The sequence below is a fragment of the Haliotis rufescens genome, unplaced genomic scaffold (genome assembly GCF_023055435.1).
Source record: "Haliotis rufescens isolate VD_foot unplaced genomic scaffold, xgHalRufe1.0.p SCAF_1, whole genome shotgun sequence".
Classification (NCBI taxonomy): domain Eukaryota; kingdom Metazoa; phylum Mollusca; class Gastropoda; order Lepetellida; family Haliotidae; genus Haliotis; species Haliotis rufescens.
The window spans coordinates 57427294-57549189 of record NW_025963779.1 but is presented as its reverse complement, the minus strand read 5'-3'; the positions used below and the strand labels follow the sequence as shown (position 1 = coordinate 57549189).

Genomic DNA, 121896 nt, shown 5'->3' with positions numbered 1-121896 from the left:
TGATTGTTGGTTCGAATTCGGTTCGCCCCGATAATGTTTCTAGGTTTGTCAGCACCATACCCGTGCTCGTGGGTTTCACCAAAGTGGTAAACATCTAAGACATGCATCACTTCGGGCTTTCTTCCCACATTAAGCTGACACGCCATGATATAACTGGAATGCTGTTAAAAGCAGCATTAAACCCAACTCACCCACTCACTCACTCCCGATTGAAGCACCATACAAAGACAGACAACCTTTTGATTTTCAAACTTGTTTTAATCAGTTGGTTTGTATCATTAAACAGACATTGTGGCTCCTCAGGCAATCATTAAATAAACAATATCCTCATTCACACCTACACAACAGAAACATGGGACATGAACACACCCACAGCCCAAGTGACACGGTCTCCAAGGGATACAGATTAACTGTTAGTGTAAGACATTAAGAGCACTATCATTGACTGAATGAGTATATTGTCTGCATTGTTAACAACAGGAGCCTGATTGTGATATTCGTGTCGCAAACATTTATCATGATGACAATATTTGTATATTTCAAAGTTGCAACATGTGTTAATAAATTCATCACTTTCATATTTATGCATCTCATGCAATTCTGTTGCACTATGGATGACTAGAATTGTGATTTGTGCAGCAGAAGCAGGTGGGAGAATAAGTTTGATGGTTGTTTCGAAGGTTACTCCATGTTAACAAGCTGGATGCACCATTCATGTTAAACTGGAGGAACCATCCATGTTAACAAGCTGGAGGTACCAAACCTGTTAACAAGCTGGAGGAACATCCATGTTAACAAGCTGGAGGAACCATCCATTCTAATAAACTGGAGGATCCATCCCTGTTAACAATCTGGAGGAACCAAACCTGTTAACAAGCTGGAGGAACATCAATGTTAACAATCTTGAGGAAGCATCCATGTTAACAAGCTGGAGGAACCATCCATACTAATAAACTGGAAGATACATCCCTGTTAACAAGCTGGAGGAACATCCATGTTAACAAGCTGGAGGAACATCCATGTTAACAAGCTGGAAGATCCATCCCTGTTAACAAGCTGGAGGATCCATCCCTGTTAACAAGCTGGAGGAACCAAACCTGTTAACAATCTGGAGGAACATCCATTTTAACAAGCTGGAGTAACCATCCCTGTTAACAAGCTGGAGGAACCATCCCTGTTAACAAGCTGGAGGAACCCAACCTGTTAACAATCTGGAGGAACATTCATGTTAACAAGCTGAAAGAACAAACAAAGTTAACATGGAAGCTTCAAAGTTAACATATATGTAGCCTGGATGTTTCTATGTTCTTAATGGCACTACGTAAGTATCAGTATCATCAATGTTATCTCTAACCAAGAATGTACACCATCAAAGTTAGGGTGAACTGTGGTCTTGTTACTTTCAGAAACCTTATCCACTGATACAAAGTACAAACATTTACAATGGTTCCCCACTAACAAAGTACACAGGGTGAACAAGTACCATGATATTATGCATATATTGTTAATATGTACTTAGACACAAAGTCCATTTTTTTACTATGTACCATGATACAGTATTATGATTACAAAGTCATTATGTATCAATACACATACTTTGCTTACAATGTCAATATGTATCAAGACACACATACTTTGCTTACAATGTCAATATGTATCAAGACACACATACTTTGCTTACAATGTCATATGTATCAAGACACACATACATTGCTTACAATGTCATATGTATCAAGACACACATACTTTGCTTACAATGTCAATATGTATCAAGACATATACTTTGCTTACAATGTCATATGTCTCAAGACACACATACTTTGCTTACAATGTCAATATGTATCAAGACACATATACTTTGCTTACAATGTCAATATGTATCAAGACACACATACTTTGCTTACAATGTCAATATGTATCAAGACATATAATTTGCTTACAATGTCATATGTATCAAGACACACATACTTTGCTTACAATGTCATATGTATCAAGACACACATACTTTGCTTACAATGTCATATGTATCAAGACACACATACTTTGCTTACAATGTCATGTCTCAAGACACACATACTTTGCTTACAATGTCAATATGTATCAAGACACACATACTTTGCTTACAATGTCAATATGTATCAAGACATATACTTTGCTTACAATGTCATATGTATCAAGACACACATACTTTGCTTACAATGTCATGTCTCAAGACACACATACTTTGCTTACAATGTCAATATGTATCAAGACACACATACTTTGCTTACAATGTCAATATGTATCAAGACATATACTTTGCTTACAATGTCATATGTATCAAGACACACATACTTTGCTTACAATGTCATATGTATCAAGACAAATACTTTGCTTACAATGTCATATGTATCAAGACACACATACTTTGCTTACAATGTCATTATGTATCAAGACACACATACTTTGCTTACAATGTCATATGTATCAAGACACACATACTTTGCTTACAATGTCAATATGTATCAAGACATATAATTTGCTTACAATGTCATATGTATCAAGACACACATACTTTGCTTACAATGTCATATGTATCAAGACACACATACTTTGCTTACAATGTCATATGTATCAAGACACATACTTTGCTTACAATGTCACATGTATCAAGACACACATACTTTGCTTACAATGTCATATGTATCAAGACACACATATTTTGCTTACAATGTCAATATGTATCAAGACACACATACTTTGCTTACAATGTCAATATGTATCAACTATCAAGACACACATACTTTGCTTACAATGTCAATATGTATCAAGACCCAAGTAGCTTTGCTTAGAGTGTCAATATGTATCAAGACACACATACTTTGCTTACAATGTCATATGTATCAAGACACACATACTTTGCTTACAATGTCATATGTATCAAGACACACATACTTTGCTTACAATGTGAATATGTATCATAACACACATGGTTTTTTTCATATAATGTCAATATGTACCATGACACAAGGACTAAGCTTACAATGGCACTACCAGTATGGACCATGACACACATACTTTGCTTACAATGTGAATATGTACCATGACACACATACTTTGCTTACAATGTCAATATGTACCATTACACACATACTTTGCTTACAATGTCAATATGTACCATGACACACATACTTTGCTTACAATGTGAATATGTACCATGACACACATACTTTGCTTACAATGTCAATATTACCATGACACACATACTTTGCTTACAATGTCAATATGTACCATGACACACATACTTTGCTTACAATGTCAATATGTACCATGACACATATGACTTGCTCAAGACATCCAGGTGTACAACCTAGGCAGATCCAGAGGGAGTCCAGGGGGTCCAGACCCACCATTTTGAAAACCAAAATTTAGTATGTTGTAGGCAGTAAAACTGACTGAGAGAGGATTTTGATATTTTGGATCCCTCCCATATTAAAATGCTGGATCCACCCTTGTACAATATACAGTGACAAATGTTATAGGATCTGGCACTTCAACACTACATGTGAAGTATGGCAAAAAGGTAATATGCATACAGCAGAAAAGTACAAAACATCACGACAGCCAGTGAATGTGACACACCATAGACATCTGCTATGAAGACAGGCATTTCTGCATTGGACAACTTCTACATTGTTTGAAAAGTATTTCAGGGTTACACATCCCATCATCAGGTCCAGTGCTGAAGTAACACATGTTATGTTTACATACAGACAGCTGCTCAAGATAGACACACTTTCCACACCGTCCGTGCAAGCACCTGCAGATGGCATGCCACTTCACTCGCGTGTCTCTGATGGCAGACGATGTGAACTTTATACAATGATATCATGAGTCGGCAAGAACAGCACGATGACAACAATGACAGTATGATGACAACAACGACAGTATGATGACAACAACGACAGTATGATCACATCAGCAGCTACATGACACAGTTTTCCAAGCCTTGCTTCTGACTAGATCACCTGACTCTGTTTCCGTTGTGAGTGAGTTTTGGTTTAATGCTGCTTTGAACAGAATTTAAGTTCCACAGACTGTGTGAGGGAAGTCCAGATTCCTTATATGTTTACCATTTTGATGAAACACACAAGCACAATTAAGTAACGTGCCAGAGATTAAAAGGATTTACAATTTTTAGTTGAAATGTAATTGACTAAATCTGCTGTGATTCAAAGAGCCATTATAAACTGTTGAGTCAAAAGAAAGTATAAACCCATGTTTGATGGTGGCTAAAATGAAACAAACAAAAAATGGTTATCTGAAGGTGATGTATTTGACACAGGCATCAGATCTTACGTTTGCAGTGATTTCTGTAACTGTTTTCTGCCTAGTAACGTTTTAATAATGTTATAATTGTTTGGTTATATTCAATTTTCAGGTGTATACAATCTTTTCCCTGGCGTTTTAGAAAGCCAACAACATGTTTTTATCTGCTTCTTTGGTAAGTAGGTGTTTCCTGGAGCAATATTCCCCTACAACTGATACAATATTGAGAGCCGTTGTATTGGCTGACAGAGCCAGGTGAGAATTGTCGCGTAAAGACTTCCGCTGTGCACCCAAATACAACACTTTTCTATTACTTGATTTACAGATAAGCCATTCCAAACTTCCACAAATGTGGAACAGTATTCGTCATCCAACCCACTGAATTTGTGAACATATTTCAGCAATAAATGAACTCCAAAAAGGTTGTTCTTTTATCTTTTAACAAACACTACAAGCAATATTTTCCTCATTTCAGTTTTTCTTCTTTACCCTATAAACCATCCAGGCTATCTTTCCGAAATCATAAAAAAGATATTTTGACTTTCAACATTTGACAACCTTTGGATTTGAAGAAAACACTAAAAATCAAGTAATAAACACCAAAATAGCTTTATACAGTCCAGCACTATTACATAATAGCAAAACCAGGATGGTTCAAGCAAAAACTGTTTTAGAGACTTGACATAAATCATAACATATCATGGAATACACTGTGATGTTGCCATTTATATGAGTACCACACATAACATGTCGACTAGTTTTGTAACATATCTACACATTTACATGCAATAATATATTGCGTGGTGGATGGAAATAATTGCATATCATTAATAAAGTATTTCAATGATAAGTATGATTTAATCAGCTGTATGCTAAGGTATGCTTCCCAAAGATGCCATCATGTCAAGGTCCAAAACAGTCAAAGAGGGGACTTTGTGAAGTCACAACCAAAACGATGAAATCTTTGTGAAGCAAATCCAGAGTGAACGGATCATGGTGGAACATCATGAACATCATGAACATCGTCTGATGAACATCACATGACAGACAACAGACTGGAAGAGCTACATAGATTTTGATTGGATGTGAGAAGTGTTTGTTGCCTTTGGTGTCTCCATAGCAACATCAGCCTTGAGCTCCCAACATCCTTACCACCATAAATAATACAAAATCTGCAGTAATAAAGTCATTCCTAACTAAAAATTTAATGAGACAATTTTAATTTTTTGCCTTTTGGGGAGCAGATGGTAGGTTTGTATTGCCCTTGTCATTTTGAGAGATTGTTAATAAGTAACTGGTGTCTACAGATTTACAATGAACAAATTCTTAAAAACTAGTTCTGAATTTATATAAGTAGACAATGTATTTTTAACTGTTTAATTTTTGGAGTAGACATAGGAATAGTGAGTGAGTATGATGTTACGTCGCTTTTCGCAATATTCCAGCAATATCTTGGCGGGGACCTGAAGTTTAATGGGCTTCACACATTGTACCCACATGGGAAGTAGACATAGAACTGGATTGGCCAGTTGAACATTGAGCTCTAGTGGATATGATTGATCAATGAAGACATCCAGTTCATGAATGAAAATCATTTAGTTGATCATTTTGTACCGGGGGACAAAAAACAATGTCCTAACAGAAAAATAATATCAGTATTCACAAAATAATGAAAGACATGGGAAAATCTATCATTACCATTTTTCTCCAGATCTACCCTTGTCAGATGCATCTTACAAATAGACACATTTTATAAAAAATTATAGAAAATATTAACATTAAAGAAAATTAATTTTCCAATTGTGTGATTAATATCAGAATTGGGTAAATGCCAAAGAATACAATATAACATGTTGAAAAAATTGTCTCTTTAAGTTAACAATAACTGTAAACAGTGGTATAATTAATTGTCAATTACCTTTTAATTTTTTTTCAGTGGCCTAAATATTTAAATTGAAAACATTTACCGTAGTAATTGCCCTATCATTAGTAAAACAAGACACACAAGGGTTGATGGTACAACCACAGAACTGACTCCTGGAGAATCTTTCTTGGCAGGTCCTGACCTGCTCTCATCAGAGCTGCCCGTCATGTACGGTGTTTCTACACGATTCTCATTCGTATCAATATCTACTTTATCATTGTCATCGACATTGCTCACATCCATATTGTTATCCACTTCATTCATCATTACATCCTTGTCTTCATTGTATCGTGGCTTCTCCTTCCTGTGTTTCTTGCCCTTCTTCTCTTTATGTTTCTTGTTCTTTTGTTTCCTTGAGCCGCCGTCGGAATGGCCGACTTCCTTGTCCTTCTTGGCCTTCTTCCTGTGTCCGCCGCCGCCACCGCCACCGGCACTGCTGCCGAAGCCGATTGTTGTTTCATCTACAGTGAAACCTGCTTCTGTCACTGTGTCCAAATCTGGCATCTCATCAACTCTACCTGGAATACAAATCAGATATTTTGGAGTAAGCGCTTAGTCATTTCTTAGTTATATCTGTGTTTAGGATCCAGTTTCTTCAAAATGGGAACAATTTTGTTTTTCCTGACTTGTAAGTTCTGTCTTACACCTTACATATTTTGGTCAGGAATGTTGATATTGAAAGGGAAGAAACACTTTGATATGTCATCCCATGAAGGTTGGATACAAAGGCCAACTACTACTACTACTACTACTACTACTACTACTACTACTACTACTACTACTACTACTACTACTAATCAGGATGTTGTTACATTTATTATATATTAGAATGTTGTAACTTATCTTTTGTATGTGTAAATATTATTGCAACTAACACCAAACACTAAATGAGAGCCACACTCTCAAAATATGAAAAATATCCCTTAATCTAGTCCATGGTGTGATCCTAATTAGGCAATGGGCCATTAGGCCTAATAAGGATTCTAATTAACAGGTTCTGCACTGCATCAATCCTCTTTTTAGTCCAAATTTTCGTATGTACCCATGTCGGGAATCAAACCTGGGTCTTCGGCTTGACGAGGGAACGTTTTAACCACTAGGCTACCCGACCGCCCCTGTTGTATTGTGTACTTTAGACATTCACGATCTTAATCTCACGAATATACATATTTATTTCCTCTTACCTTCCACCTTGACATCTTCCCGATCATCTCCATGAGGGTTAGTGGCAACGCAGGTGTAGTAATAGAATGGTTTGTTACCAAGCTTCATGATGTGGAGACGCAGTTCAATGGTGCTGTTGCCGACGTAGTTGACATCAATGTGGTGATTGTAATCGTTCTTTATCTCGATACCATTTTCCATCCACATTGCAATGCCTTGTGGGAAGGAAGTTATCTGACACTTCAGCACCTTGCCTTCATCTTCGTCCTCATCCTCTTCATCCATATCACCAACAAGAGTCACCCTCGGAGGGTCTAGTTGCAAAAATGTAACATTTTTTTAATGATAATCTCTATATATTGTCTATGTATATCTATCAGTACAGACCAAAACAGGAAGAAATTCCATACTTGGCATTATATTTCAGATGATTTTTGTGGTATCTGGATAATATCAGAAGAGTCAGGGATGCTTAAAGCTCTCAACGCTACTGTCGAACCAGTTCGACAGAGTGTGTCACTAGCCGTGTTGCTACTGTCGAACCAGTTCGACAGGCGAATAGCATAAGGACATCCATAAACAAAACATCAAGAAATCTTTACATAGTAATGTGTATATTTCTATCAGGAATAAATGTGCAAAGTATTTCTTCAATTGGACCCTGTATAATGAAGCACCAACTGTTTGAAATCACCCGCCCTCTTTACAGCGCCTTATGCTAAAATTAATCCAGCAGGCAGGGCTAAGAAGTGTGAAAACAATTCAGCAGGCTAAAGGTTAAACAAATCATAAACATGTTATGGGTGGATTTGACAAAAAATGACAGTTATTTCTACATTGAACTATTTGGGATTTAAAAGAATTGATTACTACTCTAAGGGAGGAGCATGAAAAAAGACAAGTACTTTTGGGGACACATGAGAGGACCTTTTGAGGGATCAACACTGTTAAACATTACCCAAAGTTGTATACTTACATTCAACTGTCACTGCGATGAGGTTGGAGTTCGGGCCGACCATGGACTCAAAGCCGTTGGTGGCCACACACTTGTAGACTCCCTTGTCCATCTTGGACACTGAAGGGAACACAAGCTCCTGGCCCTCCGACACTAACACAGAAACACATTAGAGCATCAGTGGAGGAAGCTCTATGCCACACTTTATGATTTTGTTTGTTTGTTTGTTGTTTAACGCCACACTCAGCAATGTTCCGGCTATATGACGGCGGTCTGTAAATAATCCAGTCTGGACCAGCCAATCCAGTGATTGATATCATGAGCATCAATCCACGCAATTGGGATACAATGACATGCATCAACCAAGTCGGCGAGCCTGACCACCTGATCCCGGTAGTCGCCTCTTACAACAAGCATAGTCACCTCTTACGGCAAGCATGGGTTGCTGAAGACCTATTCTACACTGGACCTTCATGGGTTCCACACTTTTTTAGGAGAATCTCACTCTTAGGAGCAACATGCGTGAACAAGGTTATAACAAACATGGACTGCTCTGATAAAACAGGAAATTCAATATATTCTTAAATATAAGATAGCTATGCGAAAAATCACAAAAAACCCAATGAAGACCGAAATGTTGTTTATTTCACGATAAAATATTTTTCTATTATGACGTCAAACATGCGCTCACAACTTGATGACGTCGTATATTGGACATTATTTTTGAGAGGTGAGTGTCAAGTGAGTTATTCCCCATGGATGTCTCCAGGCAACACAGACTAACGCGATGGCCGAATAATTGCATCCAAAAGCGGGAGAGATATGAACTGGGAGAAAAGGTACAGGTAATCGACGTGAGGATTGACTGCAACTGTGGACAATCTTATGTAGCTGAAACATCCCGCCCCATCGACACCAGAATCAAAGAGCACAAAACCTCAACCATCAAATCAGACAGTAAATCAGCCATTTCGGACCATATCCGCCGTCGCATCGCTGAAACTCCTCTTGAAACTAGCCTATCCACAGAATCTATCATCACCCTCACCACCGCCTGTATCTCCTCTACCTACTTCACCCAGGGGGATGAGTACTACCAAGTACACATACATACACGGCCTACCCATGGGATCCCCATGGGATCCCCACTCCCTCCCATCCCTACTGAAATCTACATGACCTTCTTCGAACAGCAAGCCCTCACCACATCACCCATCCAACCTATTTGCTGGTACAGGAAAGTTGACGACACCTTTGTCATCCTAAAACAAGACCAAAACCCAACCCTGCTACTACAACATCTTAACCAACAACACACAGCCCCCCACCCCCGAGTACAGTTTACCATTGAAATAGAAAAGAACAAGCAACTACCCTGCCTAGATGTCCTCGTCTCCAGAACCCCAACAAACAGAATCCAAACCAGTGTCTACCGAAAGCCCACCCACACCGACCAGTATATCCATTTCAACTCCAACCACCCCCTTAGAACCAAGACTGGTATCATCTCCACCCTCACTAAACGAGCCATCAACCTTTCTTCTGCTGACCCCAAACCCGAGATCGAACACCTCGGCCAAGTCTTCACCCAACTCAACAATTATCCACCCAATCTCGCTGACAAAGTCATCTCCTCTGTACTCCATCCCATACCCAGATCTGCGACCCCTAAACCTGAATCAACGCCCTTCCGCATCGCCCTCCCATACATAGGAAAAGCCTCCCACATCACCAGCCGCCTCATCGAACAGCTTGCCAATATTGACACCCACTTCACCAGCTCCAACTCCCTCAACACCCTGCTAAGAGCCAATGGCAGAAACACAACCAAACCTCAAGAGCCTGAAGGTGTAGTTTATAAAATAAACATCAACTGTGGACAATCTGACACAGGTGAAACATCCCGCTCCATCAACACAAGAATAAAAGAGCACAAATAATTTGTGTCTACTTTTACTTCTTAGGGCTTTGAAAACACAGTACGCGAGGATACTGTATTAATAAATTCATAAATGTTCTAAACTGGAGTGGAGTCGTCCCAAAGATTAGATACATCTTTAGCATCCCTTGTGGCCACAGGTGGCCCAATGGTTTCTCTGATGGTCAAAATCCCAGTTCAAATCCCAGATTCTACCCAGTTATCATCTTTATTCTGTCAGCAAAAATTACCAAAAACTCTGGCTTTCACAAATGTGGTAACAATTACCCGCATCATTTTGGGTTCACCTTCCACAAAAAAATGCCTTGCCTATATTGGACTGCATGAAGACATGCATTCACCCAACTCTCTCAGCACTCCCAGCTTGCACTCTTTGCCACACACACACAACTCACCCAGGACTTCCCTTGGCACTTCCAGTGACTGGACATCCATGTTTTCAGTCATCTTGTACCAGGAGACAGTTGGTGCTGGGACGCCCAATACATCACAGGTCAAGGTCAAGGACTTCCCTTCCAGCACTGATGTGTCAGGAGAAGACAACTCTGACCGAACTACAGCAGGACCTAACAACAGCAACAGTAGGATATATTGTCATACAACTTGACTTGGGGAGACAAATCCAGGTGTGAAAAGTCCCCATTTGAATAATAGTCCTGAAAGAAGGACTGACACTCTGTGTAAAGTGTCTGAAAACAGGTGAGATGGGCACACCCTGGACCCACCCCTGGAACTAACAGGTTCATGTACATTCTTATCTATTATCTTCATACAAGCTACAAAATAAAATAAAGGAAAAATTGGCATAGATTATGAAATGGGCACTTGCAAATAAGCCCACTATATCAGTGAGTGAGTGAGTAGGTTGGGTTTAATGCCGCTTTTAACAGTATTAGTTATATCACGGCGTGTCAGCTTAATGTGGGAGGAAAGCCCGAAGTGATGCTAGTCTCAGACATTTACCACTTCGGTGAAACCCACAAGTACGGGTATGGTGCTGATACACCTAAAAACAAAATTGGGGCGAACCGGGATTGGAACCCACAATCGTAGGTTTCTGGCATGCCCAAGGTATGCAACTCTGCACAGAGAATCACGGGGCCTTAGACGACTGGGCCAACCGTGGCGCCCCCCCCACTATATCAATTACTTAAACATATTATTCACACCCTGTATGAGGTGAAGAGAATGTTTTTTTGTTAGCTGTTAACAATTTAATTATTTTGTCTGATCTAAGACATAATGCAGGCAAAATACTCTCCAAAACACTTCCTATCCCTGTCCATTTCTGTCCAACCTTCAGTCTATCGTAGGGTTATACATGAATTTACAGGGCCATATAAAATAAGTTTGTTTAAGTCAGATAAAACAAAAAAGGGACAAATTAATTTTTTATCTTTTTTATCTTAATGAATATTTGAGTAGGCAGATCTATGATTCAAGTAATGAAAATGAATGAATGTATTTTCAATTATGAAGGCGTATTCCTGCTTTTTCACAGTGGCCTGAAAAATGTCAAGGCAAGCAAACAATTCATGCTGTCTTGGAATAGTGGCTAACAGCCAGGTACCCTAGCATGACCACCCCATCCTCAGATATTTACTCCTTAAGACAAGTGGGTATGGGTAGCCCAGTCATCTAAGGTGCCCCAATTCACCGTGCAGAGTTGCATCTTTTTGGCATGCCAGAAAGTAATGATTGTGGGTTCGAATGCCGGTTCACCCGATTATGTTTCTCAGTTTGTCAGCACCATACCCGTGCTCGTGGGTTTCACGAAAGCGGTAAACATCTAAGACCTGCATCACCTGCTTTCCTCCCACATCAAGCTGACACGCTAACTTGAATAGCGTTCAAAGCAGCGTTAGACTCAACTCACTCACTCTTTAAGACAAGCACAGAGTGCTGGGAAGCTAGTCCGACTCTGGATACTTGCACAGGAAAAGGATTTAAAAAATATTGTGGTGTTGCTATGCAATGGACAAGGGCTGGGACGGGTAACTCTGATACCTTGGTCAGGTGGTCCTGGGTAGGACCCGGGTACCCACAGGACTACACGGACCTGTGGTTAGTCACGTGATATATATTGTTTGATGACAAATATTATCTAAAACTCTATGGTTACACTACAAGTCACTAATAGCCCATTTCTTTCTGACAATGCACCCAGACTTTTATATGTTTGAATAAAGATAAAACTTCATGCATTAAACTTCAGTGTATGCATGAGCGGATCGTCTTACATGTGTATCTAAATACATTTTGCCAGGGCTACGGTCAAACTTTTCCTATCTCTAAATATCTACAGCGGGTACCCGGGTAGGGTCGGGTAATAGGGTGGTGGGTACCCGGGTAGTAAATTTCGACCCGTCCCAGCCCTACAATGGACTCACTGTTGAGTGTGACGGTCTCTTCATTAGATCCTCTATCATTGACAGCCCGACAGGTGTAATCCCCAAAGTCTTCAGTTCTCAGGTCATGGATGTCTAATGTCAAGGTGAACAACTTCTCCTCGTTGCGCATCTCTGCCTTGTACTTGGCGTTATACTCAACCTTTGTGTTGCCTCTGTACCACATGACATCCCCGAGGGGCTTGGTGACCACCTGACACTCCAGCCTTGTGTTCCGGCCCATCTCCTGGGTGATCATCTTGCCCTGTACAGACACTTCAGGGGAATCTGAGGGAAAAACAAAGGTTACATTTTTTTAATGTTCTTAAGGAAGAGGTCCACCTCCATGGTCTAGTGGATAGAGCTTCTGCCCCGAGAGCGGAAGGTTGGTGGTTGATCACCAGCCTTGTCATACCAAAAGTAATATTCTGTGTTGGAGTGGGTTATTAATGTTACATTGCATCTCAGTGGGCTAGCATTATCAAACTGGCATAAATCTGGATAACTACAAGCAGACTCACAGACACAGACACAAACACAGACACAGACACAGACACAAACACAGACACAGACAAACACAGATAAACACAGACAAACTCACCCGCGCACAGACAAACGCATGTTCACACAGACAAATGCACGCGCGCACAGACAAACGCACGCGCGCACAGACAAACGCAAGCACGCACAGACACATGCACGCGCACGCGCACACACACACACACACATGCATGCCCTTCGATATATAAGTGTGATATCACTATGTATGCCTTATTGCAATAATCTTGAACACAATGTTAAACCCCATTTCTCTTGACCACCTTGAGTAGAAAGTGGATGCTACAGAAAGTTTTGATTTTGGGGTGTTGAGGTACCTAGTGGTTAAAGCATTGGTCTGTCACACCAAAGATCCAGGTTTGATCCCTACATTGGTTTAATGTGTGAAACTCATGTTTGGTGTCCCAAATCTTAATATAGTTGAACATTGCAAATCTCTTACTATAAATTGTCTACTTGGTACTTTGTTGTTGGTGCACAGTGTTTGGAAGAAGGATTACATGTTAGAGGATCATGAGTCTTTCCATCTTCCGGAAGCAAGGGAGTTAACTGACCAGTAAAAGACCAGTTTCCACCTTTGCCAAGCTAGGCTGGATTTTCTGGGCTTGATTGTAGCACCACCAGTGGCTATTACAAAATGTCTTCCTTCTATGTCCCTCCTATTGACCAATCAGTTTCCACCTCTCATATAACTTGTATTTGCTTCAAACAACATGCCGGTGCCCAGTCAACACAATCTGATATTGTCATAAAATGTATCTTACTTTGTGAAGTACATCAAGTCATGTGAACACCATGAAAAGATGTGAAAAACATGAAAAGATTTGGCAAAAATCTGTTGACACCAAGTTGGCGATACACATGCTTTGCAAATCCAACAATCTACCGAAATCTGCATGCCAGTCTATGACCGGGATGTCAATTTCATTACACGATTTTGATTGGACTTTTCATAGACTTGTTAGTCCAGGCCAAATTATAACTCCATAATTCCAGCTTAGTTTGGCAAGGGTGGAAACTGGACTCAGTTAACTCCCTAGCCGTGGGAAGATGGAGCCTTTTATGATTTCCAGGTTTGATTTCTCTGCATGGTACAATATTTCAAGTCCACTCTGTGCCTTCCCTCTCTCATCCTCTCCTCACTCCCATCTCTGCTCTCTCTCACCTTTCTCTCACTCACTTACTCACATGGACATAAAATCAAGCGTCTGTTCGTGAAACTTACATTCAACAACAACAGCCATCTTCATCTTCAAGGTCTCCCCATATTCATTGCGTGCCTGACAGTAGAAGTCACCATCACAGTCCCGCCTCACCCCGGTCAGATTCAGGTACTGCCCCGTGTGATTCACACCTGTAACCAAACAACACCTGTGTCAGGACAAACCATGTTGTTAACAAACATTGTGATCTTGATAAAATAAGGGGGCATGGGTGGCCCAGTCTTCTAAAGCGCCTCGATTCTCTGTGCAGAAACTTATGATTGTGGGTTTGAATCCCAGTCGCCCCGATTATGTTTCTAGGTTTGTCAGCACCATACCCATGCTCGTATGTTTCACTGAAGTGGTACACGTCTGAGACCTGCATCACTTCAGGCTTTCCTCCAATGTTAAGCTGACACGCCATGATATAACTGGAATACTGTTAAAAGTGGCGTTAAACCCAACACACTCACTCACTCTTGATAAAATACTGGTTGCATCCCGCCTTGGAGGGGAATAAATTTCCTTTGCGGGAGAAGAAATCTCTTACACTCCGCCACAAGCAAGTCAGGCTGCGCGAGGATTTCTGAGAGGCAGAAGAAATCCTTTATACCCTGCTTCAAAGCAAAAAGCTGCACGCTTTTTCTGAGTCAATGGAAGTCACATGACATAACCCAAGCTAACCTCCGCTCAATCGAACAGCTGTTTTCTGTCAATTTTTAATTTGTTGGACTAAATTAAAAACCGCTGTAGCATGATCACTTTTTATTGGGTTACATACTCGTTTGAACAAGCAAAAAAACAAAACAAAAAAACACTGCCCGCCTGCACTATATTTTCAGAAGTCATTGCCTGAGAACCAGTTCTTTTATTTCTTTAAGCCTAAGATGATTTTCACCCCATATCCACAATTCCAACACAGGGAATCTCATATCTCTAATGCAATACACACAGATTATCACATTCATACATGCATCATCTTTCTTTATGTAATGTGAGTCAGAGTTTTTGTATTTCCCTCATAAAGTTATTTTTTTAATTATCCACACTCAGTGATCAGCAGTGAGGAAGATGTCTGCAGTGGATCGTGGTTATAACAAACTACTTCAAAAGCCCAGAATGCTTTACTTTATATCATCATTCAAAACGCATGCCAGTCACAAATTCTGTATAATAAACTAACAGCTGATGTTTCAGGCCTAATAACAATATTTTTGTTCGTGAGAAATGAGTATGGTGAAACTCAGTGTTGTATACTCCCCAGGGAGATGAGAATGAAAATCGAGTGCGCTCTGATCCATGACCAGTGTGACAAGTGTACAGTCGATGAAGTCATCTATATCCCCTGCCCATTTTACACGTTATGGTCCAAACTGGTAAGAAGTAACTGACCCAACATTTCTCTTAGCCCATGTCAAAATAGCTGCAATGGAAATTCTAAAATAAACATTTCTAAAACTCCTTAATATCAAATGGCACCAGTTCTGTTCAGTATGTGCTTTATATATAGACATGTAATTTTTGGCAAGGAAATATTTAACAGTTTATTTGTTATACTCCATAAGTGAACCCACCATATATTGAAATTTTAAATCCAACTTGTTGCCATGGAAATGTAAAAATAAAAATGTCTAAAAGTGCTAAATATGAAAAGGCACCAGTTCAGTATGTGCCTGGTAGACATGCAAAGTTTTGCTAGAAAATATTGAATGGGTTTTGAGTTATGCTCCGGAAATGAACTCTACCCTATAGAACCTAAGTCCAACTTGTTGCCATGGAAACGTAAAAAATTAAAATTTCTAAAATTCCGAAATAGCAAAACTATTAAACAGTTTCTGAGTTATGCTCCGGAAACTATTTTGGGACGCACACACGCACACACGCACACACGCACGGATGGACAGAACCCAATAATGTAGCTCTTTGAGAATGCTTTAGGGTGCAGATTTGGTGCATTATTAATCTGCACATAATTAATTTTATTATTAATCCTACAGATAATGACTACCTATGAGACTGCAGTTGTTGCTCTCTCCCACTGACCACATGACCTGGGGGGCAGGTGTTCCCCCAGCCACACACTCCAAGACAGCATTCTGACCCTCTTCAATATTGATGTTGTCTGAGGTGGAGACCATATAGGCTGGTACTGTAAAAAATAAACATAATCACACTTTTTAATATTTCGATCAACAAAAACCAAAAACCAAAAACAACAATCGTAAAGAAACATTTTGCTTACATATATTTCTGTTAGCTTGACTGCTCTATATAATATCAGTAAGGAATGGCTACAATTAGTTGTCATGGATTGAAGTTTGACTTTAACTGATAAAAAGATATAGATACAATTGATGAACATTATATTTTTCAGTTTTGTGGGTGTATTATCTTCAAATGTAACGCTTGTGCACTTAACACTGAGGGAACTTCATGATAAGTCCACCATTATCAGGAAGCGTTGTATGGACCATGCTGCCCTGACACCCAAAGGAGTGAGTGAGTATTTTTTTATGCCGCTTTTAGCAATATTCCAGGAATATCACGTCGGGGGACACCAGAAATGGGCTTCACACATTGTACCCATGTCGGGAATTGAACCCGGGTCTTCGGTGTGATGAGGGAACACTTTAACCACTAGGCTACCCGGCTGCCCCTGCAGTCAAAGGAGGCCATGAGGTAGCCATGAGGTAGCCATGAGGTATCTATGAGGTATCCACATGTGTACAATGTGAGAAACCACAGACCTAAATATATATATTATGTTCGTTTATAATATGAAACCCATTTCTGGTATCCCCACCTCGATATTGCTGGAATTTTACTAAAAGCGGCGTAAGACCGAACTCACACACTTACTCATGCTGGCAACTTACCCACTACTGACAGTATAACTTGTCTACTGATGTTGTGTGTATCTATGGCAACGTTGCAGGTGTACACCCCAGCATCCGACTCCATCACCTCCCCCAATATCAGGTCCCACTGATTGTCGGTAGAGTGCTCTATACTAATTTTGGTGTTATTTGCGTCCAAAACATTTGTTCCAACCGTCAGTATGCCCTCGCTGTTCGTCCAGCTTATCTGATTAAACAAACATTGTTCAAATATATTTGACAGACAGATATATTTTAATGAATTATAATTATAAAATGAATGGATATTATTATTTAGCAGATGGAATGGAATGTGTTTCATATTGACCTTTAAATGGGACACTAACGCCCCAAAATGCACATCAAAAGCACCAAAATCACAGTCAATGAATGGATTTAGATTTTCGGTTCATTGAAATATTTTATATATAATACAAATTAACTCAGATTTTTAATTTTTTAATTTTTTCAGATTTCCTCTTGGATAAGAATTCTACCTCATTTATCACTCAGATGTATGGATTATCTGTCAAGATGAATTGATTGTGTAAGTCCTCATAATTAAGGTATTGACAAGAAATAGCTGAAACAACCAAAAACAACCATCTCACCATCCTGGAACCAAGATTGTATGCGGTACAGGACAAGATGGCCGACTCGCCTTCCTCTACCACCACAGTAGAGACAGACTCGTTGAGATACGGCACCGCTGGCCTGAGCTCTGTAGGGAATTAAAGCACACCTGTAGCATACATCCATGCTCATATCTACCCATTGTCTTTTTCATACCTTTAAACTCAACAGTAAGCTTATTTCATGACTTTAACATACATGCCATTTATCTGTGTCATAACTTTATATTTTTAGCTCATATTATTCCTGATGTTATGATACATGAATTGTCTATTTCATATCTTGATCACACATAGCGTATATATTTATGACATTAGCATATAGACACTCATTGTCCATATCATAACTTTAGAATACACAATAAATTTACTTTATGACTTTCAGTACAAATAACCATTGTCTATTACATAACTAAAACACAAACCACACAAAATTGGAAATATGTGCTTGGTTAATTTAACAAAATATAAATTGTCAATGTATGAGAATAACACTGTAATTTATCCACTGAAACAGATTCCAATTGGCGTAAAGGGCAAAATAGCTGTGAAAATGAATATATGAATGGACCACTGAAAATCGGTGATGACATCAGGGATTCAGTTTCAGAGACCAATGAATGATATAAAACCGACATACATGAATATGTGAAGGACAAACCCCAATAATTGGGACGGTACATCCGAAAAAAAAATTTAAAAAAAATTCCTATTTATAAAATAATATCCATTTGTAAAATATTGACAATCCAGACAATGATCGTCCTGTAGGAGGTTTTGTGACAAAGTGGGTCTGCATAAAGGAGGTTAAACTGTGACAAGCAGCATAATACAAACCTAACAGCATCAAGGACTTTTCATCATATCCAAACGCATTTGATGCTGCACATGTGTAGTTGCCAAAGTCGTCGTCCTGAAGATTGTCAATACGCAGCAAGAGGGTGAATGTGTTGTCTTCTTCGTCATACAGATCCTGGCTGTACCGAGGCTCTGAGTCGACTTCTACCTTATAGCCATTCCTGTACCAGGCCGTTACCTCAAAGGGGTTCATGGTCACCAGACACTCCAAGATGGCCGACTTGCCAGCTTCCTGGATGATCTTCTCAACCGTCAGCTCCACATGAGGTCTCACTACAAACAATCCTTCAGTTTACAGACCCGTATTCTATTGTTTTAGATCAGGCGAAAAGGGCTTTAATGTTTCTTTCAAGATTATTTCACACATATAGTGACATGTATGCACATGCGTTTGAGGCTGCTTGTATTAGTTCTGACATATATATATAGTTTCCTAGTGCTACCCACTGAGATACCTGGCCTCAGTTTTAAGATGGATACTCTATTCGGACACATCCGAGCCGACCAGTACTTGTTTTATCCCCTTACTACTGAACACCAGGCAGGGTAACAACAAGTACCATCTTTTAACGTCATTGGCATGGCACAGCTAGGTCATCTGATCTTTCGCTCTTGGGAGTTTACAAAACAAGTGTTAGAAGTCATATTTAAAATGTTGTATAATCATTAGTCTGAACAGGCTTGTGACGTTTCAGCTTCATTGGTCCAATTGTTTGAGTCGATGCATTTTGAGAGACTTAAGAGCACGTTAAAAGTGCAAAGTCAAAGTCACAATTAAAAATATTTACGAAAACAGAACATATGTATCCCACTGTAAATACAGATATACAAAATTTAATTTCGGACCAATATGGTAGAGGTATGGCCACAAACAGTTTTTTTCAAAATGGCTGCCATGGCAGCCATTTTGAAAATCAGATCACAACCTCAGAACAAATTGTGATTTCACCCTTGGTGTGAATAAGAACGTTTCAGCTTCATCAATTTCAGAGCAGATGCTACACGACGGACGAAGGACAACACAAGTCAGACAAAGAGGCCAGGACATTAGCTCACTCAGGTGAGCTAAATAACTGGTCAACATGTAGTCTTCTGAGATGTTGGTTGTGAAATATGACCCTTACCACCGATAGTCAGCAACATGGTGAGACGAACTGCAGGGGGGATTTCGTTATAAGCAATGCACTCATAGCCTCCACTGCAGTTGACGGCAGCTTTGGGTACACGCAGAATCTCTCCAAACTCTCCAGAAACTAAAAATAGCAGAAACAAAGACATTGGTGTAAAAAGTGAAAGTGAGTCATTGCTGGCTACATTTCGGCAATATCACAGCAGCCTGATATTTATATATTGCTGCACTGTGAGTTTTGATTCAATGCCAGTTTATAATGTATTTCAGTTCTATCGTGACATGTTATATTAGTATCGGAAGAAAGGCAAAGAAACAAAGTTTCACAAATGTCTTGCATTCATTTCCATATCCTGTTTGATGCTGAATACAAGCAAATGATAATCCGGATAAATCAGGGATTTGAACCCATGACAAGCTGATTCGGGGTTCTAAGGGAGGCAACTCTTTAAGCGACCAATTGGAGTTGTGGTGCCTTCGACTTGGGTCCAGCTTCACAAAGGGATCATAGTGTTATGACTGTCGTAACTCCTACAGGTTAACAATGACTTACGATAATCGTAGCTTAAGAACTCCTTTGTGAAACGGGATCCACTGAGACCACATGGAGAAGGCAGTGAGGCAGTGAGGCAGTGACGGCAGGTGCAGTACTCACAGATTGTTCCTTTACAAAGTGCAGCTGACTCCTCCCTCCTCCATGTCACTTTGGGAAGGGGGTCACCAGTGACGTTACACACGAGCTCAGCATCCTCGCCTTCTTGTACGATGACATCGTTGTTTTCACTGTCGAGGATCCTTGCTGGGGCTGGGAAAGAAATGACATGTGTTAATGACAATGATTGTGCTCAACAACAGAATTCAATGAAATGAGAGATATTTACACTGAATTGTAAGATATTTACACTGAATTGTGGGATATTTACACTGAAATGTGAGATATTTACACTGACTTGTGAGATATTTACACTGAATTTAGGAATATTTACACTGAAATGTGAGATATTTACACTGCCTTGTGGGACATTTACACTGAGATATGAGATATTTACACTGAAATGTGAGATATTTACACTGAATTTAGGAATATTTACACTGAAATGTGAGATATTTACACTGCCTTGTGGGACATTTACACTGAAGTGTGAGATATTTACACTGCGTTGTGGGACATTTACACTGAAGTGTGAGATACTTACACTGAGTTGTGGAAATATCCACAGAAGAGTGAGATACTTACATTGAACTGTGAGAAAGACAAAGCGGGACAGACGGCGGTTGGTGTTGACTTGACATGTGTACAACCCCTCATCATCCACATTCACGTTTTCAATGTGCAGGTTCCAATCCTTGTGGTAGGGTTTATCAATCCTGAACCGTTTGTCTTCAGTGGTGCGTCGTGAGCGATACGTCAGCAGGCTCTGATTCTTGCCTCCAGTCCACACAACCTGGCAAATTAATACATGTCTGCTTCAGCTGAACGATCATACCTCCCAGGGATCACCTGTGTCTATATATTTAACAGTCCTCACAACCTGGCAAATTAATACATGTCTGCTTCACCTGAACGATCATACCTCCCAGGGATCACCTGGGTTTATATATTTAACAGTCCTCACAACCTGGCAAATTAATACATGTCTGCTTCAGCTGAACGATCATACCTCCCAGGGATCACCTGTGTCTATATATTTAACAGTCCTCACAACCTGGCAAATTAATACATGTCTGCTTCAGCTGAACGATCATACCTCCCAGGGATCACCTGTGTCTATATATTTCACAGTCCACACAACCTGGCAAATTAATACATGTCTGCTTCACCTGAATGATCATACCTCCCAGGGATCACCTGTGTCTATATATTTCACAGTCCTCACAACCTGGCAAATTAATACATGTCTGCTTCAGCTGAACGATCATACCTCCCAGGGATCACCTGGGTTTATATATTTCACAGTCCTCACAACCTGGCAAATTAATACATGTCTGCTTCAGCTGAACGACTATACCTCCCAGGGATCACCTGGGTCTATATATTTCAGTCCTCACATCCTGGCAAATTAATACACGTCTGCTTCACCTGAACGACTATACCTCCCAGGGATCACCTGGGTCTATATATTTCACAGTCCACACAACCGGGCAAATTAATACACGTCTGCTTCACCTGAACGACCATTTTTTGTGGTCCAAGGCATGAACACAGTGGTCCTAGATTGGCAACATGACGTACACTTAAAATGATTTCTAAGAATGTTTTATAAATCTTATTTGCACATGCTAAGAAGCCTTAAGCCAATTATAGAGGGGGGTTCAGGATTAGATTTCTGTGTATTTCATCCAGAATAAGTATGCTATATGTAACCTATATAATCTACAATTTTGAGAAATTTAATTATTCAAACATCAATGCTATTTTTGCCCCCCATATGACTCACAATGTAAATTGATTACAACCATTCTCAATTTGCATGCAAATAGGAAGCAATGCTTTGCCTCTGCGAAACCTGTATCCTACAAAATGGAGAAATGTGAAGACAGAATTTAAATAGAAAGCAAATTCTAACAACACAATTTTAGTGATCTCAATTCTTTTGATTTTGTGTGTGTGTTTTCAGAACCACACCCTGCAGTAGTCCAGCGGTATGGAATCGGGACCAGATAAACCTGTGATTAATATAGTGAACATCGTCTCATGTTGTCGGGGTATGATGCACGAAATCAACAAAGTCATCTAGCTTGAGATTTGGAACCATTTCGTCCCCTCGTACAACAAGCTGAGGTTGTTGGGGCTGATTCCCCACACCATCTGCCTTTGGTCATCTCTATTTGTCACAGGGGTGTTCTGGAGTATTCAGTTACCTGATACGAGCCGAGATTCTTCACCCCGCATGGAAGCACTGCAGTTGTTCCAGCTATAACAGTCAAGTTCTCGGACGGTTGGTCAAACATCGGTCCTGAAGATGGTGAATCGGCTGTAACAAGAGCAGAGTCCTGTGAAGCAGTCATAAAATCTTTCACACAAACCTCATCTTTGAATCCGCCTGCTGACTTCAACAAGTCTTAGCAGTTATATACAGTTGTTTGTTTGTTGTTTAACGCTGCACTCAGCGATATTCCAGCTATATGGCAGCGGTCTGTAAATAAACGCATCTGGACCAGACAATCCAGTGATGGTCATCATGAGCATCGATCCACGCAATTGGGATACGATGACATGCATCAAACAAGTCAGCAAACCTGATCACCCGATCCAGTCAGTCGCCACTTACGACAAGCATAGTCGCCTTTTACGACAAGCATGGGTTGCTGAAGACCTATTCTACCCTGGATCCTCAAAACTGAGATAGGCTTTTCATGGATGACAAAGACATGGTGGCTAGGTGTGTAGATATTTTCATAGAGTATTAGTACTTGTTCAGGCAGGATGACTATCTTATCACCAAATGTCCAGAACTAATTATTTCATAGCTACAGGCATCTGAATGAAAACTAGCATATTCATTTATTCGGACAAACTCAAATTCTCATTCATGAAATATATTTTTAGATTACCATTTTCTCGTTAGAATCCGAGATCAACGATATTCTGGGAGAATGCCTCGTAAATGTGTCACTTGTGCCTAATCCATTTGATTGTTTGCAATAAAATATGTTTAAGTCATATTTATAAATTTTAATATGAATCAGTCCTAGCAGATGTACAAGATCTAGTCACTAGTGATGCTAATGGGTAGATATTGCTTGAATTTGTTTGGGGCAAATGTCAGAGAAACACTAAAATGGGTAATAAATATTGGTTTTAAGGAAACATTTTCCAGTATTTGAACAAGAAAAGTCTTTGACGCAAGATAAATTTCTCAGGAAATGTAACACAAGAGAGTAAAAAATCTATGGTAAAATATAGAGCCACAATGCCCTGAAGCTCATCAATCATTGAGAAACTGAGGCCATGTTTTAAATAACATCAGAATTCTGCTAGCAAATTTGAGATACAATATCTCTTTTCACTCCACAACCTTGTAGGTTTTGAAATGTCAAATTTGAAGTAACATTGACAAAACTGGGTATATGAAGGTCAAAGGTTGTAGGTTGATAAAACATATAAATATGACAAACACACATAATATTCTGCATACTTGCTGCGTATAATATTTCAGAATGATGCATGGAAAAATAGCCGAGTAATATCCAAATATGACATTTTTAATAATGCTGTCATGGCAGTCATTTTGAATATGAGATAAGAAATCTGTGAGCATTTTTATTGGGATCGCTGAGATCATTCATACAAATACAGCTTTATTTGTCTGTTACTGACAAATGGATGGATGGGCCACACACTTCACCTCAGTATACAGATCAGGAACACTTACCCTTCACATTGAGGAACACGCTCCTGACAATAGGGTTTTTCCCATGCACCCGACATCGGTAAATTCCGGCATCCCGATATTTGACACTCTTTATCTCCAAGTTCCATGCTTTTCTGTCTCCTTTCTTCTGAATACTGAACCTATTGTCTCTGGCCACGATGCGTCTCGCCTGCGACAAGTACGTCTTCCCATAGATCCACATCACCTGAGATGATTAAAAGTGGTAACCATAGGAGACAGTTTCGAGTTGTTCAGAGAGTTGGGTTTTAATTCTGCCCAGTTTATATATATACATGTATTACTCACCTGTGAAGAGATCACTCATTTAATAAACATACAGCTGTATAACACATTGTGTAATACCAAAGTGCGTGCTCATGAACTTTGGGAACAAGTTTCACTAACAAATATTGAAAACTCTCAACATCCCTGGACTTATTCAACGACATTGCATGTAGAGATGATAGATCACTGAGAGGAGCTTATGCACACCAGATGACCCAAGTAACACTGTTGCTAGCCTGACGTCACATGGCATTGTTTCGCCGGTGGATCTTGCAACAAAATTTCACAAAATACGTCAAACGGTATTTTGGCGTGATTGTAAACTTTGTGATGCAGGGTCCAATTCCACAAGGCAATCGCAGCGCACAACAGTCGTTATTCTCTGTTTGGAGTTCCGATAACCTCAGCGCTAATATAGCTTTGTGGAATTGATGCCTGAATTCAAAAGGTAGGCCGTTGGTATGGTACTAAATTAATACGTGTTAACTTTTGATATATTTGAAGTATTATTCTGTTAAACTCAATGAATAGTCCCTGAAAACATATAACTTTGATAGAAACATGCAGCTACATATAACTTGAAAAGAAGTCCCAGTGAGATGGGAGATTCAGAGCCTGTGGAATATGTAGACTTCCTTCATTTAGGGCAAAAGCATTACAGTAAGGATTGGGCGATTCAGGGGCTGTGAGACCGACTGGGGCATCGTTCTCAAGCATGGATACAGTGGGTTTGAATGGAAGGCGTGTATTTGTGGTTTGGCAATTGGTTATAGCATTGTAATATGCTTACATGTACATGTTCCTTTATGAAACTTGCCCATGTTAAGATGTCTAGTACAGAGGGTTTGCTTCAAACAGAGGGTGTGTATCCTCTGCACCTTCCATCTGGACCTGTGTATTGTGCCAACAAACCAAGGATCATAGTCTGTTTGACTCAGGAATTCAAACTCACTCTCATTGGATCCTGGAATGCCTAAGGGAAGCAACTTTGCACAGCATATTGCGATACTTTAAATAGGGCATGACCACTTTTCATTGTTCTCTATATCTCAGTTTTACTTGAATGTGATACGAAATCTCAAGTCATGACAATCTCATCCTTCCACGTGCATGTTCAAAGACATCATTAAACATTCGCATGCTACCCACCTTGTTGCTTCCAAGATTTTCCACGGAGCAGGGTAGAAGGGCTGTCTCCTGCTCCATCACTGTCACGTTCTTGGAGGTCTCCACAAACCGAGGCTCGGTGCTGGTCGGCCGCTCTGAGACAGCATGACACATTTCACTTTAATGATATGATAGATCACCGACACACTTTTTCACTCTTGACGTTTTTTACAAACCAATTACAGTAAACTACGGTTATAACGAACTCAAAGAGACTACTAATTTTAGTTCGTTATAACCGTAGTTCGTTATACAAACCAATTACATTAAACTACGGTTATAACAAACTCAAAGGGACTACTAATTTTAGTTCGTTATAACCGTAGTTCGTTATAAGCATATATACAGCATAACTACAGCAAATAGTCAGGACCAAAAAGTAAGTTCGTTATATCCGTCAGTTCAATGTTCGTTATAACCGTAGTTCGCTATAAGCATATATACAGCATAACTACAGCAAATAGTCGGGAGAAATAAGTTTGTTATATCCGTCAGTTCATTATAAGCGTGTTCGTTATAACCGTAGTTTACTGTATTCACATTTCAGCTTAATTTGAACACATAGTTGTTAAGAAATGTTCAAAAATTGTGTTTTATCATTAGTGGAAGGGAGGTGGAGATCCTTCTTCCATGACTGGACAAAGAAAGCAAACCGTCGCATGGTATTCCTCCATTTGTAATAACCCTCTCATGTAGCAAAAGTTCTTTATCATGAAAAGACTGCTTCCATGGTCTAGTAGTAGAGCATCTGCCCGGAGAGCGGGGCTCAATCCCCAGCCGCGTCATACCAAAAGACGTTAAAAGATGGTACTTGTTGTTACCGTGTCTGGCGCTCGGCATTAAGGGGATAAAACATGGACTGGTTGGCTTGAAGAAAGTATACTGTGTCTGAGTGGGGTATTCTTGTTCAACTGCGGCATGGTATCTCAGTGAGCTAGCACTATAAATCGGCATCAGTTTGGACTAGTACAAGCAACCACACGCACGCACGCAAGCATGCATGCAAGTTGCTATATGAGTGCAATAACTTTGTACATGACATTATACCCAATTTCACCTCACCTTATCATGAAAATTACATTCATTAGCTTGAGGAACCGGACATTTATTATGTGTGTGTGTGTCAGAGGGATTGGGGTTGCTCACCAAAAGATATGACAGTTTCAATGGGATTGTCATAAAAAAATACACACATAATTGGGGAGGGTCATGAAAATAATAAATTGATATTTCATAATAAAATATAACACATTTTTAGGGAACAGATTATTTTATAAAAGTTAATGCCAGGCCCCCACCAGAATATAAAATATAATACTGCAAATATGTTGCTTCAGGAAGAACAACATAATTTTGGACTGATTCCCATTTTGACCTTGTTTCCCATTTAATGTCTATAATATTAATATACCTGGCCCTGGGATCATGAAATCAACTTAAGACCAAATTTTGTCTTAAATCGGGGATCACGAAGCTCAATCTATGAGAATATCTTAAGTCTAAGACAAAATTTGATCTTAAGTCCTAAGACTGCCCCTGAGTAGACTTAAGACAAAATTCATGCTTAGCAAAATTTGAGCTAAGACCACTTTCATGATCCCAGGGCCTGGTCTGACTGACAGGCTCTGTCTATTATCTCCGCCCAGAAATAATTGATGCTTCATCACAATTTTTGAAAGTTAACTAGATCACATATTTGTGTTTTCCACAGTTTGAAAGAATCCACATGGCAGGCAGACTATGGTTGTTGGCAGTGTTTCATGGCGCCTTGTTGCAATTAGTTGCCTGTTATTCTTGTCAGCTTTGCTACAAACAAACCCTCCTGACACTGACCTAACAGTAAACATCGACATCATGAACACATCAACACGTGTCCGAACTTTCAGAAAGACATACTGCAATTTTATTATTAAAAATACATCAGGAAAAGAATAATGCATGGGCACAACTTGTTTATATAAGCAATTTTCTGTTGCATAGATATAATAATATAAAAGATAGATATATAATCTAGGATAGTTTATTTCAATGGAGTGCAAATTCCTCAATTCAATTTTGAGTTCCTATTCTTTTTTGCAGTAGCTTTAAACTCGGAAACCCTCTTTAGTTGGAGATCACTCACATACAATATAGACCGCCTCCGTGACTAATGGTAGAGCGTCCGCCCAGAGAGCGGAAGGTCCGGGGTTCGATCCCCAGTCCCGTTATACCAAAAGACGTTAAAAGATGGTACTTGTTGTTACCCTTGTTGTTTAAGGGGCTAAAACAAGGACTGGTCGGCTCGGAGTCCGTATACTGTGTCTGAGTGGGGTATTCATGTTAAACTGCGGCATGGTTTCTCAGTGTGCTAGCACTATAAATCGGCATCAGTCCAGACTAGTACAAGCAGCCACACACACACATATACACGTGCATGCATGTCGCTATATAAGTGTAATAATCTAGGACGCGACGTTAAACCCCATTTCACCTCACCTCACCTCACATACAATATAGTTTTGCAGGCAGATGTTTTAAACTCAGATGCATATTTACCCCATGCCATTTTCTTTTGAACAATGGCGTATTTCCATGCTACCCGTGAATGCTACCCATATACAGCTTGTGGTGACATTGAGGCTGTCCGTGGGGATTCAGGGTTAAAACAGATCTCCAGCAGCTGTAAGAGCTCGAGGCGACCAGATGCATGGTAGGCAGGCTTGGTGACTTGGTTTATTGTGTATGGTCGTACCCGACTGTGGACCGTTGCTCACAATATCAGTTACTAAATTGTCTGGTCCGGATCAGTAATATAAAGGCCACTGTCATATAGTTGCAACATTGCTGAGTGCAGCATTACACACAAACAAACAAACATTCAGGTATTGACAGGCATGGACAGTTGGAATTAATTGGCAGAAGCTCTCATAAAATCTACTGATGTGACAACAATGATTATTTGTGAGTCACCATTGGCAATAATAATTAATGACGTGTATGACCACTGTTACAAATTATAGTGTGAATAGGCTCGGGGGGAAGGGCAGACCTGGAATTTTATGTCATTATTTGCAAACTGAAAATGTATCGTGTACATCAGTCTATCAGGTCCTGACGTCCTCCGTTCAGGCCCTGACTACCTCTGTTCAGGTCCTGACTACCTCTGTTCAGGTCCTGGCTACTTCTGTTGAGGTCCTGGCTACCTCTGTTCAGGTCATAACTACCTGTTCAGGTCCTGACTACCTCTGTTCAGGTCCTGACGACCTACGTTCAGGTCATGACTACCTCTGTTCAGGTCCTGACTACCTCTGTTCAGGTCATGACTACCTCTGTTCAGGTCCTGACTTCCTCTGTTCAGGTCATAACTACCTCCGTTCAGGCCCTGACTACCTCTGTTCAGGCCCTGACTACCTCTGTTCAGGTCATAACTACCTCCGTTCAGGCCCTGACTACCTCTGTTCAGGTCCTGACTACCTCTGTTCAGGTCATAACTACCTCTGTTCAGGTCCTGACTACCTCTGTTCAGGTCCTGGCTACCTCTGTTCAGGTCATGACTACCTCTGTTCAGGTCCTGGCTACCTCTGTTGAGGTCCTTGCTACCTCTGTTCAGGTCCTGACGACCTACATTCAGGTCATGACTACCTCTGTTCAGGTCATGACTACCTCTGTTCAGGTCATGACTACCTCTGTTCAGGTCATGACTACCTCTGTTACACAGAGACAATGTCACTAATGCAGACCTGCCCTGAGAATGTGGACCATGCCACTTTTTAAGGGTTCCAGAAGTGCCTGGAGAGTATGAAGTGCTGGGGCGTATGTTCCCTGGAGAGTATGAAGTGCTGGGGCGTATGTTCCCTGGAGAGTATGAAGTGCTGGGGCATATGTTCCCTGGAGAGTATGAAGTGCTGGGGCGTATGTTCCCTGGAGAGTATGAAGTACTTGGTACCATGTGTTCCCTGGAGAGTATGAAGTACTGGGGCATATGTTCCCTGGAGAGTATGAAGTACTGGGGCGTATGTTCCCTGGAGAGTATGAAGTACTGGGGCGTGTGTTCCCTGGAGAGTATGAAGTACTGGGGACCGTGTGTTCCCTGGAGAGTATGAAGTACTGGGGCGTATGTTCCCTGGAGAGTATGAAGTACTGGGGCGTATGTTCCCTGGAGAGTATGAAGTACTGGGGGGTACGTTCCCTGGAGAGTATGGAGTACTGGGGCGTATGTTCCCTGGAGAGTATGAAGTGCTGGGGACCTGTGTTCCCTGGAGAGTATGGAGTACTGGGGCGTATGTTCCCTGGAGAGTATGGAGTACTGGGGCGTATGTTCCCTGGAGAGTATGAAGTGCTGGGGCGTATGTTCCCTGGAGAGTATGGAGTACTGGGGCGTATGTTCCCTGGAGAGTATGAAGTGCTGGGGCGTATGTTCCCTGGAGAGTATGAAGTGCTGAGGCGTATGTTCCCTGGAGAGTATGAAGTACTGGGGCGTATGTTCCCTGGAGAGTATGAAGTACTGGGGACAGTGTGTTCCCTGGAGAGTATGAGGTGTTGGGGGGAATGTTCCCTGGAGAGTATGAAGTGCTGGGGACCGTGTGTTCCCTTGAGAGTATGAAGTACTGGGGACCGTGTGTTCCCTGGAGAGTATGAAGTGCTGGGGACCTGTGTTCCCCGGAGAGTATGGAGTACTGGGGACCGTGTGTTCCCTGGAGAGCATGGAGTACTGGGGACCTTATATTCCCTGGAGAGTATGAAGTACTGGGGGGTACGTTCCCTGGAGAGTATGAAGTGCTGGGGGGTATGTTCCCTGGAGAGTATGTAGTGCTGGGGGGTATGTTCCCTGGAGAGTATGAAGTGCTGGGTCGTATGTTCCCTGGAGAGTATGAAGTACTGGGGACCGTGTGTTCCCTGGAGAGCATGGAGTACTGGGACTGTGTGTTTCCTGGAGATGATGGAGTACTTGGCACCTTATATTCCCTGGAGAGTATGGTGTACTGGGGACCGTGTGTTCCCCAGAGAGTATGGTGTACTGGGGACCAAGTGTTTCCTGGAGAGTATGGAGTATTGGGGACCGTGTGTTCCCTGGAGGGTATGGTGTACTGGGGACCAAGTGTTTCCTGGAGAGTATGGAGTATTGGGGACCTTATATTCCCTGGAGAGTATGGTGTACTGGGGACCGTGTGTTCCCTGGAGAGTATGGTGTACTGGGGACCAAGTGTTTCCTGGAGAGTATGGAGTATTGGGGACCGTGTGTTCCCTAGAGAGTATGGTGTACTGAGGACCAAGTGTTTCCTGGAGAGTATGGAGTATTGGGGACCGTGTGTTCCCCGGAGAGTATGGTGTACTGGGGACCGTGTGTTCCCCAGAGAGTATGGTGTACTGGGGACCAAGTGTTTCCTGGAGAGTATGGAGTATTGGGGACCGTGTGTTCCCTGGAGGGTATGGTGTACTGGGGACCAAGTGTTTCCTGGAGAGTATGGAGTATTGGGGACCTTATATTCCCTGGAGAGTATGGTGTACTGGGGACCGTGTGTTCCCTGGAGAGTATGGTGTACTGGGGACCAAGTGTTTCCTGGAGAGTATGGAGTATTGGGGACCGTGTGTTCCCTAGAGAGTATGGTGTACTGAGGACCAAGTGTTTCCTGGAGAGTATGGAGTATTGGGGACCGTGTGTTCCCCGGAGAGTATGGTGTACTGGGGACCGTGTGTTCCCTGGAGAGTATGAAGTACTGGGGACCGTGTGTTCCCTGGAGAGTATGGAGTACTGGGGACCAAGTGTTTCCTGGAGAGTATGGAGTATTGGGGACCTTATATTCCCTGGAGAGTATGGTGTAGTGGGGACCGTGTGTTCCCTGGAGAGTATGGAGTACTGGGGACCAAGTGTTTCCTGGAGAGTATTGAGTACTGGGGTGTGTGTTCCCTGGAGAGAATGGAGTACTGGGGCGTATGGTCCCCGGAGAGTATGGAGTACTTGGGACGGTGTGTTCACCCGGAGAGTATGGAGTACTAGGGACATGTGTTCCCTGGAGAGTATGGAGTACTCGGGACTGTGTGTTCCCAAGAATCACGTGAACATGGGAGAATTAAAGTTTTGAAATATTATTCTCTTTAGTTATCAAGAGAAGTACAAAGTGAGAAGAGAAAGCTTTCCCTGGCTAAAATAGAAACTTACAGATGACAACCATTGTAGTGCACCTATATGCAGTATCTCTACTCACCGATGACATTAACAGTAGCTTCCGACACCCCGAACCTGTTTGAGGCACGGCATGTGTAGGCCCCGAAGTCCTTCCGCTGTAGCGACCCAACCTTCAAGGTCAAAATAGACGTTATGTTGTCCACGTCCTCAATGCCGATTTCATATTTTTCTCCGGTCGGTATATCCGAGCTGTTGAGAGTCCACATCATCAACTCCTGTGGGTATCCCCGGATGCTGCATGACAGCATGATGCTCTCCCCTGTCGACTTGGTCAAGCTTTGTTCAGAAACCTCAGCCACAGGAGGGCCTGTAAGATGGAAACACAAAAAGTTATACCCATGTGTATCGGCCAATACATCTTTTTTGTTGCAGAACTAAATGTTATTTCATTGGCCAAGGCAACAAGAGTTTGGGTATTTTTGGGTAATAATAATTATTTACCTTTTTCATTTAAAATGATGTTCATATATGACACTAAATACTAACTGAAATGGACTCAAAATTTCACCAAATATATTCTAAGAACTTAAATCGTTTCCAAATGCCTCTTCCTCCATTCTGCCCTGGTGGCACAGTGGTAGTGTCAGTGACATGCAGCAGGTTGTGAGTTTGTGTCCCAGGTAAGGACATCAATTACATACCATATTGGACGTAATAAGCACCCTGCTCTAATGAGCCCCCATGGCAATATTTGCTAATATATTGGCAAGTGAACAATCCCAATTAGCACCCCTTCTGATTGATCAATGTACACAAGACTTATTTATTCGTGTATAATACCCACTCATGTGTTATATGCACCCTTAATTACGGGCAATTAAATTCTGGAAAAATGTATCTCTTGTATCTAAACAGTCCGGCCGTTAGCATAAACCATGAAATTTATCTTTCAACTCAATTTTTTCCACCAAAATAACATTCTAATAAGAGCCCCCTATTTCTAATTTTGAGAGCGCCCCCGGTGCTTATTACGTCGAATACGGTAATTGTTTTTTTTGCACTTTTTTCAATATCAACGCAAACGTCTGAAAGTTTTTTTCCATAAATATAACCTCATAATAAGAAGACTTAAGGGTCGGTCCATTTGATATTTTGGGTGTGTGGGTTGTAGGCTTGGGATTACTTTACAAAAGATAATTTGTTCCTAAAAAAAATGGAAAAAGAAGAAGAAAATTTTGCCTCGGGTTTCAAACACAAATACATTGTTCACTGGACACCTTCCTTGGATGTTGTGAAAAACAGAAATCTACTTACTGCCCACATGTAGCACGACAGTCTTGACCATCGGCCTTGGTGTGTTGACCTGGCACATGTAGGTTCCGGAATCAGCCTCCGTCACATCGCTGATGACCAGGTCCCAACTGTGGGCCATCGATCGCTCAACGTGAAGACGGTCATCTCCAGACATCCGTGAGTTTCCAACTGTGAGGACATCCGAGTCTTCATCCAGCCAGGACACCTGCAGGACAAGACAGAAAGATTAACCTGTGACCACGCTGTTTCTGCTGTGAGGGCTGAGCTGTGATAGATTTTACACACCGACTGCTGTATCCTGCACAGGGAAAGAACAGAGTTCACATGAAACAGCATGGCAGTGGAATATACGATACAGGCAATTTATATTTTTTCAATTTTCAAGGGCACAGATGGCCCAGTCGTCTAAGGCGCCGCAATTTGCAGTGCAGAGTTGCGTCACTCGGACACGCCAGAAACCTATATATTATGGGTTCGAATGCCGGTTGACCCTGATTATATTTCTCGGTTTGTCAGCACCATACACATGCTCTTGGGTTTCACTTAAATGGTAAACGTCTGAGACCTGCATCACTTTGGGCTTTCCTTCGACATGAAACTGACACGCTGTGATATAACTGGAGTACTGTTAAAAGAGGTGTTAAACCCAACTCATTCACTTTAAATTTTCAGTTTTAGTGTAATATATTTATATCAAGTGGGGATGGTCAGGCAGCCTAGTGGTTTAAGCATTAGTTCGTCACGCAGTAGACCTGGGTTCGATTCCCAACATTTGAACAATGTGGGAAGCCCATTTCTGGTGTCCCCTGCCGTGATATTGCTGGAATATTGCTAAAATCGGCATAAAACCAAACACACTCACTCACTCACTCACACACTCACTCACTAACCCTTTCATCTGAGTAAGAAAATATGAACCCAGTCTCATGTACATTATTAACAAGGTCAGAGTCAGTGAGTGAGTTGGGTTTAACGCCGCTTTTAACAATATTCCAGTTATATCGCGGCGTGCCAAGGTCAAAGATGTTGTGTCAAGTAAATCTATTAATAGATGTTGTGTCTAGAGTATCTGTTGTATAATAGTATATGCATCATTCTGTGATGAGTGTATGAGTGCGGTTTAACATTCTTTTGACAGTATTTCACATATACCAGTCAAAAGAGGTTAGGACCACCCAATTATGTCATATTCCTGCAGTAAATCTGTCATCCCATGTCAAATTAACTATAGTAAAATGAAAGAATCAGGTGTTCTTTAACTTCCTTTGAGTAGTTTACATCACAGCGTGCAAGGGTGCGAAACCCCGAGGTGGTGGAGGTCCTAGATGACATAGTCAAGGTTCATCTGGGATTCGAACCCAGATCGGTATTTCCTGGCAGCTAAGCTTTAGGCATCTAACTTTGCAAAGGGAGTTGTAGCTTCATAGTCTGCTGGCTTACCAACATCTTTATATTTTTGGTGTTTTTCCTTCATTATCGTCTTGCTCAAAAACACTTTACTATTGACATATCATCCTACATGGAATAAGAAATTTCCGTGTTATTTCCTGTAAAAGAATTTGCCTTTTTTTAAAGTTGAGAATAGTCAAAAACTTTTGGTAACAGTAACTTTTTTGTCTTTGAGACATAATTTTGTCATATGAATTGAATATTTTCTGTAACTTGAAATTATGACCAGTGAGCCCTCCAAAACCAGGGTAAGAAAATATGGCTGAAGTTGGTTATGGACATTTCACGGAGCTATGTAGTCCTGCGCCATGACTGTGGAATTTATATACTAGTATATATTTTTTTACTTGAACCCTAGGCAACTCTAGCTCAAACTATACCAAGTCTAGTTTCCTTGATTCTACATAACGGTATATGAAAACAGCAGAAGAAGAAAGGTTCTCTTGATAAAGAACAACAATTATTTTAAAGAAATGTTTTCACAGACCAAGTGTTAGCCAAGGAGCGACATTGTAATACACCTATACTGCCTAAGAATGTGCTCAATATACAGACCAAGTGTTAGCCAAGGAGCAACATTGTAATACACCTATACTGCCTAGGAATGTGCTCAATATATAGACCAAGTGTTAGCCAAGGAGCAACATTGTAATACACCTATACTGCCTAAGAATGTGCTCAATATACAGACCAAGTGTTAGCCAAGGAGCAACATTGTAATACACCTATACTGCCTAGGAATGTGCTCAATATACAGACCAAATGTTAGTTAAGGAGCGACATTATAATACACCTATACTGCCTAGGAATGTGCTCAATATATAGACCAAGTGTTAGCCAAGGAGCAACATTGTAATACACCTATACTGCCTAAGAATGTGCTCAATATATAGACCAAGTGTTAGCCAAGGAGCAACATTGTAATACACCTATACTGCCTAAGAATGTGCTCAATATACAGACCAAGTGTTAGCCAAGGAGCGACATTGTAATACACCTATACTGCCTAAGAATGTGCTCAATATACAGACCAAGTGTTAGCCAAGGAGCAACATTGTAATACACCTATACTGCCTAGGAATGTGCTCAATATACAGACCAAATGTTAGTTAAGGAGCGACATTGTAATACACCTATACTGCCTAGGAATGTGCTCAATATACAGACCAAGTTTTAGTTAAGGAGCGACATTGTAATACACCTATACTGCCTAGGAATGTGCTCAATATACAGACCAAGTGTTTTAAGTCCATCCCCCCACCACAATGATATCGATAGCTGTGTCTGACATGGAGGGACTACTGGTATCAACAACTCTGTGTGGTTACAGGTGAAACCATCACCACCAACACAGCTTAAATTAATACAGATAAACTTAAAACATACACTAGGGACAGTCTGTTTCCAATTTGATTTTTAAAAGTAATTGAAAACACCTGAGATACATATATTTTTTCTCTCTTTGATGTGTTCAGAATGAAATTTTGTTGTTGTTAAAAACGAAAAAATATTGTTAGCTGGATATGACTGATATCCTGAAAAAATATATTGTAAAAAATAAAAAATACAGCTACTTCTTCATGACATTAATCCCCCTACTCTCTACCTCACAGGGCTGTCGGGTAGCCTAGTGGTTAAAGCGTTTGCTCGTCACGCCGAAGACCCCGGTTCGATTCCTGACATGGGTACAATGTGTGAAGCCCATTTCTGGTGTCCCCCGCCGTGATTTTGCTGGAATATTGCTAAAAGCGGCATAAAACCATACTCCTTCACTCACTCACTCACTCTAATTTACCTAACCATTTCATTAAATGAAGTCCAACTGTAAATATGTCAAGTTTATGTTACCAGTAATTGATAAAATGTTGTAGTTATTTTAGTTGTCTATATACAGGTGAGTATTAGGTAAACTGAAGCAAAACAATGTCCAACATTTGTTTCAAATGAAAGTGAGCAATGTTTTCTATAACATCAGTCAATAATTTTGCATCTGGTCAGAAGAGTGAGTGAGTTAATAATGAACTTTGTTGGGGCAATATTTCAGTGATATTGGTCAAAGGATGTTAAATTGCTAAAGGTATGTGTGATGGCAGCTGAAGTGGCTCTGTGACTTCATCATATAATTTGCAAATGACCATTGAAGAACATGGACGGGTAAGCACGTATTTTACTGGACATTTGCCATTTTCGTTTGCTGCACCTGACAGCCTTCCTATTTGATTTATTGGGTTATACAGCCTAAAATAAGCAGAAATATTGACTTTCCTTGCATGTATATGGTTTTATATGATTAAACCTTGAAACTGAATCTCTAAGCAATTCATAATCAATACAAATAGGACGTCAACAATGAATAATTACTCTAATATAGAAGTTCCATAATGGTGTGCTGTAACCTCATCAGTAGCATCCCTCGGGAGCACATTTCAACAAACATGCATTCTTTATCAACATTGGTAACTAAAAATTACTTTCGCTTATGAAACCATGTAATCCAAGTAGTTGTATGGGGGCAAGCTAAAAATGGCGTCTGAAAAAACATTATGAATACTGGAAGGAGCTTGTGCACATCACTTACCAAAATGGCGGAAGGTGTTCAGTAAAATGTATTCTTGCAAAAAGCTGTATAGAATATATTTGCAACAGGCAAAAATATGATTTAAAATTCCTGTGTGAAGTTAGGGAAAAGAATTGGGGCCTTGAAGGTTTTTATAAGTTTCCAATCCTACAATGGTTGCACAAAATGGGAGGAGTACAGAAACTGAAACATTACCATACATCTATCTGCATGATGACTCACCCTGGTCTATCATCTTACATGATTTGGAATCTTGGAATCTTTCAGTAAAAAGTGACAGGTTCCTTTTAAATTATTTTTTGTCATTTGGAGAATGAGAAATAAATCACAACATGTCTGTGAAAGAGCGAAAAATAGACATTGGGGAATTACTTTTTTGGACAGAATTTTTGAAAAAAAAGAAGTTTTTTCTTCAACCAACTATCTTGGTATGTGATGTGGGGTGCTAGGGTTACTTGACCCAGGAACAGTTGGTGGGGGAAGGGGAGGGAGGGGGGGCATTGACTGACTCCCACAATTAGCTGTGTCAGGGAGAGCAGCTGTCATGCCACTCGCCCAGGAACCCGCTAAATAGCTGTATTTATTGGCAATAGTGCCCCACACCACCCAGCTGGCCGTGATAACACATATAGTTCGGAATGTTTGTTCCTCAGTTGGATATCTATCAAGGCACTGACCGATGGTAGCTGGTCCTGACCTTCAGAAGCACAAAGGTCATGTAACCAGTCACTTATGGCTGATTAGAAGGACCATTGGGAGATTATACAGGTTTTTTTCTTCTCAGATGTCAACTGATCCAAAAGGTGACCCATAAACATAGCTGAAGCATGCTAAACTATTTGGCTAACAATAACAATAAAATAACAAAAAATAAAATTTAAAAAAATAAGAATTGCTTATTTTTCATCTGTTGACTAACTTCAGTAACCCTTCATTTGACTTAAAATTGTCAATTAAGAAGTTACTTCACTTCACCATAAACAGTTTTACTTGGAGATCACATTTTCAAAAATCTTTATCTATTTTAACCACGACTTTATGGTTTGAGTAAACTCGAAACTGTATACATGATCAACAAGATTTTTCTGTTCCTTCCAAACAGGTGAAGAGTTTTGGAAGAAACATGTATGTGTCAACACTTTATTTCAAAATATTTTCACAGTCTTAATGTGTCCAAGTTTTTCTCTTAATCAAATCAATGAACTAGGAACGCCAGTTATTAACTGTAACTGATTAAGCATAGTTGATGTACCTTATACTTTCCCAGGGACTGAACCGTGCAGGGAAGGGCTACAGTGGAGCCAGGTGAGGCAGAGATGTTCTGAGATTTGGCATCAAACGATGGTGTTACAGAACGTGGCGCTGAAACAGACATCATACACATAGAATGGGTTCCATGTCTGGATATGTGGGTCTATAGACTTGGATACTAGCAACAGTGAGTGTTAGTATAGGCCTACCAAAGAAAACCAGCAGATGAACCAAAATATGTTATATGTACACACTTTAAATAGAACAGCCACACTTATTCCAAGTTGTATGCTGATATTCTTTAATAGGCCTGTTATGTAGTAAAGTAGACATATAGAAAAAATTTACAAATTTGAAGTGACAAAAATTATCTAAATTTTCTATTTTGACTTGTGCCATATGTTCCCATGTTTTATCAGGTGAACAATTAACTTGCCTTTGCATGTGTTTGTGATGTGTGCAACAGTGTGGCAGGATACGCTCACCTTTTCACAATCACATGCTCATGTTATAGTAAGAATCATACAATGGACTCTTACTTTAGCAGAGATGTCTTATGATTATGGAAAGGGTATTATGGCTTTTATATACCAATGGAATCAGAAGTTTTGATTAAAATAATGAATTTTATCCCTTTTTTTAACTAGAATTCATAAAAAATGCGAGAATGAATGTGATCACAAATAACATGTACCCATATAGTTTAGTATTTCAAAGGAAACATCAATGCAATCATGAATTGTATTGTTATAGTTATAGTATACAGAATGTTTGTTTGTTATTTGTTTAACGTACACTCAGCAATTTTCCAGCTGTATTATGGCAGTGGTCTGTCTGTTATCGAGTCTGGACAAGACAATCCAGTGATTGACATCATGAGCATCGATCTATGCAATCTGGATACGATGACATACATAAACAAGGCTAGCGAGTTTGACCACATGATCCCATTAGTCGCCTCTTACGACAAGCAGAGTCGCATCTTATGAAAAGCATAGTCGCATCTTAGGCCAAGCATGGGTTGGTGATGACCTATTCAAACCCGGATCTTCACAGGTTAGTTCTCAGATTAACCGCCTCTGTGGTCTAGTGGTAGAGCATCCGCCCGGAGAGCGGAAGGTCTGGGGTGCAATCCCTGGCCGCATCATACCAAAAGACGTTAAAAGATGGTACTTGTTGTTACCCTGTCTGGTGCTCGACATTAAAGAGCCAAAACAAGGACTGCTCGGCTCGGAGTCGGTATAATGTGTCTGAGTAGGTTATTCATGTTAAACTGCAGCATGGTGTCTCAGTGGGCTGGCACTATAAATCGGCATCAGTCTGAACTAGTACAAGCACACACACACACACACACACATCATGAACATCGATCCACGCAATTGGGATACAATGACATGCATCAACCAAGTCAGAGAGCCTGCCCACCTGATTCCGTTAGTCGCCTCTTGCAACATGCATAGTCGCCTTTCACGGCAAGCATGGGTTGCTGAAGACCTTTTCTACCCCGGATCTTCATGGGCCTAACAGAGGATACAAATAAATAAGCTTCATTCATTGCTTAAAACGTGACATTACAGTAAGAATTCTTCTTCAATTCAAATTTTGGCTAATAAGGTTACACTGTACTGCATGTAAACATAAATTCTAAAAATCTGTTTTGTTCAAATCCCTCACCATTCAGTTTGATTGTAGCAGTGTTCATGCCAAACTCATTGACAGCCTTGCATCGATATTGTCCATAGTCGCTTTCCCTGATCTTCTTTATTCTGAGCCTCATGACTCGGTTGAAGTCTCCCCTCTTGAGTGTCTCCATGGAGTGTCTGTTGTCAGGCTTCACCTCTTCCTCCCCCTTCTCCCACACCACCACCGGCAGGGGCTTGCCGCTCACCAGGCACTCCAGCTTCGCCTTCTTCCCTTTCGGCTTTGTCACATGGCTTCGTGCTGCCTTCATGGTGGGGGAGACTGACAACATAAGAGAGAATATTTTATTTTTTTGTGAGTTAGTAATTAAGTGCTGGTTAGTGTACTGCACTCTGCAGCCGCATTTGTTTGTTTAATGTTTTTCAAATTTGTTTTATTACATCTTAAATACTTCCCAAACTTTCTGGTCCCAGTAGACTGTGGAGAAAAATCGTCAAACGTTTTTTCTGCTGAATATTAACAGATTTTCTTATACAAGGATATTCTATTCATGTCATCATGCTAAATATTTGATATTTGTGTAGTGGTTACCATACAACTAATGTTTGATATGTGTATTAGATTTTCCACACAACTATTGTTTGAAATTGATATTGTATAGATGTTTCCACACAACAAGTTTTGATTCTTGATATTTATGTATAGATTTGTACACAACTATATGGTTTGATAGTTGCTGTTATGAATTAGCAAATTAGGTGAGCTACAAAGGGGTAACATATTCTATAGTCCTGAAACAATGGCTTCACAAACCCCAAGCAACAAGACAGGTTACAGGGTACAAAGTTCTTCTCTCCCAGCAAGACTTAAGTGAAAGGACAGATTACAACATAACACACAACAAAATTTCGTGTGTTTTCTTCCAGTGTGCGTTTCACCAAGACAGAACTCTCAACTCCACCCTTGACATGAACAAAGAACAACCCATCAGATAAACCTATCACTCAAGTTCAGAATGTTTGCCTAATTCTCATCTTCATCATCAACTCAGCAGCTTGTCTTGTTCCCAGCACCCTATGTTTGTATCACTGTCAGCATCAGCAGCACCTTGCGCCGCACCCCCACCCCTCCCTCCCCCCTCACCTCCACTGCACCCTCACATTCGCTGTTTGTGCAAGGGGCTCTGTGTATCTGACACCGGGGTTATTTGAGAGTCCGATAACCAGATGCAATGGTGCTTCTATAACAAACACTACGCCTTCGCACACACCTGGTGTTGATAATTAACTGGAGGAGACTCTCAGAGACTTCTCAGGGAAACTACCTACCAATGTCCATGTTCATATTTCACTGAAAAACAGGCTTCAGAAGTTCTTTGTGAAAATAAAATTGATTATTTTAACTGTGATAAATGGGAAATATTTTTTGCAAGATGACTTAAGTTAGCTTTAGAAAATTATTTGGAAAAGGAACAGATTTTTCTTACATGTGATGTAGATCAATTGGAAATATTTTTTCTGGGCTAAAATATTGTCTTTTCATCCTGCCAGTAATACCACCGAGGGTTTTCATTGTGAGACTTAATATATATGTTGGCTCTACAGGTGAAATATTAATCAAAACTGTATGGGGCTCTGCGGGAATATTTCTTATAATACACACTCCCATCCCATAGTGAGTCAGCCACACAGTGATGAAAAGGGGAAATAACTGTATGTGTGAGGTATCAGTTGATGTGCTCACAGCTTATTTGCCGATGGGATGTGCAGATATGTAATACACAGTAACCTTGTCAAAGGTACATTAACAGTATAGCTGGCAAATATCTAGTTTCCATATAAATACTTACCATTTTACTACTCAGAGTTTGGTAGGGATGTTCATCTATTTCATATTATTATACCACTCAAGTTTGATAGGGACACAAATCAATGTTTGATAGAGATACACACATACATGTATTTGATGTCATTATACTACATTACGTGTGATTGAGATAGCTAGATATTTGATAATATTATACCACCTTAGCTTTTATGGAGATATCCGGATATGTGATATCATAATAATACATTATGTTTAATGGAGATATCCAGATATTTGATATAATTATACTACATTACGTTTGATGGAGATATCCGGATATTTGATATTATTATACTACGTTATGTTAAATGGAGATATCTTGATATTTGATATTATTATAGCACTTTAAGTTTGATGGAAATCCGGATATGTGATATCATTATACTACATTAAGTTTGATAAAGATATCCAGGTATTTGATATCATAATACTACATTACGATAGATAGAAATTTCCAAGTATTCGATATTATTATGCTAGCCGATGTTTGATGGAGATACCCGGATATGTGATATCATTATACTACATTAAGTTAGATAGAGATATCCTGGTATTTGATATTATTTTATAACATTATGTTTAATGGAGATATCCAGATATTTGATATTATTATACTACCTTAGATTTGATGAAGATATCCAGTTTTGTGATATTATTATACTACCTAACGTTTGGTAGATATATCCGGATATGTGATATCATTATACTACATTAAGTTAGATAGAGATATCCAGGTATTTTATATTATCAAACTACCTGAAGTTTGATGGAGATATCCAGATATATGATATAATTATAATACATTAGGTTAGATAGAGATATCCAGGTATTTGATATTATTATGCTACCTGAAGTTTGATGGAGATATCCAGATATATGATATAATTATACTACATTAGGTTAGATAGAGATATCCAGGTATTTGATATTATTATGCTACCTGAGGTTTGATGGAGATATCCGGATATGTGATATCTTTATATGACCTAAGGTTTGATGGAGATATCCAGATATTTGATATCCCTTTACTACTGAAAGTCTGATAACTTAATCTTCAGGAAAGAAATATGATGTTTAAATCAATTTGTTATTTACAAATATAACTGATTTTTATTGCGACATTCTACATGAAGGTCAACCTTCTTCTTTGAAAGATGTTCGAGTCTCTGGTCTGGTAGGATGAATAAGATTTGTAAGGTTTGTTTCAGAGGAAGAACACTACAACATTTAGTTAGTAATAAGATATTACTGTACTGCTCAAGTTGAATAGGAATATTCAGAAATTACTATACCGGTACTATTCATGTTTCATATCCAGATATTTGTTGATGATATAAATGTGTGGAAGCGTACCATGGCCCGTGTTGGAGAGATAGGCCTTGAATGATGTGCTTGTGACATAAGGAATGCTACTGAGACTGGAATACTTACAACCCACATTGAGTGTGACGACTTTAGTGAGTGGAGGGTTGGTGTTGATGATGCAGCTGTAGGTGTCCTCGTCATCCAACACCACGTCCGTGATCTGCAGCATCCATATTCCATGCTTCCCACGTCGAAGAACGAATCGGTTGTCCGACGTTACTCTTGCATCACCAGTTGTTAAAACACCCAACTTCCCACTCTCCCAGCTTATCTGAAAGCAAGGGAATTTCAGCTTGACAAACTATATTGTGACATAAATGTAACACCAAACCTTAGGAGTCATTTCAGTTACTGCAGTAGTACATTGATAGTTAATACAATCAACTAAAGTTATGCAACTATTCCGACTGTAGTTATAATACTATTTTGCAACCTGTTGCCATTGCAATGACACTATATATCACCTATCATCCACTGCATTGGTGTTCTATATCCCCTGTCATCAACTGCAACGACACTATATATCACCTGTCATCAACTGCAAAAACACTATATATCACCTTTCATCAACTGAAAAAACACTATATAACCTTTCATCAACTGCAACGACACTATATATCACCTTTCATCAACTGCAAAAACACTATGTATCACCTTTCATCAACTGCAACAACACTATATATCACCTTTCATCAACTGCAACGACACTATATATCACCTGTCATCAACTGCAATAACACTATATATCCCCTGTCATCAACTGTAACAACACTATATATCCCCTGTCATCAACTGGAACAACACTATATATCACCTGTCATCAACTGGAACAACACTATATATCACCTGTCATCAACTGCAACAACACTATATATCACCTGTCATCAACTGCATTGGTGTTCTTTATCACCTGTCATCAACTGCAACAACACTATACATAACCTGTCATCAACTGCAATAACACTATACATCACCTGTCATCAACTGGAACAACACTATATATCACCTGTCATCAACTGGAACAACACTATATATCACCTGTCATCAACTGCAATATCAACTAAATATTGCTGGAATTAAAAAAAGAAGAAAAATTATACTACTCAACGTCCTGCCGATGTCTTTAAAACAAATTTCAGTTGTAGCTAAAAGGAAAAGAAAAAAAGAAACTGCAATGGCAATGTATATCACCAGTCATCAATTCCAATGATGCTCCTTATGGTGCTTAATATATAGAGGAACCACAATAGAACTTTGTCGTCAATTGCAATGAACCTATATGATGTAATGATGTAATGTAACCTTTACTTGTATATTGTATATATACGTTGTAATCTGTTGCAATTACATTACATGTCACCTAATAGTTTCCTGCAGTACTGTTGTGTGAAAAGTCATGTATGGAATGTCCACCATGTTATATAATACTGGACACTAACTGTATAGTTTTGTATGGAATGGCCACAATGTTATATACTACTGGACACTCACTGTATAGTTTTGTATGGAATGGCCACAATGTTATATACTACTGGACACTCACTGTATAGTTTTGTATGGAATGGCCACAATGTTATATAATACTGGACACTCACTCTATAGTTTTGTATGGAATGGCCACAATGTTATATAATACTGGACACTCACTGTATAGTTTTGTATGGAATGTCCACAGTGTTATATAATACTGGACACTCACTGTAAAGTTTTGTATGGAATGGCCACAATGTTATATAATACTGGACACTCACTGTATAGTTTTGTATGGAATGTCCACAGTGTTATATAATACTGGACACTAACTGTATAGTTTTGTATGAAATGTCCACAATGTTATATAATACTGGACACTCACTGAATAAAGTTTTTAATGAAATGTCCACAATGTTATATAATACTGGGCGCTCACTGTATAGATTTTGTATTGAATGTCCACAATGTTATATAATATTGGACACTCACTGTATAGCTTTGTATGGAATGTCCACAATGTTATATACTACTGGACGCTCATTGTATAGTTTTGGATCGAATGTACACAGTATTATATGGTATACTCACTGTATAGTTTTTTATGGAATGTACATAGCAGGGCAGGCCCACATTTCCTCCATCCTCTACTGTAATTGTCTTGGATTCTGCAGCAAACTGGATACTATCTATCTCTGAAACAAACATGAAGGCCTGACGTTAAAGGCTGGGATTAGAGCACAATTTATCAAGGTTATTGGAAACGGCAGTAAAAATGTAAAAGTAATCACGTGTATGTCTTTCTGACAATGGGATAAATGCGATCCTGTATTCATGGTGTGGTTTCCCCAGAAGTCCATAAAACTGCTGCCATGTCTGATCTGTATTGATATGTCTGAACCAGTATGATCAGAGACTGATCTGTGATGATATGTCTGAACCAGTCATTTCAGAGACTAATCTGTGATGATGTGTCTGAACCAGCCTGACCAGAGACTGGTCTGTGGTGATACGTCTGAACCAGTATGATCAGAGACTGATCTGTGGTGATATGTTTGAACCAGTCATTTCAGAGACTAATCTGTGGTGATATGTCTGAACCAGTATGATCAGAGACTGATCTGTGGTGATATGTCTGAACCAGTATGATCAGAGACTGATCTGTGGTGATATGTCTGAACCAGTCTGATCAGAGACTGATCTGTGGTGATATGTCTGAACCAGTCTGATCAGAGACTGATCTGTGGTGATATGTCTGAACCAGTCAGTTCAGAGACTAGTCTTTGGTGATATGTCTGAACCAGTCAGTTCAGAGACTGATCTGTGGTGATATGTCTGAACCAGTATGATCAGAGACTGATATGTGGTGATATGTCTGAATCAGTCTGATCAGAGACTGATATGTGGTGATATGTCTGAACCAGTCTGATCAGAGACTGATCTGTAGTGATATGTCTGAACCAATCAGTTCAGAGACTGATCTGTGGTGATATGTCTGAACCAGTCTGATCAGAGATTGATCTGTGGTGATATGTCTGAACCAGTCTGATTTGAGACTGATCTGTGGTGATATGTCTGAACCCGTCAGTTCAGAGACTAATCTTTGGTGATATGTCTGAATCAGTCTGATCAGAGACTGATCTGTGGTGATATGTCTGAACCAGTATGATCAGAGACTGATCTTTGGTGATATGTCTGAACCAGTCTGATCAGAGACTGATCTGTGGTGATATGTCTGAACCAGTCTGATCAGAGACTGATCTGTGATATGTCTGAACCAATCTCGTGAGAGACTGATCTGCGGTGATATGTCTGTGTTAGTCTGATCTATGGCAAATATAACAAATAATTAGTTTTGGGTTGTGATCATTTATGAAGCTAATTTACAAATGATTCACCAAAAGAGCTGCTGTGTGAGTAATATAATACTTTAATGAGTTATTGACATGCCATGGCATCCAAGGTCATGACTTTACAGGAGTCAAAGATCAAATGTCACACCACCCACATTGCTGCTTGATAGACTGTGTCAACTGCCACCACCAGGGTTAGATTCCATTACAGTCTCCTTGGGAGCAGCAGCCTCTGCACTGACTTACAGGAGTCTGTTTTGATACCCCACGCCTGGAGCCTCACATGCGATCAACGGTGTCTCACATGTGATCAATGGTTGTCATATATATCTGATCAATGGTATCTCACATGTGATCAACGGTGTCTCATATGTGATCAGTGATGGTCATATATATCTGATCAATGGTGTCTCACATGTGATCAACGGTGTCTCACATGTGATCAATGGTTGTCATATATATCTGATCAATGGTATCTCACATGCGATCAACGGTGTCTCACATGTGATCAATGGTTGTCATATATATCTGATCAATGGTATCTCACATGCGATCAACGGTGTCTCACATGTGATCAATGGTTGTCATATATATCTGATCAATGGTATCTCACATGTGATCAACGGTGTCTCACATGCGATCAACGGTGTCTCACATGTGATCAATGGTTGTCATATATATCTGATCAATGGTATCTCACATGCGATCAACGGTGTCTCACATGTGATCAATGGTTGTCATATATATCTGATCAATGGTATCTCACATGTGATCAACGGTGTCTCACATGTGATCAATGGTTGTCATATATATCTGATCAATGGTATCTCACATGTGATCAACGGTGTCTCACATGTGATCAATGGTTGTCATATATATCTGATCAATGGTATCTCACATGCGATCAACGGTGTCTCACGTGTGATCAATGGTTGTCATATATATCTGATCAATGGTATCTCACATGTGATCAACGGTGTCTCACATGTGATCAGTGATGGTCATATCTGATCAATGGTATCTCACATGTGATCAACAGTGTCTCACATGTGATCAATGGTATCTCACATGTGATCAACAGTGTCTCACATGTGATCAATGGTATCTCACATGTGATCAATAGTATCTCACATGTGATCAACGGTGTCTCACATGTGATCAGTGATGGTCATATCTGATCAATGGTATCTCACATGTGATCAACAGTGTCTCACATGTGATCAATGGTTGTCATATATATCTGATCAATGGTATCTCACATGTGATCAACAGTGTCTCACATGTGATCAACGGTGTCTCACATGTGATCAATGGTTGTCATATATATCTTATCAATGGTATCTCACATGCGATCAAGGGTGTCTCACATGTGATCAATGGTTGTCATATATATCTGATCAACGGTGTCTCACATGTGATCAATGGTTGTCATATCTGATCAATAGTATCTCACATGTGATCAACGGTGTCTCACATGTGATCACTGATGGTCATATCTGATCAATGGTATCTCACATGTGATCAACAGTATCTCACATGTGATCAACGGTGTCTCACATGTGATCAACGGTATCTCACATGTGATCAACGGTGTCTCACATGTGATCAGTGATGGTCATATCTGATCAATGGTATCTCACATGTGATCAACAGTGTCTCACATGTGATCAATGTTATCTCACATGTGATCAATGGTTGTCATATATATCTGATCAATGGTATCTCACATGCGATCAACAGTGTCTCACATGTGATCAACGGTATCTCACATGTGATCAATGGTTGTCATATCTGATCAATGGTATCTCACATATGATCAACGATGTCTCACATGTGAACAATGGTAGTCATATCTGATCAATGGTACCTCACATGTGATCAATGGTATCTCATATGTGATCAACGGTGTCCCACATGCGATCAATGGTTGTCATATCTGATCAATGGTGCCTCACACGTGATCAAATCAGTGGTATCTGATTTGAGATAAATGGTATCTCATGTATGATCAATGGTATCTAATCTGTCATCAATGGTATGTAATTTGTCATCAATGATATCTCATTTGTAACCAATGGTATCGCATTTTTTATCCATGGTATCTCATATTAGATCAATGGTATCTCATCTGTCATCAATGATATCTCATCTGTAACCAATGCTATCGCATTTTTTATCCATGGTATCTCATATTAGATCAATGGTATCTCATCTGTCATCAATGATATCTCATCTGTAACCAATGCTATCGCATTTGAAACCAATAGTATCTCATGAGATCAAAGGTATCTCATATTAGTTCAATGCTACCTAATTTGTTATCAATTTGGTCTCACGTGTAATCAACGATATCTCATGTGTGAGCAATGATTTTGCACGTGATCAATGGTGTCTAATTTATGACCGATTTTGCCTAACTTATTTTCAATGGTGTCTCTTTGCGTTCAATGGTGCACCAGTTGTATTAAGTTGTGTCTAACATCAGTGGTATCGCATGTGGTTAGTGGTACACCATATGAAGTCAATCTGGTCAATTCATCAGGTGAATAGTTTCTCCACATGGTAGGTATATCAATGATAGCAAACAATTAGCCAATGGTATCATCCATCTACCCAATGATGTTACACATCTTGCAAGCAGCCCTGGTAGTTTAACGGTTACAGAAACTCCATTCATCAATTCAGGACCTAATTTCTAGTGACGTGTCTGTTATTACAAGTACTTCCCTAACTACTGATTCCCTTATCTATCTCAAATGTTTATCATAAATGACATCTCAAACATAAGTGCATCAAAGGTTAACCTACATCTGTCGGAGAAGCCTTCATCTCAACAGACGTTCATACATATATATTGGTTACTTCAGACACATCCCCAGTGCATTGTGTGTCAAGAGACAGCAATGCTGGCAACGTTATCTGTCGGTGTTGAGTATCGTATACCTTCTAACAATACCCATGGTCTAATGAACTCTCCTTGTTCCACACAACATCCAATCTACCAAGCTGTCATAAGTAATCTGTATTGCCATTTATTATCTGACTAGGATTACTGGACTAACATTTAGTCCCAGAAATATAAATATCCTATTTAAATATAAATATACCAGCAGAATAAAAAAGTAAAATCAGAATGGCGCCCAGAAAATGCTTAAACACCTGGTATCATCACTATTTAATTGTGATACACAAACTTATGTTCATAATACAATCGACCCTTATATTAGAGGAGGGTTCTTGTGGCTATGGAAAGGTTTTGTCGATTTATTTGTGCAACTGAGGATGCACGTTTTTCACTATTTCTCAAAAGGAAATGATGTCATAAGAAAACACGCTATCGTATTTCTGAAAGGAACGATTTGTGACCGGTGGGAATGCTGTTATTTTCAACTTTTCCGCGGGTTGGTGCTCAATTGGAAATCGGTCAAGGTCTAGACGGTAAAATTAGTGCAGTGCATGTCTGGAGACCATCTCTCTGTAATTAGGGTAACGATTAACTGCTAGATTGGTGCAAGCATGCACATAATAATATTTCAGGTAGTAGACAAAGAGTGTAAGAAAAGACTGGAATCAGCTTTCAACCACTGGCAATTGACCCGAGTATAGTTCATCCTTAAAAAGGAATAACTAAAGTCTGGTTTAGGTGGAGTATTGAAACCGCACAGCGACGAATACGGAATTATTTGAGACACATAAGGGACCAGTTCAAAAGTTCGATGTCGGATAAAAAAGTTAATTTCTTAAGTTTTGAGACATACCCCTCCCCGTATCCCCTAAAAATTAATTCTAAAAATGTTGCATTTCCGAGTTTAGTAGCCTCCATTGCCGTGTATTGCCCTGTTTTAAGGAACCTTTATCGAATGAAGTTTATTTACAGGGTGTTGACAATCATTTGTAGGGGTTTTATAGATCAAATCTGCCATTATACATTACGCACTGCACTAGATGGACTCTTGCCGGGAATGGTAAAACCCTACCTTGTTGAAAGACTGGGCGTATTTACGACAACTCCAAACAGCATATATGAATGGAAATAATATCAGTTTAGTTCACTTACAATAAAAAAACATTGAGAAATCAGTTTATTTGGTCGGATGGAAAACTTTCAGGGTCATCACCATCACAATGTTTTGAACTGGTCCCTAACGTGTACACATACTGGCTCCCAAAATACTGTTTTCTACTTAATGTAACGTATTTTTGCCCGCGTCTGTACCACACCCTCTGATGAGAATTACATTGGAGGAGGGGATAGGTGTTTTTCGCGGTCTCCAATTGTTTCAGCGTGTGAAATATTACTGTAGCTATCATCTTTCCAACTCTTCTAAGAACTTGCCATGTGCATGCATTCCTCGGGATGAATAACACTCGTTCAACACTTGCACACAACCAACACCAGTGCTCTGGGGAATAGGATATGAGACTGGTCCCATGTGTTGGATCAAAGCAGTCCAACAACTGGAAGGAATATGTGAACGTCAGTCGTTTCAGTTATGATCGTATTCATTTACCCATAATGTGGCATTTGATTATAAGGACATTTATGAAGTTTCAATAGAGTATTTATTTAGGATAGGTTAGGACATATATTTTCTCCTCAATGATATATTATTTCATATTATTTGTATTTCATATTTGTGTTGACATTAACATTTATGGAGGAATTCATGGAATACTTATGAACGTGCATGATACATCTGGTTCAAATGTTTGAAACAATGTTGAAATTCCAACAATCATAGGAGAAATTCATACAGGCATTCTTGTAAACATTTCTTTCAATTTTTCTGACCATGAAACAAAGTGGTATCAGCGTACACATTCTTCCAACTAGGGAAGAATGGTTGGTTAGTTTATTGGTTGGTTGATTGGTTGGTTTGTTGTTTTACGCCGCACTCAGCAATATTCCGGCTATATGACGGCGGTCTGTACATAATCGAGTCTGGACCAGACAATCCAGTGATTGATATCATGAGCATCGATCCACGCAATTGGGATCCATGACATGCATCAACCAAGTCAGAGAGCCTGACCCCCCCCGATCTCGTTAGTGAGTGAGTGAGTGGCTGGGTGATTGACTGAATGAGTGAGTGGCTGGGTTTGAGTGAGTGTGTGAGTGGGTGGCTGGTTGGGTGAGAGTGTGAGTGAGAGAGAGAGTGGGGTTTTAACACCATGGTGCTGACAAACCTGACATGATCGAATAAAGCCAGGACAAAAAATCTTTGTGTATATAGAGAAAGGTAATGTCTGAATACTTTTTACAACTACAACATCTATGACGTCAGGTGAAATGGGGTTTAACGTTGCGTCGAAGATTATCGCACTTATATAGCGACGTGCATGCACGTGTGTATGTGTACGTGTGTGAGGCTGCTTGTACTAGTCCGGGATAATGCCGATTTTATAGTGCCAGCACACTGAGATACCATGCTGCAGTTTACCACGAATACCCTATTCAGACACATTATACCGACTCCGAGCCGACCAGTCCTTGTTTTATCCCCTTAATGCCGAGCGCACGAATGGGTAACAACAAGTACCATGTTTTAATCTCTTTTGGGATGACGCGACGGGGATCGAAACCCGGACCTTCCGCTCTCCGGGCGGACGCTCTACCACTGGACCATGGGGGCGGTAACTATGAAGTGAAGTAAATGTAACTGAAGTAATGAAAAGAAGTTTATGTAAGTAAAGTTAATGTAAGTGAAAGTAAACGTAAATGAAGTATATGTAAATGAATTCAATGTAAGTGAAGTAAATGTAGGTGAAGTAAATGTAAATGAAGTCAACGTAAGTGAAGTTAGTGTAAGTGAAGTAAACGTAAATGGAGTCAATATTAAAGAAGTCAATGTAAGTGAAGTAAATGTGAGTGAAGTAAATGTAAGTGAGTAAATGTAAATGAAGTCAATGTAAGTGAAGTCAATGTAAGTGAAGTAAACGTAAATGAAGTAAATGTAAATGAAGTCAATGTAAGTGAATTCAATGTAAGTGAAGTAAATGTAGGTGAAGTAAATGTAAATGAAGTCAATGTAAGTGAAAGTAAACGTAAATGAAGTAAATGTTAATGAAGTTAGTGCAATTGAAGTAAATGTAAGTGAAGTAAACGTAAATGGAGTCAATGTTAATGAAGTCAATGTAAGTGAAGTAAATGTGAGTGAAGTAAATGTAAGTAAGTAAATGTAAGTGAAAGTAAACGTAAATGAAGTAAATGTTAATGAAGTTAGTGTAAGTGAAGTAAATGTAAGTGAAGTAAACGTAAATGGAGTCAATGTTAATGAAGTCAATGTAAGTGAAGTCAATGTTTGTGAAGTAAACGTAAATGAGGTAAATGTAAATGAAGTTTATGTAAGTAAAGTTAATGTAAGTGAAAGTAAACGTAAATGAAGTCAATGTAAATGAATTCAATGTAAGTGAAGTAAATGTAGGTGAAGTTAATGTAAATGAAGTCAATGTAAGTGAAAGTATAGGTAAATGAAGTAAATGTTAATGAAGTTAGTGTAAGTGAAGTAAATGTAAGTGAAGTAAACGTAAATGGAGTCAATGTTAATGAAGTCAATGTAAGTGAAGTAAATGTGAGTGAAGTAAATGTAAGTAAGTAAATGTAAGTGAAAGTAAACGTAAATGAAGTAAATGTTAATGAAGTTAGTGTAAGTGAAGTAAATGTAAGTGAAGTAAACGTAAATGGAGTCAATGTTAATGAAGTCAATGTAAGTGAAGTCAATGTTAGTGAAGTAAACGTAAATGAAGTAAATGTAAATGAAGTTTATGTAAGTAAAGTTAATGTAAGTGAAAGTAAACGTAAATGAAGTAAATGTAAATGAATTCAATGTAAGTGAAGTAAATGTAGGTGAAGTAAATGTAAATGAAGTCAATGTAAGTAAAGTAAATGTAAGTGAAAGTAAACGTAAATGAAGTAAATGTTAGTGAAGTAAATGTAAGTGAAAGTAAACGTAAATGAAATTAATGTAAGTGAAGTCAATGTAAATGAAGTCAATGTAAGTGAAGTCAATGTAAGTGAAAGTAAACGTAAATGAAGTAAATGTAAATGACGTTAATGTAAGTGAAGTACATGTAAGTGAAAGTATACGTAAATGAAGTAAATGTAAATGAATTCAATGTAAGTGAAGTAAATGTAAGTGGGGTAAATGTAAATGAAGTAAATGTAAGTGAAGTAAATGAAAGTGAAAGTAAACTTAAATGAAGTAAATGTAAATGAATTCAATGTAAGTGAAGTAAATGTAAGTGGGGTAAATGAAAATGAAGTAAATGAAAGTGAAAGTAAACTTAAATGAAGTAAATGTAAATGAAGTCAATGTAAGTGAAGTCAATGTAAGTGAACGTAAACGTAAATGAAGTAAATGTAAATGAAGTCAACGTAAGTGAAGTAAATGTAAGTGAAAGTAAACGTAAATGAAGTCAATGTAAGTGAAGTCAATGTAAGTGAAAGTAAACGTAAATGAAGTAAATGTAAGTGAAGAAAATGTAAGTGAAGCAAATGAAGTCATTTCAAATGAAGTAACAGCAAATGAAGTCATTTCAAAGCTGCAACGAAGACGAGGGGATTCTGGTGGTGGTGAGAATGAGATGAGGATAGAATGTTGAAATTGCCCACAAGGCTGCAAGAGAGACTAATTGCAACAGCGTAAATAAAGAAGCTCACTAATATAACAATAGTGTTTTAACTATTGCAGAACTAATGCCTTTGTTACACTGCCCACACTCGCCTGAAAGTTAGTGTCACCGCACTTCGATTGAGGGTGTTTATCGTTTCAAGTGTATCCGATATATTTGTTTACTGACTCTAATCTCAATAATAGCGATCGTGTATGCAAAGCTGCTGTTCCATAAAAAAAACTTCAAGGACACGGGCAAAGAAAACTGAGATCTCGGAACCCTCTTTTTTGTTGAACTAGGTCATGCCGCAGTCGACAAACTAAAAGCCCATGTCCCATGTCTGCCAACAGCTGCGGCCTGGAGTTGTCGTTACGCAGCATTATCGGCGCCATTCGGTAGCGCCAGATGCCATGTGTAATACTCAATAGCCTATTGGCGGAAATGTTTCAAAGGTGATTGATATTCAAACATATAACTTTTTAATTTCTTTGCAACACACACACACGACGAGAGAGAGAGAGAGAGAGAGAGAGAGAGAGAGAGAGAGAGAGAGAGAGAGGGAGAGAGAGAGAGCGATAGAGAGAGAGAGAGGAGAGAGAGAGATAGATAGAGAGAGAGCGAGAGAGAGAGAGAAATTAATGAGGGTGAGCAAGAGACGGATATTGAGAAAAAGGACAAACGAAAGACAAAAAATAGTCAAGGAGGAGATGTGTTATATATTATAAGAAACTTGGTCCCAATTCCATGTCAAGACCAGAATAAAGTCTATGATGCCTGCTGCATTCTCAGACATGCAAGTCCACACCCCTATTGTAGGTTTTCTATCGGCTGCATGCCTACATACCGTGCATGAGGCCGGGAATGTGTACAGCCATCAATAGACGGGGGCTATAAACTGGCCATACATGTCACTCAGTCTGGCTCTGATTACAGCTCGTGGAATTCCGTCCTGATGAACACATGCAGGGACATAGGCACCGCAAGTCATTCCCAGTATTCCATTTATCTTCACTTGTTTAATTGGCTTTAATCTCTTTTCTTCTTTCACAAACACAAAAGTAGAAACCCATAAACTTGAATATATTCATGCTTAGCGTCAACGTTTCGTAGCTCACTTGGTAGAATGTTCAGTGTCGGTCTGTCTGAGTACTTCTTACAAAGACGTAATGTATAACATTGCAGACATTATGCACATAATGTAATTTTAGATAAAGGAGAGTCGTATCTATTGGTGATATTTTTTCAATTAACATAAGGCATACAATACAAGTACAATATAACGTCCACGCCAGGGAAAAGCAGTCTCCATTATCTACCAAAACAGATTCCATTGAGCGTAAAAGGAAAAATAGTGATGGAAGTTATATGAATAGTTCACTGAAAATCAGTAAAGACGCAATGCAGGGATCACCCACCACTCATGCAATTTGAATAACAAAGAGTTTGGTGTCTAACGCCAACAGCAGTATTCCTGCCATAATATAATACACTATTTATTTTATTTAAAAACAAAACAAAACCGTTTATAACAATACAACATGTCCAAGATTGCCATAGCGCATCCCCTGATCATTCATTCATATTATTGGTTGGACATTCTTGGAAAATAAAGATTCGTATAGTATCATTACGAATGCATTCGTCAACAGCAACTCAAATACCAATGTTTGGAGTTCTCATGGAAAATCAAAGTACTTCAGCTTCACCTTAGGGCTACGATCGCTTTTTGGAACGGACCTCTGATTCGTAAATCTTTATCGAATCCGTCTGTAAACGTTTATTTTTCTTCCATATTGGGCCACGTCCCTTAGCTATGTCTTTACCCACTGGTTGCGTGTTCGAATCCCAAATGTTGTCCGATTATGATCCTTGGTCTGACTGTACCAAAATTGCAAACGTCTAAGATTGGGTCACTTTGAGCTATGGTCCAACATTACACAGCGAAAAAACTAGATACTAGAAGCCAGCTTCCTCATTCAAAATGAGGGGCGGTGGGATAGCCTTAAAGCGTTCACTCTTCAAGCCGAAGACCCAAGTTCGATTCCCTACAAGAGTACAATGTCTGAAGCCCATTTATGATGTCCTCGATGTGATTTTGCTGGAATATTGCTAAAAACAGCGTAAATGAACATGCTGACCCCTTCATTCAAAATGAGCTTCCATGTCTACAAGCCACCTCTTGGGAAATAATCAAAAATCCATTAATGAAAAAGAGTAGGGTATTTATTCACCCCAGACCGGATCCACCTGTTTACGCAAGATCAACATGTCCTAGCAGTTTCTTTCCATCGCGCGTCCATCTAACGAGAAACATGTTATCTAACATACAAATGTTTATTCCTTGGAAACGTGAATTGCCGGTTTAAACGCCTCAACCCTTTTAAATGTGTTTTTGTAAGTTTGGAAATACAGGTCCACAGACTACATACATCAACAAGCATGTGCCTCCCTGGTCCATACACAGCCATTGTTGTTATCGGTCTTAACGGTCGTAACCAGTGCTGCGCCCCCCAAGCACGCCCCCATTACGTCTTTATCTGGTAAGCCTCATATCTCCGAAAACATGGCGGCGACACGTTTTTCCCTGATCATACAAGTGCCCATTCATCCCCTTCTCAAGCTCCAAATATCTCCCACTCCTGCTTCCCTCTGATACTGATTATATCGTAATCCCCACAGCGACGGTAATAATTATACACCTATGTATCTCAACGTCGGCAGTCCAGGGGCTATTTCTTGCCGAGATGTTAGGAGCGAGTATCATGTAGGTCCGAGCTACGTGTTGGAGCGAGTATTGTGTTGGAGCGAGAGTCGTGTTATGGTCTGAGTTGCTGCAATTATTAAATGATAATCAGAACATTGAGACAAGGCAAGAGGCAGAGGGGAAATAATTATGTACCCGTTGACAGGTTACTAAAATACTGTGATTTATATTACGTACGTGGCCTATATTTCTGTTTAGTTTTCATTACAGTCGCTGTATATTTAGCCCAACCTTATTCTAGTGTTTGTCGAAAGAGATGACGACCTCCAAATATGATGACTTCCTGTATATAGCGGCTCATCAAGGCCCAGCTCAGTTGCGTCCCTTAGTCGTACCAGGAAGAGCTGATTGGCGATACAAATCCCTGATTCATTATGCAAAGATACTACATATTTCCGTATAAAATCATCTTCCCGCGGCAAAGATGTTAACTGATTTTACAAATCGTATCCTGTGTTAATGTTTTAGCGAAACACATTTGTTTTTATTTACAAAGTGAAATATTAAATAGAAATCGATTATCTCGTGGCATTGATGTGTAACTGTTCCATTGCAATAGTTACGACCCTGTTAAATGATTCGTTCTAATTGATTAATTGCTTCTTTCTATCATATAACATCACCCAGTACTTGTGATCAAACCCGTGAAGATCCGAGGTAGACTAGGTCTTCAGCAATCCATGCTTGCCGTAAAAGGAGACGATGCTTGTCGTAAGAGGCCACTAAATATTCCAGCTAAATGACGGCGGTCTGTGAATAATCGAGTCTTGACCAGGCAATCCAGTGATTGACATCACGAGCATCGATCTGCGCAATTGGGATACGATGACATGCTTTATACAAGTCAGCGAGCCTGACCACCGATCCCGTTAATCGCCATTTAGGGTAAGCATGGGTTGCTGAATACCAATTCTAACCGGGGTCTTCACGGGTCTTGTCATTGATGAAATCAATGGCATATGTGTGTGTAGATATTTCCAAACTACAAACGGAAGTTCTGGATGTATAAAAATAAGGATGTGGTGCTTCACTTTTTTTCAGGTGTATATACGATCCATTTTAAAATATCTGCTATGAACATGCATGACAAGCGTTTACGTTAACGGAAAACCTGCATCAACTCGATGTCAACACCTGCGTCTAGTGCAGTGTCAGCGTACAAATGATAAGTCAATCTCAAACCCCTTGCCAATACAAGCCACGAATGCCGAAATTAATTTACGTGGGCGCGATAGGCTATCTCAATGTTAGTTTATCTCATCCACGTGCATATGTAGGAATAAATACATAATATACGTTGGTACAACATATGGGGGCCATTTGTCCCAATAAACATCACGGTGGCCTTTGTCTCAGATTACTAACTGTATGAATAAGGATGAAACACAAGATCTCTTAGATTCCTTGGTTTCTGGCAGAACCAAAATATTCATGTTAAGTTATTCATCCAGCATCTCTGATCGGAATCTGCAATCACGTGAGTCTTGGGAGTGCTACTGTATATGATAATAATGTATGTGATACGTGTAAGCCAGTACACCAGCGACAGTTCAGTTGCAGACATCAACCTCGTCGATGTGGCTGTATGCTGAGGTTATAACCCTCATGATGACGTCAATGAAGGAACCGTAGTTTCAGACAACTGAGTATAATCTTTGTTGTTGTCGTTTCACGTGAAAATCAGCAATATTCCAGCCTTGGCCTCTGTACGTCCAAAACGAGTTTAAAGGTATATTTCAGACCTAAATGCATTAGGTGCTAGTCACGTTTGCTTTGTGGAAACCATGCCATGTGTCTTGGATATATGGAAAGCTCTTGGAAATGTGCATTCGACAGTATGACTAAAATAAATTAAACCACCAAAATAATGCCTTTATAGCCATTTGAAGTTTAAAGAAATATCAGATATCCAGAGATTTTTAACTCTCTATCAGTAACTCCTTATTCTTCAAGACCAATATCGAAAACCCCCAACAGTAACTGCAGGAAGAGCAGATCCTCCGCAGTAATCTCAATACAGATAAATAAAGGCCAGGGTGTCATTGTACAGAGCGGTCTTAGCGCTCAGGTGATCGTAACTTACGGCAGTCGTAGAGCTAAGGTTGTTTTGTACAACGGCACAAAGGTGGGAAAAATAGGACAAAGAGTAAGAAATCCTGCTGTTCTAAGGATAGGATGACGGCATCGAGTCGAAACCAGACAAGACCACCTTTGTGGTCTAGTGGTAGAGCGTCCGCCCGGAGAGCGGAAGGTCCGGGTTCGATCCCCGGCCGCGTCATACCAAAAGACGGTACTTGTTGTTACCCTGTCTGGCGCTCGGCATTAAGGCGCTAAAACAAGGACTGGTCGGCTCGGAGCCAGTGTACTGTGTCTGAGTGGGGTATTCATGTTAAACTGCGGCATGGTATCTCAGTGAGCTAGCACTATAAATCGGCATCAGTCCGGACTAGTACAAGCAGCCACACACACACGTGCATGCACGTCGCTATATAAGTGCAATAATCTTGGACGCGGCGTTAAACCCAATTTCACCTCACCTAAACCAGACAACCCAGTGATTAAGATTGTGAACAACCTCCCACGCCTTCGTGACACGATGACACACTAGCAGCCAGGTCACCGATCCATGATGTCGCCTTATACTATCGGCATATGTTACTAGGGACATACTCCACGGAGATGCAATAAAATGGCAATGGATACAGACACCATATGCTCGGCGTTATGTATCCATCAGACCTTATTTCTACCTCGATTCTGATTAGTCATCCCACTTGTCCATGTATATACACGACAGTAAAAAGAAATGGTTAATACATGACCTGTATAGTTTATATGTTTAATCACCGTGGAAACTTCTGCTCATTGGATATCAATCACTAGGCCCTGTTCTACAAAGCGACCGTAGTGCTACGACAGTCGTAAGTCTATGTTAAAGTATAGGAGTTACGACCGTCTTGGAGCTACGACCGCTTTGTGGAACGGGGCCCTTGTTGGTCTAGTCCAGAAACGATGGCAAACAGGCTGTCGTCATATAGCTGGAATCTTGTGAAGTGCGGCGTTAAACAAACGAACTTGTTATATGTTTTAAATAGCGATTGACGGAATGGGGAATTATGTTTGTTTGTTTGTTTGTTTGTTTGTTGTTAAACGCCGCACTCAGATCCCGTTAGTCGCCTCTTGCGAGCATGGGTTGCTGAAGACCAATTCTAACCCGGATCGTCACGTGTTGGGAATTATAATGAAACAGACAACTGAGTCATGAATATTCAGCAACTTGATATACGTCAGTTCTGAAGTTGATGATCAAATATCCTGGCATTGTCGTTTTGACCTTTTCTCTGACCATTTTGACTTTTGTTTTGCCCGTCTTTGATGTATGTGACTGATTGACAGCAAAAATGCTAATGTGACATTTTCAGCCGAAGTTGTCCGAAGAATTAGCGCACTTGTACATAATAAACTTTATTTTACCCAAACAGTGTTACGAGGTTTGCCCAAAGGGGTTATTATAATCTGGGGTGGTTAGCATTAATCAGTCCAATCACACATGTGCCCAGACATGGCAACCCTGGGGGCTGGCGATGCATAATCATGAGCATGTTTATATTAAGAAATTAATCATCATATTTCAGACACAAACATCCAAGAGCTTGTATCTGTATTGCGGAAATTGATGCATGCTTCTTATCACATTGCCCTGAGACGAGAACTCGTAAACCAACACAGAGTCGAGCTGTTAAACCAGGAGAGCGGAATAAACAGGACATGAAAGAAATGAATCAGAGCTATAGGACCCGGGAGGAATCACATGTAGCTCTACATGCACTTGAAGCCGACTTTGCCATCCCACATATGCCCTTGTTCCCTAACCATCCGTGCTGACGGACTCATTTGGTATTAGTTTTCACTTGAAACGGAATTGCCAATAGATGTATGGGGATCGTGGCTGCAGTAAGGTGATTGCATATAAGAAATAAAAAATTAATATATGCTTATAAGTTATGGAAATATGTATGCACATAAATATATATAAGTAAAAGGTACGTTTCATGGTTATTGTATAGATCATGGAACATGTGCAGAAGAAACTTTACCAAACCTTGTATCATACGTATATCCGTTATAAAATAACATGCTTAATGCCCATAACGGTTCAGTGGTGTGGGAATTTGCCTACACGTACGCCTAATGAATTATGCCATTTAATTATACTTCTATCCATTTTCACCAAATGAACCGAGCAGTCGGAATCTTTGGGGCGGGAAGTTTCCACCAACATTGCAAACACATGGTAATCTTACATCCTCGTTTAACCAGGGTATTATATCTCGAGACTATGATGATAAATAGATAGTCTGAATGACTCATTCGCAGCTGTGGCGAATGGGTCCAGGGTACTTAAAATAGAATGACGTTATAATGCCCTGGAGAGTCGAGGATGGTGTTCTTACTGACATTCCAGACCTTCGTGGATCAAGGGATTATATTAGTAGCGACTCGTTTGACAAATTGCAAGCTTGCATTTGTCAAGCTATTAGATTTCTCAAACCACTGCCGTCCAAATACACAAGCTCCATCTTAAAGCACTGTAAATGAGATATTATGTATTTACACCGTTGACAGCAATAGTAAGGGCACATAAAACATAGGCCTCACATTTTTTAAAATTATTTTGTGTTACGCTGCACTCAGCAATATCCCAGCTAAATGACAGCGGTCTGTAAATAATCGAATATGGAACAGACAATCCAATGATTGACGTCACGAGCATCGATTTACGCAATTTGAATACGATGACATGCATCAACCAAGCAATATGTTGCTGAAGATCAATTATAACCCGGTTATTCACGGGGCACAATGTGGGGATTGGGACCAAATATAGATGATGTGTTTTCCCTATCTCACGTGTCATATGGAGTCGCATAGTCTATAGATGCGTACGATATACAAATATGATAAATAAATAACCCAAAATATACAATTATATGACCTGTCCTTGCAAGGACCTCTACACGGGAAAGCATGACAATACGATAATAAGAAACAGCACCGTACTGATGTTTTATGTATTGAACACACTATTATTGGTAGGATTCGACATCAACAAAAGGTCACCATCTGAGATAAAGCATAAACACCATGGCGTCCGAGGTAGTCATTGATCAGAAGGGCAGGAAACACGACCCTCGCCCTCAACACTTAGACAAACTGACTAGGATATATGAACATTTTATTCAGGAAACAGATGTTATAGTTGTCGACAATAAACATTGACAAATGGAGAAACACAAGAACATGATTGTCCCATTGTCAAAAGAGTCCACTGTCGATGAGCGCCCGCGTGTGCAGTCACTTCCGGCTAGCCTCGTTCTGACTCATGGACTTCTCGACGCCTGATAAGAACCCCGTAAGTCTATCTCCAATCTCCTATCTCGGGCAAATTGGCCAAACACACAGTAAATACTTCATAAATCTCTCTTATAGCAACCAAAAGGATCACGGGATCTAATGATGCCAATTACATTGTTAATCGACCGACGAAGCGTGTATAATTCTGTCAATTGCCCCTGACTACAATGTGTCTGCTTCCAACACACCAGCGGGAACGTTGAGATAAGCTGTATTACTTACGGAATTTTAATGGGATAATTTACATGATATAACAACACTGCTCATCTGGACACAGAAGCCATGTTGCTGAAGACTTATGTATTCCATACATGGAGAGAACGATGTCTCAGATGTATATATTGTCTACATATGGACAAAAAATACAGGCTATATCCCAGATGTATTCTTTATGTGGAACAATTTGTCATGGCTGGAGTTATCTGGTATAATATGAAGGAATCGGGTGTTCTTTAACTTCTTTTTAGTACTATATATGTATATTTGTATATATCAAATCCACGGTAGACGACGCCTTTGTTGATGTGCATTACTGGCAAGGACAATATTTCAAATCGTTTTCGAAACTTTTACATTGAAAACACGTTAGGTTCATCACGGAATTTTCCTATATTGCTTACTAGGAATTCCCCTTCTTTGCAAACCGTGGTGTACCTACTTTGCGTTTCTCAAATCGATGGCTTACAAAGCCAATATTCATAACACGTTGTAATTCTGCTCTTCGTTCGTCTCCTGATGACTAAAATGATATTTATCTTGCTCTGTACCCATTCTCTGCAGGAGTCTACAAGTATCGATTAGTGTGCTATTTGAAACCTCGTCTTGTCGATCCACATTTTAGATAAAGCCAATTACAGTTTGTTTGTGCAATGCCAGGTCAAGGAATCCAGGCAGTTTGTAATTATTTGGACTATATACAGTGCATTAGTTAATGGGTGTGATCCCTCTCCCTCTTTCTGGCCAATACGTCAGGGATTATTTATACAGCAAGTTATTCAATTTACAATTGCTGGGATCCAAACGAATCAATAAGTTTTCTATATGAAGCTTTACTACACAAGCAGTTATTCCCATTAAGATCATGTGGGGCGACGTGGCGTAGCCGCTTTAGTACCGTAGCAATTATGTAAATACTTACTGGTGCAGTGATGGAACGAAGTTTTTCTTGCCACATTTGTCGGTCCTTGCATTGTAACTTCAACAAGGCAAGTACACATTGTGTACAAAGAGAAGCACGATGGGATTTTGTATTGGTATAGTTTCAGCTACAGCTATAAAACCATATTTTTAACATATTTGAGCCTGAATTTATTTTGAACAAAATCATCTTGTAAAATGTATTTTTTGTGACAGGCATTTCTTTTCAATAGTCTGAAGCATAATTATTTTTTTCAAGAATTTTCAGAAAGAATCGTTTTTTCGAAAACCTCCGAAATTGTAAACAAGTTTCGTTATCCTTAAATTTGTTAATCTGGACATTTTCACTGGGAATTCGGATTAATGGTGTTTCATTGTACAAAGGGTACTCTCAATTCCAGCTATTCGTTTATCCGTATATTCTTTAATCTTGACGGTTTCATGGTACTGTCCAGATTAACGGGGTTTCACACAGTAACACAGTTACGATTGATTAACTAACTGGCTCATAAGATTGGGTAAGTCAGGACGGTGTGTCCATGTTGTCGACACGTGGAGTGACTGGCTCTGTACACACCCACAATGAACATTGTGCAAATCAAATTTGTGAAAAGGTCGATGCTCTTGAGTGTGAACCTATACGTAGTGCTTGGTCATCAATAGTGGCAGTTGACTTCATTGAAGCTCGAAAATAAATCGGGTTAGTGGCAAGATCCTTCCATAAGGAAAGTATTAGGACTGATGGCAGTATCCTTGCATAAGGAAAGGATAAGGACTGATGGCAATATCCTTGCATAAAGGAGAGGATAAGGACTGGTGGCAGTATTCTTTCATAAGGAAAGGATTAGGACTGATGGCAGTATCCTTGCATAAGGAAAGGATAAGGACTGATGGCAAACTCCTTCCATGAGGAGAGGATAAGGACTGATGGCAATATCCTTGCATAAGGAGAGGATAAGGACTTGTGGCAGTATTCTTTCACAAGGAAAGGATTAGGACTGATGGCAATATCCTTGCATAAAGGAAAGGATTAGGACTGATGGCAATATTATTGCTTAAAGGAAAAGATTAGGACTGATGGCAGCATCTTTGCATAAGTAAAGGATACGGGACTGATGGCAATATCCTTGCATAAGGAAAGGATTAGGACTGATGGCAATATTATTGCTTAAAGGAAAAGATTGGCACTGATGACAGTATCCTTGCATAAACGAAATGATCTTTAAGAGTGAAAGCCGTAATGCTAAAACAGCACAGAACATTACAATGATGACAGTGGATATGCTATTAGTGGGGATGATAGGTGTTATTCATAAACGGGAATGATCGTTAATTATGACAGTTCTTAGGCAATAAAAGCAAGAATCAGTACCATAGATGCTTTGAATTTTACTACAAGACAAACATGACAGTTTATGATAAAAAAAGGACGGGGGGCAGTAAGGACGCACAGTTGCTAGGGCTCAACGATCAGTACAGATGAAAGTTGCTCAAACACAGTGTACACAGCTAACCGTTGACAGTCGGGTCGAAAAATGGTACACAGTTCATCACTCACGGTCGAGGCAACGCACAAAGAACACGGATCGACCCTAATGGCAGTGTCTATGAATACAGTACAAGGAGCAAATATGTTGACCTTCTGTCGTGTCTGTGTGTAATATGTATACGGTGCGCCTAAAATGAAACAATATCCAATCTGTAACGTAAGCGTCAGAGGTCCTCCAAGGACATTGACTCTTGTAACAGCAGACATCGGACAAATATCCCTTGTGGTTTTAAACCATCTTGAGACGCCCGAGATGATATTCTACTTAAGTGAGTGTATTTCTCCACAAGGCCGTCGAATTAAATAGAATTAGGACCAGGATAATACGTATTTATTTATCCAGCATCATGGCTATTCCCATGATGGTAACAATCATTGTCAGAATGCTAAATCGAATAAATAGCCCACTTATTGTCCGAAACGCCATACTCCGTGATCATATCTAAACAGTAGACTCCTTCATGACTAATATCGCTGCCCCAACTTCCTGTACATTAGCTTTACAAGCACAACTTCTCTCACTTAACACCAGCGGTAGGGAGATAGTATCACGGAAAGAAACATCAATTATATCCTGCAGTTGTTACATTAACGCCAATTGCACAGGCGTCTTCAATGCTGCCTTCATATCAGTTGAATCAGCCTTCAAGATTGAGACACTTCTGGCGACCACTCGTCTTGGAACTAACAAACAATATATGTACAATTCCACTATGCCTTGATTTCTTAGCATCAGCCGTGATTGTCTTCTCAAAGCTTTCAAAGACTTGGTGAAATGGTTTTATGCTGTATTCTTCGCTAATTGCATCTGGCCATTTTCAGATTCATGCTATTATCCCGACGACTCGTTTCATCTTTTACCGATTCATTTTGTTCCAAAACGTAATCAAACTCGCTGGCTCCTAAGTTCATGGGAAGTCTTAGTATAGCGTCTTTGTGGGTCTAATGGGCCGGGGGCAATGGGTGGAGTCTTATCGCGGTGGAAGAAGAAATAGATATACATATGTCTGTGAATCTACGTAAACATGAGCTCATGTGGATTTGAAGCATTCTGTTCTTCGTTGTAAGCCTACCTCCTTCTGGTAAAACCATATCTTAAGAGTTCTTTGTTTGGAAATTTGAAAGTGAACACCTTGAATTATTTAAAGCTTCTGTCGGGGCGAAGTGACCTGCAATTTAATGGTGATTAGTTGTAATTCACTCCTCGGAGGAAAAATAGGAATTTCCTTAAACAAAAATCCGACGTTCCGATTAGCTGACCACTTCTTTAACTCGAGAATACATGAAACTTTCTCAGAAAAACATTGACAATTCTGTTCTCATTTTGAATAGAATTTTTGTCGTCCCGTTTGCCATTATGTTCGCTTGAAGTGTCATTTTATTCGGTAGCCCATTGGTTAGCTCGAAATATATTCGTCAAACCACAGCGCTTGTTTCGTCAGAGTATCTTCATAATTTGAGAGGATACGAACAGTCAGGTGGTCTCTTGACCATGTCGGAATCGCTGGTCGTGGATTAAAATCCCGTAAAACCGCCGATTTGCGTCCCTTGGGCACGCCAGAAACCTATGATTGTGGGTTCGAATCTCGATTATGTTTCTGGGTTCGTCAGTACAATACCCTTGCTCGTTGGTTTCACTAAAGTGGTTAACGTCTGATACCTGTATTACCCCGGGCTTTCCTCACAGATTAAGCAGAATAGTGTTAAAAATCAGTGATAGCAATAGCATTTTCATGCTAAGAATTTGTGCATTCGAGGAAGATGTTAAGGCGTAAAAAAATACTGTTGAAAGCGGCGTTAAACCCAACTCACTCACTCGCTCGCTCGCTGTCACATTTTAATGCTCAGGATATGTGCATTCGAGGAAGATGATAAGGCTTAAGAAATACTGTTGAAAGCGGCGTTAAACCTAACTCACTAACTCACTCACTCGCTCACTCGCTATATCAAATGCATGCTCAGAATTTGTGCATTCGAGGAAGATGATAAGGCATACCAATGGGGGAGTTATAAAAACCTATAAGGCGTATGACAAACACATAACACGAACCTCCATCTGGTATGTATGGAGACACCCCTATATTCTCAGCTGTGCTACGAAACAGGAGGCACTCGTGGTGAAAAAAACCTCCATAAACTCATTTTGTGTTCTAGATTTACGCTGACTGTCTGGCAGCGATGACTCACAGTCGTGGGAAAACAAACTGGGAGATGTGAATCCTGCTGATAAAAAGTGATGTGTGTGTTGCTCGTAGTAGGAGAGTTGAAGCGAACGCGGAAATGTGAGAGATAGACTTGCCTCGGCCTGTCGGCACAGTCAGGCTGTAAGACAGTAAAGTGCTTCTCACAGAATCACTTACCACTTCAATAGAAAACAGATGCTCGTTCGCCAGATAATGTGTTAAGTCTTAAACTGTTGAAATGGTATTGACAAAAAATAAACATGGGTATAAATGGTAGAAATGTCAAGTTAGTAGCATCAAACCTTGCATTTACTTTATAATGAGAGTTTTATTTGAACATAACCTGATGAGTTTTAAACATGGTAACATGCAGTAAGTTTCACGTTACTTTTGACGCATCAGTGACGAAAAATATGTCGAATGCAATTCCCTGTTTTGACTTGTACCATATGTTACCGTTTTTGTTTCAGATGGACAACTGACTTGCCTTTGCATGTGTTTGTAACCTGTGCCACCGTGGGACAGGATAGGGTCACCTTTTCGAGAACACCTGATGTCATCGCTGGTTGATAGTGAGTTATAAACGCAAGCTCCTGATAAGGTCGGAATCTTACAATCGACTCTGCTTTTGGCAGAGATTTCTTATAAATTTCGAGGGGTTTTTTTTCGCTTTTATTTGGCACTTCCGTTTCTTTTATTTAACACTTCCGTTTTCACTGACATTATAGTGACAACTCATGAGACAGTGGCGCAGACATACCCTTGTGTTGTTTAAAGCGAACACGTGAAAACCAAGTTCCGTATGGGCAATAATTGCTGTTATTTTCTTGTACTGTGAAACAGTGTTATAATTGTGATGATTTATATTTATATCCATACTTTAACTCTCCTTCCATTTGTTTACATACCCTGAATCTGTGATAGCAAATACTGCCTTATTGATTTCTCCGATGATAGAGTCGCAATTCGAAGTACCAGGAACCGGTTACTTAAATGGCCTTCTCGGAGTCATGAACATTCTTTCTGTGGATGGAAACATAACACATTCTTGTTTATCTTGCAGAAACACCCATGACTCCCCGTCAGAGCGATAGTCTCACACTGCGCATGTCTGGCAGATCTCTGTACAACACCAGGCAGTCCTCATATCGCTGGAAGTGGCCATCTTGACGTTTGACAGCGAGATATACATATGTATAATGACAACTGACACTACATACATTGGCCCATTCTTGTCGATCGTGGTTATCTTGGTAAATACTGTCAAAATATGGTTGATTATGGGGGATTTAGGTTACGCTCCCACTTCCTACAGTAAATTACCAATCTTTGCAGACATGTCAAGTCTTAACCTTGACTTGTGTGTGTAGAAGGCATTCCATTATGATGATAATACACCCTCACTGCGAAAACCATACTTTAATGATATACATTAACTGAAAGTGGCCCAAGAACAGGAAGTATCAGTGCCAACCTCACAGACAATAAACCCGGAAATGTGATGGACCCCTGCAGGATAAGCAGAGGGTGGCTAGCCCTTTCTTTACAAAGTGTGGTGATATAAGAGTAACACATGCTGGGAGTCGAGATAATATATTGCTTTATGCCATTTTATTCCATTCCCTTGCTCAAGCTATTAAGATCGACAGTAGAGAATCGATCCTGCTTTTACATGTTACTTTTAAAGCACCGTTCTGATCATTAACTATATAACGAGACCTATAGGGCAGATACTTGCTCGAGTAATAGAGGCAGTAACTATACTTGTGCCAGCAGATGGTTTGTCTTGTAGATCTGTTACAATAGTATTTGTTGTCAACGCCACATATATCCAACTTCAAACGACTGAAACAGTTACTAACCACACTTGTCCTCAAACACTAACCGCCAGCAACATCTAAACCATCAGCATCTACAATAAACATCTATCTTCCCTCAAACCACTACACTACCTACAATCATAACCTATCTTCCCGCTTCAAATTCTACAATCAACACATGAGTTACCTCAAACCACTACATTACAATCAACACCTATCTTCACTCAAACTACTACATTACAATCAACACCTATCTTCCCTCAAACCACTACATTACAATCAACACCTATCTTCCCTCAAACCACTACATTACAATCAACACCTATCTTCCTTAAACCACTACATTACAATCAACACCTATCTTCCCTCAAACCACTACATTACAATCAACACCTATCTTCCTTAAACCACTACATTGCAATCAACACCTATCTTCACTCAAACTACTTCATTACAATCAACACCTATCTTCCCTCAAACCACTACATTACAATCAACACCTATCTTCCCTCAAACCACTACATTACAATCAACACCTATCTTCCTTAAACCACTACATTACAAACAACACCTATCTTCCCTCAAACCACTACATTACAATCAACACCTATCTTCCCTCAAACCACTACATTACAATCAACACCTATCTTCCCTCAAACCACTACCGTACCTACAAACAACACCTATCCTACATCAAGCTATTACAACAGCTACCGTCCACACCCATCTTCCCTCGTACCACCACAACAAGTATCTCCTATCCATTTCTCTTCAATTGCATAACTGGCCGACCATAGCCAATAATCCAGTGAAGATATTCACCAAAATGTAACTCACGCTAGGGTCCTAATGAGGTATACCTACAGTTAAGATAGATGAAATTAGTTGAATGCACATCAAAACCGTAATAAATCAAATGTGTCATTTGAGGCTATGAACACATTAGGTGAAACAACTGGCAATGTTTGTTTTATGAATAAACAAACGAGGAGGCTAGTTTACATAGGGACGAGGCTTTCAACACATGTTTAGCCACAGCCTTTGCAAACCATGAGCATCACATAAACATAAGCCTGGTTACTTGTTCGCATTTTCGTTCAACAAAACATTAATTAAATGAAATTGTTAAGCTCAGGAAACACACCAAGTGCTGGTGGACCATATGGAAATTATGGCACACTGACACATACCTGTCGTAAAATGAAGCTCGTAAAAATACATTATGTGAATACTGAAGGCACACAGGCCTAATCTTGATGCTCCATCACACCGTTAAAGCTTTCAAGTTTGCTGTAAATCTAAGAAATCGTTAACTTCAAACGAATGTTCATGTTTCAAAATTTGACTTCAAAACCTTTTTTTCCCTTTTAGCATTCACCTTGACGGAGGTCTGTTCTAGCCTATTTCCTCCCTCCAGCTGATGAGACCTCGGTACTTAACGTATAGAGTGATGACTCCTCATCCCAGGCTAACCATTTGCAACTATTCAACAACAGTGAAAGCAGATGTTTAGATTACGTTTCTCCTAAACTCATGAATGTCTTCTTTGCCATCTTCACAGCGTTCAGCTGGCGTCATTGGTCTGGCAGATCTATACAACACGAGCATGATCGATAGCAACCGTTCTGTTTGACTGCCCTGAAGATCGTAGAATACAGCTAAATATATAATAGTAGGGATATATATAGAGCTGATTCTTGTCTTGTGTTTATGTAGACAGTATGTTTGGTACGTGGCATACTGATGGTGGGTATGTTAGTGAATCCGCGCAGTTACGTTTGGCAGACTGCGAACACTGTGGGAATCATGCTTCATACATTGAGTGCACAATGTCCCACGTGTAGTCGGATTAATGAGTGATTACTGCTCAATCAGAGTCGAGTGTACGATTCCGACTATATCATAAGCATGTGTTTATGAATCTCTATCAAATAGTGATAACACCAGGTGTTCGCGAATAGGTGAGCGTGTCCTGCTCCACCGATGGCACCCGTCACAAACACATGCAAAGGCAAGTCACTGGTTCACTTGAAAAAATACGGGAACATATGGTTCAAGTCAAAATTGGGAATGCATCGGACATAACTTTTGTCAAGATAATGAAAGGTAATGGTGCTTATAAAACAAGGGCCATCATTAGGTCGAGTTCGCGGATTTCTGAAGGACAATGAGATACCCTAGTGAAGTAAGACACGCATAAACATAGAATTACATATCGTGCCGAAAAAAGGAAATTGTAATTTCTGTCCTTCTCATAAAGGGTAATTTATTTTATAGTCGGTTCAATATTTCAAGGCTCCATTGGCGCCGTTGCATGCTCCAAGCGCACTCAGTAATTATAACGGAGTTGAATGCGTTTCTTTTTTTAACAAAGATAGTGTTGGAGTAGATGTATGATGCAGTAAATAGCTAAGCTATCACCCAGTTGCCTTGGACTGTTAACAACGAGTGCCCACAAGGCCTGCAAGGTCAGACGCTTCTTGCTTGCTTGGCATCTAATGACTCATGAGTAAGTAAGTTTTACGCCAGTCTACCATATCACCATGTCCAGACACACCAGTGTTGCTCATGGACCGATCCATTATTGGCAGCCAGACCACACATTGTGACCATACGATCCTCATTTAAATCGGAATTTACGACCAGTATGGGGTCCTAGGGACTTACTCTGATCCTTATGATTCAAAGAACCACCAGGACGTCCAACTGACGTTCAGTTGTTGTTTGAAGGGATTGTCGTGAAACATGACTCCGTCACTCTGAACACAAAGAAGACTTTCACGGCATAGCCAAGCCCAAGTGTGTCTTAATTCTCTAGGTTGTAACCCAGCACGGGTGCATATAACAACGATGTGTCATACTTGTATCTGTTACCCTTCAAACATTATTCGCCTTCTGATGGGAATGGTTTACACGGAAGGCTACGGAACACCAAGAAGATTAAATCCCGGAACCTGTGCAGCCCTCTTCACAAAGGATCAGCAAATACCTCGGCGATCCTTAACGTCGCATCACAACCCACATACCTCCTGTATTAAATCTCATAAACAATGTCTACACTGTCCATTTCTCACCACCATCATCAACAACATCAACAACTCCATCACGATAGGCCCCCTCAACACAGCTCTTGAGCCATAAATCAACCTTTATCAGAACCTCCGTCCTACCAGGTCAGATTTTACTGCCAAAAGAACCATGAACCTTCGCTGTACACTAATTGCCAGTTTCGTGTTATCTTTACATATTTCTAAAGAAGTGTTAGTTCTTAGTTCCGCGAGACATGGAGTCAATGAACGGAACGTCAACATCACCGGAACATAACCTAAATAAAGATGCTTTAACCAGGAAGAACCGTTGAGGTTAGCGTCCCATGACTACCTACAATTCTTTACGACAATGTAAAACACCACTGAACACGGTCCATCAGTTTGTAGGAAGCCATTTCTAATGTGTCGTTGATAGGAACATTTTTTTGTCTTGCCTATGGAACCTTCTGACAACTTTAAGCCATTCCTCCCTCGTACTGCACATCACCAGTACGTCTACGGTGCTATAACCTCCTACTTATTTGATGACATTGAACATGTTTAATTCTCTCGCGATCGTCACCATCAACGTCTGACTCTATCTTCCCCGATGTCATCCGACATATTTAGCGTACGTATTCGCGATCGTCACCATCAACATCCGACTCTACCTTCCCTGATGTCATCCGACATATTTAGCGTACGTATTCGCGATCGTCACCATCAACATCCCACTCTATCTTCCCTGGTGTTATCTGACATATTAAGCGTTCTCGCGACCGTCACCATCAACGTCTGACTCTATCTTCCCTGGTGTCATCTGACACATTAAGCGTTCTCGCGACCGTCACCATCAACGTCTGACTCTATCTTCCCTGGTGTCATCTGACACATTAAGCGTTCTCGCGACCGTCACCAACAACGTCTGACTCTATCTTCCCTGGCGTCATCTGACATATTTAGCGTACGTATTCGCGATCGTCACCATCAACGTCTGACTAACAGTATCATATGTTGCCATCTGACATCCTAGCGTCCCCTTCCTAAACTGTCATTTAAAGCGTATCCCTCTCGCGGTAGACGCCATCATCCTGACTGACTCAATCTCGTAATATGCCATCTGACATGTTTATCCCGCTCGCCACAACAGAATCCACATTTCCAGCTTTGTTTAGATCAACCTGGCACGTGTCCTCTTGCACTTGCTCTTCATCCCTGCCCATCAAACATCCCGTGGTCAATAACGTGATGGATCACCACCCACGTCTTCGTGTCATAAATACAAGGCAAAGGTCAACCCAGTGTTGATGTGTGAACCTAGGGGCATGTGTAGGAGTCGCTATACTTTGCGGTCGGATGTGTTTGGATAACAGAAGTAGTGAATTAACAAATCTAAATATACTCATAAACGTACATGAATAAACGCTGTTCATAAATGTAAACCGGAAGTGATCGCAGCTGTGTTCAAAATATATGCCTGACCGTTATTCCTGAGTAATATTTCAGACGGACCAGCAACTAATCTGAGTCCCCTAGCCCGCCTGAATAACAACAACAACAACAAAAATGATGATGATAATAATAATAATAAATCATCATCATCATACTAATAATGTGTGATTTTGCATCAAAGTGTAAATATGAAACGTAGATTATGCAATGAATTTAATGAGACTGTCAAACACATTGTCAGTGGAACCGAGCTTTGGAACAAACACAGTGTCTTCAGCGACATGGTGGATTGGCTCGATCGCCATGCTTGTGGTTTTGACACAGATGTCCATCCATGATACGACCCAGAATATGTAGAGGGCGCCATGGAATATGATAAATATACAATTCTTTGGAATAGGCCCGTATACAGCCTCAGACCTATCCAGGACAACCAACCTGATCTTTTCCTTTTTGATAAATCCAATGAAATCATATTTGTCATTGAATACTGTGTCCCTTTTGACACTAATGTGATTGACAAGATGCAGGGAAAAAGGCAAATATGCGGACCTCGCTTACGAAATGTCACGCTTGCATCCTAAGTGGTCCGACTCCCCATTGTTCTCGGTGCCTTAGGTTTTGGTTCCTCGCGATCTGTTGACTGACATTGGGGGGTACCCGTGTTTGCTACCAGGAATACAACCCTTCTGACAATCTGGGTAATACATGTAGAAGGCTGCAGTGTTGGGGGTGCTAGAGTGAGTGAGTGAGTGAGTTGGGTTTAACGCCGCTTTTAACAGTATTCCAGTTATATCGCGGCGTGTCAGCTTAATGTGGGAGGAAAGCCCGAAGTGATGCAGGTCTCAGACGTTTACCACTTCGGTGAAACCCACGAGCACGGGTATGGTGCTGACAAACCTAGAAACATAATCGGGGCGAACCGGGATTCGAACCCACAATCATAGGTTTCTGGCGTGCCCAAGGGACGCAACTCTGCACAGCGAATCGCGGCGCCTTAGACGACTGGGCCACCCGTGCCCCCTGGGGGTGCTAGAAGGTTGGCAGTCATGATTACCATCTCATCCTCCCGGGTAGTAAGTAAGCCTGTGAGTGAATGTAATTACGCTAATTTTACCTAATATGCATAATTACACAATGAAGCCAACAAAACGATCGGCACGAATTGCATTCGTCACAGTTTCTCGTGAGTGTAACTTACGGCACATTGAGAGCGCCTCTCATTGGTGGCTGGTGGTCTATACTACCAACTCCACCAGCGCCCTCTGCAAATATTATCTCATATTTCATTTATAAAATGTTCATGCAAAGAAAATTTGCATCTCCTCTCTAGACCTTAATAATATTGGTATTCCATTGTGTATATCAATGTTTATAACTTTTTGTTATAACTAGGGGCGGCCGGGTAGCCTAGTGGTCAAAGCGTTCGCTCGTCACGCCAAAGACCCGCGTTCGAATCCCGACATGGGTACAATGTGTTAGGCCCCACCTTGATATTGCTGAATATTGCTGAAAGCGGCGTAAAACCATACTCACTCACTCCTTCTAGATGACCTTATTTTCCTTTCTATCAGTAAGTAATATTGGCAAGTTGTGTAACATGTGTGGGAAAAATTACTGTATAATTCCAGGATGGTGGCTAATTGGATTGTGGTAGTCCAAATGTGTTTAACATCGACATTGATCGATGCCATGACTCCTTAAAAGGTTCCCATGTGCTCTGTTCTGGTTGTAATAAATAAACACATAATTTAACTGATAAACATTTAGTTAACCGATGCATAAACATCGCTTTTACTGTGTAAATGTTAATCAATAGATCATCCCTCGATAGTGGCCATCTGGATGACCTTGCATGGGGCCTATGGGTCATAAAATGTAGTGGTCAGCATTGAAAGAGCTTAGTCCGTCTCTCAGTCCCTGAACTACATTAGTCCTCTCTCTCTCTCTCTCTCTCTCTCTCTCTCTCTGTGTGTGTGTTTGTGTGTGTGTGTATATATATATATATATATGCCATGTATGTGTATATATATATATATATATATATATATATATATATATATATATATATATATATATATATATATATATTAGACTAACTCCATACAAATTGAAAAGGAGCCCCTCTGAGATGGGAGATTGAGATCCTGTGGAAAATCTAGACTTGCTGCATTTGGGGCTACAGCACAACAGTTGGACTATGAAAACATTCTCAATGTTGAAGAAATGTTTTCATAGTCAAACAGTTATGCTGTAGCCCCAAATGCAGCAAGTCTAGATTTTCCACAGGATCTCAATCTCCCATCTCAGAGGGGCTCCTTTTCAATTTATATGGAGTTGGTCTAAAAGTTGCTCTGCAATGTGAAAACGTGTGGAGAGTTGTTTGATCTTGAGTTGGGTTTGGCCATTTGGGTATACGCCACTTTGAGATGAGGTCGCGACGATGAAGCACACAGAGGTACACATTTACCTCTTAGTTGAGTGTCAATCGTATAGGTGTGGTGCTGACAAACCAAGGATAACAATCAGGGATTCGATCCCAGAAGATACTAGAAAATGACGCGACCTCGGCTATATTTAACAGAGATGTAGACTATTTTTTTAGGGTCAAAATATTATATTTTGGAATTCTTGCTTTGCTAGGGATTAATTGTTTCCCGGGAACTAAATATTAATTCAATTGACAAAGAAAACAATAACTATTAATTGATTTTTTTAGGATCTATCATCCCGCGTTCCTGTTGCTGCAAAACACTGTTTCAATATCAACTTACACCTGGTACAAGGTTAACGACATATTAATGGAATTAGGCAAATCACCACCCCAACCCCCATCTCCCCATCATTTAACTGTTCGGCAGTGGAATTAATTTGATGGTAGAACCTGCTTCCTCTTTGAGCAGGCAATACCAGAGACCACCATGGCCTTTGATAACACAGGAGCGAACGCCGCACATTTTCAAACAGTGTCGGAACCAAGTGGGCAGTATTCATTACCCATTGAACAACGTTTGAATTCTATGTTCTTGTGTTAGCCAACCTCATTCACCTCTACTTGTCGCTAGAGGAATGCCTTTCTCGTCAATCCACACAGAGCCAATAATTGCGACCTTGGAGACTCAGAATGACATTATGCACTGAAAGGCGTAACTAAAAGGAACGGTTTTTTTCATGTTCTTTGTCCGCAAAACCATAAGTTCGTACTCTCGTTTATTTTATTTGCTCATTTGTCTGTGAGATGCAATCGGTCTGCACCCTTGCTGTCGTCATGACATCTCAGAAGCAACAGATACAGTTACATTTTGGATGCTGAGAACACAGCTGATGAAACTCATGACGTCAGAAATAATGTGTGTATGGATGGGAAAGCCGTTACAGTAACATGACACTCTACAAGACTGACTTCCCCTGATACACGTGCACTGGGAACTGTGTCAAGTCTTCTCGTGGGGCTACTGGAAACATGCTTCTAGGGGGCAGTTTTTTTAATAGTTTTTTTTCGCCTGAAACAAATTGGGGTTCGTCGTTGGAAACTGAGTATATATAGTACACTCGAGAAGGTGAGTGAATATTGTTAAACGTGAGCAGATCTTCAGTTTTGCCACGACGGTATGTACATAAACGAGTCTAACATTGCAATCCAGTGATTGAAATCATGAGCAAAGATCAACGTCACCGGGTAAGATGGAACCAAGTCACAGAACCTGACCTTCACGATTTGAGTCAGTTCTTGAGACAAACAGGGGGCACTTTGTACCTCTTGGTACCTATACAAATAGTTAGTTTGACAGTAGTATACCAATTTTGGACGAACATTTTTTTCGATAACCAGTGAAGCAAGAATGACCCTTGCACCTCTGTCAGTAATTAAGAGTAGACCCTTCGTGTGCTATTTGTGATCATTAACATTTTTTTCCATTCTTGTCAGAAGGATTAACTAAGTATTCTTTTCATGAACACACCCATACCATTAACCATATATTGTACAACAATAGATGCCATATACGTGACATTGAATGTCATTTCTATATAAAATATTCAAATTAAATGAAGAAACACGGCAAGGTTTCATGAAAAGAATTTGGTAGCCATTGGCATTTATAGCATGGTCGATAATGTGTGAACAGGCCTGGAACATGCATGATAAAGAGCGTCAACCTAGGCCGTCTTGGAACGAGGACACACAAGTCAGTTACCGAGTTGGCATCCCCGGATGCAGCCTCAGCTGCCTCTGTAACGCCGGATACCAATTTCAGGTACATTTGACAAGGTCGGCTAGACTAACATCTAGTCTCTGAAATGAACATATTTTACAGAAAGAAAGTTGTTAAATTACAGTTATAAAATATAATAAAAAGGAGCCCAGAGATTTCTTCATTTTCAGACCCGTTACTGCAGTAATCTAGACTTGCCAAACATTATAGACTTGCATGGGCTGTATTGGATATATTTGTTTCAGGGTCTGTATGACAGACTAAAGGCCGGCGTACTTCCAAACAGAATCAATACTGATGGTGCTTGCTTGGGTGTGTCCTCGGCCTCATCCCTGTCGCTGATGTGATCCGCTGTGATTCACCATCATCCATGATTTGCCATACCCGTGATTTAGGGTGGTAAACGTCTAGGGCCCATGGGCTTTACTCCCACATTAAGCTGCCACACCGTGATATAACTGGAGACTTTCAATTTGGCGTAAAAGAGACTAACCTCTGGCACATTTACGATAAAAAAACCTATTATTATCTTTGGTCTGTGGTGATAAAACTTAAAGTACTTAAAGGGATCTAAGTATGCTGTTTCCTCACTTTGCAATGCATTCATTGCATTCGTGACAACTCGTGTTATGTCCCCCTTTCACTACGACCACGAATATCCCGAATCACCCCGAATCGGAAACTTTCGATATTCATGTTGATTCGGCCAATAATGCAACTTTCGTGGAGAATCGGTAAAAGGTACGAAGCAGTTACGTCAAACGTAAGACGGAGTTACGAAAACTCATGCAAATCGGGTTGAACAATATGAAGAATTCCCGGAATGGGTTCAGAAACATGTACGGATTACAAGATTCATGTACGGATCATGCACGACTTGTAAGAATCACCTACGACTAAGTTACGAATATGCCGAATGCATGTACAAATTTAGGACAATCGCAACTAATAAGATACGACTAACACGACATATTTAGTAGTTAGCGAAAATCGGTACTTTTCTTGGGTCCCGAAAGGGTGGCCAACCCATCATTTCCACCATGGAGGTTCAACGGAGAGCACGTGTTCCTCTTGTCCTGGTACTTGGGGAATCATGTTGTTCTTACTTAATTCTTACATGAATCGTAGTTGACTCGGGACATTCTTGGCTGTTTCGGGGTGTTTTTTCGGTTTGAGGACAAGACATTGTGGCAGCCACGTATCGCCAAGAATAGTCAAGAATGCAAAAGAATCGATTACGAAGCTGTCACGGAACATAAGAATTAACTACGGATGGATTACGATACAGCCACGAAATTGCAACTCGTTGCGTAATGATTCACGTATTTTCCCCCCTTGTCATATATATTCCAGATTTTATTTAAAACACATTTCATAAACGTGTCTAGGGTAATTATTTGAATGCAAGACGTGTGTAAGATAAAAAACTTATTCCTTAGGGATTCTTTCACCGAAGCACTTGAAGTTATGCGCGCATTCTGATTGGTTTGTCGTAACTTCGCACATAACATTCAACGATAGAGGGACGAGTCTTCTTTCAGGTGACGGAAAGGGGCGTATGGTGACGAATTTTCGCAATGAAGATATACAACATATTGTATTGTCACATTGGAGGGTCACATTGACACATTTACGACAACAACACGGCGAAAGTGTTCAATACTTCAACGAAGTAACGAGTGATATTTACACTGACAATTAATGGCGACAGTAATTTTCCTTCAGTCAACATAAGGCGCAATTGTGTCAATTAACTCGTCACCAAATGGAGACAATGGAGTGTGGTACACACGTCGGTGTGTGTTGTAACGAGACTGGTGACATTATGAAAACAATTTCACATAAACCTGTTTCAAAAGTTTCATAAATGTGTGAATGACGCGTTATAGCATTGCGCCTCGCAGATGGCCTCAGCTGGCTCGAGTGAGATTGATCTAGATTAACAAGTTATCCGACCACCCATGTCTTACACCATGTTAAACACTCCCAAGATGCAACTTGAGGGGTGTGGAGGGAGTTGGGGAAGGGGGGGGGGGGGGGGGGGGGTTCCAGTGAGGAGGATGTCTAGCTATATATGAACATCCTCAACAACACCCTCCTTCCACATCCGACCAACACAGGTGTATAACACTGACGCAATGTTCTAAGCACCAACAGCCTGCCGATGTGTTTATTATGGCGTACATCTTGCGTCCTCGAAGGGAAATCTGGCTCTGAAAACATGAGACTCCATATCTGGTTTGAGGTTATCATAAAGTCTTGATCCCTCATCCTTTGCCATCCGTGAACACCAGGATATGATATCAACATTACCGGACGCCAGAGCTTTCAGGTAAACAGCCCCGGGACATGGTGCTCGACTCCCAAATCCATGGCTTACAAGATCATACCAATATAATACAATCATAATCACAGACTCTTTGAATGGCAATACATCAAGGCGACAATTATTTTCCGTTCTCTCTTGTCATTATGACTTCTGACACATAGGAACGGACAAAGGTCGTACATCATTTGCTATCGTTCTGGTGCTAATGGGGTTTTGATAGAATCATGATGCCGGTCCTTGAAGAGACAATAGCGACATTAACAAGTGTGTGTGTATGACTTATCTCAACTGTCTTCCGTGAAATAACAAATGAATTTAGGATGATTTCAATTTGTGGTCTCTAACCAGAACACGGAACCATATCGAGGCTGGAGAAATGTTGTAAGTAAATTCTCTTTTATCCGGACGGTACCGTTTTTGTAACATCGTTAGGATTTAGTGTCATGTAGAGGCCCGGAAATATATATATGTGAAAACTCAAGCAAGCTGGCAAAACTTTGGCAAGCTGTCTTCCTTTGTATGATACATGAAAAGGCAATTTAACCTAAAATCGTAAACTATTTTCATTTTAGAGACCAAATGTTAGCCTATCCTAGGGTAATGCTCTTGGTATATAGAACTACTCTCCTAACAGTACGTTGGGTTTAACGCCTCTTTGAACAGTATTTACGGAGGAAAGCCCAGGCGGGACCTACACGTTTACCGCTTTGATGAAACCCAAGAACAGGGCATGGTGCTGCCAACCAAGGATCAGTCTGGAATTCAGCAGATCATAGCAGCGGTAGGGATAAGCCAAGGGGGTTCCACTGTCATCCAAATGATAACCACAGACGTTCCTTGCTAAAAGAAACCATCGATCAGTACTTAAAGTCTGGAAGACCAAAGGTAACACGTGACCAAAATACATCATTCATGTCCATGGAATTCTCGTTTGGGCAGTTTGGACACTTCTGACTCTAACATATCACAATAATGTAAGCATTGCTGTTGTATTAAGCAGCACTTGAGAAGAGCGCTAGATGGCTACTTTTAAAGAACAGGAAGCCAAAAAAATACTATACTTGAATAGAGACGTACATGAAAGTTTAATTATACATAGGTGTATCAACACAAGTCACAGTGACAATATAAATATCGAAACAGATCAGCAAAGGGACATAGAAGAAAGCATGTCAGCTTGGTTCCTACAGGTAAGTCAATGTCATGCGGCAATACAATTGCAGTAATTGAACGTTAACGTGAAGGCATAGATTATATTGGGCGTCTAGTACAGTTGGGTAAAATGAGAACTTAACGAGTGAGGTAATGACTCTAACCTCAGTATCGCGGCAGGGGTGGGGGATATTGGATGCTGTGGGGAGCGGTTGGGAGGGAGGCTGGGTGAGTGGGGGATGCTGGGTGGGGGAGGCGAGTGGTAACCCAGGGGAGGAATCTGCAGTGAGATGATACCTAAAACATGTCGCTAATGAGGTGTTACATTAATCTGTGCCAGTTGCAGGAACTTAAAACTCCAGTCAGCCCTCATTTCCGCATTATATACTGATATGGGTAAAAGTAAAGGAATATCTTAATGTCAGCATACATAAATGAAATGTTCGGAAATAGTGTATGAATGTCACGTAAAACAGTACCTCTCTTTTTATATGTTCCGTTTTTTTGCTTGCATGAGTATATTTCTTTAACAAAACCCTTTTTCTAGAGACCGATATGGCAATATACCAGGTTGTATATTAGCCTAACATTAAGTCATTGAAATAAAGTTATTTTATTTAAAAAATATATCTACAAAATAACAACTAAAATCCAAATGGAGCCAAGATCAATGTTAGATTTGCCAAATCATTCTAGACTTGAGTTGGTCTCCTTTTTTAATTTATTCTCTAGGGTCTGGAAGACTAACTGAGTATATATCCATATGCACTACCAGAGACCATATACCGATATATGGTCTCTGGCACTACATTTTGTCAGAATGGCCGATGCAGTGTAGGCCCAATGTCATCTGGCAAAGTTGAAGTTCGGTTATCTTGTTACCAGACAGCCAATGATATAAGACGCATCAGTTGGTATCTGGTAACTTATTTGCTTATGTAAATATGCACTGCCTGAATTACTGCTCACGGGGTGGTGTAAGGCCAGAGCGGTGTGTTGTACGGCTCGCATAGCAAGACCATTGATTGTTTGGCTTGTAGAGTCTGAGTAGCCTTTGGCACTGTAGAACTTTTAACCCAAGCAGGCGCCATGGGCGATACATTGGAAGTAAGCGGTTTACTGAGGCCCTATATATAAGTGTAAACATAAACACTAATGCATATGCATACGTACATAAACTTTAATACATAAAGACCATACATAGCGTAATGTATGTACATGTTTATGTATAGACATCATACATCTGAATTCTTAGAAACATACGTCTCTAACACAGATCGGGGAAAATATCAGTAGTGTATTGTAATATTGGTATTGATACATGATAATTAATATAATAATATTCAGTTAAACCTCCTCAAGCAATTATGGAAGCAAGATCAGGTCGAGGGTAAAAAAGAATTGGTTTTGGGAATCGAACCAGTATTAGCAATATCCACTGAACTACCCTCGCCTCTCCACGAGAACTGGTCAATGGTAATGGTCCCTCTATGGGTGTGAGATACGGAACAAGAATGGAATATTAACATATTTATCCTTTACGGCGCTTGGAACCTTCGTATTAGTTGAATTAACCGTTTGCGAGTACATATAATACCCGGAAAGCTAAGACACAAGGTCTACTTTGAGTGGTAGTTTGAAAGTTATATAGGATATTGCTACAATAACGTAAATAATACATAGGTGCCATGACAAGCATCACTGTGGCTTCTCAAACCGTCACCAAACAACTGATGAAACCACACCGAAAGAACAAAAGCTAAAGATAGATTCAGAAACAATTACTTACAACTTTGTCATTTAAAGTTAGGCCTTGATGACAAGTGAAGTGGCCGAGTGGCAACCCGAATGCGTTAATAACGACTATACTTCATCCTTTGTCTGGCTGCAGTAGTTGTCAAAACGTTGCACGAGGCGAAGTCCTCGGGATGAATCATTCGACTGTGATTTACGCTGATTACTGTTATAAAACCAGTAGCCGTAAAAAATCAAATCCATGATTATCGGGGATTTTGAGCAGCTGTGATTTAATACCAACATGTGGAAACTGTAAAAATAACCCGACGAAGAAAATACAGTTACGTCGATTGGAAGTCACAATGGTAATCAAATAACGGGATTTAAATGTCGGCAGATCAATTATCATAATTAGAATGATAACGTCACAGCACGTGCAGCGAAGCGCGTCGAGATGCACGCTGTCGTGGCCTTTGTCGCTATATCAACAGGGCGTCGTAAATCGTATACACAGCAGGGGATAAATAACATTTTGTGAAATTATAATGCGAACAACTGTGGCCAGATATGCCACGGCTGAACAAAGGGCGCCAGATTTCATTTGATAGTTGAATATCCGCGACGGCTGATAAATCCAAGATGGCGGTTGTGTTTAGGTTAGCGACAAACAAGAAGTCGAGAACCGATCAACTCCCTGATAATGTATCCTTCCGCAAACTATGTGTCACTATCAATCATCCATGGCTGTAGACAGCTGTTGACAGTGAAACACAGACAAGCCTTGATGGGGAAGTTTATTTAAAATTCAGATATCTTTGTCTGTACATATCCAGTGTTTGGGGATATAACTTATGTAGGATGGAAGGCGAAGTGACTATCGAGTAGGCATATTACATGATTACAGATAATTTCTTGCAAAATGTTCCATCTATGGTTGTAAGTGGCTAACTATCCCCAGTTACAAAACGTTTACAGCTCATAGGCTTGGCTGGTTGGACAATTTTTAACTTTTGGAATGTTTACCAAATTAAAAATCGAAAATTCTCATGACAAATATTAATCCGGGACCTTCAATTTGATATTAAGGGGGTGGGATGGGTTGTTAGTTTCTGAAAGAAAACAGTTCCAGTACTCATGACTATATAATACAAAGTGTTGTCCCATTGTCTTGTGTTTCCAAAGACATGTTTTCTCTTCTCCTTTATGAGAAAAGAATGCATGTCTCAAAAGGTCATTTAATGTTTCGACGATTTCGACAATTAAAGACATTTGTTTGGCTGTCTAAATTTAATGGAACGAGACGTATAGCAAGTCTTTCCTCACTTGGCACTGCATGAACCAGCCCGTGGAAGCTAGTCTCAACAGAACGAATATTTAAGCTATTCTTGTTCGAGGTCTTATAGATGTTTCAAAATAACCTCAAATGTATGTGAGGCTTGCTCACACGCAGTCTTTAAACTGGAAACAAAACGCTAAAGACAAACTCTCCCACGTTTTTATCATTACGTGCCATCTTCACAAAACATTCTTCAACCAAATTGCTATTGTTCGGATCCTCCTATTCAGATCATATAACCCCGAACTCGTCTGTGAGAGTACCTACACGTGGCGTATCACTCATCAGAAACACTAACTATACACTTAGGGGAATTATTGCCCTACTGGGCATTCATACATTGTCTTGCGAGAAGTGATGTGCAAGGAAAACGAGACCGTTAAAAATGTTTCATAACCGCCATGACTTATGGGGCGACCATTTGACATTCTAGAGGGGTGAAACAATCATTAGTTATGTGTGAAAAAAAATAATTTGACTCCCCCTTCAGAGAAAAAAATTGTTTGTCAAGAAGAGGTGAGGTGAGGTGAAACGGGGTATAACGTCGCGTCCAAGATAATTGCTCAATTGCGATATCATATAGCGACGAGGATGCATTTATTTATAGTGCTAGCCCACTGAGATACCATGCTGCAGTTTAATATGAATACCCCACTCAGACATAATATACTAACTCCAAGCCGATCGGTCCTTGTTTTACCCCTAAATGCCGAGCTGCAGGCAGGGTAACAACAAGTACAATCTTTTGGCGTCTTTTGGTATGACGCGACCGGGTATTGAACCCCGGACCTTCCGCTCTCCGCTTCTACTAGACCACGGAGCCGGTCGTATGTCAAGAAGAGATAACAGGAAATAATCCCCCCCCCCCCCAACCAACCTCCGTCATATATAGCATATTAAATGATAGATGCCTAATATAAAAGACCATTTTGAACCGATATTTCTGTTATCATCTGGTTTATTCCGGCTTCATGGAGTGGGGGCACTTTGAAGAATATCTGAAGCGTTTACCACATTGTTGGTACAAAGAGTATTGGTATAGTGCTACAAACGGATTCGCAACACCGCTAAGCGGTTCCTGGCAAGGCTAAGGGACGCAACCCAGACAGCGAGATCCCTATTCACGAGTACTAACATGTATTCACCTGAAAGTCTATTGCGTCACCATTACTCATAAAACAAACAACGTACATTTGACTCGCGTCTAACTTACATGAACAGTGCATACACTTTGCGCGAACCAATTGTTGAACGAGTTAACAGCTTACTAACGCTTAACAATTTAACGCCGATAACTAGTTTCCGGCATAACCAATATTGACATTGAAGGAACACGACATTGGAAATGTTAGAGGAAAGGATACGTCAAAGCTAATCCGCCATCAAGAGAGAACGACCTCACTTTCACCCATGGCGTCGCCGTCGCGCACGTGTAACGTAGATAACAGCATGAAGCATACAGACGTCACCGGTATCGCCCTTCCATTGATCGGATATCCTCAAAGTAAGGCCATATGTCCCCCATTATGAGAGCAAACAGCGAGTCAAAGTTCTCGGATACAAGTCATTCCTCTGATTATGACCCCCATTTCGCCGCGACCCCATACAACGCTGGGACATAAACGTTTTTACCCATTTCTAAAAAAATATATACATCTCTCGTCTTGGTATAAGAGACACGTCAATACACCCAGGGAATAAAGGTTTGAACATGCCTTTGTATTTCACTGTACGTATGTAGGCAACCTAGTAACAGTGCTTAACATTGTTACCCGATACTAAAACAATAGTGAACCTTGTTTTCGTCATATTGTGCCCTGGGGTGATTTATTACACCATGGAAACTGTTATCGGAACAGAAGCTGTCTGGAACCGGTGACAAGTAGGGCGAGACCGACGCTACAAAATAGGCCATGGGCCATGAGACATCTCCAAGACGTCTGAAGACTGCTGAGCCTTCAAAGACGCTGCAACTTCGCGGGGACTGTTATATAAAGTACGCATACGTTCACAGCATGTTGCTGATGCTGAACCCACGAGGAACTCCAGATGAAAGAGTATGACATATGTTAGCCTCACCGTTGCCCTTCTCATATATATAAATGTATACTTTAGAATCTCCTTGTCTGTGGTGTATAAACATGGCTTCTGCGTGCGGTTAGGCAAGGTTCTGTAACCGCATCTAACTTTTCTATGCAACGTGCACTGGGTAATAGGAAGTGATTAAATGTGTAATCCTAACTAGGGACAACTTGGTGCACTATGCAAATCTTGTTCTGTTTCCTAGGTGGGCAGATGTATGAAAGTATACCTCATAAATGATGACTACATTTGAATCCCGAGCATCGTGTGTAGATTTCACGCGAAAAGCTCATCAAAAGCCATCAATCGATAAAAGAACTATTCAAAGACACTAACTATAGTTTTTGAAAACATATTCAAAAGAAACCAATCACATCTGCATCTGTAATGCTTAAAAATTGTAAAAAAAATGTTTGTTTAGTAAAAGATCATTTCTAGATCATAAAGTAAAAATATTAGCCTCAAAGACATAAGAAAGCTTATGCCCATGGCCACTACTAGGGAAGTGCTCGCTTTTTGGAAACCAGGCACCATCAACTCTTCTGTCAGCAGCCAGAGACTGACCGATGATAGACAGAAATATACACACAAACTATCCAAAGAATATAATCAAACTTACCATTCTCGCTCGCTGCCACGATTCCAAAATATAAGTATAAAATCCACAGCCACATATTGCCGCTGGTTCAAGTAGCTGTTATCCCTGTAAATGTTCCTCAATAACTGTTATTGTATTAATGCAGCTTTACTCCCAGTGCTGCTTTGTGCTCAGCCTTGCGCTACCGGGAATATGTCATCCCTAAACTCGGCACGGCGCTGACCCAGATGAGCGGTGGAGAGAGTGAGAGGATGGAGAGAGGGATCACTAACGCGTTCTTCCCTGCTCGGGACGCTAGGCAAGTAACAGAGCGGGAAGAGAGGCAACTTTTTCATGGTCTCATAGAGTCTCAGTTATCGTTATTTCAACATTTTTCTAGATCGGGGTCTGGGATATATTTCTCAGAAGCAAGGCTGCACGTGAACATTTTGCTTGTGCTGATTCTGAAATTGATTTTTACAAAACAGGGATTTTCTCATTTCGCAGAAGATGTCCAATTGCGTCAAAATGTACACGTGCGCGTGAAATGATTTGATTGATTTATTCTTTTATGTAGAGAACAAAACGTAGTGTTAATATTATTGTAGAACAAATATCGTTTTCATTAAATTTTACTTTGCGCCAGATTGACTTGTGATTCGGTTGTTCATATTTGTTAAGCCTTTAAAGGATCAGTGCCGATTAGTAGAAATCTGTTTTATCTGCTTCCCTGTCGTTCAGGATTGGAGCCCAGGCTCACCATAGGAACTTGCCAAGGATGCAGTTGAGTGTCTTTTTTCTTAGTTATAATTAGCTTAACGTAACTGTATTAATGCAACTGTCAGTTTCGTTGAGCCTTCGTGGTATATGTAATTTGGATCTTTAGTGTTGGTTTAGCAGAGTGTTATAGCAAAAGCTATCATGATAAGATTAGCAATAGATAACTTAGTTCTTCAGGATCGGTTTATCCACGGAGTCTTCAGTGTTGATTAACTATAGTTAACGTTGGTCTGCAGGATTGATTAGCTACAGTTAACGTGGGTCTTCAGGTTGGTTTAGCTATTAGATCACTTGGGTCTCCAGTGTGGTTTAGCTACAATTAACTTGGGCTTCCTGGGTGATTTAGCTACAATTAACTTGGGTCTCCAGTGTGGTTTAGCTACAATTAACTTGGGTCTCCTGGGTGGTTAGCTGTTAGATAACTTGGTTCTCCAGTGTGGTTTAGCTACAGTTAACTTGGGTCTCCAGTGTGGTTAGCTATAGTTAACTTGGGTCTCCAGGGTGGTTAGCTATGGTTAACGTGGGTCTCCAGTGTGTTTAGCTATAGTTAACTTGGGTCTCCAGGGTGGTTTAGCTACAGTTAACTTGGGTCTCCTGGGTGGTTAGCTAGAGTTAACTTGGGTATCCAGGGTGGTTTAGCTACAGTTAACATGGGTCTCCAGTGTGGTTGAGCTACAGTTAACATGGGTCTCCAGTGTGGTTTAGCTACAGTCAACTGGGTTCTCCAGTGTGGTTTAGCTACATTTAACTTGGGTCTCCAGTGTGATTTAGCTATTAGATAACTTGGGTCTCTAGGATTGTTTAGCTACAGTTAACTTGGGTCTACAGTGTGGTTTAACTACAGTCAACTGGGTTCTCCAGTGTGGTTTAGCTATTAGATAACTTGGGTCTCCAGGATTGTTTAGCTACAGTTAACTTGGGTCTCCAGTGTGGTTTAGCTACAGTTAACTTGGGTCTCCAGTGTGGTTTAGCAATTAGATAAATTGGGTCTCCAGGGTGGTTTAGCTATTAGATAACTTGGTTCTCCAGTGTGGCTTAGCTATTAGATAACTTGGGTCTCCAGGATTGTTAAGCTACAGTTAACTTGGGTCTCCAGTGTGGTTAAGCTACAGTCAACTTGGGTCTCCAGTGTGGTTTAGCTATTAGATAACTTGGGTCTCCAGGATTGTTTAGCTACAGTTAACTTGGTTCTCCAGTGTGGTTTAGCTATTAGATAACTTGGTTCTCCAGTGTGGTTTAGCTATAAGATAACTTGGGTCTCCAGGATTGTTTAGCTACAGTTAACTTTGGTCTCCAGTGTGGTTTAGCTACAGTCAACTTGGTTCTCCAGTGTGGTTTAGCTATTAGATAACTCGGGTCTCCTGTGTGATTTAGCTACAGTTAACTTGGGTCTCCAGTGTAGTTTAGCTACAGTCAACTTGGTTCTCCAGTGTGGTTTAGCTGTTAGATAACTTGGTTCTCCAGTGTGGTTTAGCTATTAGATAACTTGGGTCTCCAGGGTGGTTTCGCTATTAATTAAGTTGTAGCAACAGTTTACTTGAGTCTGGAATTTCTATCTCAAAATGTTTATCTTAAAACTTTTAGCTTAATCAAATACTCATTTAATTCATACTCAGAGACTTCCACCCTATACCACACCAGGTCGCCTCATATGCACGCACGCGCACCTTCTAAGACTGGGGTTCGTTCTCAACCTTTGTTGCTATTGGATTTGAGGTTCTTTAATTTGGAACGTATGTTGTGAAGACGTGTTATAATAATTGTGCTAAAATATGCTGGCAATATTCAAGATTCGGTAATGCACACAGGGATATCAGCATCATACCGGTACTGAGTAACGAATCTCTGTCTTGTGTACCAAAGTCCAGATCTCGTAAACTGGCACCATTCAAGTCAATGTGTGTCTTGAAGTGTACATAAAACGTCATCCGTGTAAAGCACAGCCTATCAACTTGTTGATCAACCAGCCCCTGTTAAGTATTGTTGCGCGTCCCAGATTCAGACCAAAAAAATCATCCCGCGTTCACTGATGATTCATCATGATTCTCTGTTCTGTAAATGGTATCAATATTTGTCGTTTACGACCAACTACTAACCCCTGAAGAAAAATGGGGTGTGTGCGGTAGAAGGATCGATAGCTGGCTAAACTAAATCTATTGATTTCCGCGAGAAGTACAGGATCTCGAGATAGAGAAGGGGAGTTGGGCAGCTTATCAAATTATTCCTATGATAATTAGCATGTCATTTCAAATATGTGATCACCCAAGTCTAACTAAAGGTCTAACGAATTACCCCTATCCTTGGGCGAATTATGCATACGTTACAGCCATTGTTGGAAGTCTTAGATAATTATCGTTGTGAGAGCAATTAGACAAGTGTTCTGATAATTACACACATAGTGTGGTGATCTAATGGAGACACTTGCTGGTATGTAGCAAGGCGTGTTTGTAAATGTTCCAGCCGATGTGGGGTTTGTATGCACATAAACCATGCTTATAAACCGTCACGCCGTGCCATTTGTAGGAATACATTTGAATATCTTTTCCACGGAACTGTTGACACCATAATTACTCCAAACCACATACACTCAATGTGTTTACATCATAAAATAAAAGGGCACTTACACTCTCATTATCAAATCAAAAGCCTTATGTGCAGTTTTGCCAGAATAATATATTTTCGAAACTCGATGAATAAAATATTTTTTATTAAGAATTTCAAATGTGCATTGCAAAGCAATTTACAAAACTTAAATAATATGTGAAACTGGAAGAGAAGTTGTTTGTTTTGAGTCTCTGCATTACTTCGAATTACACGCTGATAGTTTGAACGAGGTTTTGAATATCAGTTGTTTTCACAGTAAACGTTCCCTCTGAGTATAACCACGTGGCATATTGATGCTGCAACTGAAGCAGGGAAATAGTACCGTTATTAAGAAGTTTAAATATTGAAATAAATCTAGGGTTTCGTTTGCGATGTATTTATTTATTTTCGAAGGCTGGTGTTTATGTATAGGGTCCAAGAGTGCAAGTTTCGTAAACATAAATAAACAAAGCGCGGGAAAGCGTGGAATTAAATTCCCGAGTAGTGTGTTTGTAATATTGAAGTGATTTCTAATGATATACAAGAAAACAGTTAATCTCTAATACATTGAGCAGGGAAAATGTCTGTGTCCTTAAATTAAAACACAAGCTGGTGTTTGTCTATCATGGTTAGAGACATGACAAAATGCGTGAATTTCATTTTCAAGATGGCGTCGAGATTAACCTGAAGTCTACACGCACACTATTACTTTGCTCAGATAAGAACCGGATTGTGTCGCGCCGGATTGTCATGTGTGTTTGACTTCAACAAATATTGCCTATCTGCGAATATTTTATTGTGGCAGATGTTTTATTATCAACGAAGCTGTAAAAAGGGACATGCAGCATTTAAAGGGGGACAACACCGGGGCGAATGGGATGCCGCAGAAAGATTGGTTCATTTCGTTAAAACCGCTCTCTGTTTGTCTGGCTGCTGAAATGTTTTGTTGTATATTAATCTAAACATGTAACATGGCTATAGTCCATGACAGCGTTGACAGGATTTAATACATGTGCAAATAGTGTGAATGGGTATGGTGCCCGTGTGGTCTTGTGGTGGAGCGTCTGTTCGGAAAGCTAAAGCCGTTGGTTCGAGCCGCATCCGAGACAGAGTAAGTGAGTGTATGAATTAGGTTTAACGCCGCTTTTAACATTATTCCAATTATATGACGGCTTGTCAGCTGAATGTGGGAGGAAACCCGAAGTGATGCAGGTCGCACACGTTTACCACTACGGTGAAACCCACGAGCAGGGGTATGGTGCTAACAAACCTAGAAACATAATTGGGGGAACCGGAATTCGAACCCACAATCATAGGTTTCTGGCGTGCCCAAGGGACGCAACTCTGCACAGCGAATCGCAACGCCTTAGACGACTGGGCCATCCGTGCCCCCTCCGAGACAGACGTTGAAAGTTTGTACTTTTTGTTACCCTTTGTTTTGCCCGACAGTAAGGGGCTACTGGTCGGCGAGGAGTCAATATATTGTGTCTGAGTAGGGTATCCTGTTAAAATGGTATCTCCTCCTGTCATGGTATCTCCTCAATGGGCTAGCACAATAAATTCAGCCTTAGTCCGGACTAGTGTACACACACACACACACACACACACACACACACACACACACACACAGAACCATTGCCTAGTGCACTTGTGTTATCAGGTGGTTAAAGTGTCATCTCGTCACGTCGAAACCAGACTTCGATTCCCAACTGGGTGCTGAAGGCGTAAAACCTCACTCACTCATTGTGGACTTCTTACAAAGGATAAGGAACTTCATCTCATCCTTATGCTGGAAGATTTATTTCTGTATTATTATGAATAAACCGCTAAGACCGACTTTCACATTTTCGGCCCCAGATTCGTTACGAGCTGACATATATCCAATAAATAGGATTATATCCACTTTGTGACTGACTATACACTGATCAAACAGCTCGGGGTGCAACACACCACCTAATACCTCAATGTCGGACTCGATATTTACACAGCCTTTTTTCATTACCTGGCTGATCAGCCGCCATTACAAATGGTCGAAATCAGAAAATACTACGCCCAACCGAAATGTTATTCTGCAAGTTGTCAAAACAATCGGCTTGATCCTTGACATAACATATATGCTCAGCAAAACCGCTGGAGGGCGTGTCCATTACGTGTACATTTCAATCATCTTTGGTTTTCATCCATATTTTCCTTTATCCTGTGGATAATATATGTAGAGCATTGTTGTAGAGTAATGATATCAGAGACAATGGTAATAACTCGTTAATCTGTTTAAATTATGATCGCGTCGTACAATGACAAACGAAAGATCATTATTGATCCGTGAAAAAAGTAGAGTGAGTGAGTTGGGTTCAACGCCGCTTTTTAACAGTATTACAGCTATATCGCAGCGTGTCAGCTTTATGTGGGAGGAAAGCCCGAAGTGATGCAGGACCAGACGTTTACCGCTTCTGTAAAACCCACGAGCACGGGTATGGTGCTGACAAACCTAGAAACATAATCGGAGCGAACCGGGACTCGAACCCACGATCATAGTTTTCTGGCGTGCCCAAGGGACGCAATTCTGCAGAGCGAATCACGGCGCCTCAGACGACTTGGCCTTCCTTATCCCCTAAAAAAAGTAGAACGGTGGTGAAACCTCGTTAATTCGAAGCCTTCAACGATATTTCAGTCGTCCGTGGTTCGATACAAGCAGAGTGGTCATATTAGACAATTGTATTGATTAAGACTGACAAGATCATTATGACCAGGACTCGTAGTTCGAGATATGCAGTGTGCTGATATTAGACCGTATCGTCAGTGAAGACTGAGACGGAAACATAGAGTTACATCGCCTTTCACGATTTATTACGAATTAACCGTCGTTCGAGACAAACAAAGTACTGATATTAGACCATTGAATCAACAAGACTCCGTCGCAACCATAGTAACATCTTTGTAAACAATAAATTGGTTTAACCATGGCTCGAGAGAAAAATACTAATACTAGACTATAGCATCAACATAACTCTTCTGGAACCATAATTACATCTTTTTAAACTATATATCGAGTTAACCGTAGTTCGAGACAAACAGAGTGCATGAATGTAGATGCGTCGGAATCGTAGAGTTACATCGTTAATACGATATATCGAGTTAATGAAATGCGAAGTAACAAGGTTTCACTGTATTAGAAAAGGCTTAGTTCACCGGAATCATCAATGTAAACATACATTAATCATATGTCCATCTCACCACGCGCGCGTTATCCTGAACGACCCGGGGGTCACTCATTCAGTTGGCCTCAGTGACCACTGACGACGAGGAGAACAAATTGTTTGATTTCCATCTTCTCAAGGCGCCGCAGGAAGCGTCGGTCAAGCCACGAATATTGATGCGGGCGTTATTCTTTATCGTGAGGAGCCTGTGGAATTAGCTAGGCCCGTCTGCCCAATTGGGTCAATAAGGCTTGACCATTTAATTATAGAGTTCCTTGCGCTCGGGCCGAGTCCAGTTTGACCTCCCAAAAGTATCAGTGCACATGGATGATGTTGCTTGTGTTTAATAAGTTATCAGTTATCAACTGTTACCTGCCGGGCAAAAAAAATTATACACCCATGTTTGATGTTAGCTAACAATGTAACAAACAAGAAATGTTTATTCGATGGTGATGTATTCGATACGGGTATCATAGTTGTGTTTTGGACCTGAAGTTTGCAGTGTTAAGGGGACTGTTTTCAGCCTAGTAACGCTTATTTAGATAGCGTTTGCATTTTTTTTAATATCAAATCCAATTTTCACGTGTATACTTTTTTTCCGCCGGCTGTTTATGTTACAGGATAACAGTTTGTTTGTCCGCCATTTATTGTGACGTGCCGGGAGTCAATATTATCTGATTAGAATAACAATAATATTAATTTTGATATGTTCACAGGAAATGTCGCATATTCCAGCTTTCCGTGCAAAACGGAGAATAGCTGCGTATGTTCAAAACATAAATACATATTTATGTAACTACCTTGAATTAGAATTAAAATGCAACTGCAGCATACATTGAAATCACGTGAGTGAATGAATGCTGTTTTACACCGCAATCACTATGGCAAGAACACGGTGGACAGTAATCTGGGTCTGGTCAACAAGTGATTGACAGAATGAGCAACTACCCACGAGCCGCGTGACCATGACCATGTAACAAAATTAATCACCCTATCCTTAGTTTTTTTGTTTTGTTTGATGTTTAACGCGGCACGCAACATTATTCCAGCTATATGAGGGCGGCCTGCTGTTCTAGTGTTCCATTGTACCCGGCGCACCCTCGAGCACTACACACTGACCCTGACAACGTTTCGACACAGTACAGTTCCCCCTGACATTGCTGCGGGAAAGAATGCTGACTATGAAATCGTAGAAGGGGCATTGTCGCCATTACAAAACAAGCAAAAAACTTCATTAACCAAAGCGCGACAGTGCAACATTACGACCTTTTTTCGCATTGTCGCGCTTTGTCGCATTGTCGCGCATTGAATAGTGTTTATTTTTACCAATTGCTTCAATGCGACAAATGGACGAAATGTTACATTGTCGTGCTTTTGTTAATTATGATACCGTTTTGTAAGGGCGACAATGTCCCTACTAGGATTCCATAGTTAAACGATTAACTAAAACTTCTCATTTGCTCGAATTATGTTATGTCAGTCAGTAACTGTAATTAACTACAAAAACAATGATAAGTACACTTATTTACTTAACATTGATTATACATTTACCATTTACTAAATGTCAGACTCAACGAACCCTTTGTATATAGACAGACATTACACAACGTGTGTTGCACTGGAATCATGTAGACAGTGACACCTATTAGGATCTCCTGAATCTGGAAACCAGCTATCTGGACAGACACAAACACATGAAAAAGAAATGTCTCTGTAACAATTATTCGCTAAAAGATGGCACTTAGTTGTTACCCTGCCTGGACTCGGCATTAAGAGGGGATAAAACAAGAACTTGCTACAAGTCAGAATACTGTGTCCGAGGCGGGTATCCATGTTAAACTGGGGCATGGTATCAAGCTAGCACTTAGTCGGACTAGTACAAGCAGCTACACGCACGCACACACACACGCACGCACGCACACACACACACACATCCCCACCACCACCACCCCACCACCACACACACACGTACATGCACGTTGCTATATAAGGGCAATAATCTTGAAAGCGACGTCAAACCTCAGGTTTGTGGTGGTCTGAATCCTGCGTCTGCCTAGTTCTAGAAGTTTGAAACCTTAATTACTGTAACTGAAACATTATTGCTGTGACATTTCATTAATCATTACCTGCTAAATTATACATATTCAGCAAGCAGGCGCTGTGGGATTTGAGTCAATGATGCTGGAACTGTTAATTTGTCTAAGCCTAGTACCCCTTTATCCGGACGATTTCACATTAAAAGGTCATGTCCGGATTAACGGGGTTTTGATGTATTATAGTTAGGATTTATTGATAAACTATATAACACTACTCATCGATTACGGTAAACCCGAGGAAAGAAATCTGGGGTAAGTATATGAAAGTGAGCAAAGCCCGAGATCTCACGTGACTTCCCCGCAGTTTTCTTTCCAAGAATTAATCCCGAGCATAATTCAACTCTCGATCAATGCATGCACCTCGTGCATTGTTGCTTGTTTGTTTGTTTGTTCTTTAACGCCGCACTCAGCAATAGTCCAGGTATATGACGGCGTAAATTATCGAGTCTGGACCCGACAATCCAATGATTGACATCATGAACATCGACCTACACCGATTGGGGAGACCTTTTTTCGTGTACGAAAAAGTGTACAAAGACATTCACCATTTTAAAGTAAGTGAAAAGTAAAGTTCAAAAATCCGTTTTAGACTGGATAAATAAATTTCCCTTCAAGTATTTATATGAGACTATAACAAACTCAGGTGCGGGCTTTAAATGTCATTAAATCCCTAGTCATAATTCACCGAAAACAATAGATGTAATATTGCATGATTACGATTATGCCCATTTTGTGACATTGTTGTCGAAGATGAATACCATTTCATGTTTATTTGCCCTATATACGAAAATCTAAGAAACAAGTACTTACCGCAGTGGTCTCTATCTCATTTTAATGCTAAAAGATTGTCTTCATTTCTGTCTTGCAAGGATCTTATAACACAACATCAACTGGCTTTGTACATACATAATGCTTTTTTGTTACGAAGTGAATTGTTACCTTGACTTTGTATTTTATAAAATATGTTATGTAACTCCGTTGTATATGGGCCTGTGGCCTTTCATACAATAAAGAATTGAATTGAATTGAATTGATGTGCAATGATATACACATATTTGTATTACTTGGTCCATGGAGACCGCCTCCGTGGTCTTGTGGTAGAGCGTCCGCCCAGAGAGCGGAAGGTCCGGGTTTCGATCCCCGGCCGCGTCATACCAAAAGACGTTAAAAGATGGTACTTGTTGTTACCCTGTCTGGCGCTCGGCATTAAGGGGCTAAAACAAGGACTGGTCGGCTCGGAGTCAGTATACTGTGTCTGAGTGGGGTATCTCAGTGAGCTAGCACTATAAATCGGTATCAGTCCGGACTATTACAAGCAGCCACACACACACACACACACACACACACACACACACATGCATGCACGTCGCTATATAAGTGCAATAATCTTGGACGCGACGTTAAACCCCATTTCACCTTACCTCACCTACTTGGTCCATGCGGATTTAACACGACTACAACAATGCACCAATTCACACCTGCAAGGTACGTCTTGGTTTTCATGAGAGAGTTAACACGCACCACGGATAAGCCAGAATGCTGCATTCTGGAACTACTCAATGAGCATGGAACCCGTCAAGTGCGGAGTTTTTTCCTGAAGTTGTGCCAAAACATGTACCGGAACCGCAACATCCTATCTGTGATTTAAAGCTTGGCTCAGATATGAGGAATCTAGGTCATCCTCCTAAAAATAGCTTCCAAAACAGCAGACAGGTGATCCCTGGAGTGGATGGTCAGGCAACGTGGGTAGTACGGTTGGGGGGAATTGGGGGGACGATTATCCCCTCGGCGTTGATTTAGCTACGTCTTTTACTTCTATACTACAAACCTGCTCCACGTGTGATCATGTGATTAGCTACAATAATGGCTACCTGTCATCTTAGCCGGGTGGGGAGGCGGAGGCAGGGGGGGAGGGGGGGGGGGGGGGGGGGGGGGGGCCTGAATGTTCCCCACTGTGAAGTGTGATAGGCTTGTAGAGATCGGGATGAGGAATTCATGGGAACGGCAACAACCACGGATCCCTCTGAAACCCAGGAACGTCTGCTGTAGGAAACTATGTCTGACCCCTGGGTAGACACCACCTGCCAAAAAAGGAATAAATCTTGATTGTGCTTAAGAACTTACTGCTGTCGATTTGATGGACCATCATCCTGGGAAGAAAGAAGAATGCAGTTAAATGTTTTAGGATTCAATTGAAACATACACTCAACAACAAAGGTTCCCGTGACACAAATATCTTAGTGTATTTTTCAAACAAGTAAAGTTTGGTTTTCAATATTGTAGTATATGTATGGAATCAAGTCACAAAAACGCAACTGCTACAGAAAAGCATGCATTCCATGCAAAAGTTGACTTTTATGCAAGCCCCATGCATTTCACTAACCAAGAATGGGTATAAAAACATGTGCGTTAACGGGATTCCATATGCATTTTTTAGCATCGTGCTGACAACAACCAACAAAATTACGCAATTATTCAACATTACGAAATGCCACGCCTGTCCGAAAATGAGCGTTTATTGGTATGCTTGAAGCAGGATCGAGTCAACGTGATGATGCAAGACAATTTAACGTCCACAGAAACACCATTTGGTGTTTATGGCAACGTTGGCAACAGACGAATGAAGTCAGAGACCATCCTCGGAGTGGCAGGCCACGCGTAACCAATAATCGACAAGACAACTGGATTTGAACAACACACCTACGAAATCGATTCCAGCCAGCAACAGTGACTGCAAGAAGCATCCCTGGCCTTCGACGAATATCTTCACAAACCGTACGTCGCCGCCTCAGATGTGCAGGGATTGTCGCCAGATGACCCGCCAGACGTCCCATTTTGACAGGAAACCACCGTCAAGCACGTCTACAGTGGTGCAGACAGCGTCAACGCTGGACGGCCATGCAGTGGGGACAAGTTCTATTCACTGACGAGTCTCGTTTTCACCTCATCACAGCGATGGACGGATTCGAGTGTACCGACGTCGAGGTGAACGTTACGTCAATCATTGTGTCATGGAAGAAGATCGGTTCGGGGGCGCCAGCGTTATGGTATGATGTGGGATTACAGCAAGACAGAGGACCCGTTTGATAGTGGTAGAGGGAAATCTCAATGGACAGCGCTGCCGCGACGAGATCATCGGCCCTGTTGTTCTACCGTTTTTGCGTCGTCATGGCCCAGGCATTACCTTTCAACATGACAACGCCCGGCCTCATATTGCTCGACTTGTTCAGGATTCTCTTCAACAAAACAACGTGAATGTCATCCCCTGGCCGGCCCGCTCCCTTGATCTCTCACCAATCGAGCACATGTGGGATGAGATGGATCGGCGCCTTCGACGTCAACCACGTGTTCCACAGACACTCCAGGAACTTCGAAACATGCTCCAGCAGATATGGACAGATATCCCACAGGACTTTGTGCGACATCTGGTCCATTCCATGAAACGAAGATGTGTTGCTTGTATCGCAACCAGAGGTGGACACACACGCTATTGATTTGTAAATTGACATTTTGGCATGTTCATTTTTTTTTATGAAATCACGCATTTTCTGCAGTCAGTATGGCAAATTAAACCATTTGAACACTTACAGGAGTCTTTTATCTGTTGCAAACCGAATTTGTTTCAGATTTGGTAAAAAACATAACTTTGCATTAAATCTTATTCAATGTCACAGGAACTTTTGTTGTTAAGTATATATACAGTGAAACCCCGCTAATCTGGGCCTCGTTAGTCTGGAAACTAGCTTTTCTGGTCGAATACCTTTAAGGTAAGTCTACCTGTATTAGGAAAAACCTCTTTAATCCGTATCCCGTTATACCGGCATCGCGCTTCACGGACGAATACTGTTATAAACGTCATCATGTATCCACAAGACATACTCCGTATCCAAGGGTCGTTAATCCAGAAAATTGTTAACCAGATGATTACAGTGGGAACGGTAGTCCGGATTACCAGAATTTCGCAGAATTGTGGACACTTCTCCATACCATTCGTTTGTTGATCCAGATAATGCCACTTTTTCGCTTTTTTGTGTTTTATTTCACTTACCTATATCCAAAGTTAAAAACTGGGGCCAAGTCAATGTCTATACCACAATGTGTAGAATTGCCTCCCTTGGGCGTGCCCGGATCTTATCATATTCCTTCGTTTGGCAGTACCATACCAATGGTCACAGGTTTCACCAAAGTGGTAAACGTTTCCAACCTGCGTGACCATGGGCTTTTTTCCCACACTAGGTTGACGTATATCTAAAATACATATGAAGCGACGCTAAACCCAACTCACTCACCCACTGATGCTCCGAGCGCTGCTTCAGCCAATAGCAATACAAAGGGTAAGGGCTAACCTAATCACGGTGTCTTTGATAGGAAGTCTGTATAAATAATCGTTCCGACAAGATCAATTGGAGGAGAAAATTGGTGTGACTTGGAAGCGTAATGGACAGCTTCCATCGATGTATCAGCTCCACGTCAATCATCCGCCACTATTAGCTAGTCTGGGTTTACCTCAGTTGAACGGTTACCACATTGCACCCTGTCAATACTGACACAATCAGACTGAGCCAAGTCCCGATGTATGGCCATCGAGTTGACTGCTTTCAAAGGCCCTTCACCTAGTATTAAGGCACATGATTTGCGCCTGGGTCGAGCTAGGTGACAGGGTCGTCACTCCAATAAACATGTCGCTATTTGTTAAGAAGGGTCTGTTATTATTTTTGGTATTATCGGTGAATCGAAACACCTAAGAGCAAACGGTTTTCATTTGAACAAATATATTTTTTCTCGTTAGCCAATCAAATTGTTGGAAACGACATTTGTATGTTTTGTATTAATCCTCGATTATCGAGTGTATTTTAATTGTTTGCTTGAGTTTATATCTCCTTCTATCATAAACACCCTGGGCCCATTCACCACCAGCTCCAGCTGTCTTATCAATAACGTAGCACACGAGCATGAAATCAACAACCAAACTGAATCAAATGACGTCATAGATCTACATCAAGTACATTATAACGAGCCGTCTAATCGAGCCGTCGATAAAGGTAAGGGGTTTATAGTAAATCAGAAGCTGTTTAGCTCAAAAGTTGTTTTCCTCAGTTCTTATGAGACCAGTTGTTCCCAAATGTATTTAAGACGAAACACAATCTCATTAAAATCAGATCTTTTCCTCGTCAAGATACGTGAAGATCTGAGGATACCTCAATAGAAGGTGAACCCAAAAGGAGGGATGCGTGGGTTCTTGAGCCAATCAGAAGTCAGCTTCCTGAAGCGATTCCGCTTCATTCCTTTACCACCTCGGTTCGGAAGTATTAATTGTAACAAAACTAAATTCTATTCATTCAATGGTGTAGATACCCCATGGCGCTAAGACACGACAGGGTGTATTAAATATCCACAACTTTGTAAGGGCGCGGCCACTGTCGTTCACATTCGGAACAGGTCGATGTGCATCGTTTTCGAGACACAGATCTCAAATACGCCTGTCTGAATGCTTCGCTCGTTCGCACCGAGAATTTAGAAGCCTCGGTTAGAAAGTTCACCTTACGCGACCTCCGATCGACGTGACGAGCTAAACGCTTCTTTGCAAGCTCTGAATCCCCTGTGAGGTACGAACCAGTATTGGAATTAATCAATCTTTGTCCGCTATGTCACAGTGGCATATTAATGGTCGAATCTGGCCCACGCACACCAGTGGTCGATACCATGAGCAATGGGATAATCTGGGTGTAACGATTTTGACCCGGACGCCGTTACTTACCCTGCAGTGACAGATGCTCGTCCCGCGTGTCAGTGCAGGAAACCCTATCGATAATATACAATAAACTGGACAATTACTGTTTTGGCATTGTAAAGGGTTTTACGGGTTACGGGTGCAAGAACTAATTAGAGACAAAACAAGCAACAAGGAATTACTGATTATCTGTTCCGAGTGAATGGATAATGTATGCTCCTAGCCAGACCCTTCAGACCACTCACGAGGGACAGCCAGGTTTCAATGTGATGTTTCAACACCTGTATGAAGAATACCATGTGTTGGAAGAGATAACACCAAGCTACTGATCAATAACTGTCTCTGTTTTACCGTCAGTACCGTGAATTTGACATGGGTGAAGAACTGACAGAATTGAGAAACATGTGACACGACCTGGAATTAAGTACGTCCACAAAAAGGGATATTCGCCAAAGGAAATACACGAAGATGTGGCAAGCAGTCTTGGTCTGACTGCCCTTCATATTCAACTGTTGAGATAGGGGCTGTTGAATTTACCCGAATCAGAATAGCACATAAGATGGCCCTAGGTTTGGTCGTCCTAAAACGTACAGCCCATCTTGACTGACACTCCACTCGAGCAAGCTGTCCGTGAGATGGGTACCCGGGATGAAGATGACAACAGCATCTTCCCGAGGCAAGGGAATTAACTGATTTAAAAAATTCCAGTTTCAACGCCTGGCCAGGAAGGTGTGACAAATTAGGGACCGGTTACACAAAGCGATCTTAGCGCTGGGACAATCGTAACTCTCATTCTTTAACACTGACTTACGATAGTAATAGTGCTAAGATCGCTTTGTGGAACGGGCCCCTGATCAGTAGCTGATCCGACTGAATATATTCAGAGACGTGTTGTCCAGATGTCAGCAGAATCCTGATATATGTTTATGAGAATGAGTCTTGGATCCATCACTGTAATCAAGAGTTAAAACTTCAGATCAAACAGTGAAAACATGTTCCCCTGTCCCCACCAAGGAAGTACAAGCGGGTGACATCAGTTCGCAAAGTCATGGCTTCGGTATTCTGGGCCAGTAAGGAGATAACATACGTTGTCCACCGATCCCTCGGGTGACATGGGTTTATGTCGCATCTATGTTAGTTTATGTTCCATCCCCCTTCTAGCGAATTTATCTTACCGCTCACCTAATTATACTGCGTGTATGTCTTATGCATGCATGCTTTGGTCCGAATTGGTAAGACAACCACAGTTAGGCATTTATAGCAGACGACAGAAAACAAACTTAGAGTTATTCCCCCTAGATCTATTTGATCGGAAAATATCGTAAATATCCGGAAATTTCGTGTTATAATTCATAATTAATTCGAGATTCAAAACTGTGGTTGGTATTTAAGGGACCGACCATTATGGAACTGGGATTTTATCTAAAAAATAAATTGTAAATTAAGGCTCATAGTTTTACGTTAAAAAATGTATCTGGTTTTGTAGCTGTAGCTGAAAAATATCTATTCTCGATAAAAAAAAGTACCTTACGTATTAGCGGGGTACATTGACAATAATCGAATGGGTCTCAGCCAGTGAGAATCCGACATTCATTTGTAATGTAGAATAATCTTAATTGGCTATCTGCAAGGAGGTGAGGACTATCAATGCTACGCCACAGAATGCTAGTCGAAAGAATGTATCTGGGGATAAAACATCGAAAAAGCTCTGTTCAAACAAAGTGGCAGTGGCTGCAACGGCGGATTGTGGCTTTGAATTACTTCCCCACGGCCCTTTCTCTCCCGATCTAGCACCCTCCGACTTTCATCTCTCCCATGAGTGAGTGAGTTGGGTTTAACGCCGCTTTTAACAGTATTCCAGTCATATGAACACGTGTCAGCTTAATATGGGAGGAAAGCCCGAGGTGATGCAGGTCTCAGACGTTTACCGTTTCGGTGAAACCCACGAGCACGGTTATGGTGCTGACAAACCTAGAAACATAATCGGGGCGAACCGGGATTCGAACCCACGATCATAGGTTTCTGGCGTGCCCAAGGGACGCAACTCTGCACAGCGAATCGCGACTCCTTAGACGACTGGGCCACCCGTGCCCCCTCCCTACCATGAACTTAAATCAAATAAAGTTTGTTAGAGTTTGTAACGACAAGGTGACTGCCGCCGTCGAAGTATGATGACGACGTCTATAACGAAGATGCAGCATCGCTGGCCCACTGTATTGCAGTCAAAGAAGATTGTTTTGAAAATTATTGTGTGAACAGTTTTGATTCTGAACGATTTTCTATGCGAGGCTACGAAGTAATCGATGTACCCTCATATATTATTCATTGTCGTTTTAAAAGGATGACGATGAAAAATGTCAATACAAAATGACATTCAACACAAAATGAAGGTTTATTGAAATCAACAGTTTACTGAGAGAGAAGAATAACCCACACAATGTTGTATTTCAGAACAAGCAGGACGAACGCATACACACGCGCTATATAAGTGCAAAAATAACATTCAACCCACCTCACTTCCAATCTGACTCCCTTTGAACTCACTTATCCAACATAAGCTGACACGCCTTCATATAGCTTATGTGTAAAACATCATTCAAATCGCTCAAGACGTGCCCCGCTTCAGTGATTTCTACTACAAACAACAATAACGCTGTTGAAAAGAGTAAAAGGGAAGTATGACTTAACTGAAATGTTGTTCCAAGAGGCGTCAAACGCAACTAACCACTCATAATTTTATCAAATGAACCATCTGACAACATGAAGACAGCATGAAGAAAACGCGTCGCCTAACATCTCCGTTAATCTATACCACTGCCATACGTAGCAGCTCACCAAGGTAGATGTGAGTTTCCCCGCAGTAGAGATGATCACACAATACCCTCTCAACACCTGTCTCCTGATAACGCCAGTCAGAGAGGAGCTATCAAGTCTGAGCGTTCCTCGCTCTACCTGTATCCCCCTCAGCGGGGAGGTTTACTCAGATCACACGCATGGCCCCCTTATCGTACATCTCCCCATCTACACATGCGTTAACAGTTTGGGGTGTTAAGGTAATTATCACGATGGCTTTATCAGAAAGCAACAACCGTTAACTTCACGGGTAACATAGTTTTGTTAAGAACGTTTGTAGAATCGATTGCATGTGTTTCAACAATTCAACTCGGAGTCGATTATACCGCTACGTCGTGGGCAATCGCAAGGGGGGGGTGGCTTTCTGGTGACATTAGCATCAAGTATTTATGGCAGTTTTGTTTAAACGCATTTATTCTTAGTGAACAATATAAGTCATTGGGCGTGGAAAAGACCGCCACTCACTCACTCACTCACTCACTCATTCACTGGGTTGTGAGAATAACCCACACAATATCACATTTCGATACAAGCATGACACTTTTATTGTTAGTGAACAATATTTCTAGACGTTCCCAACAAGAAACCGGGCTCCGGTCTGACGGGGTTTCAATGTTTATATGAAATATTAGAAATGAAATGGAAAAGCTAGATTGCAAAAAGGTTCTGCTTTGCATTATCAGGTTAAATCCTGGCTTTGAATCGACACCCAAAAGGTCACCTCCGTGAAAAGTCACAACTCCTTAAAACGTGCTGCAACGCCCTAACCACATGATAAAACCACCAATCACTGGACAAAATATCATCCATTCCAACATTTCCAAAACTTGGAAATACCGTCATTCCAATTGGAAATATGACCATTCCAAAATTTGGAAAGGTCATATTTCCAAGCTTGGAAATGTTTGGAAATGTTTGGAAATGTTTGGATTTGTTTGGATTTGTTTGGAAATGTTTGAATACATAGGTGATTTTATGTCTGCTTCTTCTGTCTGCTGGTTAAGCTGTTCAGATCGTTTCCAAAGTGGATTTGCTGCAATATTCTATCCCAACGCTTTAGTTGAATACATAATACTGTTTATAAATGTATTTGACGGTGCAACACATCAAGAATTTACTGCCGCTTCTTCAACTTGTGTGCACTTGAGATTATTATTACGTCGGTAATGCACTCTTTCAAGTGCATCTTTGGCTTAAAGCTTCAAACGAATGCTTTCATAAAATACCCCATTAGATACTTTTCAAATGTTAGGATGTGTTGGCAACACATCATGGTTTTATTGCCGCTTCTTTCAGTTCGTAGGCTTGTATAACGGAACATGGTGGACTTATATGTCTACATATTTGATTTTATGTCACCAAGCTCATTTGTCGATGAAAACATTTCATCTGTAATACGTTACATAAGTGTATCATACTTATGGCCATCATATATTTTGGCAATATTTAGATATCGCAACACATCATGATTTTATTTCAAAGATGCAAAATAAAGGTCACTGAGGGTAGATTTTTTATTTAATTTGTATATAGCGTAGTACAGTGAATTTCTCTTGGTTGTTTAACAAGCTCACATAAAAGATGTAAGCCTCAATAAATTAAGAATTATGTTTCTACTGGTGCTTCTTCTGGTTCTCAGTTTGTTGTTGCGCTTTGTTCAAATATTTTGTAATATGAACTTAGCACCATAAATGATTTGAAATTTATCACAATTTATCAAGAGAGGCATCGTGGTTTTACTAGTGCTATTTTACAAATCGAATATACCTTTATCAGACATGGCGATGCGATTGAACACCGGATTGGTACCCTGTTATATATGGCTGTTTCCCTCTCTGTTTCTCAGAACTAATCCATAAATTGATAGCATTATAACTAAACTGCTGTCGAGGTGTTCATTCCAAATCTTACATTTCACCAAGCCATGCAGAAATAACAAAAATACAAAACACAGGATGAACGTGAATTTATATTCAGGATATCATGTCATAGTTCAAGGTATATGTACAATAAATAACACTTGGGCACATCACTGGGTAATGATCATACATGTATACAATTATATCTACAATAATACACATACAAGAACTAAAATATAGAATGTACAATTAAAATTTCTATTTAAAGCAAAACTTTACAACAACAATAAACCAATAAATTACACACACACAAATCTGTCCCTTGGTGACACAAATGTAACTGTCCTGGTACCTATTTGTCCCTCAATTTTGACGAATTTACCCTTAATTCGTTGAATGGGCATAAACGAAGATGGACCAGAGTCAACATACATGGAAGAGTGCCAGGCTTCCACTGGTCGGCCACAATGGTTTTTTAGTTTATCTTCAAGTTCCCGATACCATTGAACTTCTGCAAGGATGTGTCTCTTCTCTATGCCGTCAACTCTTGCTGAGTGCTGAAGGTATCTCAATACCTTTCCAGGTCTCGGAGAAACCCCCCAACCAATTTTCCCGTCCCCGTCTGTCCAGTAGGCAGTGATGTAAGAAGATCTCACACTTTGAGACTTGGCAGATCCAAAGACTTCTGATCCAAGGTATAGAGTTTTTATTTCCCTAACGGCCGGCAAAGTCTCGACTGTTTCGCCATAGAGGGCTCTGTACATTTCTTGAAGGGAGTGTTCATCATTTTCAGTGAGGCCACGGACTTTATATTTTGAAAAAATGAACCTGTCAATGTCAGTCCACTGAAGGTTTTCAATGTGATGAAGTCGGGATGACATCTGTCGGAGCTGCAAGCATTCACTTGAATTAATCTTGCCAAGAGTACCCACTTTAATGTTAGCTGTAACAGTGGCGATGATCGGCTCAAGGGTGTCTCCAAAGTGAAACTCGTCATCTAAGACCAATCCAAGGAGATGAGAATGGCTTACGAAACGTCTCATCAGCTGCAGTTCTACGCTTTTCTTGTTAGTTGTGTAGTCGCCCAGCATACCATTAAACCGTTCAAAACTGAACAGCCAAAACGAGTAAATGGGTCCAAAGTCCTGAACACACTCAATCAGATGACCATGCAAGTGCATGTTAGGGGTAACTCTGTCACGGCCATATAATCGCTCAAAATTCTCACAGAAGCTGATCAGTAATAAATCTGCCATTTTTATGTCATTTTCAGTTAATACTCGGCAACACAAATATCTACAGGCCAATACAAAATTTCGCCAACATTCTAAATGATCATCAGAAATAACATCCTTCAGTGCATACACAGAAAACAGTAACGTCCAGTTTTTAAACTGGTCTGCACTAAACCCTGCAAAACCGGAGGAAATCTTATGTGGGATGCGACCAATGTCACTTGGACAGTTAACTGCATCCACCTTTGCTTGGATAGTGTCTAAGTTCTTGTCAGTTAGTACACCAGTGTCTCTCCATACATGCAACATATGTTTTGATGTCCCCAGAAACAAATTGTGCATAGGGTCCACAACAGACATTTTGATCAGATCAAGGTATGGCAGCTCAGACAAGACGGAGTATCTTGTTCCATACGAACTCGCAAGTGCTTCTCTATCTGTCTTGGTTCTGGCACTTGTGATGTGTCTAATTTCTCGTATATGCTTTTCATGGGTGCGAGGTATCCACTGAGTTCTGTCAAAACCACTGTAGTCTCTTTTGCCGAATTCACCAGGAAAAGACTTCTTGCACCGAGAACACCCTTTGACGGCTGCATGTCCCAGAAAGCCACATAACTTTCGGCAAGCAGGGATATCACATCCAATGCACATTAAGGCCAAGCGAAATATCTTAGAGTTGAATGAAAAACCTACTGTCCATGCTTCAAGAAGCTCATCAACTAAAGGTTGTACAAAACTGTTTGTAGGGGGTTCTTTCTTCATGTGCGGTATAATACCAACAATGATAACATTCTCACGTTTGTAACGTTCTTCTCGAGGTAGATTGAGGATGACTAAATACATTACACCTACAGAGTATTTGACGTGTTTGAATGGCTGAAACCAGTCTAAATTAAGCATAAGGCCATAGTTTCTCTTCTTCTTCAAATATGTCCCACTGAAGCTCTTCCAGATACGACCATCATACACGTCATGCAAAGTACCATCACTAACGACCCTGTCACGCCATTGTTCACATTTCTCCTCAAAACCTGGTCTTGACAAAAAGTTAAAAAGTGAATCTTTCAGAGATTTAAAATAATAGTTCTTATGTGGTACAAGCTTCTTCTTGCCAGAGGAAAGGGTCATACTTTGTAACAGTTGTGCACCACAAGGCTGGCGATAATGTCTCATTGGGTGATTAGGTTGGGAGACGTTTGAACAAGTCATACTGACTTCTTCTCCTTCGAAAACAGAAATACAGTCAGAATATCTATATATGCTACAGCATGCTGGGCATACAACATAGTGGAAAAAGTTATTGTCGTCAATTCTGAGTAATTTCTTGAGCAGGAAAATAGTACTTGGGAACATCGGTACTACAACAGCAAGGAACTTGTAATGCTGAGCGGCAACGGCGAGAAGGGCATGAAGGTATTTCAGAAGGAATGCGATGGCATTTGAGGAAATATAAAATACAGACTGCCAAATGCAGAGGAAGAAACATGTCCATAAGATGAGTGCCTTAAAAAATGGTTTCACTTCCGGTGAGGCAGGTTGAGAGGATTCAGCTTGCTGAGGTTTTCTCGGTTGAAAACTCTGAAGCAGATCGTCAATCTCATCTTCATCAAAGTATACCTCTTCATCATCGTCAGAGCTGTCTTGAGATGCAGGTTCAGGTTCTGTACTCGGACAAGTGCCTTTGTGTCGCTTGTAATTAGAAGAAGAGGAAAAAGAGTTTCCACAGTCTTCACAGCGTTTTCTCTTCATAAAGGAGGCCATGATTCCTGAAAAAGATAGTAACAAATTAGTAGTTTGTACATAAGATAGACAATACATCTAAACCTGTTACATTAATAAACATACACATCATCCGTTCATGTGGGAAGTACCTATATGCCTACAGCATAAAGAGGTCAATGAACAGATAAATGTTTATTGATAACTATTTCTAAAGTGACGGAATATCCGTTTTGTTAAATATACTTTTAGTATTTTGTGTGTGTGTGTGTGTGTGTATGTGTGTATGTGTGTGTGTGTGTGTGTGTGTGTGTGTGTGTGTGTGTGTGTGTGTGTGTGTGTGTGTGTGTGTGTGAGGTAGAAGAAGAATTGTACACCATAAAAATGGCTACGTATGTAGTTGGGGTAGATATGTTGAATGCCCGGCCAGTATGACCTTTGAGTCACTACAGTTTCAGTCATTAAAATGCGTAAAACAGTATTTGAGTGAAAGAAAACACTATAAGTGAGTGAAACGAAATACCTCAGTACAGGCACACCCAGTCCCACAACCCCAAGTCTGCATGTATCAATACTCATACCTGCCACATCCTCAATCACTTAACTTACTCACACAATCATCTGACAACATGTTCGCCAACCCTCGTATCACAACGCATGCACGCATGCACGCACGCACACTCGCACACACCCCCACCCACATCACATTCTTCTTTCCCCACCATTATGTCTACGTCAGCCAACATGGATCCATGCACATGCTTTCATACATAATCCATCCTCCCACCATTCCCCAACATCCATCGAACTATAACTATATCCGCCCTCATGTATCGGTATTCGTGCTTTCATACATACATACACCCCTCTACCATTCCCCTACATCCATCGCAGTATAACTATGACTATAACCGCCTTCGTGCATCTGCACTTATGTTCACATTGCATTGCATATGCATCGAATTACACGTTTAAAATATCGTAAATATTTTACAACATGTACATATTATATATCAGCAAACAGAGATTATAACGCAATAGATTTCATCCGTCAAAACATCACAGAAAGAGGGGCAGCCTGGAATTTTACAATGGCATCTGAATGCACTAAGACGTTCAACTGGTCAGGAGGTGAGAGTTGCGGAAGATTACGGTAAACTTCAGTTACAGATCTCCATTACGAATATCTAAAGTATGAATAAAGATCACAGCTTGCTATGACGTGTACTTCATGACTGCAGAATTTGCAATGTCCTTAGCTCTAAATTGTATGTCTAAATGCTTATGTAGATAAAGACCCAAATGTATATAGGCATGACCATATTATATTGTACGCACATATCACCACATTTAAAAACAAAGCTAGATTGAGTCTTTTAAGGGCATTAAGAACTGATACACACAAGGAAATATATTTATGGATGTCAACGGAGGAACACTGCGTTTCGGAATATATACATTCTCCTTCATCAGGTGCATATTATTAAATGCTATGAGGCAGAGAACATATATTTGTACCTGTAAGAACAACAAAAGTAAAACGATAGCAAAGAAGGGAACGCAACAAGGGAAGCCAACAGATAACTGGCATGGCGCTGATTACCCCGCCTCCCGTTTGCCCATTGTCCATTTCCCATTACCAATCATTCATAAGTTAAGTTTTGGCTTTAATTAGTCCATTGATAATCAACCATCAACGTCTATTATCTCCACCCTAAAAATATGTAGTTTACTGAGAAAGTGGTATCCAAATATAATGTGTGTTACTGTTGATCACTTTCTTAAAGGCATTTTGGTTCAAAGCTTTCGGTCATAGAAGCCGTGCCATTTTTCTCTTGTCAGAGGAGTACACAAAGTATACGTCATCTGGACTAACATTTTTGGTTCGGTGGCTGGGTTAGATCGCCAACTTTGTGTTCTGGCGATTGGGTGCCTCACTCACAGTGTGGGTTCAAATCCCGGACGGGACTCAACCCAAGAAAGTACGAGAATCTGTACTTTACTCAGAAAGTGTTATCCCAATTATAACATTTGTTGTCAAGAAAACACAATAAATGTATATTCGGCTTTGGAAGGGTAATGATATCACAGACATATACGGATATTGATGATGACTTGGAGGAGCTTCGTAACGCACGTCTTCTCAATTCAGGGATTGGTAAATCCAAATATGTGTGTGTGTGTGCGTGCGTGCGTGCGTGCGTAAATGTGGGCCTGTTGGATGTTACATAAAACATTTATCTTGAGCGGGATGGTAGTTCGAGTTGGATTAGCATGTTAACAATATGATCTTCTTTAGGCAGAGAATGCTGCGCATGAATGTATTGATGAAATTCCTAGGTACATGGGGCCTTTTCGTCCTCAGGAATACCCACAGTGGAGACTTCAATGGGGATAGGTTGTACTCAATGTGCTACCTGGTAGATTTTGTGTCATCAGACCGGACAACGTTGGTCTTTGACTGATTGTGGCGTAAAACACACTTTCCATTTACTTATATCGGAAATTGAATGTTCATCTTAATTGATATTGTTGAACATGTAATATATTTTTAAAGAAATAAAACAGTGACATAATAACTACAACTTTATGTGAGCGCGAGTAGCTTTTTTGGAATGAGATGAATAAGTCTTATAAAGTTGTAAGCTTCTTCACAACCGTGTAACTATGAATTGACTTTATTGTGTAATCAAAAAAGAGATAGGACCTAAAATAGCCAAATTTCATACGATTTCACTTGTCCACCATCTTGGATGCAAGGCGAAAACATTTCAGCGCGTTTGAAGCCACTGAGAATGCCCCCTGCAGAGTTGGACGAACATTCTGCGGTGGCGCGGCTGAGTTGACCAGAGGCTATCAGCAGTATTTCCTATCCAGGTTATTTAGGTCAGTTGTTTGTGTGTGTGTGTGTGTGTGTGTGTGTGTGCGTGCGTGCGTGCGTGCGTGCGTGCGTGCGTGCGTGTGGGGGGTGGGGGCGGGGGCGTGGGGGGTGATATTGGGGGGATAGATGATAGATTTAGCAACAAGTAAGGTCATCTTGAGTGGGGGGGTATTCGCAGATGGATTAGCATATGAACTATGATTCTCTTTAGGCCGAAAATGAGGATCCACGATGTTCGACCTGGTAGAAGTGTTATCAAACCTCACAGCATTGGTTTTTTGACTGACTGTAGCGTCAAAACAAACTCATTCATTTACTTGAACTGAATGTTCATCTTAATTGTTATGGATAGTCACGGAGCCATGATCCAGAGAACAGGGTGTCATTAGATAGAAATAAACTAAGTAATAATAGGATTACCAGAAAAACGGGGTTTTACACACAAGCCAATAAACTGCGCTCATTAACACCAGAGTAAGTCAGTACAAGATTGAAAACTGCCCCATAATTATGTATGACATGCTTGTCGGGTATTGCTACATATATATGTGAAAACAAAGTTATTAAAATGAAGAGCAAAACTGATGAAAGTTAACAATAAACGTGTTATATCGTCACTGCAAAAATAATGATTGTTTTTCTTTAGTATTAACATTCAAATACGTTATATATGTATCTGTATTAGCGATATTGTCTTTGTTCCGACGGTGAGTCAGCGTTAGCCGTACTATCTCGTAGTATAATTGAATTTCTGAAGACATTACGATACAGTTTTTCTGATGCATCACGTCTGCACTAGCGCTTGATAACAGCCTTGTGTTTGGGTGTTTCAGTGGTTTAAATCGCTGCTCTTGATATTGTTGATTAAACTTTGATACTGTGAACAATATAATGTTATGTGAGAGGTTGACTTTAGAACGGTAACATACTAATAGTATATAGGATGACATAAACAGAACAATGAGAAGTTCGTCCAGATTAGTGTATAGGCAACATTTAATAATTAAAATAATTACATTCAACAACTCCCCTTTTAAGTCCATTTTCCTGACTTATAAGTAAATGCAAGAACAATCGGCCGGAATAAAATGTATAGTTCTTGTCCACTTCCATATGACTATATAGCATACAATAAGCTATCGGGTCCCGTTTAGATCGGTTTGGGCGGCAGCCTAGATAGAATAGAATAGTTTCATCTTGGAATCTCCCATATCACTGGGGCTCCTCTTTAATTTAAATGGAGTTACTCGTTACGATTCCGAACCTTCACGTGACTGAGTTTATGAACCATTGTCAAATAGTGGTGACATTAAATCTAGGAAACAATACGCGAAGTCGCGCATGCACAGAACGGAAAATTTGGTCAAGGCATTAAGTAATCCGCATGCGCAGAACGATTGATTTCAGTACTTCCGCTAAGCGCTTCGAGTGCAGCGTCAAACGCGGGCCTGTAATCTAACACGCGGAGACTGACCAATGAAATCTGAGAAGTAGAAATACCGGTAGACGCTGTTGCTTGATTGACAATGTCAATCAAGAAAGGGAGGAGCTTAACGCTATCGTTCTCTCCCAGTAAATTCCGATGTCAAATAACGACGTTATTTGGACGGAAAAACGATGGTTTGAAAACGTCCAAATAACGTCGTTTTTCCGTCCAATGACCATATACGGAAAAAAACGACGTTTTCGTGTTTGCAGTGTAAGGATGCCACTGTCTTAAATATACATGTTAAAAACTAGTAAGCACCATTTCTATGGTTTACTATTTCTATAGCAGAATATGCAGGTACAATTTACTGACGAAGAACTGGACGAAAGGTTTGGTTTAAATGCAGTAAAGTCACATGCCACATCTTAATGTCATTCCATACAATAAACACTTGCGACCAAATACGTATTCATGGTGATAGTGTTTACAGAGATCGAGTTTCTGTGCCAGTTATATAATGATAAACTTATACAGCCTTTCAAAAAGCAATAATTCATTAAATAAAAATTGATGTAATGCTCAAGCCATAGCTTCGTCACGTCCTTATACGATAACAATAAAAACGTGAATCCATACACTTTTAGGTTAATCATATTGGTTCTACCATGATGTTAGCCTGTTCTGGATTCTGATGTGGTCAGTCAAACTGAATCAGAGGTATCAAAGGAGTGTAAGTTGTCTCGTACGAAAGTATCAATATAACATCAGTCGGTAAAATACTTCGAACATTTATACCATCAAATCTAAGTGGACTTAACAAATAATGAATAATTAATATTTCGGTGTGAAATGCAATTAAATTGGTTATGGACCGCGAAATAATGCTTAATTTCACATATAAATCTAGTATGAAAGGTTTTTAATGCTGCGTTTGTTGCTTTCAACTGTCGTTTGTTTCGTGGCGTTCTTGTACAAAATCCCACCCCTTTCATATTATCATCGTTGAAAGCAAAGAGTTCATACGCAATTCTCACTATGTTCACATAATTATATATTCTCTCAATTAAAAACAAAGTAGTTTTGTTTCCAAAATAACACGATCTATTGTTGAAGTTGCCAGAATACTTATAGATAAATAGTCATTGGATTTGTCATAGTGAGTCGTATATAGTGTTTCCAACATCACTCTTATTGGAACAAGAAGTATATTGACACTGTATTCATATATGAACCGTTCACATTTATTTGTAGTAAGATAACTAAAAACGAGTCAAGAGGCGTCACTCTATTATCTAACAGAACCCTAAACGAATTAACAGACATTAAAACGGTAAGTTTTCGAAATATAATCAATACCCCATTCTACAGTTCAATATTTCTCTAGTGCATGCTCGCCTCAGACTCGGGTTTAGTTATGTAACTGGTCATGTATAAGATTTATATCTGAATGCTTGATGAACACAACGGATCCAATTCTGTTTTAGTGCATGGAAATTACAGTAAAGTTAAGATCTACAATAACTGGTTGCGAACTAGTTACAGTTTTATAATTTCCCTGTATCAAGAAGAAAAGATTTGGCATAATGCTCAGGTCGGCAATTAATGGTTGGCAGTTTTATCTCTTTCTAGAGTGATAGCTTTCATTATGGAAAAATGATATTTGAATTTCACACTTTCTAAAGTGACGGTTATCTGAAGATTGTCAACATATTCATCTTTTGAATTCCGATTACCCTCACGTGTATCTTATCATAACATTTTACGCATAAGTCTTTATTGGTTCTCGCTATTGGTGAAATTGTGCCGTCTATGTACGACTATGATATTTTTAATATATCATAGTTCAAAAGACGTTCTCGTCAACTACGGACATACCCAATGTCGTATTCTCGTTATGAAAAACCTACCTCGCAGTCGTGAAATGGTATCAAGGACACTAAACTAATTAAATATTTTATCTGGGAGTGGTATAGCCGGAGTTGTACTGAGACATTTCAGAAATTAACATACTCTCGACTCACATTCACTTTCGACAACTTAGACAGTAGTTTCGTATGGTATGAAAGCAACTTCTAAATCTGTTTGAAAAATCGCAAAGAAAAGCTGTTTACATGTAACGCATTGCCATCTAATCTACATCATATCGTCAAACAAGACATTGTTTTCAGCTTTCATTAATCAATATCTTCTACGCAACATAACATCTACATGGGAGAAGTAAAATGATTACTTACTTATTCAGTTGTTAATCCGGCCCTCTCCAGAAACTTGACCAGTTTCTTAATCTACGATGAATGGCAACTTGAGCAGGCAGCTGGGCAAACACAGGAATGTGATGATTGTTGAAGCATACCAATCAGGGTATACTCTGCCGCTGAGGAGAACGTGTCATATAGCACCAATGACCTACCACGTGACATAGCGAGCAGTCACGTGATATGTTACGCGCGAGAAGTTAATTCCATGGTGTGCAATAGTCTTCATTCCAAACTGACGCCATCTTTCAGTGCTTTTATACAAACAACATTATATTTTATTCATTTAGTTTTTACTTACCTTTTTTAAATAAAATTCACTTTCTGTGAAGCAGACGTTAAATAAACGAAAGAAACAACTCATTTTAGTATCTGAAGTAATCCTTAACTTATTATCTTAAAACTCACCTCTAGTTTTTACATAATATTCAGTTAGATTATTTACCATATCTTGTTTTGTGTTTGTACCCGTCGGGCACATCCCATTTGTGAAGCCGATGTTGAATGATGATGTGACACTCCCACTCCAAATAAAGGGGATAATAGAATATAAATATTTCAGATAACACTTACTGTTACCTTTAATAAATCTTTTCCTTGTTGTTGTTTTTAATGAATAAAAATAGCTTTTTGGGGTGATTTTTTTGTATCTAAAGATAGTAACCCGGCATGATGAAAGGACAATGTATGAAACGATGAAACAGAAGCAACATATATAACGGAATACGGTTGGTCCTTATAGCCTTCTGTTCTATTTGTAGGAACAGACTAAGCAAGAATGCTTCGCTGTGAACTTAATTTTTTCAGTGAAACCCCTATCAAAATACTACCCTTGTTTCTCTTTTCAAAGATTCTATTTTTCACCTGTTTTGTCTGGTTTAAATTTAACAGTTTTTATTCAGAAAGGCCATACGCCTTTCATACGACAATTCACTGCAATAATGATGAGAAAAACAGATTGAGTTATATCATTGTAGATACAATTACTGGTAGCTGCATATTATATTTTGGCACTATTTACCACGAAAAGACCAAATCATGAGCAAATTTAACTGAAATGTAAAGTGGCTACTCTTTATATTTATTTTCTTATCTTCCTTGTCTATAATCATATGACATTGCCTATGAAATTTGAATAAATAAACAAATATTTTGTTTTCCCATACCGACTGACGATTGTCGTAGAACAAAGATCGTTTCTACAATAGAGGGCCTCATTAGTAATATTTGAACTAATATATTATATTTTGTAAACGCTTTTGCTGGCTGTGACCTAGGCAAACCATGATGTTTTTAGAAGAATCTGCTTTGTTTAAATCACAATCACTGATCCAAACATGTGCGCCAATATGTTAATCCTTCAATAAGATTATCTTATCGTGAGAAGAAAGGTGCCGTTTATGAACTGTGCGTTGCGACTCAACGTTCAACTGAATTGTGAAAACATTTTAGTATTGGGCAGAGACGTCCACATTATACAAATTCTCACTTCCGTTTAAAAAATCCAAAATGCATATATACTTAGACGTCTGATGGCCAGTTACGTTTGAAACGCGTTGAAAAAAGGCTGTTCATTATCTTGGATCGACTTTTTGCAATGGAAGAGGCATCACTGCATGGAATTTGGTCAGAGTCAGGAGAAAGCTCAGGTAAGACCAAATATCTACATATTTATTTATGTAAAGACATCGGTTTATTTCTGTGTAAATCACCATATAGAGGAGATACATTATCGTTCGATATTATTATATTATGCAAAACATCACACATAAGATTATGAAATGTTTTCCCTTTCTGAGATATTGCTCATATCTGACAAATATACATACATTGTAAAGGAATCGTTTAGTGCCATATACATGAATATAGAAATGTAATGACTACTCTATTAACATAAGACGTTCGATATAGAGTTGTGAACGGACCTAACAATTTACATCTACCATCTTTTATTATCTCTGTCGCAGAAAGCACACTTCGTTGTGAACTGCAGTGTTATAGTGAGAACCTTTGACACAGAAGACAATTATTTCTAAAATATGTTCTAAAATAACGTATCGCTTTACCGTATGCATGTACATAGTATAACGTTAGTTGTTATCTATTAGATTTTTGATCCCCGTACATTGCTAAAACTGCACAATGCGACACCCGGGTATACGACTATTAAAAAACCTCCAATACAACAATGTTGATAAACAAAGATTATTTGTGATATCTACAAGCAGTGTCACAATAAAACTGAAGATTTTGATTTTGTATCGCCTATGAAAAGTAATTTATTCTGCAAACATGCAGTGCCACGGAAACTCTAACTATCTTTTATTAAGAAGCTGCATATGTGTTATTTCGTTTAAACAATTTGTAACTACAGTTTGAATCCCCTTTTTAACATGGACATATTATACACTTGATGAGATTGTTTGCGCGGCTCAGTTCTCAGTTCACATGTTTGACAAATGGCACTATAAAACGTTGGTAAAAATATCAAAAACAGCCTTTTTAATTTGGAATAGTATATGCCCAATGACGGTTTGGCAGAAACCACAAAAAAGTATAGATTGTCAATAACATGTCGCACATACCGGGCCCTAGTTCAAGATCAAAGATAATTGCCGCCTTGGAATGTCTAGCGGAATGATTGACACCTGTTATCACTGTAAATGTCTTGTCAAGGCTTGACTAACGATGACTCAACGCCAATTTAAAGAGGACATTACCACATGTTTATTGATAAACATTGAGAATAACCATAGACAGTATGGCGCCGCTTAATTTGACTGTCTGCCGCTTTCACACTGATTTGACAATATGCATAGGTAACACGCGTTACTGCCGCATGAGTTTGTTATTTTCTATGATGGGTAGTGATACGTGTGCGATTTATTTGCAATGAAACTTAGCCAATTCTCTATGACATCGGCATTTGTGCACGGGAACCACGGCGTGTATGTTTATTTCTCTCAAATCGTAAACGTAATTATTAATTACTACAGTCACCTACTACAATATTTTGGGTTATTTGTCATTTGGATATTTTCTTAATAACTTAAGACAAATAATTGATATATGAATTATTTATATTAACATGAATTCAGGCTCTTGAAATAGAGTTTATTAACATCATTCCTCTATTTGGCTGGCATTTTGAGTAGATTGTTCTGACTAAATCTAGTTCCACCATGCAAACTACATGTTTTCCTCTGAATTTATAATCAGTATCTCCTCAATTGTAATTATTCTACCTGCGTTTTATGTTATAAGAAAACCGAACAGTTATCATCATTCGATAGGACAAAGGCTTAACTATGCTTCTTACCCAAACTACCAAACTAAGTATTCAGATGTGTGACCATATCCCTACAAACACGCTAAAACCAAGCAATCCCATTTCACTTACATATTGTTTGAAACACATGCTAGTCAATCGCAAAATACTGATTCGCATTTTAGATTCAAGGTAAGCAATGCATTATATACTTACAACATATTTATCATGTTCAATTTAAGGATCCGAATACCAGATCGACGAGGAGGACAAGAGTGACACATCGTCGGAATTTGCCACCAATTACCAGGTATTAATTGAAATAGTGAATAGATTATTCACTGATTATCCGGGGAAGTTAACAATTTTTGATTTAAACAATATTTCATTCGGAAATAATATAACGATACAGAATAGGGAAAAGGTGAACCGAAAACTAAATATCTATACTAAGTCTAACATCTTTCCTCTTACAATAATGTACGCAGTAACTATATTCTAATGTAAATGAATAACATTTTGTAAAAAGGAAATACGGTGAGACAGTTAAGTAATGTTGTATCATTTATTTCGGTTTCTTCATGTCCCAGGAAACTATACGCTGACCTCTTGTAATAGAGTAACATGAATGTTTTATTAGTAGACTGAATGTGTGTCTGTATGAACTGAATTGTATCATCATAGTGTTGACCCAAAAGGAATATCGCCAAGGTGAACGAGACAAAAATATTGAAAAAAATCATAGAGTAGGTTAGGAAAAAAAGTCATGGGAAAAAAATCATAAACAATAAAATCTGTATGCATATCAGTTTTATTCAAGTAACAACAAGTGATCTGAAGACTAAATAAATAAAGTCCTGTTCTGTTCTGAAGACGCCGTCATGATTAGTTGGCGCCAGCCTAGACTGTCCAATCAACGTGAATATACAAACCGTGATGTTACTTGACCAGTTGATGGCACCTGTCAAACTCAAAGTGCCCCTGGTCCTCCACCCACCATGTGTAATACTTTAGCGCACTTGAACGTTTTATGTGCAGCTATATCACTGTTAGGCTGAGTGATGAGAGAATAAATTTGGTCGTTTTTGTTAACGATCGTTTTTATGTTCAACCTGGTAACCTTATAAGTGACTAACTGTTTTATCATGATGAAATGAAACATAAAAAAATAATCAGAGGGAATGACGGTCGCATTTTTCGCATACATGTCATGCTCGCATTAATTTCATGATTTACTCAAGATAGATTTGAGCAACGATCATGTTTGGGTAAGGGAGATAATTTTGTCTCCGCTTGCAATTGGTTTCAATCGGACGAGCAGCTCCGAGATCGCATCTTGACTGTTCGGTACGGCCGAAACGCGGCATCCATGTTGTTCACGCTCCTTAGATCACGCGGCCTCATTGGCCTGACGAGACATAGCTCTACATGCCACTATCGCTTTGCTTCAGTTTCTGCCAGTCTATACCTTTCTTGAATCAATTAACGATTTCATTGTCAAAGTGGTCTGATTTCAGTAATGTTAATGAAATCGGTGTTGTAATATATTATAAACTTGAACATTGTGCACTATCTGTTATACATCTGTCAGTTATATATGTAATATTCATATTGTCAGGGATTGTTTTACTAAATGTGTTAACACTTATATCACCCGTTTACATCATCTGCTGCTAGTGTCGAAAACAAGTGTTTGACGAATTCAAGTTTTACCGCATAACCATATTGTGGAAACATTTTAATTTTGTATTTGGTCTCATCGTAGAGTCCAGTCAAGCGCAAGAACAAAATCTTGAGACAAAGGGAAGAAAATGGAAAAAAGAATAGATTAGGAAGCGGTCCAGTTGCCTCATCTACACCTATGACAAGAGTTTACGACTTTTCAGGTATTTCTTACCGAACTTTACAATAATGGTTCCTAATTAGTGGCCAGGTTGAACTGTTGAAATGTGTCTGTGATTGCAGAAAGTGTCTCTCATAACCTGTAATGGGTTGTTCATACATAATTGTTTTAAATAGATTTTATATTGTAAATATGAGGTGAGACTGTAATAAAATATCTGTCTGTAATTACGACAAGTAGGACTAACCGTTAGCTTTAGCAGTCCACGTGAAGCAAAAAAAGTATAACGTTTGTGACTCGCCTGCAGTCGCAGATGAATTTCTTTACCTTTTTAAATGTCCAGGGCTCAATCATCAAAGAAAAACATGAACTGTAAATTATTGTGCATGGCAAAATGTATATAAACTTTGCAAATGTATGCAGTCTAAAAACTATTATGTTCGAGCAATAAAGCACGTTCAAGATAACTGATTCATATATTTTCATCAACCCAAGCCCATTTCTTAAATTGTACTTTTCTATGCAGATGGAGAAGATGACGGTCAGGACTTACTGAGAAGAGCCTCAAGCTGTAGTATGTATTTTCATCAAACACAATTCTATGAGCAGGTTCATGAATTTTCTTGTCACATTCGTGTAGTTTAACATGTAATTTGCTTTCATTTCAATCAGAGATTATCGTAGGTATGCTTAGACACGCAGTTATTTTCAACATCTAAATGGATATTCATAAAGATAAATGAAATCCGTATCCATCGGCGATCAATGGTATGTAGTGCATCGATGTGTCTGCAATTTGCTTAGAAAATAGCACTCATACGGCATCTGATAAACAAATTAATGTTTCAGAGAAACAAGCTGCAATTCAAGCTGAGACTCCTCGTATGAGACAAGGTATGTCACACAACGTATGAAATGATTTTTCGCATTGTATGAATAATCATACATTTATATGATTTTGGCACATCTTTAGCTGCCACAAGATACGCGGAATGACACAGGAGGAACATCTCCATTATTGATAAGGATTGCTTAATCGACATTAAAATGCCCCAGCTAATGATATTCAAACACTCATTCGTCAACACCAATTACATTCGACCAGCAACAAGATCATTTAATGT

The 121896-nt window shown here is 40.1% G+C and overlaps 3 protein-coding genes across 3 annotated transcripts in view; 1 reads left to right on the top strand and 2 right to left on the bottom strand.

Moving 5' to 3' along the window:
* Positions 1 to 237: 237 nt before the first annotated feature.
* Positions 238 to 87338, bottom strand: LOC124131501 (hemicentin-2-like). Its single transcript, XM_048398436.1, has 23 exons — positions 87086 to 87338; positions 45392 to 45495; positions 43397 to 43601; positions 40133 to 40420; positions 38460 to 38569; positions 33181 to 33385; positions 31946 to 32233; positions 25743 to 25855; positions 24309 to 24513; positions 22795 to 22907; positions 21170 to 21377; positions 20588 to 20737; positions 19928 to 20056; positions 18783 to 19076; positions 17925 to 18034; positions 17314 to 17521; positions 16446 to 16586; positions 14461 to 14589; positions 12681 to 12965; positions 10686 to 10856; positions 8373 to 8504; positions 7417 to 7710; positions 238 to 6750 (listed from the first exon to the last, which is right to left on the bottom strand). Exons 1-23 carry the CDS (start codon positions 87138 to 87140, stop codon positions 6272 to 6274), a joined length of 4416 nt encoding a protein of 1471 aa, XP_048254393.1. The 5' UTR covers positions 87141 to 87338; the 3' UTR covers positions 238 to 6271.
* An 18894-nt stretch (positions 87339 to 106232) lies between these two features.
* On the bottom strand, positions 106233 to 115771 carry LOC125381542. Its single transcript, XM_048398428.1, has 2 exons — positions 115641 to 115771; positions 106233 to 109143 (listed from the first exon to the last, which is right to left on the bottom strand). The coding sequence occupies exon 2, from the start codon at positions 109136 to 109138 to the stop codon at positions 106442 to 106444; it is 2697 nt and encodes an 898-aa protein (XP_048254385.1). The 5' UTR covers positions 109139 to 109143; positions 115641 to 115771; the 3' UTR covers positions 106233 to 106441.
* Positions 115772 to 118756: 2985 nt separating this feature from the next.
* Positions 118757 to 121896, top strand: part of LOC125381541 — a 10468-nt gene continuing 7328 nt past the window's right edge. Inside the window, exons 1-4 of the mRNA XM_048398423.1 lie at positions 118757 to 119239; positions 120695 to 120815; positions 121299 to 121346; positions 121622 to 121666. Of these exons, the coding sequence (XP_048254380.1) occupies positions 120791 to 120815; positions 121299 to 121346; positions 121622 to 121666 (118 nt within the window). The 5' untranslated portion in view covers positions 118757 to 119239; positions 120695 to 120790. The remainder of the gene's footprint in view (positions 119240 to 120694; positions 120816 to 121298; positions 121347 to 121621; positions 121667 to 121896) is intronic.

Excerpts from the sequence above, each read along its gene's own strand:
- LOC124131501 (XM_048398436.1), bottom strand. The coding sequence starts at position 87,140 with ATGTGGCTGTGGATTTTATACTTATATTTTGGAATCGTGGCAGCGAGC. Across the intron at positions 40,421-43,396 it reads CGTCACACTCAATGTGGGTT|TCTCCCCCACCATGAAGGCA; the intron begins GTAAGTATTCCA and ends TTATGTTGTCAG. Across the intron at positions 21,378-22,794 it reads AGAATCTCGGCTCGTATCAG|GTTGTGTGGACTGGAGGCAA; the intron begins GTAACTGAATAC and ends TTAATTTGCCAG.
- LOC125381542 (XM_048398428.1), bottom strand. The coding sequence starts at position 109,138 with ATGGCCTCCTTTATGAAGAGAAAACGCTGTGAAGACTGTGGAAACTCT.